At 40.4% G+C, this 106,065-nt stretch overlaps 7 protein-coding genes and 1 long non-coding RNA gene across 14 annotated transcripts; 4 read left to right on the top strand and 4 right to left on the bottom strand.

Moving 5' to 3' along the window:
• The first annotated feature begins 847 nt into the window (after nt 1–847).
• On the top strand, nt 848–31,871 carry LOC105354628 (ankyrin repeat and fibronectin type-III domain-containing protein 1). Its single transcript, XM_011478512.3, has 19 exons — nt 848–1,183; nt 3,987–4,164; nt 16,363–16,618; nt 16,721–16,921; nt 20,379–20,492; nt 21,336–21,433; nt 21,633–21,723; nt 23,051–23,158; nt 23,339–23,438; nt 23,899–24,028; nt 24,156–24,275; nt 25,860–25,966; nt 27,763–27,877; nt 27,996–28,162; nt 28,476–28,653; nt 28,785–28,947; nt 29,346–29,512; nt 29,640–29,838; nt 30,851–31,871. Exons 2-19 carry the CDS (start codon nt 4,009–4,011, stop codon nt 31,477–31,479), a joined length of 3,099 nt encoding a protein of 1,032 aa, XP_011476814.1. The 5' UTR covers nt 848–1,183; nt 3,987–4,008; the 3' UTR covers nt 31,480–31,871.
• A 4,869-nt stretch (nt 31,872–36,740) lies between these two features.
• Nucleotides 36,741–38,385, top strand: LOC101172583 (GTPase IMAP family member 7-like). Its single transcript, XM_011478699.3, has 2 exons — nt 36,741–37,006; nt 37,200–38,385. The coding sequence occupies exons 1-2, from the start codon at nt 36,976–36,978 to the stop codon at nt 38,189–38,191; spliced, it is 1,023 nt and encodes a 340-aa protein (XP_011477001.2). The 5' UTR covers nt 36,741–36,975; the 3' UTR covers nt 38,192–38,385.
• A 210-nt stretch (nt 38,386–38,595) lies between these two features.
• kdelr3 (KDEL endoplasmic reticulum protein retention receptor 3) lies at nt 38,596–41,759 on the bottom strand. The gene is made up of 5 exons (XM_004071797.4): nt 41,330–41,759; nt 40,851–40,951; nt 39,645–39,803; nt 39,304–39,556; nt 38,596–39,198 (listed from the first exon to the last, which is right to left on the bottom strand). Exons 1-5 carry the CDS (start codon nt 41,418–41,420, stop codon nt 39,155–39,157), a joined length of 648 nt encoding a protein of 215 aa, XP_004071845.1. The 5' UTR covers nt 41,421–41,759; the 3' UTR covers nt 38,596–39,154.
• A 3,666-nt stretch (nt 41,760–45,425) lies between these two features.
• Nucleotides 45,426–68,691, top strand: LOC101172336 (ATP-sensitive inward rectifier potassium channel 12). 2 transcript variants are annotated; one of them, XM_020705453.2, is made up of 3 exons: nt 45,426–45,713; nt 62,892–62,987; nt 64,454–68,691. In XM_020705453.2, exons 2-3 carry the CDS (start codon nt 62,965–62,967, stop codon nt 66,063–66,065), a joined length of 1,635 nt encoding a protein of 544 aa, XP_020561112.1. In that variant the 5' UTR covers nt 45,426–45,713; nt 62,892–62,964; the 3' UTR covers nt 66,066–68,691. The 2 variants fall into 2 exon arrangements, with proteins under 2 accessions (XP_020561112.1, XP_011477000.1); XM_011478698.2 differs by lacking the exon at nt 45,426–45,713 and having other exon boundaries at nt 61,150–62,987.
• On the bottom strand, nt 65,918–82,950 carry LOC110015514. Its single transcript, XR_002290730.2, has 3 exons — nt 82,418–82,950; nt 81,423–81,552; nt 65,918–66,061 (listed from the first exon to the last, which is right to left on the bottom strand). It is a non-coding gene; the product is annotated as an uncharacterized LOC110015514 (long non-coding RNA).
• An 842-nt stretch (nt 82,951–83,792) lies between these two features.
• On the top strand, nt 83,793–90,059 carry sox10 (SRY-box 10). Of its 3 annotated transcripts, none has more exons than XM_020704953.1 (4): nt 83,793–83,922; nt 85,526–86,264; nt 87,280–87,440; nt 87,647–90,059. In XM_020704953.1, the coding sequence occupies exons 2-4, from the start codon at nt 85,840–85,842 to the stop codon at nt 88,417–88,419; spliced, it is 1,359 nt and encodes a 452-aa protein (XP_020560612.1). In that variant the 5' UTR covers nt 83,793–83,922; nt 85,526–85,839; the 3' UTR covers nt 88,420–90,059. The 3 variants fall into 3 exon arrangements, with proteins under 3 accessions (XP_020560612.1, XP_011476722.1, NP_001158343.1); XM_011478420.2 differs by having other exon boundaries at nt 87,280–87,536; NM_001164871.1 differs by lacking the exon at nt 83,793–83,922 and having other exon boundaries at nt 85,840–86,264; nt 87,280–87,536; nt 87,647–88,419.
• A 2,641-nt stretch (nt 90,060–92,700) lies between these two features.
• On the bottom strand, nt 92,701–95,153 carry polr2f (RNA polymerase II subunit F). The gene is made up of 5 exons (XM_004071796.3): nt 94,999–95,153; nt 94,788–94,857; nt 94,547–94,677; nt 93,109–93,180; nt 92,701–93,022 (listed from the first exon to the last, which is right to left on the bottom strand). The coding sequence occupies exons 1-5, from the start codon at nt 95,016–95,018 to the stop codon at nt 92,932–92,934; spliced, it is 384 nt and encodes a 127-aa protein (XP_004071844.1). The 5' UTR covers nt 95,019–95,153; the 3' UTR covers nt 92,701–92,931.
• A 202-nt stretch (nt 95,154–95,355) lies between these two features.
• On the bottom strand, nt 95,356–104,917 carry LOC101172084 (MICAL-like protein 1). Of its 4 annotated transcripts, none has more exons than XM_020705451.2 (16): nt 104,186–104,785; nt 103,831–103,879; nt 103,593–103,743; nt 101,709–101,794; nt 101,474–101,616; nt 100,908–101,392; nt 99,799–99,841; nt 99,312–99,547; nt 99,001–99,209; nt 97,978–98,091; nt 97,630–97,756; nt 97,424–97,514; nt 97,269–97,342; nt 97,049–97,163; nt 96,917–96,963; nt 95,356–96,830 (listed from the first exon to the last, which is right to left on the bottom strand). In XM_020705451.2, the coding sequence occupies exons 1-16, from the start codon at nt 104,326–104,328 to the stop codon at nt 96,706–96,708; spliced, it is 2,238 nt and encodes a 745-aa protein (XP_020561110.1). In that variant the 5' UTR covers nt 104,329–104,785; the 3' UTR covers nt 95,356–96,705. The 4 variants fall into 4 exon arrangements, with proteins under 4 accessions (XP_020561110.1, XP_020561109.1, XP_004071993.2 ...); XM_020705450.2 differs by having other exon boundaries at nt 99,001–99,212; nt 104,186–104,783; XM_004071945.4 differs by having other exon boundaries at nt 99,001–99,212; nt 99,799–99,838; nt 104,186–104,781.
• Nucleotides 104,918–106,065: the final 1,148 nt, after the last annotated feature.

Genomic DNA, 106,065 nt, shown 5'->3' with positions numbered 1-106,065 from the left:
TTACCAATTGAATGACAGTGCTTTACACGCTCTGTCTAGTAATGGGATGTATGGGTCTTCTTTGAAGTGTCAGTAAGTTGTGAAGGCCACTATCAGGTGATCACCATGACGACAACACCTGTGGGGTTGAAGCAGGACTGCGATGGTGATGTGGGGGCGACTATCATCTTTGACAAACATCAATTTATTCTCTCTGTATGTCTGTATCTCCATAGACTGCATCAGAACACCGGCAGAGCTCTCCCTCCCAGGTGTGTGTTTCTGCATAACAAGGTAAGTGAGACGGTGTGAGCTCCTGCAGTGAACTCATCACTCATTGTTTGTTGGTGACTAATATATGTTAAATTTATTGTAGGCTTGCAAGCAAATTCCAGGTTGAATGTGGCTTATTGGGACTTTGTGGAGATATAAGGAAAATATAGAGAAGGCGGATTCAAGAAAGTGAGAAATTGGCTGTTTTTTTCCATGCATGTCTGGACAGTAGGTGAGATGCAGTGATAAGTTTCAGCGTCAAACTTAAAATGGAAACTTGGTGCATACTGTGGTGGGCTTTTAGTTTCACTTTTTTTAGTCACTTCCTCTGTCCCCCACTGACCCCCCACGTATAACACCCACGTTTTCTTCCGCGTTTGTTCCGTCTAATTGTTGAGCAAATCACCTTCCTGCAGTAATCATCTAAATCCATAGTTTCCACACTGTTTGTGCAAAATCACATGTTATTCATGTGTGTGAGGTCATCTAAACTAGTACGTACAGCAGTCACGTGACCTTAAACATCCTATTTTTACGAGTCATTAAAGACTTCGACAGCCCAATTCCTGATACATTTCTATTGTTTACCAACTCAAGTCTCCTCACACTTAGCTTTTTCGATCTATATCACAGTTCTACTTTAGGTTTGCGGGTTTTTTTCCCCGGCTTTGTCTTTGTTCGAGGAAATGGGCAGAACTGAAAGGCTCGTGCGTGTTTGTAAACGTGCGTGTGTCTGTGCGCGCGCGTTTGAGTGTGTTTTTTTTCTCTGCGTCTCGCTGCTGTGGTGATGCGTTCAGGTGCTCTTCGTCGCCAAAGCTGAGAAGTTTCTAATGCCAGCGCGACGGATTTTACCGAGTCAATAAAAGTCGGTTATGCCTAACAGTGGACGATAGGCCAAGTGAAGTAAAAAAAAATCGACAATCGACACTTGGTAAGAGATGATTACTCAGAATTTAAATTTAAAAAATGTTTATTACAACTCATTTTTAGCGAATGCACTCTTCCTTATGTCAAAAGCTTTTTCTCTACTACTTATTTCATCACTGTCAGTTGTTTTTCTTTAAGTTTAGTTGTTTCCATTTCCCACAAATGCATCTTTTGTAGGCTGAGGTGTTGTAAAATGTAACATATCTTTGTAGTTGATATGTTGATTTATGTCTTTAACTCGAGAAATAAATGCAGTAAACGTTTTTTTGAACAAATAAGAATTTTTAAATAACTTCGGATGCTAAAAGCATTGAAAAAACTGTTTTTATGAGCCTCATGTACGGTTTTTTTTTAAGCAAGTAGAGCCAACTGACTTGTGTACCAGAATCAGAAGTGTCAGACTTAAAAAAAAAAAAGCTCCCTCCAAAAATAAGTTAGACAATCATCTGCAATGTCAAAAAAGGAACCTAGGACCACATTGATTATTCATTCTGATAAATAATGTGTCATATGGTTGCTTATACATGTCTGCATAAAATAGCAATGGGGAAAGCAGAAAGGATGGAACCAGTTGATGCTGGTTTTCAAATTGCTGAAACCAAAAAGCCATTAGACAAAGATTTTGATCCTGATGATTGCTCAATTTGGTCTTAAAAATGTTAGAAACAATTCTAGGTTAGGTTTTATTTTAGGAACCTTTAAAGTCATCTTTTGGGGTTTGTTTTGTTCCATTTGAGTGATGAAGATTTTGTGAGATTGATGATGCAAAATGAAATCTGCCTAGAATATTTTCAACAAAGCGGTGCCTTGAATTGAAGAATAAATAAATGTAAATTTTCGTGATTAAAAAAAAAATCCCAAATTGCAAAGCTATTCCAAACTGTACCCTTTGGCCTTCCTTTTCAGTTCAATGTTCACTTTAGCTTACATACCATATTTTTATATATTTTTTTAAATGAATATTAAATATTATTATATAATTCTTTGTGTTGATGTTTTTTTTCCCCGACAATTGTCATGTTTTTGATTTGGGAAAAAGTGGTGTGTCATGTGTGTCTTTCCCAGCAAGGTTTTGAGCCAGGTTTAAACCAGTTGGGTCTTACCTCGAATAGACTTGCTGAGAGTCAGCTGCATAGTCTGTCTTTTAACAAACTCTGTCTGTACGTGCAGAGAATATCACAAAAATATAAAGAATATTACCCAGAAAATGAGTTAAAAATCAAAGTTTAACTTTTGATTTACAACATTTATTGGTTTTTATTTTTAATTAAAAAAAATACATGAATAAATTCATTGCTGTAATGTGGGCCAAATAATACGACACTCACCACAACTAAAATAAAGAATTCAGGTAACAAGCAGACATTGTGACCTAGGAAGGTGATAGGCATCTGTCTGTGGTCTTTCTATCAAGCAACAGTGCTGCATAACTTCCTGGGGGACCGGCGGTATTAGTCATCAGCTGTTTCCACGTAATGCTGACTGAGGGCCACGGCATTTAGAAGACAGACGAAGCGGAAAGGCTGTTTGCAAAATATATGCAGCTCTGAACGCGTCAAACTGTACCGAGGTTTAGAAAAAAACACACCCACAACCTCAGATGCAGATGAAAACCACAGCAAATAGGTGGTGTGTCTCTTTATACATATGTTTCGTATACTCTCTTGATTGGAGGCTTAGCGAAGTTTCCAAACACCTGTTTACCTTCTCTTATGTCAGACAGCAAACATTGGCTTATCTCCTGTTGGATTGTTTCACCAGCACTTTCTAGAGGTTTTTCTGGCTGTGCTAAACAATTAGGGGAAATGTGAACCAAAAACAATGGCTTTACCCTCATGCATCAGGATGCATGCGAAGACAGTGTGCAGGTACTCTGCAGTCTTGTGGGTCAAACTGAGCGTTAATGTGGTCACACTGAGGCCTCTATTTCTGCCTTCAACCCCTCATGCACCTGGGGAGTATTTGCTTTCTCACCAGGACAGGTCGCTTTTTAGCAGTTCAAGACTTAGTTTAATGGGAAATAGAAAGAGACTCAGACATAGGAAGCTTTCAGTTATGTGAAAAGGCTGAGTGTAATTGTCCTGCTCTTACATAAAAAATGCTCTTCTTATCTGAACTCTTGCAGTAATATTGATTTAGTAAGACAAAACAAAGAAAGACAAAAAAGAAGTTAGGGAGACAGACTGACAAAGGGAAGAAATTTGCTGACTGATGAGGCAGAGCAGCTTTCCCAAGTTCATTTTGGAAATGCTCTAATGTGGATTTTCAGGCACAAAGTGGCTGACTGTGTTGCTAAAAAGGCAAAAGAGGCTGCAGATGAAGTCATTCGTTATCATTACTGTATTGTTGAATCATTTTTGTCCACAAGCAGAAGATATACAAAGAAGGAATCCTGCCTCGTCATTAATTTTGCCGATCTTTAATTAAATGGATGGATCGATAGCTTTTTGAACTCCACGAAGTTCAACAAAAAGAAAAAAAAATCCATGTCTTTTAGAAGAACAATAGAGAAAAGAGAAGGGACTGAAAGTAAGTACTTCAAGGAACAGCATTAATAGTTTTCCTTCCTTCTATCCAAGCACATAATGACCCTCAATCTTGTTCATCCTTCAAGTTGAAAGAAAATTGTCTTCAGAGCAGAAAAAATATTCTCTCTTTATGTATCTCAGCCAGGCATCCAATCACACTCTAATTTCCGTTTTTCTTTCTTCGCTATTTAAGATTCTAATTTTCTATCACGTTGGATCAATTTGAAGATGCTTTTCTCTTCTTCTTCTAGTTAACATATACTCCCGGTGTCTCCTCAGACCTCTCCCCTCATCTCTTGTCATGTCCATGAGGAACCCACCTCAGCGCCGGCGCTCTCTGGGACCCGTCTCGCCCAAACGTATCTACAGAAACCTTTCAGTCAGACTGAGAGGAGGAGAATCGGCAGTTTCCGAGGAGGTGGATGTACCCAAACGCCCCAGCAAGCCTGCAGAAACAGTAGGATGTTTTGATGTTATTTTTAGGTGAAGCTCTGGCCTGGCATTTACATCTTACTTCAAACCTTCTTGTACTTCACTACTTCTCAGGAACTACTTTTACTTTTGACTTCACCTTTTTCATGCTGATGCACCACCTACCGATAGCTGATGCCATTTGACAACTGTTTTGAATATTTTGGGTGAAAAGTAACCACGAAGGACATTAATGGTAACATTTCAGTCTCATGAATCATTGGGTGGGTTCACCAACAGCAACAACAATACAATGAAAGTAGTCTTTTTGGACAAATTCACTAGCACCAAAAAGCTTTAAAAAGATTTTTTTTAAAAAATCATTACACTTACAGTACAGACCAAAGGTTTGGACACACCTTCTCGTTCAAAGAGTTTTCTTTATTTTCATGACTATGAAAATTGTAGATTCACACTGAAGGCACCAAAAGTATGAATTAACACGTGGAATTATACACATAACAAAAAAGTTAACAACAAAATACATGTGTCTGAACGAGAGGGATCAAGGTGGAAGCGTTAGGTTACAGGGGGCTGAGGTGAAGAAGGTGCAGGAGTTTAAGTACTTGGGGTCAACAGTTCAGTGTGATGGGGAGTGTGGAAAAGAGGTGAAGAGGCGAGTGCAGGCAGGTTGGAGCGGGTGGAGGAAAGTGTCAGGAGTGTTGTGTGACAGAAGAGTGCCAGCAAGACTCAAAGGAAAGGTGTACAAGACAGTGGTGAGACCAGCTCTGCTCTATGGGTTAGAGACGGTAGCAGTGAGACAGAGACAAGAGGCTGAGATGGAGGTAGCGGAGATGAAGATGTTGAGGTTCTCCTTAGGAGTGACCAGGTTAGACAGGATAAGGAACGAGTACATCAGAGGGACGGCTCATGTTGCCTGTGTTAGCGACAAAGTCAGAGAAGCCAGACTGAGATGGTTTGGACATGTTCAGAGGAGGGATAGTGGATATATTGGTAGAAGGATGTTGGAGATGGAGCTGCCTGGCCGGAGGGCAAGAGGACGGCCAAAGAGGAGATATATGGATGTCTTAACAGACGACATGAAGTTGGCTAATGTTAGGGTAGAAGATGCCCATGACAGAGTGAGGTGGAAAAGGATGATTCGCTGTGGCGACCCCTGATGGGAAAAGCCGAAAGAGAAAGAACAAAAAAGTGTGAAACAACTGAAAATATGTCATATTCTAGGTTTTTCAAAGTAGCCACCTTTTGCTTTGATTACTGCTTTGCACACTCTTGGCATTTTCTTGATGAGCTTCAATAGGTAGTCACCTGAAATGGTCTTCCAACAGTCTTGAAGGAGTTCCCAGAGATGCTTAGCACTTGTTGGCCCTTTTGTCTTCACTCTGCGGTCCAGCTCACCCCAAACCATCTCGATTGGGTTCAGGTCCGGTGACTGTGGAGGCCAGGTCATCTGGCACAGCACCCCATCACTCTCCTTCTTGGTCAAATAGCCCTTACACAGCCTGGAGGTGTGTTTGAGGTCAGTGTCCTGTTGAAAAATAAATGATGGTCTAACTAAACGCAAACCGGATGGAATAGCATGCCGCTGCAAGATGCTGTGGTAGCCATCCTGGTTCAGTATGCCTTCAATTTAGAATAAATCCCCATCAGTGTCACCAGCAAAGCACCCCCACACCATCACACCTCCTCCTCCATGCTTCACGGTGGGGACCAGGCATGTAGAGTCCATCCGTTCACCTTTTCTGCTTCGCACAAAGACAGAGTGGTTGGAACCAAAAATCTCCAATTTGGACTCATCAGACCAAGGCACAGATTTCCACTGGTCTAATGTCCATTCTTTGTGTTCTTTAGCCCAAACAAGTCTCTTCTGCTTGTTGTCTTTCTTTAGCAATGGTTTCTTAGCAGATATTCTACCATGAAGGCCTGATTCACACGGTCTCCTTTTAACAGTTGTTGTAGAGATGTGTTTGCTGCTAGAACTCTGTGTGCCATTGACCTGCTCTCTAATCTGAGCTGTGAGCCAGTTTCTTTGTTGCGCTTGATTGATGGTTTTTGTGATTGCACTTAAGAACACTCAAAGTTTTCCCAATTTTTGGACCACTCGTTTTTCTGTCCTTAGCTGCTTTTTTCTTGCCATAATCCAAATTCTAACAGTTTATTCAGTAGGACTATCAGCTGTGTATCCACCTGACTTCTGCACAACACAACTGATGGTCCCAACTCCATCACACTTATTAAACCTGACAGGGAACACCTGTGAAGTGAAAAACATTTCAGGTGACTACCTCTTGAAGCTCAAGCCTTCAGTTTGAATCTACAATTTTCATGGTGGTGAAAATAAAGAAAACTCTTTGAATGAGAAGGTGTAACGAAACGTTTGGTCTGTACTGTATGGAGCACTGGAATGTTTTTGCAAAAATAAAATCTAAAGGAGTTCTCCTCTGTGTGGTTCTGCTGTGGACTGGTGAACTGTCCAGGATGTACCTGCCTTGATCTCACAGTAGCTGGTAAGCTCCAGGAACTCTGTGAGCCTGAACAGGAATAAGGGGGTGCAGAAAATGAATGGATGGATGGAAAAAATCTATGAGCAGTTCAACAACTTTAATAGACTTAAAGAAGTGAGGCTGAGGTCACATAAGCCGGCAGTAGCTGCGTTTACATGGGCAAAAGTAATCGGAAAGAACGCCTGATTGGAAGAACAATGCGTAATGTAAACATGCCGTTCGGAATACTCTGCCCCGATCAGACTCGTTCGGATCAAAATTTCTGTCCGATCGAGAGAGGTGGGTTATGCTGATTGTTGATCCGATCGTTGTTCATGTAAACAGTTCATTCCGATCGTGTGTCACTACTGCTCTGGTTTTACGTCACGCATAGACGGTCTTTTGCTCCAGAGAAAGCTTTGGAGCTCAAACAGTACCAACCCACTCCTCTGCGGAGGCCCGGTGCGAAGCACCGCTCCGCTCTCGCCCCGCTGGCTCCTCGCCTCTCCCTACTCTTACACCCCTCACGAGGGGGTTGCGGGGGAGGAGCGCTTCATGCCCCGTGACGTCTGGACCCTTGCGCGGTCCTGGCTCAGGTGCCGGTGGACCGAGCAAACTGTGTCTCTGAGCAGAGCAGCCGGATTAATAGCTTTGTGTTTGAGGGGAAGTTAGGAGGATGCTTTGTTACGTGTGCGTTTTGTTGTTTTGTCACGTGTGGAAGAATTGGGACTGCGATCCGTCCTACTGCTCTGGGTTAACGGCTGCCGCACTCAGGAGAACCATGTGTCTGAGCAGAGCTCGGACTTCCAGCTCACACAGCGGCTTTGGTGCGGTGTGTGAGCTTTTCAAAGCAGAATCTCGCTCAGTCCTTAGAAACTGTTCAAACAATCACATGGATTTGTGTTTCCAGTCGTGTCTCAACAAAATAAAGACTGATGTTATTCCACGAATTTCACGCAGGGATTTTGTGTTCATCAAACAAGGCTAATGTTGTTAACGCATGTTAGCCTCTCCTGGGTGCTCCGTTCTTTTTCCACAAAAAAAGCACTGACCACACAGATTAAAAATAAAATGATGAGCGAACAGGCGCTACATAATATTCATAACATTAATAAAAGCACGTTTGGAAGATCGTCTCGTATATTACCGAGCTGCTGCATAGATGTATATAAGAGCAAGGTTTGTTTACTGTGGGACTCATTTCCCTTCCGGTATTTTAAACACTACTGCGCGTGCCTAAATGATTTATTCCGACCAAAAGTGTGACCATGTGAACGTTTGTTCTAATCGGAAAAAGGTTTTCTAATCCCATGTGCACGGTTGAATTTTAATCAGACCATTGATCCAATCAAGATATTTTGCCCATGTAACCGTGGCTATTGAGACACTGCTCTAAAATTCCTGGTACAAAGTCATACCAAATGCAACAAAAATAATTACTAATAAGAAATTAGATAAAGGATATACTGAGAAGTGAATAGCACTTTAAAATACTTTGTCATTTGTACCAGTGTTGCTGTTTTTTATCATTACAAAGTATAATCAGAAAAATTCTGCATAAATAAATAAAATGGTCAGAAGATTTCCAAACTTTAGAAAAAGGAATAGTCATCCAAAGAGAATTTAAGCTTGTCTACAAAATTATTCCTGAACTTGCGTTTTTGGACTTGGTGTAACCCTTGGTGCTATCCAAGGCACTTCAACATTGGGAGTGGGGTCATCTGGACCCCATAAGAAAGTGCGCTGAACCTTTTTTCTTCAATGATTTGTGATCTTCACTGGTGTCCATGGATTACATGAAATCCTCTTTACCTTTATCTACTTTTGTCATGGTAGGGAGAACACGTCAATGTAGGATCGGGTCATCTGGACCCCATAGGATAGCACAAGGGTTAAGGAGAGCAAACATGGGCTGTATTAGCCTGAAGTTGTGCTTGTTTTTTCTAAATGAAGGACTGAAACATTAACCTAAAGGAACCGATTCTTCAGAAAAACATGGTGGTGGAAGCATATGCTGTGGGACAGTTTTGCTTTTTCATGTTCAGAAAACCATGGACAAATTTGGATTGTGTTGATATTTTTAAAGTAATGTTAAATAGCTCACTGTCATTTTCGTTTTTCACTTTTTACATTTCAGGTTTTTATTGTCTGTGTTGGCCAAGAAAGGCTAAAGCAGCACAGCCATCATATACTGTAGCTTATCTCAAGATGTGCAAAGTGATCAAATGTAAAATAGAGACGTTAGATTTGTAAAATTTTAATGATAAAATAAACTTAGAATCTTGCTAGTTTAAAACACCACTTTTAAATAAAAGACAGCTGAACTAAAAGGTTTTCAGGCATGTTTTGAAAGCCTCAACTGATTTAACAAAACTTAGAGGCAGTTTTATAATAAGATGTGTTTTAAAAGTCATTTCTTAGCCAAAAAGTATTAACTTTAACTTATTAGCTTACAAAAATGATTAAAATATACATACACGTGGAATGCTAATAAATGTTTTTAGTCTATATAATTGTAGGACTTAGTTTAAAGCAGAAAACTGACCCTGAATTAGGAGTTTGCAGGATGCTATCAATTGAAAGACTTAACCAATCACAAATAAGACCTTTCCCTCTCTAGGCTGGACTCTGCAAAAATGACCAACAAGAAATATCTCAAATGCTATGAAGGACACAAAAGCAAGACTATTTTGTGTCTACTTTCAGTTCTTAACCCTTTTGAAAATCGTTTCAGACTTCTTCAAGGTCCATGTTGACTCACTGTAAAGTAGCATTGAATTGAAATGAGTTGACAGAAAAAAAATCCCTACAGAAAAATACAGCAGCTTTTTTTTAAATGTGGATTTTAATGTGTCGTTCTGTTTTTCAAAGAAAATAAAATGACATCAAAGATGCGTGGAGCCAACTTCCTCCCCCATTATGACACCCAAATTAATGTTTCCCGACCTCAAGGTCCCTAAAAACGCTTTGATGCAAATTTGAAAAGAGGCAGAGATTGTAGAAAACAACAGTCTCAAATGCAGATAGAGAGGTGTAAACATACTGTTTAAAAGGGCACTTCTGCAATGTGTCCTTATATTGTTTTGACCAAACCACTTAATACCACTGGAATAATGTGATCTTTTCTTAAAGTGTGAAGTGTAAGCACTTTGACTGACTTCCATAAATTAGATTAAATTAGGTTTGCCTTCTGCAAATCTAAAGTCAGTTGTTGAAATCGACTTTTTTATCAATCTCAATCATGACACCAATTTTTGCACAGCTATATAAAAATTATTTTGTGAACATTCTTTTAAAATGCCCATTAGTTAGGTTTTCTATGATTTGAGATGATTTCTTTGGTTCCAGTCATGTTCTAGTTTTGTTCTCCTCAAGTCACAGTCTTACCCTCTTCCTTTCCGTTTGGCTTTTCCCTTCAGGGATCGCCAATTCAAATCATCTAATGAACTTACTCCATCTAACCCACATGTGTCAAACTAAAGGCCCGGGGGCCAAATGTGGCCCGCCATGTCATTTAATGCGGCCCGCGAGAGCATAACAGTTTTTAATTTCTTCAAATAAAATATAAAAGTTGGTGTGTATTTATTCATATCTAGGGGGAATCGGACTTGAAACATCGGATTGGGCAACTATACATTAGGACTTAAACACTGTCCATATAACCTAACCTGACAGAATCAAATGTAAAAGGATTTATGCTAAAGTAACAAGCAAACATATGTTTCTATGCAACTGTAATTGTCACATTAAAAAGTTATAAATAAATAAATGAGTTATTTAACATTAAGGAGTAGTTACGTTTATCTTTCGTTGCATTTAGTTACACGTATAAGTTATATCTGGCCCTTTGAGGACAGCCGCTATGCTGATGTGGCCCTCAGTGAAAATGAGTTTGACACCCCTGATCTAACCCTTTCTTCTGCATCCTTTACTCCAGGGGTGCCCACACTTTTTTGGCATGTGAGCTACTTTTGAGACAACATGTCTTAAAAATCTTTCCCCAGAAGAACGGTGATGGATTCTTTATTAAACCGCTCTGGAGTAGAGCTGTGACGGTGTGGGATTTGGATCACTGTGGTGATGAAGCAAAAGAGTCGCAGTGTCAGGAGTCTTGGGACTCTTGGGACCCCCACCCCCAACACAAAATCCTCCAGCGGGCAGCCGCGTCGTGCACTCAAGAACGCACGCAGCTTGTAATGGAAATAAATACAATGGAAATTCCCCCAGAAGCCCTTGAAGTTTGAACACAGGACTCGCAGAAAAAGTAAATTATTAGCAAAGATGAATGTGTTTATTATAGTTCAAATCACGCACCATATGCAGAACTTTCAAAAAAAGAAAATAAAGGGGGATGTGGGGGGACATGCGGGGACGTGCGGTGATGAGTCATCACCGCGGTGATGCGGTTATCATCACACTCCTAATTCCAGCCACTTGATTGTGGCCCTCCATGCATGCTTCCTCTGCCAGCATCTTACACCCTGCAGCTATGTGCTGGATTGTTTTAGGCTCCTCTTTACACAGCCTACACCTTGGGTCTTGTCTGGTGTGGTACATCTGAGCCTCTATGGCTCTGGTACTCAGGGCTTGTTTCTGATCTGCCAGGATGAGTGCTTCAGTGCTGTCCTGTAGGCCAGCCCTGTCTAGGCATTGGTAGGACTTCTTGACATCAGCCACTTCAGTTATGGTCCAGTGGTACATCCCATGCAGGGGTTTGTCCTCCCATGAGGATCTGTTCTCCACCACTGCTTCCTCTGCTCTCCATTGCCTGAGACATTTACTGAGCACCCTGTCAGTTGGGGCCTTGAGCTTTATGTTTTCACGCATCTTGGATGTTTCATCCAGGATAGTGGCTTCCACACTCACTAGTCCTCAGCCTCCTTCCTTGCGGTTAGCATACAGTCTCAGGGTGCTGGATTTGGAATGGAACCCTCCATGCATAATGAGGAGCTTTCATGTCTTAACATCCGTGGTCTGTATCTCTTCCTTTGGCCATCTTATTATTCCTTCACGGCATCTGATAACTGGCAGTGCGTAGCTGTTTATTGCCCGGTTCTTGTTCTTGTCATTGAGCTTGCTTCTCAGGACTTGCCTTACTCGTTGGAGGTATTTAGCTGTTGCAGCTTTCCTTGTTGCCTGTTTGAGGTTGCCATTTGCCTGCGGAATTCCAAGGTACTTGTAACTGTCCTCAATGTCTGCTATTGTTCCTTCTGGGAGTGAGATCCCTCCTTTGTGGACTACCTTGCCTCTCTTTGTCACCATCCGGCTACATGTCTTGAGCCCGAATGACATCTCAATGTCAGTACTGTAGATCCTGGTGGTGTGGATCAGGGAGTCAATATCACGCTCGCTCGTAGCATATAGCTTGATGTCATCCATGAAGAGGAGTTGACTGATGTTGGCCCCATTTCTGAGTCGGTATCCATAGCCAGTCTTGTTGATTATTTGGCAGAGGGGGTTCAAACCTATCCAGAACAACAGTGGGGACAGAGCATTACCTTGGTATATCCCACATTTGATGGACACTTGTGCAAGTGGCTTCCCATTGGCTTCAAGGGTGGTTTTCCACAGCTTCATCGAGTTTCCTATGAAGGCTCTTAGAGTCCTGTTGATGTTGTACAGCTCCAAGCATTCAGTGATCCACGTTTGTGGCATTGAGTCATAGGCTTTCTTGTAATCAATCCAGGCTGTGTGTGTCAGGTTGGTGTGTTGTGACCTGCAGTCTTGAGCAACTGTTCTGTCAACCAGGAGTTGGTGTTTGGCTCCTCTGGAGACTCTACCAATGCCCCTCTGTGTGTTGCTCATGAACTGATCCATGTGCCTATTTATCTTTGTTGCAATGATGCCTGACATGAGCTCCCATGTTGTGGAGAGACAGGTTATTAGCCGGTAGTTAGATGGGAATGCACCCTTTGAGGGATCCTTCTGGATCAGGATCGTTCACCCTTACGTTAAGCCATTCAGGGTGAGTCCCATCTTTTAGCAGCTGGTTTATTTGTGCTGCCAGGCGCTCGTGGAGTGCGGTGAGTTTCTTTAGCCAGTAGACATGTATCATGTCAGGACCCGGTGCTGTCCAGTTCTTCATAACTGAGACTCTTTCTTGGATGTCTGCCACTGTAATGGTTACTGGATTCTGTTCAGAGAGGTTAGGTTCCTATGTTCTTTTCTCGGAGCGATCAGCCACTGGGCATTGCTGTTATGTACTGTGTTCCACAATTACAACGCATTATTCTTTATTAAGAAATAACAGTAACAACTAACTACTGAACTAACTATATAGGTGTTGGAGAATGACCCCGTGTATGTGTGTCAGGCGCTGCGTGTGTAGGAGCAAGGAGAGCACACAAGTGTGTTGGGGGTGTTGTGTTGATTCTTCTGCAGCGGACCGCTCTCGAGGTGCACGCGAGGCTTCACCTGTGCTCTCCAGTACAGAAATCTTCTCAGAATATTATATACTGCCCAGTAATAAACGAGACTGCAGACAACATAGTAGTATGTTTAGGGGCAGTCATCTGGAGTTCGTTTTTAAAGTCAGAAGATGTTTCACCTCTTATCCTAGAGGCTTTGTCAATTCTGAATTAGCTGGTAAAAGAGCTGGTATATATGCACTCATAGGGAGGAGTCAGACCTGAAACTGGATGGTATTGTCAAACTTAGCCTACATGGTTTCGCGTCGTTAAGAGTCCTTTGTCCTCAGTTGGGGGTTGGGGAGCCAGTGACTCCCTCCCCAAACTTGTTTTCTCTTTCACCTGTTAACGACCCAGGTGGAACTGGTTTGGTTCGTTTGGGTTTCAGAACACTGCCGTAGATGGATGGAAGAATAAACCTGAGACCACCATTCTTATTAAGAGAAGGTTTATCCTTCTTGACCAAGATGGCTTCTTTCACTCCTCGGTCCAACCATCCTTTCTCTCTGGCTAAAATTTGGACTTCACTGTCCTCAAACGAGTGGTTTGTGGCCTTCAGGTAGAAGTGCACTGCAGACTCAGGTCCACTTGGGTTGGCTCTGCGATGTTGGTAAAGCCGCTTGTCTATAAACTGTTCATTGCAGTTCTCTTTGCAGTGGATAAAGCACACAACATTACTCTGTAGCTAGGAATTTTGTCCTTTGGATGAACCAGTTTTTGTCTGAGAGTATTAACTGGTTTGAGATGAACTGGGATGTTATGTTGTCTGAAAATCCTTTTTAGTTTTACAGACAGGCCTGAGATATAAGGAATTGCAACACTGTTCCCTTTCTGCTCTTGTTCCTTCTTGTCTGGTTTTCTTGTATGATGGGATCTGGTGAATGCCCAGTTTGGATATACATTTAGAAAACACATTGATCGTGTATATTTTTCCCACCAAGGCAAGAAGTAGCAGGTATTATCTGGGAGTACCTCCTGACCACCCAGAGTCTGTTTCAACTGCTTATTAAAAGTCATGAAACTTTCTTCCTTTTTCAGCTTCCACCAGTTTGTCCTCTTTGTTGCCTTTGGACTTTCTTAATTTTCTTCATTACCAGTCATCCTTCATACCACCATCCTATGCTGTCTGGAAACACTCAGTTAAAGAAAGAAAGTCCACAATGCTCTCTGAAATGACTTGAAACATTCAAAAGTAACAATAAATTAAAATGTATTGAAAATTAAGTAATCAAAATCCGCCATTACTTTTGAGTTTTTGATTAAAATAATTATTTAAAAAAACAAACTAATGAAACAGGCTGGACAAAAATGATTGGACCCATAACTTAATATTTTGTTGCACAACCTTTTGAGGCAATAACTGCAATTAAATGGTTTCTGTATTTGTCAATGAGCATTCTGCACCTGTCCACAGGTATTTTGGCCCACTCCTCATGAGCAAACTGCTGCAGTTGTCTCAGGTTTGACAGGTGTCTTCTCCAAATGGCATGTTTCTGCTCCTTCCAAAGATGTTCAATGGGATTCAGATCTGGGCTCAGAGAAGGCCACTTCAGAATAGTCCAACGCTTTTCTCTTAGCCGTTCTTGGGGTTTTTTGGCTGTGTGTTTTGGATTGTTGTCCTGTTGGAAGACCCATGACCTGCGACTTAGACCAAGCTTTCTGACACTAGGCAGCACATTTCTATCCAGAATGCCTTGATAATCTTGAGATTTCATTTTACCTTGCACAACTTCAAGACACCCTGAGCTAGATGCAGCAAAGCAGCCCCAAAACAGAACTGAGCCTCCTCCATGTTTCACAGTAGGGACAGTGTTCTTTTGGTTGGATGCTTCATTTTTGAGTCTACCAACATAGAACTGATGTGCCTCACCAAAAAGCTCCAATTTTGTCTCATCTGTCCAAAGGACATTTTCCCAGAAGCTTTGTGGCTTGTCAACATGCATTTTTGCAAATTTCAGTCTGGCTTTTTCATGATTTCCTTTCAACAGTGGTGTCCTCTTTGGTCGTCTCCCATGAAGTCCACTCTGGCTCAAACAACAACGAATGGTGCGATCTGAAACTGATGTACCTTGATCTAGGAGTTCACCTTTAATGTCTTTGGAGGTTGTTCTGGGCTCTTTGGATACAGTTCCAACTATCCGTCTCCTCAATTTGTCATCAATTTTCCTCTTCCAGCCACGTCCAGGGAGGTTGGCTACTGTCCCGTGGGTCTCAAACTTCTGAATAATATGTGCCACTGTTGTCACAGGAACTTCAAGCTGCTTAGAGGTGGTTTTATAGTCTTTACCTTTCTGATGTTTGTCTATAATTTTGTTTCTACTATCCTGGGACAATTCTCTCCTTCGTTTTCTGTTGTCCATGTTCAGTGTGGTACACACCTTTTCACCAAACAGCAACGTGACTTTGTCTCCCTTAAAACAGGCAGACTGACTGATTATGGGTTTGAAAATAGCTGTGATGTCAATTAAAGGACATACCTGAGTTCATCATGACCCCCTGGGAAATTAGTTCTCAGTATTTTATGTCCAGCCCTATTTCATTAGTTTGTTTTTTAAAATAATTCTTTTAATCAAAAACTCAAAAGTAATGGCTGATTTTGATTACTTAATTTTCAATAAATTTTAATTTATTGTTACTTTTGAACGTTTCAAGTCATTTCAGTGAGCATTGTGGACTTTCTTTCTTTAACTGAGGGGTATCAACAATTTTGTCCACAACTGTACATCATATGCCCTTACTGACATAACCTCTGTTTTTATCCGAGCTTGGGACAATGAGACCCTGGCTGACCCCCTCTTGGCTACTTTAGTCTTACCTGGTTTTATTTCCTATTTACCCTCAGCTGTTTCTCTTGTAGGTAGTTAGTGGAGTGCAGGGTTGTCAGTTTTTCAATGTCAGTTGTCACCTTTTTTGTTTCCTTGTTCCACTGTTTTGTCATGTTTGAGTTTATTTTTCTCCAAAGTTTCTCTAAAGTTTACGTGTATTTATTAAAGTATAAGTTCCTGTGACAAGCCGGGATCCTGTGTTTTAGAGTTAGCTCTGCCTTTCAAGGGTTACATGGAGTTGTATTTAGTTTCAACACACTGTGGAAAAAATATTTTAAAAAATATCTGTATTTGTTAAAAGAAAAGTTCATTACTTTCTTAATCGTTGGTTCCCTCAAGTTTTGGTATGAATGCATTTTGTTTGGAGTGCTTTTTTCTGCGTTTGTTATTTCTGTCCTGTTCTACGCTGGTTTATTTCCTTCTCTCCTGTAATGAAAAAAGTTTCAACATGTAAACCCTCATTGGGATGTTAACACTCTTGTTCGCCTTTTTTCCTTATTCCCATCAGTACAAGACCCTGTGGGAGGCGGTGGAAAATGAGGACACTTTGTCTGTGCAGAGCCTTTTGTCTAGAGACCACACCTGTGGAGGAGGAGGCAGCTTGTGGGAGAAAGGGGAGAGGAGAGAAAAGGAATGGGAGAAAGAGAAAGAGGTGAACAGAGTGAGCGAACAAGGTCTGGTACCTCTGGACGTGGCTGCTCTTACCCACAACTCTCCTTTGCTCCATGTGCTGACTAGAGCAGGAGCCAGACATAATCCTGTTTGTGAGTCCTGTGCGACATCAAAAATAATCAAATTCATTTGCTTTTCAAAGCAGCATCTATAAAATAGATAGAAATGTCTGTTTTTTGCATGTTTCCTGTCAGTGAGCCGGCCAGTGGAGTGGGGGCTCAAGCTAGACACACTGGTGGTACTGGCCAGTAACCGAGTTGAAGAGTGGAAGGCAGAGCTGGTGAAGAAAGCAGGGGCAGGACCGCAGGCTCAAGCTGATGCTCAGAGACAGATCTGCCTGTGGAAACTCAGGCTGCAGCTGTACTGCCGGATGAGAGAGAACTTCCGCAACACAGGTAGGTCGTTGTGGGTCACAGATTCAGAATTTTGATGGGATGCACAGTGGAGTAGTGGTTGGCAGTCTCGCTTCATGGCGAGAAGGCCCTGGTTTAAACCCCAGCTGGGACCTTTCTGTGTGGAGTTTGCATGTTAGACCCCGTGCATGTGTGGGTTTTCTCCAGGCGCTGGGTGTGCCATCCACCATAAAACTGCATAAGAATTGTTGTCTCTGAATTCGCCGTAGACGGTGGACTGGCGACACGTTCTGGTTGTGCCTAACCTTCACCCAACAATAACTGGGATATGCTGTAGCAGCCCCATGACTCCAAAAGGGATTGTGTGGGTGGATGACTTTTCTGCTGTTTTTTTAACAGCAACTCTAATTTGGATTTGATTGATTTGTTTATTTTAAGCATTAAAATAATTGAATACCACAGTAAAAAAATGTATAAAACACAGATATATCAAACCTGTTTCAAATATTAAGTAATACATTGATTAGAAAATGAAGAAAAATTAACAAAGACGAGAGAAAATGATGCCATTTTCTTGAAACTGTAAATACTTTTAATCCTAATTAGAATTTTTTGTAGTAATGTAAATAGTTCACTCAGATTTATTAAATATAATGATTATCAATAAAGTCAAGAAGACTTTGATTTGTTGGTGTAAAGAGAATTGGAAGAAGAAAACCTAATTAACCGCACCACTATTGATTGAGTTATTTAGTCAAAGTAAGAAACTCAAAGCAGGATAAAATACAGTTAAATGCAAACTGTATTTTGACTTTAGGAGAGCCTGGCAGCAGCTTGATGCCAGGCTCTCCTAATGTCTCCCCTCAGCTTTAAATCCTTTTTGATTCTTTGCTTGTTCACTTTTTCCATTTTAGGCTTTTTATTTGTGATGAAAAGGTCAGTTTCCTACTTTTCCAAGTTTTATTTGTTGAATAGAAAAAAGGCCTCCTTACATGCTTTAATAAACAGAGAAAGTCCTGTTTGATTGCCCGGTTTGTAAGGTGGCTAAAAAAGAATCCCAAATCATAAACCTCCTACTGCAGTTCATTACACAGATATGCGAAAATGCAAAAAGTGGATTGCATCTTAATTTTCACATCCACCCTGCAAGCCCTCTCCTCTGCCGCTAACACAAGGCTACAAGCCTGGCCGCACTGCTCCTAGCATGTGTCTCTTAGCAGCCGGACACACGGAGATAGCACTGACGTCATCGCCCCGCCTCCCCTCTGGAAATGCTAAATCAAATTGGATTATGCGACCGTTTTTGCAGGGTGGATGTGAAAATTAAAATTCAGTCCCCTCTTTGCACTTTCATTTTAATTATGACACAGAATAAGCAGTTTTTAAGTAAAAAATGAAAAAGCATTTTGAAGTATTGATTTTTCATTTTGATTTTGAGTCATTATGCAGCTTCATTTTGAAAATTAAAAAGCATTTCTGTTGATCTGTTTTAATTGTCAAATTAGACATTTCTAAATGAATTTTGCTACACATTTACCAGAGACTTTTTGAAAATGACATGTCAAATACCATTTCAATTATCATTTTAATTAAGTGACGGAATAAGCAAGTAGAAAAGGAAAAAGCATTTTGGTGGATTGCTTTTTCATTTTAATTTTGAGTGAAAAAAATGCAGCTTCATACTGAAAATGAAAAAGCATTTCTGGTTTTGACTTTTATTTTTAATTATGCTGCAGAAATGCTTCCATATTGTTTGATCGTGGTTTTCTTTAAGAGAATTCAGAGATGTGAGATGCAAAATGGCAAAGTTAAGTCATGCGTTTTTGCCATTTTTAGGTGGAATTGTTATTTTCTGTTCAGTCTTTTACATCACTTCCTGCTTTAGTGACATTTTCAACTGAACTCCTATTAAAACAAGATTTTTTCTGGTGAATAATATTTCTTTAAAATGCGGCCAGTCCACAACTAAACCATCCTGGATGTTTTTATGAAATATATAAGATGTCTTATCTTATGTTAATGGGTGGCACAGGCTGATTCTTTATGTTCTAGCCTACAGAATTTCAGAGCCACACTTTGATATCAGAAGTTTTTCTTAAAAAATTCAATTCAGGCAGTCCAGGACAGAAAGAGGCAATAAATGCATGAAAAGTTTTCAAAAATACTTTTAAGTTGGCCTGCAAAATTAAATACACCACATTACACTTAAGAGTTGTAACAGTTTTGAAGCCCTTTTGATGCTTTTACTGCAGTGGGGGGAATTATCTTTAATGTTCACCAGCTTTTCTGTCTGAACATGCACCTGACTTCACTCAATCTTCTTCCCTAAAAGCACACCGCAGTCTATATTAAAAGGTGAAAAAGAATCCCAATGAAGACTCCTGCTCAGCCGTAAGGACTGAGCATATTAGACAAACTGTATTGGAGCCTCACGATTCGAGAGGACTATTTTTTTTATTGCTGTGTCAGTAACCAGGGGTAACATGATTAGTCGATAAATATAGCACGCTTTAAAAAGAAAACTTCCAACTGAGATTGAAGTAGTTGAACATTTTCTCCAGTTCTCTTCCACAAAGCCATCCATTTTTTGCTGACAAGTCTGCCGTGATCAAGTACTGAGGCTTACATTTTAGTTTTACTCCTTTTTTGTCTGAACTTTTTTTTAAGGTAAATCTCCTTGCAGGCTCCTTCGACTCATCTAAATTCAACAGACTGCCTTGTCGTCAGCCTGCCTGATTCCTCCCATGCCCTGTTCCCTCTTTAGCTGCTAACACCTTGATACCGGTAGATTTAAGAGAAGGAAATGTTTGGGAAGCTTTGATGCTTTCCGTCCTCTGTTCTCCTTAAATGTCTCTCCCTTGGCCTTAATTAATTTCTCTTTAAGATACTGCCAGCTCTTCTTCACAGTGATAGGGCAACAAGGCCTAAAGTGTTCCTGTGGTGGTTTTGAAGTTTAGTATACTTTTATTTCACATCGCTTGAGAAAAAGAAAGCTGCTTGAAATGTAAAATAGTGAAGTATTTGACTTTAAGGGAAGGGTTTAATTCCAGGTCACAGTTAATCTTGAGCTTACACCGCTCCTTTTGTCTAGACTCGGGAGGCAGAACACAGTTCCATTTGATCCCTAAACTGGATCTTTGGGTTTGTGTTAAAGCTCTGATGATGAACAGTTCCCAGGAACAGTGCCAGGAAACTTATTAGCATCTGTTGTTGGGCTGGAAGCCAAAATAACTATGTTCTCAAAAGAATATTGGTCAGATTGATTGATTTCTTTAAGTAATCGCAAATTTTACTTTACGTTTGTTCCATTTAGTTAAAAATTAGGCTATTGGGAGTAGATCTTGTGTTTTTATTTGAATAGAATGCTGCACAAATCTGTCACATTGCATCTCCTGTATATATAATTTAGTACAGAATTAATATTATCCTGCACAGTTAAGAGTTTGAATTATTTACCCTGTCCGTATTTGGTTTTCATTTTATTCCGGAATCATTCCAGAGCTTCCCAGTCCCCCCAGTCAAGTGTCTATACTGGTAACCAGCACATCCTCTCTATATGTGATGATCAAGGAGCCAGAAGAAAACACCCCAGGACTGATTACTCAATACAGAGGTAAGAGGGGAAAAAATCAGAAAGATTACTTTTTTACTTTGTGTATTAATTAATTATTGAAAAGATCTTTAAGGACATCGTATTCAAATTTTTTAATACTAATACTCAAAAATGAAAAAGGAATCTTCATTGACAAATCTCAAACAGCTGTGCACATATTTTAAAATTAATTCTTTAACAACAAAAAACATAGAACATCAATGACAAATCTTTTATTTTTCTAGCTCAATTGCAACTTTAGTCCCGTTTATTGAAAATCTACATCTTTACCCAAAACAGATCAATTCTTGTTCTCCCAGGCCAGTTTCACCTTAGTTTGGTCAACAAGTAACTTCACATAATGAGTTGAAAAATGCTTAGTTGGAGTCACTGTCCATCATAGGTCTGTGATGAACCAATATTAAGCCAAGATGTAAGCAGGATGAATGCCATTTTTGTTGCAGCATAAAGTTAGGACGGGGATGTAAGGGACTGTAAGCTAGCATGAGAGAGTGTACACAGAGAGATGATGGGAATGGAAGACAGGCTTACTCTGTGACATCAGTGCCGCACACAATTTAGATGCAAATTTTTAATGAACTCCTGCCACTCTGCAGAAACTATGTCCTAAAACACGACACAGGTATTTTAAATTTTGAACGGCGTGATTGTAAGATCAAAAGATGATCGGAGTGGAACTTTAAGTGATGCCAAAATGACAAAGAAGTCCAATAAGGGGCTGTAAGACAAAATAGAAAATATTTTTATTTATACACATGATAAATTAATATTGATAGGTCAGTGTTATTGGTGCTTTGAGTGAGCAAGGTAGACATTTCTCACTGGAGTTGTTTTTGTTCACAGTGGAATGGAGCACGTCGTCTTGTTTCAAACGCATCCTCGGCTCAGCCCAAATCACAGAGACTAAATATCCTTCTTACATTATCAAGGGATTGACAGCAGTAAGTCGTGCAGCACTCATATGCAGTTGCCAGATTTACACACAAATTTGTGTTAGATTAATTTAAATTAGAGAAAACATTTGAACAGTTTTGCTTAAGTAAATGAATTATTAATGAAAACAATGTTTGAGTCCTTTGTCCTGGAAATGGCTTTAATACATGCTGCTAATTTGCTAGTCTTGTGCTTTTTACAATTCAGGGAGTGCATTACTTTGTAAGAGTGAGTGCCTACAATGTAAAAGGATGGGGTCCACCTCAGTGCTCTACTCCAGTCAGCGCTGCCCCTTCTAGTGAGTATTTTCACATGCAAAACATTTTATCCAAACTACTAAACTTGAGCTGGATGTGAATCCAAGAAGTGGATCCATACAGACTTCAAATTCAAACAGATGTGAAAAGTTCATGATGATGCATTGGTGAATATGTGGGTTTGATTCAATTATAATGTCATTATCCTACGATTTAAGAGCAAACGGCTGGCATATTAATAGGTATACAGTAAACCCTTGTTTTTCGCGGGGGTTACGTTCCAGAAAGAGCCTGTGATAGTCAAAAACCGTGAAGTAGAAACCTCTATTTTTTTTACAATTATGATACAATTAAATACTCTATTATACATTGAAAAGAAAGAACAAACCATTTTATAGGCTCAAGCATTTGTTTCACAAATCAAAGTACTTTAGAAACGTTTTTTAACAAATAACTTCTGTTCTGTACTGTCAAATAATAATTTTAATCATCAATGTGAACAGAAGGCGTCAAATCACGGAGATTAGCCCCGCCCACCGCGACCCGCGTAATTGGATTAAACGGGAGAAAATATAAAATGATGATTATGAAAAAATACAAAGTACAGTCGGACAAATAGTGACTCAGGTGTATTTAACTGCTCTAAATTCATACTGAGCCGCTGCATCCTGACGCCGCTCTGCAGATTTTCCTTCTTTTAAAGCCCACGGTGCAGCTGCAGGTGTGTTTGTTCGGGAGAAGAACATAGTGATCGGCAGTTGGTGTCGCTCTTTTTTCTTCTTCGCAAAAACATCCTTATACACCGACATTGCTTTAAGGCCCAAAGCGCTTTACACACAGATTTACACACTGATGGCGGCTCTGCAATCCTTTAGTTGAGGTGGACCGCTCTACCTCTGTACCACAGCATCCCTGTTTTTTTTGTTTTTCCTGAAAAAAAAATCAAACAACAAGCATTTAGTTTGAAGAACATTTTTTTTCTTAGAGTAGTAAAAAGCTACATCAACTTGTTTTTCACTGTAGTTTTTATTTCTTTAGGAGATTACTATTTTTAATTCAGTGTATTTAGCTTTGTTTATCAATTTTATTTTTTACATAATGTTTCTCCAGAAGCATATAGAGTTTATTGGCATTTTATTTCATTATTTGGAAATACCATCATTTGCACCAAAACATTTATTGTCATGTTAGTTCTAAAGAATAAATTATAGTACTTTCAAACCAACATTTTTCTTTATTTTCTACAACATTACGTTTGTGGATAATCTTTTTTATCAACTCACACAGCAAAAAACAGTGCAATTTTTTTTAAATTGATTTATTTATATGCATTAAAGTGAGGATTTGTGACTCTTTTTGCCTGTGCAGGCTGGAGAGAGTGTGTTGGTGTGAAGTCACAGTTCAGGAACCACGAGGGCCTCGTGAGAAAGTTGTTGGAAGATGCCAGAGAATCACAGTACAGAGGATATTGCATGGGTAACAAAAGATCGTACATGTGTTGCTACAGTTCTGCAAATATACATCCAGGGTTTGTTTCTAAAGCAGCTAAAACCACTTCAACAATTTCATAGAGTTTGAATAGTGAGTGCATTTAGCCAGATAAAGAGATTTTTTTTTGTTCAATCTAGGCTGATCCTCCTCTCTTCTATTCCACAGAGACCTCAAAGCCCCAGAGTCCCGGCAAGCGGCTGTCAGTTTCACGAGGCATCAAACAGCTGTTCCATTCTGCCACCAAGTTTGTTCGTCTTCTACAAAGGTAGCTCTCATCTGTCTTTCCTGTTCTCCTTGAGGTTATCGAGAAAAAGAACATTAAATGTGACGCAAATGTAGCAGCGAACACAACAAAGTACACGCCAGAACCCTGGCTTTTTGGTATCAGTTTTGAATAGAACATTAGTCACATAAGAGTTGCTGCTTCTTCGAGATGAATGTGGAGACATTTTCGAGGAAGATGATTGCTGAAATCAGTGTACCATTGCAAACGGCAAGTGGCTAGGAAATGCTTCTTCCTGCAGCTATTTATCAGATGCTCTGACAATGACAAACACCTTTTGAAGAAACAGTGGAAACGTCAACTTAAGCACAGCATTTTGGTACCTTGTTACCGAGTTAAAATGCTCTTTGGGAGGGATCATATAGACTATTCTGAGAGAAAATCTGTCAAATTCGTACAAATTTTCATCTCAGTTACGTGTGACTGACATTGATCTCTTCAGGGGTGTATACCTGGCGACTGTATTCTACCACAAAGACAGCGTCTTGGTGACAGCTGAAGATCAGATCCCGCTGGTGGAGATCCAGTGCTGCTCCACCTCCATCACTCAAGACTTCCTTTGGTTTGCTAAGGTGAATTGTCAGTTGAGACATGCTGATTCTCCAAATACCCTGCTGGTGACCTATTTTGAAGTGTTGCATGTGTCAGTCACCGCAAGTGAGAATGGATGCTGAACTCCAACTTGATGAACTCTTGCAGTTGTCCTGTGCGTGGCAGCAGGTGCCCTGGCTCCAGCAGGCTCTCTCCACCGCTCACTCATCTCCATCCTCCCTTCTTCAAAACAGGCACAACATTTTAAAAGCTGTTTCTCAGTTGCAGGTAGGAAGCTAACTTGCTTATGTCCATGATAAATAGCTTCAGAATGTTGTAATTGTTATTTAAATGACCTCTTTACATCCTTTCCACTCCACCAACATATTTTCCATTTGTCTGACTTAATCAGCCTGTTTACTCTGAGTTTATGCATTGATGTGGCTTATTATTGGGATTCTAAAGCTATATTTGTCTGACCTGTTAACCTTTTATTTCTATTTTCATTTTCTATATTCACATGCAAACATGTTGAATTATCTTTTGTTTTACAGAAATTCTCAGTTGACACTTCTCTTGTGGGTCTTTGTTGTGACAATAAGCCTGTTTTTTAAATAGGGCGTCCAGCTTTTTTCTGCCTTATTAATACTTTATTGGAAAAAAAATCAAAGAATTGGTTATTGATTTTAGAAAGAAGAAATTAAAAATTGAGCAAATACAGATGTTTTGACTGATATAAATCCTATCAAGATGTATCTTCTTGGAAAATAAAGGTGGTACTGCTTTAGAACAGTGTTTTAAATTTCCTTTTTTACTCAATTTTAGTTATTAAGACCCACTTGAGGAAAATTGTGTTTTGGGGTGTTTTTAACCTTTTCTTGTAGTTTTTTTTTCTCATTATGAAGCACATACTTAAAATAATTTGAGATTAAAACTGTGTGACTGATTATTTCTTTATTAAAATCGTTTTGGATCAGGAGCAGATGAAAAAATGCCATTTGAAAAAGGTTTCATTTGTGATTTAGAAAGTGAAACGGGCGGGCCAAAGTCTCCCTGCTCCGCTCATTTCTGATGCATCCACTTGCAGACGGAAGGATCCATGAACATTTTTGTTTTCCTCATCTGAGCTGGCATCCATCTCAAAACTGTCCGATATTGCTCGCCATTTTTGTTGCACAGCTAATGTTAGGTTGGGGGTGTGAGGAGCTGTAAGCTAGTGGGAGAGAGTATAAACAAAGGGATGATGGGAAATGAAGGCAGGTTTATTCTGCACCACAACTTGGAGAAAAATTTCTGATGAACTCCTGCTGCTCTGCAGAAACTATGTCCTAGAAAAAACACAGATTTTTTTTATTTGGCCTAAATATGTCAGAATCATAATTAAAAGACCCCTGGGAACACTTTTAAAATAGATCAAAAGATGATTGGAGTGGGACTTTAAGATATTCATAATTAGAAAAGTGTAAGCTCTGTTTAGCTGGGAGTGCTGTTAGGGTGTCAAAGATGAAAACACTGAGTCTTCAGGTTTATTTATTTGTTGTTCTACCTATGAGATTAGTTGCTCTTTGAGGGCCGTCCATTGCACAATTTTTGTAAAGAACATAATTTTTTTCATTGAGCTCTTCTGAATATCTTGTGTTTCTTTCCCCCTATGGTTGGTAAGATTTAAGTCACAGTATTTATTCTTTTTTGACCTGTTGCTAAGCAGTTATGTTGTAGTTTATTTTTATCCTTTTCTTTTTGTCATTTCTCCTACAGCTACTGTTTTATTTTTATCTTAATCAGGTTTAAATCTGATTTTAGCACATCAGTTTCTCATTGTGGGGATTAAATAAGTATTAATTCTTTTATCTATTCTTGTTCTGCTGTCAGAGTTCGCTTGGAACGATGGACCTGGGTCAGTTGTACTACGAACCACTAAAAGACAGACAGGGCAACATACTACTAGTGACTCTAAAGGGATTTCCAAATCCTCCCAGGTGAGAAACACTGATGTGTCACAGTAGTGTTTTGTAGACATTTTGAATACCCAGAGAGAAAACCCCATCCTTTAAAAAAGAAATGGAGTAGCAAATAATTCATTCCATTAACTCAAATTGCTCATATTTGTTGTAAACATGTTGTCTCCTCCTGCAACTCTTCCACCAATCTCTTTGGTGCCCTGCTGATGTAAAGTATTTTTTTATTTTTTGATGCTCTTTATTTGTTATACTGTTTATAGGTGTGACACATTGTTATCTCTATGCACAGAACAACAGACAAACAAGGTCTGTGTACACATTGATTGCTGTAAACAACAATGCAACACTCGCAAAGGCAGGCTGGTTTCAGAGGAGAGCGATTTCCCACTAACTTCTATGCAAATTATATTTTTTATATGTATTGAATCATCAACTTAAAGTTTTATAAACACAATTTGCTGGATACGTAATTCTACATTATATATATAATATTTTCTTAGCATTTCATTTTTAATAAGACTTTGAAAGGCGGCAATTGTTTTTGTATTTACAGTTTCTTTGTACAGACTATTCCATGTGTTAGTCCATATAACTTAAAATGTTTTTTTTTCCGTCTGTCACCTTCTGTGTGGTACAAATAACCTTTTGATGTCAACTAAAAACACACTTCTGGATTATCTTCATAAAAACAAGAAGTTGTGGTCTTTCTAAATAGCACAGTGGAGGTGCTCACAAACTAAACCCAGTATCGGTGTAGCGGTCCCCGGTGGCCTAACTGGACAATCACAGATTTCCTGACATCAGAAGTTCAGATGGCCTCTGGAAGAAAGATGAAGGTTTTACTATCAGACAAAGCAACCAAGATTTTTACATTTAGATTCAAATTGCAAATATACAAAGAAGGATGTTTAGCTCAAACTCTCTGGGGTTTTATACAGGCTGAAAAGTTAAAGTAGAAACTTAAATAAATGCCTTAGTAATAGATTCTTTTGTTAAATGCTTATCTCACTTCTAATGCAAATTTTGTATTTTAAATGACAAAAACATTCATTTTTTATGAGAAAACGAATCTTATTTAACAAATCTGCATTGCTGTGCTGAAACGGTAAAATGTGAACTTAAAAGTCTTTTGAAAGTCTTAGACTTGAATAAAGGTTAAAAACCCTGCACATAAGGCTTTCTGCCTTTCAACAAATCAATGTTTCATGAAAGTTTTCCTCATGTTTTCACTGTTTTTTTGGCATCTATGAAGGAACCATGGCATCATGGACACACATGTATTGTTCATGCTGCAGGGAAGCTTGAAAACTTCAGTTTCGAATGGGTTTTGACTGAGCAGCTGATTCCTCTCTGTGACGTTGTGCGGTCTGCTTTGTGGCGGAGTGGTTGTATATTCTCAACACTTCCACTTTCCTGTAAAATGGAACAGCCAAACTTCCGACTGGAATGACGTTTCCTGGAACGTCTGAGTGCCAGTTCTGTCACTTTATCCCTCTTGAAACTTGTCAGAAAGACCTGTGTGGTTTTGCAAATGTTGGTACATGGATTCACTTTGTCTTGGCGTTAAATTTTATATGAAAACATTTTAAATTTTCACTCACTCACTTGTCTAGAGTTTCACAAGCTGATTAGTCAGTTGTTTTTTTGTCATGCCCCATAAATTATGAATAAAATCCCCCAGATTTAATATTCCCCCCTCCTGCCACACTTCCCTGCTTGTTAATTAATCAGTCGATGTGTCTGTTCTTTGAAATCACACATGGATGACATTGTGGGGTTGCTAAATGACTGAGTGACAGTATTTTTTGCTTTAGTGCCCCTAACCCCCCCCTTCATTGGACGCCTCTGTCTCAACTGGAAAAGAACCGCAGCAGAACTCCTCTGCTGCCCGAGCCCACAGCCATTGACATGCTGTGTGAGCAGCTCAAGGTGACAAACATTCACAAACCCATCTTGTTGCTTGTCTTGAACCCATAGATACGAAAATATGCAAGAACTTTAACACTTTTAAGACCTAGATATTGCAATTTTTCTGTGTGCTCCACAGGAGAAACTGTCCTTCCACAGACACAGCATCCAGTGGGCTCCTCCTGGTCTGTATGTGGGCATCTTGAAGCTGTGCAGCTCAGTAGAGCAGATCAGAGTGCTGGTGCCTCAGAGGATACCTAATCTACTCTGCCACACACGGGTCAGACACAACGCCCACGTGACCAGGTAACAAAGTAAAGCACTTTAGTGATTCCTAAAGTAGGATCAAATTATAATCAAAATGTGATACTTGTTAGATAAATGGTGTAAAATTATATACCTTAATTACTGTCCAAAGCACTTTTTGCACACACACATTCACACACAGTTGGGGTGTCCTGTTCAAGGACATTTTGACAAATGGGTAAAGTGGGAAGTGAACCTCCAACCTTCTGATCAGAAGCCGTCTGCTCTACCTCTGCTCAAAAACCCCCCACTCCTGGATGAATGTGGGATACGCTAGGCTGATGCTTGTGCTTTTCCATTCCCTGTGTGACAGAGAGGAGTGGGAGTGGCTCCAGAGTCATGTTTACACAGCACAGAGCGGTGGCGTTCAGAACCTGTTGAGCGATGAAGAGGAGAGCTTTGCGGAGAACGGCGCTCTGATGGACTTTGTCAGGTGTCTGAGATCAGCCGTCACACTTCTCCTGACAAAGCTCAACATCCCCCTCTACAGGGTAAAGAGAGCCGAGACGTGACGCCTCTGGGCACATCGCTGTGCAATAAAACCTGAGCACCTTCACTAGAAAGAAATATTCCTCCATGTTTGTAAAGCTCTGCACATTTCTCCATGCTGTCTTGCCGGCAGGCGTATCAGTATGGCGTCTACACCCGGGAGCTGCTGCAGTTTGATGAAAAGTTGTCCATGCTACTGCTCCTGCCTCCCAGTGAGGACTTCAGTTCAAGTTATTGGCCTCTAGTGGGGACCAAGGAGCCCGGTCTCACCATGCCTCTTCAGATCTTTGAGCTGGGTAAGGGGGGAATGTAATTACACCCTGTTTGGCTCCTCTGTGGGGCTCCTCTGAACCTCAAAGACAGCTAAAATATCTCTTTTTGTGTATGAAAGTCATTATTACAGGGGAAAAAGGAAAAGCCATCTCCTCACATCACAAATAAAAATAATTAGTTTTAAAAACATCAAATGAAATCAAAGTATCACATCTTAACCATTTTGATGAATAAGTTCTACAAAGCAAACGGGGAAACAGCAGAGAAGCTCCTTTGATGTGTTTATTGCAACACTGATCCATTTTTTAATCCAAGGAGTTTTATTTTTATTTTTTAAATTGGACACTGACTGTGCAATTAAAGAGTATTCATGAGTTCTGGGGATTTGATGTACCGATTCCTTGTCTGACTCAATAACCAGTTCACTTCTGGACCTACGAGCGGGATTTCCTCAGCCAGTACTGCCAGGCCTGGGTGAGGCTGGAGCTGGACTCTCACCTGGCTCAGCAGGCCCTGCGGGAGGCGCTGGACACCAAGGAAGTGCAGGAAGCTCGAGAGCGGCTGAACAATGTCACAGATCTTTCCCAAGTAAATACACTTTCAAAACTATTAGGGAAAAAGAATACTTATTTCAAAAGAACTTGTAGAAAACTAGTAATCAAAGAGGATGTTTGATCTGAGTTGACACGCTTTTCTATTATTCTCGGTTCTTTAGCGTCTAGAAGTGGTGTGGAGGGATGCCCGCTGGATAATGGACTGTCTGCAGTGTGTCCGGTCCAAGCAGTGGGTGGGGGCCGTGCCCCTTGGTCTGGTGATGGGAGGTGACCCCCCACCCTGTCCTGAAGGTGAGGAAGAGAGTTTGACATCCCGGCTGACGTGGCCTCGTCGGATCCAAGCTCAAAGATCCATCACAGGTAGAGTAACCGTACATGTGTAGGTACACATTTTTACAGCATAAATCATCCACCGATATGTTCTGCTCACTGTTTGCCTTTACAGTCACCAAGGTTTGCTCTTATTAGCAAAACTCAGAGTGGGACTTCAAAATAATTCAAATGAATTGTAAACAACTTTTTAAAAAACAACTTTTTAAAATTAAGATTTTAGATTTAAAATTAAAAACAAAGATGCATGAAGTTGGTAGTAGAGGGAATTATGATTATGCCAAATTGGCATCATAAAGACAAAAGTTTGACTCCCATGTTTTAGGGAACCAAATTCAACTTATAATCTGTCTTTTTCGACATTGGTCTTTCAGTATCCACTTGCCAAACTTGTATGTAATGACGGTATAGATGGTGGTTTCTGTCATAAAAGTTCAAACATGAAGCTGCAGTTAACCCTTGTTTTCTGGGTTCAAATATTGCAATAGAATTCCCTGCTTAGCTAAGTTGATGATCAGTTATTAATAACACAATTTGCTAAGGAAGGAAGGAAGGAAGGAAGGAAGGAAGAGGAAGGAAGGAAGGAAGGAAGGAAGGAAGGAAGGAAGGAAGGAAGGAAGGAAGGAAGGAAGGAAGGAAGGAAGGAAGGAAGGAAGGAAGGAAGGAAGGAAGGAAGGAAGGAAGGAAGCAAGCCATCAGGGTGCCAAAGTGCTTTACAATAAAAAAGAGCAATTGAAATAAATATTTTAAATTGAGCATATGAAGAACAGAAATAAAAAACAAAAGCACAAAATTACATTGATTTAAAAGTTTGGTCATTTTAATCTCTAAATTTTGGTCCTTAAACTTATTTCTCAGAAATCATTAGCTTTGAGCTCCATCGCTTTTCTGATGCATTTTACAAGTGAAAACTGCTGTTGCAAGGAAGCAGAAGAAAGTTTTAGGGCCATGCAAATTGTTCTGAGAAATGATCACAAAGGTTTTCTGACAGAAAATGCTCAAAGTCCTTTTTCCACCTTTAACCTTCTGTTTCTTGTTGTAGATACATCCTACGGTGGGCCTCCACGCCACAATGGCACAGCCTCTGAGGCAGGAATCCCAGCTGTTCCTGGGGATGCTGCTCTGGTGCTGATGGAAGGGGTTGTAAAGGGAGGTTACCCAGTAGACACAGAGTCGGGTTTGGAGCTTGCTGCTGTCCCGCAGCTGGAAACTGGATACTCCCTTCTGGACATGCAGGGGTCTTACAGCAGCAGCTTTCCCTCCAGCATCACTGACGTCCTTCAGCCCATGGAGATGGCAGAGTTGGTGGACATTTTACCTGCTCTGAGCCTCATCAAGGATGAAGACAATGCCTCATCTACCCCATCTGTGATGGATGTGTTGGAGAGTTTTGGTCTGGGGATTGGGGAAAACAGCACCTCCTTTAACTTTGGGGGTTCAGACTTGAATGATCAGGAGGGAGGCCTGAGCAGCGACTCCAGTTTGAGTGAGACCTGCTCCGAGAGTACAGTGTTGCAGGAGAAAGAAGTGATAACCGCCTCTAAAAATGAAACATCATATCGGAGCGCGGACTTTCCTCCAGAGGCTGCAGAGACACAAGCTCCAAGTAAAGGAACATTTCTAACGAGGAACCAGGTGGAGTGGGACAAACCTTCAAACAGTTCATCATGATGTTAACTTAAATGCCTGCATGACTCAACTTTTTCTGGTTTAAATCATCTGCAGGGCATGGTTAATTAAACCCTACTTAACTCATGTGTTTCTTTTCTTCATGGAGTGAAAAGTTGAAAATCGAATGACAACTAGGTGCAGCCCTAAGACATCCTTACAGACAAATATATTATGAAATGAGGGGAAACGACTAGTTTTGCACATATCTGTGTTTATTTGTTGTTGGTTTTTATATAATGCAGCTAACTAGGTCTTTTAAGATGAAGATAAGCTAAAGTAGATACGGTTGCTTAAAAATCTGCTCACTACTGCAAAGAGTCCCTTTGCTGCTTCCTTGTGCTGTAACAAACTCATCAAAATCCCATTTCTATCTAATAAAAGTTCATTTTTCAGTCTGGTCTATATGTGAGTTACTAAAGGATGATGACTGGTGCACCTGTGTCGGTTTGATTAGCTGTCAGCAACAGTCAGGCTTCATGGATAAAATGTGGATGCTGCAAGAAAACTTCACTCTGTTTAGACGTTTGCTTCATCCCCCTGCTCTGAATCGTCATGCTCCCTGGGGGACTCGTACATCTCAAAGGGTCCGCAGAGAAAATTCTGAAGGAGGGAGCTTCAGAGATGCAGGAATATTTTACAGCAATGCCCAAAATATCTGAAAATATGAAAGCTTAGTCTTTTTTTCTGAGGGCATTAGTACAAAAAGAGGCATGTTGACAGACAAAAATGAAAATAAGAAGAGCAAAATGGTTCAAAATCCATTCATCTTCTGAATCCCTTTCAGATTTATGGGAGCCTGACCTTATGACTGTTAGGCAAAGGTGGGGTACACCCTGGAGAGGTTCCCAGTCTGAGACAGGTTTACACAACCACTACAAAAGGCCAAAGCTCAACATTCTATAATTTAAAAAACAAAACTCAAAATGTAAACTACACTGAATGTTCAGTTTTGTTGCCAAAACACAATTGATATAGTTTACAGTAGCTTCACATTGTGTGAAATAATTACTTTATTTTTTTTTAGCTTGTAAAACATAATGTTAAACATTTTCGCTAACGCTGCAGATTTCTTAGATTTTTGTGTTTTGTTTTGTTTTATTTTGGTGACAGATTTTTAGAGTTTGATTGTTTGGAGGCCAAATGCAGCTCTTTTTACTTTTTTTGGAATTTGGATGTAATAGGGGTAAAATGACTAATCGAATAATTGATGAATCAACCAGATTCCTCAACCAGATTGACTTGTCAGAGGTGAGTTGTTTATCAAATTGACCTATACCATTTTAAAATCATTTCAACATGAAAAAAGTCTATTATAATTGATTTTGGATTAAAAAAACATTTGGATTGAGACACAGTACATGTATTTTACTGTAATGTAAAAATGCACAAGTCCATCGAAGCGGACAACACACATGTGATGCTGCAAAACATTATCAAGCCATTATTCCAGTCCAAGGTGTGGAAACACTTTTTTTTCCTCTTTTTTTCTTCTTCCGTCTCTTCTAACTTGTTCTGTCCAACAACTGAGCAAACAGATTAGAGCTGAAAGCCTTTTGCGTTGGAGAGGTTTTACTATCACAAAAAGAGGTTATAGAACTTTAGAAGCCAGAGTTGCATTAACCCCTTTTTGTTGTATTTTTTTTATTTATTCGTTATATTTAGTGTGTGTGGGGAGGGAGAGGGAAAGAATGTGTGTGTGTGGGGGGGAGTAAAAGGAAGAAAGGTGAAAAGGTGGGGGACACAAGCACTGATTTGGATAAGTTATTATTTTAAGCTGTAACAATTATACCAGATCTGCTGGAAAGACAAATATTACATCAAAGGTGAAAATCTGGCACGAAGATGAGCGGAAAATATCTGTCCATCAATACACTGTGGGCTAGGAGGAGGGATGAAGCAGACAGGGGGCAGTGTGCACGTGCACGTGGGGGTGGAGATACATGCATGCTGCCGACGTGAACCGTGTGTTCATAAAGGGAGCCAGATCCTACCCAGCCAGACCAGCCAGACCAGGAGAGGGGAGGAGAGCCCCCCAGGCCAGGAGCCCCCCCAGCATCCGGACCCAGGCAGACCGGGGGGGGGGGGGGGGGACCGCCCACCCAACCAGCTAGGGGCAGAGAACGCCCCCCTACAGGGGCCCCCCAACGCCCAGAGGCATACGCGAACCCGGCGTCCGGCCCCCAGGGCACAGGACAGGAGCGCTTAGCCGTACCAGGCGGCAGCCATGGGGGCCACCGGGCGCCGGACACCGAGACAAGGGCCAAGGACGAAGCCAGGGCCCTCAGAACCCATGAGCCGCCCACCACCCGACCGGCGCCCCGTCTCCGCAAGCCAGCCCCGGCACGCGACCTGAGCAACCCAGAGATCGCCACGCACCCACAGCCACCCCCCATAACCCTACACACTACAACCCCCCCTCCCCCCCCTCCCCCGCCATAATATCTGAGCCCCCCTCCCCAACCCTCTAGTGCACTCCTCTCTGTGATGGGGAGGGAAAGCCCCAGAGGGTCCCAGCGAGCCAGCCCCGAGGTCCGTCCCACCCATGCACTCACGCACACATACTCAAAATCATCTGGTTACCCCCCCACCCCCCGCCGCCACGCAGTAACCTCCCCCCCCCCAGCCGATCGACCCCCAGCGCCGTATGCCCGACCATCACCGCAGCCGACAGGATACCCATAAACAAAGTGTGGAAACACTTTGAATAAAGACATGTAACCATACAGTGGGGTAGAATGTTCTAATAATGTTCTGTTTACATTATTTTGATGTGGAAAAACAACAGTGGGCTAAACTATATTAAACTAAAGTGTAAATGCATTTGTCATTAATTCTTGTTTATTTCTTTGTTTGTAGACATATTCAATTTACACTTGATTATCTTGAAAGAAATACAAGGAATCTGTAAATTTTTACCAAGCCGAAAGAGAAACAACAACACTGTTCAGTATCCAGGTATTTATCTCTGAGTCACACTGGTTGAATTTTTGGCTAAAGATGTTCTGGATCCATTTTAGGTCAGCGAATCGGATCGTTCAAAATGAACTGACTGTAAATCCTTCTGTCATCCACAAATTATGAAATGAAACAAATCATAATTTAAATGAATCGTTACATGCCTGATATATGAACATATTTTTACTGTTGTTTGTTACAAAAATATATTTTGTGTGTGAATTTTAAGCGTCTTAGCCCTTGTGCTATCTTAGATGACCCCACCCTACATTGACGTGTTCTCCCTACCTTGACAAAGGTGGATAAAGGTGGAAAGATATTATGTAATCCATGGACACCAGTGAAGATCACAAATCATTGAAGATGACCCAACTCCCAATGTTAAAGTGCCTAGGATAGCACAAGGGTTACTTCAGCAGAATAACTGTTGAATTGTGGAGGAAGAAAGAAAATTACAATTATATAAAACAATTTACATTTTGCTTCAATTGAAGAGAAAAAGATCATAAATAAGAAGATCAGCTCTGTGGTCACCATCCGTGTCTTTGGAGAAAACAGTTTCTCTTCAGAGCCTCATCACACTGACTTACAGGAGTCCCAGCAGGCGGTCCAAACAGCCAAAGTCAAAGAACTGAGGGAGAGATCATTTCTCAGCTGGAACAGCTGCTCTTTCAGAAAGAAAGGTTTTCACAGGGCCAAAGAAGAAAGTCAAACACAGGAGGGTCAAACTGAACAATCTGACCTCCAAAGCATTCTGGGAAAGTGTTCAGGAGAAACTTTGTGAAATGCAACAAGAAATAAATCTGGCTTCCAGATGGAGTGAGATGAGAAAGCGAAAAAGACTGCACAGTTACAAAGGAGATTTCCATTCCAAGAAAGCTTTAAGAAGAAATCACAGCAGTGACAGAGGAGAAAAGACACAGAGAAGAGATCCTGGAGCCCAAGGACAAGCTTGGTCCCCAGAAGGACACGGTAATAAAAAGAGACATCCAGAGCAAGAGCAGAGCATTCAGCTTCAAGGAATGCAGACACATCTTTTATCCTACAATAATGTTTCTTGTGACTTTAGAGCTTAGAATAAAAAACAAAAAGAAACAATTTTCTTGTTTCAGAAGCTCAACAAGAGAAATAAAAAAATCAAGAAGCAACTGAAAACCGCCACAGCTGATAATGAACTCTTCTGTCTTCTTGAAGGAACTGAAAAAAAGTCTAACGTTTAAAGCAACATTACATTTCAGATTCTCCAGTATGCTCAACAACTATGTACAAAAAATCCACTACAAAACTAGTTTTACTGTGTACAAAAACATCTGATTTAGTTAATGTTGGCTTGATTGTTGACTTGCAGCCCAACAACAGAACTGTTTCATGCAGAGAAGATAGAACAAACAAAAAAACTTCAAAGATTTATTTTTAAGAAGCAATTTAATGTTTTACAGTTAAATTTCACCTCTTACAAAAAAATCAATGTTATATTGATCCATGCAGCTAAAGAACTTTCATCAACCAGAAATTAGGAATCATTGACATTTGTGGTTGCTGCTTCAGAGACAGTTGATCACAATCAGGTGAAGAAAATGCCAGACTGCTGGAGTTCCAAGTTTTCAGAGCATTTGGTTTAAACAATTAAATGCATTGGTCAATGATTACTTAAAAAGATAACACATATTCCTGATCTTATTTGATTTAAAAAATATATTTAGAGTGTAAATGAAATTTTAGTGATGGGGGAACTTTTTTGAAAAACTGCCCTTTATAGAAAAACAATTGTATTTCATAGTTATTAGATTAGATTAGATTAGATTAGATTAGATTAGATTTGTTTATTAATCCTACGAATGGGAAATTTCCTTGTCACAGTAGCATGGAGTTTGGCACAAGTATGTACAGACAGTAATTAACAAATTAACATTTTTGAAAGAATATATACAAAAATAACAGTGTTCTGAAAAAATTAAACGGGGAAAGAGATTTGCGAGAACATAGAGTCATGTTTCCATTTTTGGAAAGCCCAGCAGCCTTTTTTTAATACCTTTTAATTATCAATTACGTAATTTCAATGAAATTAAATAAAACATTTTCCAAATGTTAAACATACATATGTAACTCACAACCGTTCATTATAAAAGCCAACGAACTAAGACAGAAAAATTACAAGTACCGGTACTGATTTGCGTCTCGCAGACTTTACTGACCTCTAGTGGTCAATGTTATAAACTACAAGACCACAACAACGATGTTAAATAATCTAAAAAATATGTAACAATTTATCCATCATAAAACATTTCTCTTAGGGTTTTTTTATGTTATTTTTTGTCGCATTTCTTTTTAATTAATTTTTTTAACGGCTTTATAAGGTGCGTCATCCATGCAGTGTGGCTCCTTGGACAGCAGCTGCGCATTCATGCGCTCTGAGCTTTGCTAGATTTGCAATCATTTTAACGCACAGAGGCATATCTGAACATATAGAATTCATAGACGGAGTTTCCTCCACCTGAAAATCAAAAATCAACATAAGTCAGAGTTTTTTTTTCTAACAGGATGTCCTCTGTAACTGCTGAGTCACCTGAAGGTATGTTACGCAGCAGCTTTTCAGCTATGAAATAATCATCCATTCTTAAATGCACTGAAAGAATTGTGCTAAAATATAAAAACACAAACACACTTAATTCGGAATTTGAGCGTTTCTTTTGAAAATCTGTTTAGTTGGTGAAATAGTTGTAAAGCTTTGACATAAATGCACCCTTTCTGAATGTTTCGTACAGTCAGTGAAGCATCAGCATTCACAGAAGATGCTGAACCACTGAGGATCATTCTACTGGGCAGGACAGGCACGGGCAGAAGCTCTTCAGGGAACACCATCCTGGGCAGATCTGCATTCTGGGTGGAGGCTTCTCCTCGCTCCATCACCTTGAGGTGCAGAAGACAGACTGGGGAAGCAGGTGGGCGAACTGTGTCCGTCATCGACACCCCTGGGTTCCTCCACACTCACCTGTCTCCTGAAGAAGTGATGTCAGAGGTGGGCCTGTGCGTCTCCCTGTACCCTCCAGGACCTCACGTCTTCTTGGTGACTCTGCAGGTTGGAAGGTTTACTCAGCAGGAAATAGAGACCTTTGAATGGATAAAGTCCAGGTTTGGGCCGGAAGTCTTCAGGTTCACCGTTGTGCTGTTCACTTGGGGGGACCATCTGCAGGGAAAAAGTATTGAGGACTTCCTGGAGGAGAGTCAGGAGCTCCAGGAGTTTGTGAACAGCTGCTATGGAGGGTACCACATCTTTGATAATAGTGAGACAATGGATGCCTCTCAAGTCACTAAGCTTTTGAAGAAGATAGACAAAGTTGTGGCGGAGACTGAAGGTTTCTACAACATTGAGATGTTTAATGAAGCTGAGAGGACCTTAAAGGATGCACAGGTGAAAATCCTGGGAGGACGACACAGAGTGGCGTCATCTCCAAAAACAGATGAGCACGACGCAGACTATGAGAAGAGGAAAAAAGAGGAAGAGGAGGCTAGGAAGAGAGAGGAGCGGCTCTTCTGGTGTGAGCTGGTGTCCGCGCTAGGAAGAGGTGCTGCGGAGGGGGCGGGGTTAACAGGGAAGGACAAAGGAAAGGCGGGAAAGAAGGTGAAGGTGATGGAGAAGGCAGCAGCTCTGGCTGCATCCCCGCTTTCCATCAAGTCTGCAGCCAAGGTGGTGGGAGGAGCAGTGAGAGAAGGAAGTAAAGTGATAGTAAAGCACAAAAAAACCTTTTTGCACTGATACCTTCCAGAGAACAAACTTCACAACACATGTGGAAGAAAAAAATAACTTGACAGTTTTTTTTATTTAGTTTTAACACAGAGTCTACAAATCTGTACATCAGCACTTTAAAGAGAATGCTGTGAAAATACAACAGACTTGTGTGCGAGATTTGCACGAAGATGAATCTGCTTCAGATCCCAGAAAAAAAAAAACAGAACGAAAAAAAGTTAAATTTCAGGCATTTTATGTTATAATAAAGGAGTGCAATTTGAGTTACTGCAATGAACACATTTGTGTCTTGAAGAGCTTCCCGTAATGCTAGTTTCTAATCCCTATTGACCCGAAAAAAAACAATTAAGTGAAGATACCATGACCAATAGAATAAACTAAAACACACAAACTTTGGCTCTATAAATTGGAAAGATATTTAGCCCTTTTCTTTAATCCCACAAACAACACAAAAGAAGATGAAAAAATACAAACACTTGGCAAAAAGGACAGAAGTTATTGCATCCAATACACTTGTTTTTTGGGGGATGATAGAAAATGATGAGAAGACATGTTCCCAAAGTGTAATATTTGTTAGGATTGTGAGGCAGTAACCTCTGAGAGATGCACCCTGATCCCTTTTTTTAAGGGAAAACAGTGGATTTGAGCGATGGACCGGAGTGCAGAACTCAGAAGCTGACTTCAGGTGGGTTTGTACAGTTCAAAGCTGTCAATAAAAACCAATTTAAAGTCCTCCCATGGAGCCACAGAAACACATTTTCCACGCAGTTACTTTTTGTGCATGTGTGACATGTTTGCAATTACGTCTGATGAACAAATTAAAAATGCACACGGAACTTAGAGTAAACGCTGTTAACGCCTCACATTCAGTACCGATCCGAATGAGTGATCTTCAGTCCGTTTGTGAGTTCTAAAGAGCTCAGGTCCTGAACGGAGGCAGGCACAGGTGGGGCTACGATACAGACGAGGGGCTTAAACTGGCATCGGCAGCGTCATCTTTCCTCTTCCTCGGAGCACTGTGGACAGACAGATGCTTTACGTGAAAAAAACATCGTGCATCGTGGAGAAGTCTTAAAAAATTCACAAATACAAACGTGGCATCTTTTATCAACGACACTCACCCTTTGTGACATAAAGATAGAAGAAGTCGATGTAGAAAATGGTCTGCACCACGCCGGACACCACAGCGATCTGGTCAAAGAAGCCCTCGGTGTGGTAACGCCACACCCAGTTAGCTATGTAGAGCGCTCTATAGAGGCCCAGGAAGAACAGATAGTGTGTGGTGATAGACTCCGCCTCTCCGGTCTTAGTGATCATAAAGAGCTGTGGCATTATGGCGACTGACTCCAGGAAGATGGAGAAGGTCCACAAGATCTGGGGAAAATCAAAAGAAGACGCACGTAAATGAAATGGAAACTTCAATCGGAATAGATGAAAGGTCTTGGCTTTTCTGCCTTGTTACCTCAAGCGGGGTGAAAGCGTAATTCTCCAGGAAGGACAGCCCGATGACTGGCACCAACAGGAACTCCAGCCGGAAAGAGTCGTTCTCTGAATTGAAGGTGTTCTTGAAGCGCACATAAATCAGGTAGACTGTGGCATAGGACAAAGCCAGAAACACCACCTAGAGAAAACAAAGATCAAGATGAGACTTCCAAGGCAGTATTTGCATTGATACTCAATCCTGTTGAGAACTGGAATAACTGGAGTGAACATAAGGATTTTGGGTTGGATTTCAAACCAAATAGTCGTTAAAGATTCACTCTGATGAAAATTGTGTTTTTAACATGTTCTTTTTTCATTATGGAAAACATATGTAACGGTAATTAAGCTTAAAATTGGATTTCTGAGTATTTCTTTATTTAAATTGTTGTGAATTAGGAGCAGACGAAAAAATACTGTTTGAAAAAGATTGTATTTGTGACGCATCACAGTAGTAGGTTTAGGGGCTGTCATCTGGACTTGATGACAAATTCTGAATTTGTCAATTCTGAATTGACAAAGCCTCTTTGTTTTCCTCGTCTGACCTCACATCTGGATCTCAACCATACGCCTGGATAGCTGCAATATTACTCGCCATTTTTGCTGCACCTGTAATGTTAGGTCGGGTGTCTGAGGAACTGTAAGCTTGTAAACACAGCATGTAAACAGATAGGTGATGGGAAGAGTGAATTTTTAATGAAAACTACTGCCGCTCTGCAGAAACGATGTCCTAGAAAGCCACAGGTTTTTTGATTTTGGCTAAAAAAAAAAAGGCAAAAATTACTGTTAAAAGACCACTGGGAACGGCTTTACAGTCAATCAAAAGATGATCAGAGTGGGACTTAAGCACAAAACAAATGTAAGGATCTACCAAATATGGGAATTTGTGTGAGAATTATTTTCAGATCTTTTGAGACATAGAAATTAAAGCTCATTTCACTGCAATAAATGCAAAAGTAGAAGCAAATCCCCTTATCTTTAGCTAGGTCACATTAAAATTGCATTTCCCATACAGCTGGTGAGCTTGTTGTCTAGGTTAGTGGGTTAGAGATCCGTCAGCACAAATTCAACCAACTGGTTCCTATTTTCAAGACAGCTTGTGTGTTTTGGTCGATTAGCGAGCATTTAAAAGGCGTTTTCAATCAACATGCTGTAGATTTGTGAAACCATGAGTGGCAGATCTTCGTACCTTCATGATTGTATTGTAGGGGGAAATGAAGATCGTAAACAGATCAAGATATCGGGTGGTAAATACAATGGCAAACAGCACCTGTGACTTCCCAGAGATACCTGCAGGGGAAAAAAAAACAAAAAAAACACACGGGGATGGATCAATGCTTGTGCAGATGCAGCCTGATGGCAAAACAAATGTTCATGATCATTTCAAAGCAAATATAGAAAGTGATTAAAGTTGAACAGGAATGGTGAGGTGGCTATTGCACCCTTCTGCACTGCCACGTAGCTCTCACTTATGAAAACGGATCACAATGTAAATAAACCACAAGTCAACAACAAACACTCCTCTGTCTGTGCTTCCCCTATTGCTGAGCTTTGCAGGGTTTAGATATTGCATGCATATTACTGTGTATATGTATATTTAGTGAGTCTCCTGCAAAGACAGAGCTGCTAAAGTTTGGACCCTGTGTGTGTGTGTGTGTGTTAGCTTACCAGCGCAGGACCTGGACCTCCATATCTTCAGTAACAGGATGATAATAGCCACCAAATGGGACACGTCACCCGCAAGACGAAAAACATTCATGCTGCTGTTTTATGTATTTCGTCTCAAAAATAAATTAACTTAAAAAAAACAACCTCCACGGGCCTTCTTCACAGACTTCCCAATTCTTGACCAGCCAAGGAAATAAAAAAGCCAAACAACGAACGAACGAGCTGGAGCTTAGTTTGTTTGAGGTTTCTACAATGCACCAAAACTCAACGGCATCGCGAAACGGATGTAGCTGCTGGGAGTAGCTAGGGGTGCGCCTTCAAACGAATGAAACTTCTGCAGAAATTCACGCATAAACTCATCTATTCCTGCATAGCGGTCCCAAACGGAGGCTCACGGAGGAGGTGACGTGGCTGTCAAGTTAGCAAGAGTTAGCGAGATCGTGACACAACAACTCTACTTCCGGTTGTAGTTTCAGATTTACCCGTTGATTAAAGTCGATTTGCAGACTTCTTTTGAGAGTCTAATGCAATGAAAGTAGTTCATACCTCAAATATTGTCATGGGTTTTGACAATAATCTGATAAACACATACTTTAAGGGGAAAATTCGACTTTGAAAGAAGCTATGCTTTTATTTTGAAGGTTAGGAGAAAGATTGATTACTGAGTTTAGGAGTGACCCTTGACACCCCGGAAGACGTAGCTGCAGGGCATTTGGGACATGTAAAGTCTTTGGTTTAGCAGTAGGAGGAGACAGACAACAGGAAATGTGTGGATTTAGCATCACAACCTTTTCCTTGTATTCACCCATTCTGTCACCCATTGACTTTCTGTGTCTTTTTTCTTCTGTACAATTTGTGGACGTCCATAACTCTCAAAGACCCACTCCAATTATCGTTTGAGCGATTGTAAAAGGATTCCTTTAATCGTCTTTTGTTTATGATTATGCTGAGTTTAACCAGAAAGGGTTCCTAGGTGTGAATGTGTGAGTGTGTGTGGGAGTGATTGTGTGCCCTGGGGCAGCCTGGTAACCTGTCCAAGGAGTACCCTGTCGCTGCCCAAGAGATGCTGGGTCAGACTCCAGCAACCCGGAGGTTAATAAAAGGTTAATAAATGGATGGATGGATGGATGATTCAAAAAACTGTGTCCTTTTTTGAGCAGCAGGGAAAACTAGTATGCTTCTCCCTTTCCGTTGCAGAGTGGAGCAGGGAGCTTGTGACCTTGTGACCCACCCAGCTGTACATCACAACTAGAATCTTTTTTTAATGCATTTTTTTTCATCTGGTCCTAATTCACAATATAATTTATAAAATACTCAGAAATGTGATTTTGAGCTAAAGGATCTATGTAAATGTTCTCTTTCATCCAAAAAACGCAATAAGGAACACATTAAAAACTGGAATTGGAATAGGTCTTTATAACCTCTTCACAATTATGGCATGATTCCTTTGAATCAAATGATTTAAACCTATGAGCAATTTTTAATTACTGGATTTCATTTTAGTTTAACTAATTTTTACAGAGTTTTTTTTTGGTATATTCATTATCAGTGTCATCTAAAATCTAAAAGTTCTTCCTAAGAAAACAGGTAAATAAATAACAAAGTAACACACAAGAAGAAGAGACTACATTTTTTTTTTTGTTAGTTAAACTTTTGCTCCAACATTGGACCAAAGGTTGAGTAGCAGACTGAGAGCAGAACACCTGTGCTGTTGAGGATAGAGGACATCCTTTGGATGCTGTGAGTGTGAGCTGAGGAAAAGGTTATGAAGCTTAATCTGACATTCAGGCCTGATTAGAGGGTATTAATACACAGTCTGGAGAGTTTGTCTATGTGCTCAGCTTCTCCTCAGATGCTGGAAAAGTTTGATGCAGAAGCATCTATGTGTGAATGTTCTATAGGAATGCTTTTCTTTTTTAAATAATTCACTTCATCCTGGAAAGGCTCACATAAATCCTATGAATCACAAGTACTATTTTCTTTGTCTGTGTCTGATGATTTTTCAATTACTCTTCTTTATTGTCAAAGTTTATGTTGGATTAACTGCTGAGTTTGAATCGAAGTTCATTTGCTCTATTTGGAGAAAGAGCGAAATCATTTGGGAATCACTGCTGATGTGCCTAATTATGCAAAAGAAGCAGGTGGTGAAAGTCAGAACATAAAATCAAGAACAGCTGTATTTAAAGATAAATTAATCTGCAACAGTAAATTTGTGATGTATACTTTTCATGCCATAAATTGTGTATTAGTTTTAAGTCAGCAATCCCAGGCTATGTGTGCAGTACAGATGTTTTTATTTTCACATTTCAGGTATCCCAAAATCTTTCAGCCAGTCTACATTTTTAAGGGGTGACAATAGTGACAGTTCTGTCTGATGACATGCTGTGAACCAAACTGACAACAGAAAGAGAAGGACAGTTTTCTCAGGAGATTAGAAAGAAATTCCTAAAAGCAACTGAGAGACCTTGAAATTTGACACAATGTAGAATAAAAACTTTGCTGTTCATTTTCGTTTAAAAACTGCAGCTTTTGGACACATCAAATCTACATTTCTTGCTGCCCTTCAGGGCTCGCCACAATTAATCATCTGACTCTACCTACCCTTCTCCTTTGTCTCCTCCTCACTCATGCCAACCTTATTTCCTTCTTCATTACATCCATAAACCTGCTCTTTGATGTTTGGTCTCCCAAACATCTACCATGATCTGTTCCTCTGATGGATTCATTCCTGATCCTATCCATCCTGGTCACTCCCAAAGTGAAGCTTAACATCTGCCTCCAGCTTCTGAACCAACAACATGGCTGCTCTCACCACAGTGTTCTACACCTTTCCTTCCTTCTTCTTGTCTTTGGTCACACATCACACCTGAAACACCTTCCTTCTTCTGTTCCAACCTGCTTACAGACATCTCCTCATCTCTTTCCCACCCTCTGTCTCTCCGGACTGCTGACCCTATTCCTAAAGTTCTCCACCTTTTCATTCATCTCTGCTCCTAGCAACCTCACTGTTTTCTGCACCTACATCACTCACCTTTCCATAGCAAGCCTCCACTTCTAAATGTTCCTCCACCTGCACCCTGTTCTTACTACAGATCACAATGTCATCTGCAGACATCACGATCCAGAGATTCCTGTCTAACTTTATTTGCCAGTCTGCCCATCACCATAGCAAACAAGAAGAAGCTCAAAGTCCCACCTCCACCTTAAACCACTCTGTCACAACTACAGTATGCCTCACCACTATCTTCCTCCACCATGTCCTGCAGCAACTACTTCTCTGTCACTCATGACTTCCTTATCCAAACCACATCTCCTCTCTGTATCCATTCTGTCATTGACTTTCTCTAGATCTACAAAGACACAATGCACGTCCTTCTGACCGTCTGTGAATTTTTCCAGAACCATCCTCAACGCATCTGTTGTGTTCTTTCTTAGCATAAAACTGCATATATGTTACACAAAAATGAGAAAAACTGTGAAAAGAAGACTGTTCAGCTGATAAAAACGGAGGAGGTTTGGTTATGGTCTGGGCTGCTTTTCCTCCCCACAACTGACACAGGGTGTCTCATATAGCTTGGGTTTCCAGCAAATGACCAGAAACTTGAACAGAAATCTGAAAGGATCAGTCAAAGCCCCTTAGAGTGTATAACTGTAATGATGACCTAGCAAGGTTTCTTTACGTGAGATATTTTTTTGAAAAAAAAAACAAAAACTATTTTCTCACATAATGAAAGAGAAAATTGCTTGAGCCTCATTATCTTGAATTCAATTTTGTCCTTTTGTAAGAAGAACAAATCACATTAAAGTCTAATTTTCAGTGACAGCCATCTCCATACTGCTCAAACCTGAAGCAGCTCCTTACGCCTGTAAAGGCGTAAGGAGCTGCTCCCACTTGTTACCATTTCTGTTGTTTCTTGATGAGAGTTTCTGAGAACTCATGACTCAACGGATGCATGGGCACATCAGGCATTATTCAACACCTACACACATGCTGAGAGCTCAAAGTGGTATCTGCTCTGAAGTTTCTCTCCTCTCCATCCATCCCTCCCTCCCTCCCAAACCTGTGCTCTGTATAGGGAGGATTGACACAGCATTTTCTGCCTGGGGTGTATGCACGCCTGTCTGCGCGCACAGGAAAGTACACACATACAGGATTATAATCAGTGAAGGAGGAAGAGGAGGACAATGAGGGATTACAAGAGGGACACAACCAGGATGAAATGAATCACTGCAACAAAGAAGAAACTGAGGAAAGATTGGAAAAATTCAATAAAAGGAAAGTAGAGAGTCTGTTGTCCTAAAACTTGTGAATGTGGGAAATTTGACTTGAAGAGTGAAAGTGGATTTCCTTATTATAACCAAGCAACAAAGTATAACTTTCAATGTAAGTATTATTTTGTGTCAATCTAGTAAAAAACAACTTCTGGATAGTAAAGGTGAGTTCTTGAAATTTCTGTAGTTTTAGTGTACTTTGACTAAAAATGTGCAACAAAAAAACAAACAAGTACTGAACCTCTATATTCAACATGCCTTAGTGTTGCTGGTTAAACCCTGAGTCGAAGGTTAATTTTGTGTTTTAATGCAAGTTTGAAACTTTTTTGTTCACCCAGCTATGGATGAATCAGCACCTTGGAGAAGAAGGGATGCTCTGATTATTTCAGAAAGGATCAAACAAAGCTGGTATATTAGAATTTGAGAAATGTCTTAAAGAATCTTGCAAAGAAAGTTTATGGTGAAAAAATATTAAATCAGTATTACCACATTCTTTATTTTATGCCCAAAGAAAGCAAAAGTTATCAAATGTGAGCAGAAAACTAGATCTGTGAAGCTGCACTGTAAGCAGAACATACTGACATTTTTAGTTTATTTCAGCTGTTTGTGAAGCTTATATTTAAGTTAACTGTTTGGTTTACTACAATTATTCAAGTTGTGTTGAAAATTTAAAAACTTGTTTTTTAGACTGAGTAAGGCACACTGTGTCTAAACTGAGTTTAGACAAAGTTATATGAGAAACTGAACTTGTGATCTTCTTCTTATGAAGCTAATGTGAACCACTGCACCATCGTGCTTTCTTTAAATAGGAGCAAATTGCACAAATTTCTTCCAAAATTGCGAATTAGGCATTCAATTAAGACCCTTAGCAATTTGTCCCTCCTGGGTAACTTCACCTTTAAGGGTGTATTTCTGAAAGCCTGGAAAGCCACAACTGTTTTACACAAAAATAGGGGATAACATCATTGTTTGGACTCCAAAACAGGTAACCTAGAGTGTTCTTGTAACCACTATAAGTTTGTTTTCCAACTAAAACTTCACCAGAGAAAGTTTAGTTCGAGGTTAGTTAGTTTCAAAGAAGAAAACAAATTTGCACAAAAAAACGTGTCAATTTACGTTGTAACTGTGCGTTAAGATTGTTTGTTTCAATTTGCGATATTTCAAATAGAAAATCTCCCCATCCATGTTTTTGTCGGCTGAACGTCTGATGTAACGTGAGAAAAACCTCCAAAGTTACAGTCGTGACCATGAGAATTTTCAAATTCATTGCTGTTAAAATTAAAAAAACAGCCCAGTTCCAGTATAGTTACCTTAAAGGTGCCTACACTAATATTACCATCTCTCGTTTTGCAGCTATTAATGATGATACATTTTACAGAAATAATTTTTTTCTTAAAGTGATTCTGTTTTCTGAAGTTTATTGTTTGACTTTACAGTGTTTCTCCATTGGTTTGGCTGGTATCCTGCAACAGATATGACAGATATTGTCATTTTCTTAGCACGTTCCAAATAGTTATATTCAAATACAGTTAAGATCTCATGACTTTAAAAGAAATTGATGTTGTTGATCTAAAGCAAGTAGTGGATTCTCAGTCTAATGGTTGTTCTCTTTAAAACATGCCAAACTTTATTTCAAAAACAAATTCTATTGTTACTGACCAAACGTCTTTAGAGCATTTCAACCAATATACAGGTGAGGCTGATATTCAGTAGACGGTGTGTATGTTGTAATTTTGGTAAAATTATCCAATGGGTAGTTTCATTAAAAAAAATGAAAGAAATACCTTTCCACCAAGAATTATATCGGATCTAAAATACTATGATATGAAACAACCTAAAGTACACTATTTTCACAACCATGGGGCACACTGGATTATAGGGTGCAATTTCAGTTATGGGTGCTTTTTCTGTATTGAACATGTACAATAGGCGCATGGGGTTTTAAGGCGTGGGCACGTTAAACCATACCAGTAAAACATGCATGCTAGTGGGTCTTTTAAAAAAGGCTGCGGGGGCAAAACTGAGTTAGTTGTGATTTACTTTTTATTTTTCAGTTATCATTCAGCATCCAAAAATCCATCAAAGTCCTCATCTTCTGTATCTAAAATGAACAGCTTGGCTAAATTTCTATCAAACACATCAGGTTCCCTTTCGTCATTGTCAAAGTCCGTCTCGTTGTCGTGCGGCTCCTCATGAATGACGCCGACTTTTGCGAAAGCTCGACGAAAAGTGCAAGCAGACACGTTAGCCCAAGCATCTGCAATCCATTCACAAACTGTGGTGTAACTCGCCAAAACTGTGTTCGGCATCCATCATCCACCACTCCCAGGCCGTTCGCAAACCTACTTTGAACGCCCTGTTCGCACCAATGTCCAGCCACAGTTGTATGGAAAAAAAAACATCTCGTCTCTTTACGTACACCTCACTCAGCCACTCTTTCTTTCATATCTTCTTGACAGTGCGACTCACCGGGATGTCAAAAGTGAGCAGCACTTCGTCCATGTTGGTAATGGGGCTGGGCTGGATGTGTTTGTTGGCAATCTTTTCATTGCAGCAGGAGCGGAAGATGGACAGCTTTTTGTTGTAATCTTGTGGAAGTTGCTGTGCCACCGTAGTCCTTGCCCGGATGGATAGATGGCGGCGTTTCATAAAACGAAAGCACCATGACCGTCCTCCTTGAAAATATTAAATGTCCATTTCCTCTGCAAGCCTTACTGCCTTCAGATAAATGGTGACTGTAGAGACGTTTCTCCCAGCTGTTCTCCAATCGTTAATCCATCGCTTGAGTCTGTCTTCCAACTCGGGCCACCTCGCCTTATTTCCAAGAAAACTCAGCTGCATCTTCTTGACTTGTCAGAGTTTGTTTTCCAGCTTCCTCCACTTGTGAACCATGGATTGATTAATTTTGAATTATCTGGTAGCTGCTCGATTCCCATGTTCCTCCGCGTAGCTGATAGCTTGCAGTTTAAACTGTGCTTCATGAGCATGTCTCTTTGCAGCATTTTCAGAGTTTCCAAAACGATGCTGTTCTGCATAGTGCACATACCTGCACTTTTGCACTATTCGGGGGGGGGTGTCTTCTTCCACGTCCACACTTCCCTCCTTACCGTTCTCATGCTGTCCGTTTCTACACCCTCTTTACCAAAGTCACGCAACAACACAGAGTCACCATAGGGCGCTCCATACATTTTGGAGAAAATTTAGGACTTTTAAGTGCGCCTCATGGTCATAAAAAAAAACAAGGACAAGTGGCATCAGGGGATACTTTTGTGTTGTCAGCTTGATTTTTTACAGTAAGTGATGACGCATGTAAACAATGTTTGGAACTTGCTTACAATAAACAGTCTTTGTACTTAGGAATGGCAGGTTAAACTTAGTCCAAGTAGATGAAAAAAAAGACACATCTGTTTGTGATTGGCCATATTTTCGTGGGTGTTTTTCTCAATGTGTTCTGATTCACAGCAACTGGGAAATTATAGTAGTGACAAGGATAATTCCCACAATCCACTGCTTTTCAAAGTAAATTCCCACAATTCATTGGTGTTTACAGTAAAATATTGTAAAGCCTTTTCATAGTATTTGACTGTTGATATTGCTGTAAAATACTTCACAGTTTACAGAAATCCATTGCAGTGCATTTAGGGGTTTGGTAACTGAAGTGGTTTTGTTAAACACTGACCTCCCCATTATTTGTTTGCTCCTGCAGAATCAAAAACATCTTTCCAAGAGTGACCACTTCAGAGTCATTTCAATATAATTAAAAGCAAATGGAGCTGTTGTGTCAGCGACCTTTGCGCCATCTCTCTCTTCAAAAACTCTTTCTTCCCCATTGATTCATCTAATAGCACCACTTAAAACTGTTTTCCACCTCACCTCCATCCCAAACACACATCGCTGTCTTTGGAGACCTCTTGTTTGTTGTTTCCACGGTGATTAGCCATGTTGAGAACACCTAGACCTGGAGACGAATGTCAACCAGATTGTGATGTCTTTGTCTTTGACTTGTTTCCTGTTTGTTAGACTTTTATCATCTTTTCCAAAAATGAAAAACTGTTGTCAGTAGTTGCTTCATTTAATACAAAGTATTTCAGGAATACGAGAAATTATTCCACAACTTTGTCGTTAAGAAACCAGTGGAACTTTCAAGTGGGAAGTAGGAGAACACAATAAAAAAATACACGTCACAAATCAACATTTAAACTGTGTATCCTTAATCAGAATCAGAAAGCCTTTATTATCATTGTTACACAAGAAACTTGTGACAACGAAATTGCGGTGCTCTCCAGCTGTTCAAACAATATAAATAAGTAATGTACTTTTATAAAAGAACAATAAAGAATTTGTGTAACTGTGGAAATTGACACATGTACATACCTACATAATTCTCTGGCTCTAAAACTTTATTGCACATGGGAACTGTTAATATTGCTTCTAATATTGCACGAGTTACCTATTCTTGTAAGGTTCACATTTGTTTAGGAGGTTGACTGCTCTGGGGAAAAAACTATCCTTGAGTCTGTTTGTGCGAGCCTTGTGTGATCTGTACCACGGGCTTGACAGTAGCAGTTGGAACAGGTGGTGGTTGGGATGGTGGGAGTCCTTGATGAGTTGTTTGGGTCTGCTTGTGTAGCGAGACCTGGCGATGTCCTCTAGGCTGGGCAGGGGGGAGCTGGTGATTTTCTGGGCCGTGTTGATCACCCTGTGCAGCGCCTGTCATGGTTAGGCCTGCCTTTTGTTCTTTTCCTGCTGTGATCTCTCCTGTGAGAATCACAGGTGTTTTTCATTAGTTGATTATGATTCTGTTCTATTTAAGGCTCAAGTTTCTGTGTTTCTGTGTCGGATCGTTCTACCTATGTTTCTGTTTCGAGCTGGTTTGCTCTTGGCATTAAAGCCTACTACTTGGATTTTGGATCTGTGTCATTTCTTCCTGCTCCTGGGTTCTCTCCCCTGACCCGCCGTGACATTACGATCCGACCATGATTAACCCAGCAGGAAGAACGTGCATGAGGGACATACCTGGTCATTCCACCGAAGGAGACCCAGCCGTTGGCGAGGAGCTGTCGGATCTGGCGCAGGAGTTGCGTGGATCTAGGCTCGTCATGCAAAAACTCAAGGAGCGTCTCTTTAGGCTGGAGCAAGTTCCCTCGTTTCCAACCCGTCAAACCCGACTGGGTCATCCAGAGCCGTTTGATGGCACGCCTAAGGACTGCCGGGCGTTTCTCGCCTCCTGTCGTCTACATTTCGATTTTAATCCGAGTGAGTTCCCCTCTGAAAAGAGCAAGGTGGCATTTGCTCTTAGCTACTTGACTGGACGAGCCAAGCGTTGGGGTCTGGCAGAGTGGGAGCGCGAAGCGGAGCTGTGTCGCTCCTTTCGAGTTTTTTCCGTCCAACTCCTCACGGTGTTCGATCCCGCGACGTCTCACAGAGCAGCCGCTTCAGAACTCCTCCGCCTTCAACAAGGGGCTCGTAGCGTCTCGGACTTCGCCGTGGATTTCCGGATTCTGGCTGCCAGCACCCACTGGTCCGACGGAGCCTTGGTGGACGTTTTTCTCCTGGGACTCTCGGACGCTCTCAAAGATGAACTGGCAGCGAGGGAGATTCCGGAGCATCTGGAGGGGCTGATCAGTCTCGCGGTGCGTATCGACCGTAGGATGAGGGAACGGGGGCGTGAACAACGCTGCGACTCGGGCTCTCGCCCTTCGCGTCATGAAGGGGTTTCCCCGACTCTTTCCGGAACTCCACGACGGGGTTTCCCCTGTCCCCGGGAACCCCTGCTGCTGGGAACCGGCCGTCTCACACCTGCTGAACGACAGCGCCGCATGGAGGAGGGGCTTTGTTTATACTGTGGACAGTCAGGACACTTCGTGGGCAGCCTCCCAGGTAAACGTCAGGTTGCTCCAATTAGGGAGCTGGTGTGCTTCAAGACTTCCTTTTCTTCTCCTTCACGGCCTTCTACCAAGGTCTTAGTGACTCATGCAGGAGCACAAGAGGAGATTGAGACTCTGATTGACTCTGGTTCGGACGGAGATCTGATCTCCCAGGAGGTGGTTGACAGACTTAAAATCCCTGTGGAGCCCCTGTCTCCCATTTTAGTAATCCATGCTATAAATGGGTCCATCATTCACAAAGTGTCTTCACGTACTGCTAATATCTCTGTTTCTGTTTCCGGAAACCATACTGAATGCATGCGTTTTTATGTTGTGGAGTCTTTGAGTCCACAAGTAATTTTGGGTTTCCCTTGGCTGAGCAGACATGCCCCTCACATTGACTGGTCTACGGGACGGATATTATCATGGAGTTCTTATTGTTTGCTGAACTGTCTCTCTTCTGCTTCCGTTCGAAACACAGTTGGAGTACAGCAGTCTCCAGAGCCGCCTAACCTCAGTAATGTGCCGTCTGTGTATCATGATTTCAGTAATGTGTTTTGTAAGGTCCGAGCTAAGTCACTTCCTCCCCATCGTCCCTATGATTGTGCTATTGACCTCTTGCCAGGAACCCAACCTCCCAAGGGTCACATTTACCCCCTGTCACCACCGGAACGAGAGGCTATGGACAATTACCTGCAGGAGTGTCTACAGGCTGGGATCATCCGTCCATCCTCCTCGCCTGCTGGAGCAGGTTTCTTTTTTGTGGGGAAGCGAGATGGAGGACTGCGGCCTTGTATAGACTACAGGGGTTTGAACAGCATTACGGTTCGTAATACTTATCCCCTTCCGCTGCTGCAGTCCGCTTTTGACCTGTTGAGCGGGGCCCAAGTCTTTTCCAAACTGGACCTGAGGAGCACATACCATCTGGTTCGGGTAAGGGAGGGGGATGAGTGGAAGACGGCGTTCAATACGCCAAGTGGACATTTTGAATATCTGGTGATGCCTTTTGGACTCACTAATGCCCCGGCTGTCTTCCAGTGTCTCATCAATGATGTCCTGAAAGATATGATAAACAGATTTGTTTTTGTCTATCTAGATGACATTTTGATCTTTTCTCCAGATCTCGACACTCATGTGCAGCACGTCAGAGCCGTGCTCCAGCGCCTGCTCGAGAACCAGCTCTACTGTAAAGCAGAGAAATGCGAGTTCCACACTAAGCAAACCCTGTTCTTAGGTCATGTGGTTACCCCTGGGGGTGTCCAGATGGACAACTCTAAAGTCAAGGCCGTTCTAGAATGGCCTGTTCCATCTGGACGCAAACATCTCCAACGTTTTCTCGGGTTCGCCAATTTTTACCGGCGCTTCATCAGAGGCTTCAGTGGCGTTGCTGTACCCCTCCATAGACTCACATCAGCAAAGGTACGTTTTGTCTGGAATAAGGAGGCTGATAAGGCGTTTTCTGAGCTGAGGAGACGTTTCTCTACGGCCCCTATTTTGACTCAGCCTGACCCCTCCAAACAATTTATTGTGGAGGTCGATGCGTCTGAGTCTGGGGTAGGGGCTGTTTTGTCACAGAGAGCGTCCGACAATAAAGTTCATCCCTGCGCGTATTTCTCCTGCAAGCTCACTCCTGCAGAGAGGAACTACGACATAGGGAACAGAGAACTGCTAGCAGTTAAACTGGCCTTGGAGGAGTGGCGTCACTGGTTGGAGGGGGCTGAGCAGCCGTTCTTGGTGTGGACTGACCATAAGAACTTGGAGTACATCCGGACTGCTAAGCGTCTAAACCCTCGCCAAGCCAGATGGGCTCTGTTCTTCGACAGATTCAACTTTTCTCTGTCCTACCGTCCAGGGAGTAAGAACGTCAAGCCCGACGCTCTCTCACGGCAGTTCCAGCCAGAGGAGTCTGAGATGCCAGCTGCAGCAACCACCATTATCCCTCCTCACCTGGTGGTAGGAACCACTCGCTGGTCACTGGAGCGCAAGGTTAAGGCATCTGTTCCCGATCCTGCCACCATACCTGCCGGCTGCCCAGATGGGTGTTTGTTTGTGCCTCCATTTTTACGGACCCTGGTACTGAAGTGGGGGCATTCTTCTCGACTGGCTTGTCATCCCGGGGTGACCAGGACCAGTTTTTTGGTGGTCCAGCGGTTCTGGTGGCCCTCCATGTCCTCTGACATTAGGGCCTTTGTGGCTGCTTGTCCCGTGTGTGCCAGTGCCAAGACCCCCAGGACCCCGCCTGCTGGTTTGCTCCACCCTCTACCTGTGCCGTCTAGACCTTGGTCCCACGTTGCCATGGACTTCATTACTGGTCTACCTAACTCGAGAGGTAAGACGGTCATTCTCACAATCATTGACCGTTTTTCTAAATTGGTTCATGCCATACCACTGCGAAAACTTCCATCAGCCAAAGAACTAGCCGTACTTGTCTCTCAGCATCTGTTTCGCTTACATGGACTACCTCAGAACATCACATCAGATCGTGGTCCTCAATTCATCGCTGCCTTTTGGAGAGAGTTTTGCAACCTCCTTGGGATCAAGGTTAGTCTGAGTTCTGGGTTTCATCCTCAGACTAACGGCCAGGTAGAGAGGTACAACCAGGACCTGGAGACGACTCTACGTGCCATGTGCAGCAAAAATCCCAGGACATGGTCGTCTCAGCTCCCATGGGCTGAATACTCGCACAACTCCCTGGTCAACTCTTCGGGATACTCACCTTTCCAAGCAGCCTATGGTTTTCAACCCCCTCTGTTTCCTCACCAGGAACAATTGGCTTCTTCATCTGGACCTGCGGCTTTTGTGAGGCGCTGTCGTCGTGCTTGGAGCAAATACAAACTTGAACTTCTGAAGAACCAGGAGCGCCTCACTGCTGTGGCCAATCGTCGAAGGTCTGCCGCTCCTGCGTACAAGGTGGGAGACAGGGTGTGGTTGTCCTCCGCAGATATTCCGTTAAAGGGGGGATCCAGGAAGCTGCTTCCCCGCTACATTGGTCCGTATCCCATTTCTCAAATAATCAACCCTGTGGCCGTGAAACTGGAACTGCCTCGTTCTCTTAAAGTCCATCCTGTGTTTCACGTGTGCAAGATAAAACCCGCCAGAGACTCCTCCCTTCAACCTGCCCCAGCACCTCCTCCAGCCCCCCGTATCGTGGGTGGTGGTCCGGTGTACTCTGTCAAAACTCTCCTTGCTTCCAGAAGAGTGGGGCCGGGTTTACAATACCTGGTCGACTGGGAGGGTTACGGTCCAGCGGATCGCCAGTGGGTCCCGGATCGTTTCATCGTCGACCGAGCTTTTGTTTCTCGTTTCCATCGAGTCCACCCTGATCAGCCTAGTCGTCGTCCGTCTGGCAGCCGGACGTAGAGGGGGGGGTTATGTCATGGTTAGGCCTGCCTTTTGTTCTTTTCCTGCTGTGATCTCTCCTGTGAGAATCACAGGTGTTTTTCATTAGTTGATTATGATTCTGTTCTATTTAAGGCTCAAGTTTCTGTGTTTCTGTGTCGGATCGTTCTACCTATGTTTCTGTTTCGAGCTGGTTTGCTCTTGGCATTAAAGCCTACTACTTGGATTTTGGATCTGTGTCATTTCTTCCTGCTCCTGGGTTGTCTCCCCTGACCCGCCGTGACAGCGCCTTCCTGTCTGCGGCCGAGCATCCTACATACCAGGCTGTGATGCAGTATGTCAGGATGCTTTCTATGGTGGCTCTGTAGAAGGTCACCAGCAGCTTCTTCTCCAGGTTGTTTCTCCTTAGTATTCTCAGAAAGTGAAGGCGCAGCTGGGCCTTCCCTACTGCTGCTGTGGTGTTTGCAGTCCAGGAGAGGTCCTCAGTGATCAGCATACCCAGGTAGCGATGCAGTGGACCCTGTCCACGCTGTCCCCATCTATATAAAATAGGGGCGGGTCCATTCTCCCCTTTCTGAAGTCCAGGATTATTTCTTTGGGGTTTTTTTTGGTGTTCAGGTGGAGGTTGTTTCCTGAAAACCACTTTTCCAGTCTGCTGACTTCATCCCTGTAGTAAGTCTCATCTTCCCCTGAGATGAGCCCGACCACAGCAGTGTCGTCAGCAAATTTGATGATGGTGTTACAGGGGTGGGTCGACGTGCAGTCTGGTGTGTAGAGCGGGAAGAAAAGTGGGCTCAGTACACATCCTTGTGGTGATCCGGTGCTGATGGTGATGGTGGAGGAAAGGTGGGGTCCGAGATTGACAGACTGTAGCCGTTCTGACAGAAAGTCTTTAATCCATGTGCAGATGGGGGAAGAAAGACCCAGGTGAAGCATTTTCTCTGTCAGGATGTCAGGGATGTTGTTGTTGAAGGCTGAGCTGAAGTCCAGAAAGAGCAGCCTTACGTAGTTCCCTGGGTGGTCCAGGTGGCTCAGGGCAGAGTGTAGAGCGGTGGACATAGCATCATGAGTTGAGCGATTTGGTTTGTAGGCAAACTGGTAGGCATAATGATGAGACGGCCTACCTGAAGGAGATTGGACATCTGGAAAACTGGTGTGAGTGGAACAATCTCCTCCTAAACGTCAGCAAGACAAAGGAGTTGATAGTGGACTTCGCCACAAAGCAGAAGAGGAACTACCAGACCCCCGTCATCGACAAGAGCCCAGTGGAGAGAGTGAACAGCTTCCGATACCTCGGTGTCCACATCACGCAGGACCTGTCATGGTCCTGTCACATCAACACCGTGGTGAAAAAGGCCCGGCAGCGTCTTTACCACCTTAGACGCCTGAGAGACTTTAGACTGCCCTCTGTGGTGCTTAGGAACTTTTACTCTTGCACCATAGAGAGCATCCTGACGGGAAACATCACAACCTGGTTCGGGAACAGCACCATGCAGGACAGACGAGCTCTCCAAAGGGTGGTGCGTTCAGCTGAGCGCATCATCCACACCGAGCTCCCTGACCTGCACTCAATCTACGGCAGGCGGTGCTGGACCAGGGCCAGGAAGATAACAAAGGACCTCAGCCACCCCGACAACGGACTGTTCTCGCTGTTGCGGTCAGGAAAGCGATTCCGCTCTCTGAAGGCTAACACAGAGAGACTGAGGAGGAGCTTCTTCCCGCAGGCGATACGGACTCTTAACCAGTAATCATGGACATTATACACACAAGCCACTTTCACATGTCACTTTTAGAGCATATTTGCACACATTCGGACATTCTGTTTTTATGTTTTTATATTTGTATATTCCTATATTTTATATCTATCTTCCTATTCCTATTGATATTCTTTCTTGTTTGAGGTCGCGGGCGGTCGCCTAAGCATTTCACTGCACATTGTACGCTGTATGATTGTGTGTGTGTGACAAATAAAATTTGAATTTGAATTTGAATTTGAACTGGAGCGGGTCGAAGGTGGGTGGAAGATTAGCTTTGATGTGTTTTGATATTAGTCTTTCAAAACACTTCATGACCACAGGTGTGAGAGCAACTGGCCTGTAGTCATTAAGACTGTCTGCTACTGTCTTTTTGAGAAAAGGAATTATGGTGGAGGTTTTGAGGCAGGCTGGGATGCTGCACTGTTGTAATGACTGCTTGAAGATTTTGGTGAAGACCTCCGCTAGTTGGTTTTTGGCGCATGCGCTGAGTACTTTGCCTGGTACTCCGTCGGGTCCCGTTGCCTTTGTGGGGTTGGTTGACTTAAGCACCCGTCGTACTTCATGTTCCTGAAGTACTAGTGTGCTGCTGGTGTGGGGTGGTGATGTTTGTGGCGTATCTGCTGGGGGCCTCTGCGTGTCAAACCTGGCAAAGAAATGGTTTAGCTCCCCCCCCAGAGAGGCATTTACTCCAGTGGGCACTGTGTTGCTGCTCCTTTGATTTGTGATGTGGTTTATCCCCTGCCACATCTTCCTGGGGTTGTTGTCAGCGAAGGGGTCCTCAATCTCCTTTTTGTAGTGCATTTTGGCCATCTTTATGCCTCTTTTTAGGGCCAGTCTGGCTGAGCTGTATTGGGGCCAGTCTCTGTACCTTGATCTGAAGGCGGTGTTCTGTTTTTTTAAGAGAGATTTCATTTCGCTGGTCATCCATGGTTTATGATTTGGAAATATTCTGATCCTTTTGTTCACAGTCACATTGCTTAAAAAGGGACTTTACAACTTACAGTCCTTTCGGCGCACAGTATGATTTAAATTAGTCTTTGCTGACCCAGATCTGATAGTTAAATTCCTGTTTAACAGAAGCCAAGAATCAGGGTTAGAAAATTCTGGATTCAAAAATTGACTGGATAAGAGAGAACTGGATGGATCGCGTATGATGTCATCCATAGAAAATACCTTACTTCTGGCTCCAGCAAAATGAAGCCAATTCAGTCGCTATTATTCTACGATATGGACGTCGCCATGTTAGAGCTAGACAACAGTTGTCAGAGTCAATGCACTCTGAGCACCAGCCCCTCCCAATTCACGTAAACGAGTGGGTTCTCACACTGTGAGATAACAAAGTGGGGAACAGCCCCTTCCAGGAAGAGTCTGCGCTACCCCAGGCTAACACACACACGCACACACACACCCACACACATGCACACACACACACTTTCTCCGTGGAGCCAGTGGTGATCTGCAATATGCAAATGCAACTTTGCAAAGGTTCAGATATTGTTTTTTTTCATGGGTGAGATGAAGACACGCTGCCGAGGCCGGCTCTAGGTTGACGTCATTAAATGGGCGGCAACCACATAGAGTGAAAGGTTGTTCCTCAGAGATCGAGTCGTCATACTTCCAGGTAGGAAATGAACTGTAAATATGACTCATATTTAATTAAAAAATGTTATTTAGTGTGCCAAAGGTAATAAAATATATTATCATGTATATATACATATTTAACTTTGAAAGGCTTAGGAATAGCATGATATAGGCCCTAGAGACAATTAGATCTATATGCGTCTTCATTTTCCTCATCTGAGCTGACATCTTGCTCAAAACTGTACGGCTAGATAGCTCCAATAATGCTTGCCATTTTTGTTGCAATGTTAAGTTGGAGTTGTGAGGGGCTGTAAGCTAGCAGGAGAGCGTGTAAACAGATGGATGACATTAAATGGGGGAAAACTGACTCAGCGCCAACTGTCCCACTCATAATTCAGAGGTGAATTTCTAATGAACTGCTGTCACTCGGCAGAAGCTATGATCTGGTTTTGGTTAAAACGGCATAATAATAACTAAAAGACCACTGGGAATGCTTTTAGAATAGATCAAAAGCTGATCAGAGTGGGACTTTAAAATAACCTGTCACAAGAACGGGCAGACGGCTGGTTCCAATTGCAGCAGGTTCATTAGCCAGCTAAAAGTCCACAAAGCTAAATCAGGGTCAGGCAGGGGTCAATCACAAGCATGACAGCATAAGAGAAGTAAAAGGGATATTCAGGATCCAGGCAAGATTCGGGGCAGGTGGCAGGTGGCAGGCAAACTGAGTCAGAGGCAAAACAAGGTCAGGAAACAGAAGATCAGATCCAGATATAACACTCTGTAATGCAGACAGAGTGACAGGAACAATACTTTGCACGGAGTGAGGCTCAGTGCAGTGCTCAGTGTGGTGAGAACTCTGGAGATGGTTCCTGCTGGTGGCCAGAGTGGGAAACAGAGCTCTGACTTCTGACAACCTATGAGTGATTGGGTTAACCTGAGTTTACCTAGGAGGATGTAGGTAAGATAAAAGAGTTCCAGTTAACCTGAGTGTTTAAGCCAATCTGAAGGTTTTCTGAAGGTACCACAGAAATTCTAAGCTTAAATTGGGAATGTTAAATTAAGCGGAATGTTTTTAAGTTTTCTTAGAAAAAGGTTAAATTAATCTGGGAGTGTTTAAATTAATCTGAGTTGCTTTTAGTTAACCTGAGTCTTTAAATTACTCTGGGGCTTTTTAGGTTAAACTGCATTTTTGGTTAACCTAAGAGCAGTGTGGATACATTTGAGTTGTTGTCAGATTTGTTAATCTGTCGCAAATTATTTCAGTGTATCTCCAAATCCAAAAAATATGTATCAACATTTCCTCAAAGTGAAAACAGAAAGAACAGTTTTTTAGAAATATCCTTTTTTTGCCCTTGGATATATACTAATTTGTTGGATAAAACCTACTGTCTGATCTTGAATGAAACCTCTTTCCCTTTGCTTGTTTGGCCTTTTACCAACAAATTTGTCCATGAAGTAAATTCCAGAAAGTTATGGCTGGGATTCCGTTCTGAGCTCCTGCTTAAACAGTCTTTGGACGGCTTTGTTTGGATTTCTCAAAGTAGAGAAGCAGAGGTTTCCAACAGCAGTGTCTGTCACATGACGCTGTAGTTGGGGAGCAGATGGAGTAGAGGTTCCTTTAAAAAGATAGGTGAGGTTGAGGGAAACAGCATCAGAAAGAACTGAAAAGTCCTTCAAAGAAACAGGGATCTTCTAAAACTAGATTGACTTCAGTGTAAGTGTAGAGTTGACCCTGTTTATTAAATAATTGACACGCTAATAAATAATAATAATAATGATAAACTTTATTTGTGAAGCACCTTTCAAGATAAATTTCACAAAGTGCTTCACAGTAAAACACAGTAAAACACATAATATAAAAAAGAATTATGAAAAAGCCATTTTAAAAAGATAGGTTTTTAGCTGCTTTTAAAAGAAAACACTGAGTTTGCAGATCTGAGGCTGAGAGGAAGGGAGTTCCAAGGGATGGAGCCACTGCTGCAAAGGCTCTGTCACCTTAAGTCTTTGACCAGGTTCTCTTAACAACCAGCAGACCATGGTCACATGATCTGCTGGGAGTGTACGGCTGCAAAAGGTCTTTTATACAGATCAAGAAGATAGCAAGATTGGAAATTGTTGTTTGCACTTCTGTAATTTTGAGTAACTAGTTATTCAATATCCAATATTAAGATTTGCTGGCATTTTGTGAGGGAAATAAAACAATATCCATACGAACAGCTTGATGGTCACTTAGTGAACAAGGTAAGATGTTCACTGAAAAATCCTTATCCTGTAAATCACTAGAAATTAGTCAAATTGAGGAAGGGCTGTTTTAGACTTATTACTCCATGTAAAAGATAATAAATTTGAATTTTAAATTGAATTTTAAATGTTGACTAAATTAACTGTTCCGTACAAAATTGGAAAAATATGTTTTTGCGGTAATCGTATGAGGGTGGCCACTGATCAATCTGAGGGTTTAAAGTCATGTTTACACAGATTTATCAAACTCATTACAGAGATGATGAAATGCATAGATAAGAAACACAAAAAAACACACAGTTAAGTCACATTTGCTTAATTAAATATAGTGATCATTAACTAAAGTCATGTAGAGCTTGACTTATTGCTTAAAAAGGAGTGGAAAGAAGCGAGTTTATGTAATAACACCCCCCCCCCCCCCCACAGAGTTAATTCATTTTATAGATTTGCATAGTTTTCATTATTCCAGTTCTAATTAGATAGATTCTTTTCAATGTACAAAATCAAGTGCTTATTAATGATTGATTTTCTGCAGAATACATTCATTCATGATTTCAGTAAACAGTGACCGTAACCAATATGTAATAATAATTGACTATTAGAACACATTATCACATTAAACCAGTACCGGTAATTATTGCTACACATTGCAGATCAAGTAAAGAAAATCAATAGCTTATTGGTTGTAATTTAAAACATTTTAGTAATCATTATTGCACATTACACAGCATTATATTGATTGGTTGTAATTAAAAGAGCTTTGACAATTTCACGACAATCAAGTTCACACATGTATTTGGAATTATTCAAACACCTGTTGGTCCTTAACTTCTCTTATCTTTGTATTGTGAAATCAGAGTATCTTTATAAATTTTCTTAAATATTTGGATATTTGAACATGAAAATGCAAATTCAACTTTCAACAGATTTGTGGTAACAAGATCATTTCCCTGTTATAGGATCAATAACATTCTTAAAAGTTCTATTTTATTTTAATTTAATAAACAAACTTGAATACACATGCGCAAATTTGAACAGTCTATACTTCGGGACTCGATGTATTTTCCTGTGACCCCGTGACGTATTTTTGACAGTGAGTTAACAAGGGAAATTTTGCATTGCAAAGTATTCATTTGTGCACAACTTTGTCTTCATGAATAGGTTTCTTTTTGACAGATTCCTTACCCCGTACCCCTTTTTATACATTTTAAAGTGTTTGTTTAAGTTCCATCTGAAACAACATAAGATTCCTGAAAGACGGTCTTTTACATCCTTTAGAACCACAGCAGAGTTAGATAATACACTTTTCTCAAACAAAGCACAAAAATCAAATCAGTTGTTAAATTCTAGTCCAGACCATGTCTTTTCGAATGCTGAGTCATGATTCAAGATGAGGCAGAGACAAAGTCATCATCAGCTTTACATCCATTCATGTCTGAGAGTTGTGCGCAATCAAATGTTTATGACCTGCAGATACTCATGGAAATGAATTCTTACCCTTTTAGGATTTTCAACAATCAGCATCTTAAATCTGTGGTTTTTATGTCTTCCTTGTCTGTTAGGAGTTCATCAGGGCTTTTGAAATCACGCAATTTGGAACATCCAATAGCAAAGCAAAAAAATCAAAACAAACGACAAAACAAAAATGTCAGTGACAGAAGGCTTCACGATTCTATAACCTTTTGTTTCAAGGTTAATAAGAGCTTGTTGGGTAACATCATGCACTTAAAACAGTTAACAGCACAGCAACGTCAGCAAATGCGAAGGTTTGAGGTGTTTTACAACAAGACAATGCTTTCATTATCTTCTGCAGAGCAGGTCAGACAGGAGGAGAGCCCTTCAGATAATTTACTGACTCAACACAACATAAATGTTAAACTCAATGTAACTAGAAAAAAAGAGCCAGCAGAGATGCTGCCAAATGTATGAAATAAAAAAAGGTAATTTTGATCAATTTACTTGAATAAAATTTAAAAAGAAAATCCTCAAAAGGAGAAGCACTAACAAAATGAATAAACTTTTTCTCTGTTCAAGTACAGAACTTGAGATGGGAAAAACTGCAGTTTGCGAGTGTTTTATACCCTGCCAACTGTCAGCAATGCAAATTTGTCCTCTATAGTAGACATTTCTACACCTGAAAATCATACTGCCTCTTCATAGTACTTAGTTAACCCCTTTTGATATCTACAGAGGACATTTGGGACTTTTTAATGATATCAAATGTGAGTGAGGGGTTCTGGGAATTGTAGTTTTTGTTGGATTTAAAGTAACATTTTCTATAATAAATTCTCTGATAGTCAGGCGAATATCACTTTTCTATAGGATAGATAGATCTATAGCTGCTCAGATTTGAATTAAAACAGAGACATATACATAAATAGCAGAAACTGCTCCATGTCATTACTTTCACTTATTTAACTTGAAGCATATATATCAAATGCTTTCTTTCCCATTTATAATCAAATTGTGACTCCTGATTGAACCTGGACATCTTTTAAATTGCAGAAGAACTGCCTTGGCTGAGACGGTCTGATGATTGCACCCCTGCAGTGGACCTTTCCTGGTGATCCTTGCAGTCATGGGAACAAGGAGATCCAACAGGTTAGAAGCACTTCTGGACAAAACCTTGTAAAAATCTATTAATTGAGCTTTAAAAAATAAACAAAGTGTATTAATTTAGATCAATGAAACCATGTTCTGAGAGATCTCTGTGTTGTGCTGCCGTCTGAATAAGTCTTGAAATGTTCCGGTGGAAGGGACTTGTTATTTGGGTTACATGAGTCAAGCACAGCTCAGAGATATTTACAACAAGCAGATCTTCTGAAAGGCCATCATGTGCTGTCCTGAACTCACACACAGAGAATTCCTGCCTTCAGGGAACGGCAGACCCTTAATAACTTGAATATTTACTTTATGTACCTCCTCTGGCATTCAGGAAACATCATTTTTTGAATTTAGAATGCTGTTTTCTCTCCTTAGAGTTTCCTTTTGTTTCAGTTAAACATTTTTAAGAGTTAAAGATACATAAAACTATTGAAAGGTAAAGCATTGAAGGGATGGACTCTCATTGAGATGGTACTAGGCTAATAAAGGATTATTATGTGATTAAACTTAACATTATCTACATATGATGAAGTGATTGAAACATCTGTCTGTTTCTAAACAGGTTGTCTGACTGACACTGACTCAGACATAATCCTGTAATCTGTGATGACAGCAATCCTTAGATAAACTGAACTCACCTTGTTAACGCATAATCCTCAAAGTAAATGAGAGAAAGGAAGAACAGAGTTGAAAGTTAAGTATTCCTTAAAGGATCATTTTCATGAACCTTTTATTAATACTGTTCATTTTTTTCAGAGTGTATTTTGCTTCTTCACAACTTCAGGTACCATAGAACCAAAACCTGGTGTGATCGTGAGGAAAGCCAAAAACTTGAAAACAGAATATAACTTGAATAGAAAACAAAGCATGAGCACTAAGCAAAAAACAAATACAAACTAACAGCCTATTTTCATACAATCTGAAAGATCATTTAGGATTGGAAGTTGGTTTGCTCTAAGATGTTGGTAGATCTTGGTTCCAGTGCTTAGCCCTGCCCCTTTTGAATAACTGTTTTGCATTGAGAATTATTGAAGACATCTCTATAAAAGAAGGAAGTCAAAAACCTTTCAAATTCTATTTTTGTGTTTTTAGCATGTTTGTCTGTTCACATCATGGTTTGGGATTTTCAAGGATTAGGATTATGAATTTGACTAATTTCATAACTCCAGACTTCATAGCGTTAGATGGCTATAGTTTCACAAAGTAGTTTGGCAAATGTGTTCCATCTTATCATTAAACTGTGTGAGCCAAACCTTTGTAAAAGCCGAAATAAAAAAACAGAGCATTTTCAGTTTAACGTTGTTTTTATTTGTCCACCTTTCACCTGTTGTGTGCATACCAGGGATAGTTAATTGACCTTTGAATCTAAGACTAAAGTTGATTTTTGCAGCTGTTTTATCTTTTGAGCATATTTCCTACAGCACTAAAAAAGAAATATTAACGATGACCATCCTTTTCAACAGGTACAGCATTGTGTCAGACATCATACCTGAGGAGGAACTACAGAAGATCTCCAGCCTAAGCCTACACAACGGCCAAGGGTCCCTCAAAGTCCAACAGTACTTTGACTCAGAAGGAGGCGACAGCAGGAGGAGGTCTGGAGCCCTTGCTGTTGTCCCGAGCACCAGAGAGCAACGAGGGATGAACAACTACAATGGGAAGGTTCTAACAAGGGGGTCCAATCAGATACGGAGCCGTTTTGTAAAGAAGAATGGGCAATGCAACGTGGTGTTCACTAACATGGAGGAAAGGAGGCAGCGCTACCTTGCAGACATCTTCACCACCTGTGTGGACATCCGCTGGAGATACCTGTTCTCTATATTTTGCATAAGTTTTCTTCTCTCCTGGCTACTTTTTGGCATAATCTTTTATAGTGTCTCCTTGGCACATGGGGACTTTGAAAACCTCCCAACTCAGAAAGGTGACGGACTGCTTGCAGGCAGCCTGCATGGACCTTCTTCTGGGTACATAGCAGGAGGTCATACTCAAAGGATACCCTGCATCCTTCATGTCCAGGGCTTTGTGGGGGCACTCCTGTTCTCCATGGAAACCCAGACAACTATTGGCTATGGCTGGCGCTGTGTTACAGAGGAGTGTCCTGTGGCGGTTATAACGGTGGTGGTACAGTCCATCATTGGCTGCATCATTGACTCTTTTATGATTGGCACCATCATGGCCAAGATGGCTCGACCAAAGAAGAGGAATCAAACCCTCATGTTTTCCAAAAATGCTGTAATTGCCCTTCGTGATAGCAAGCTCTGCCTCATGTGGAGGGTGGGTAACCTGCGGAAGAGCCACATTGTGGAAGCGCACGTCCGTGCCCAGCTCATCCGCTCCTATGTCACAGAGGAAGGGGAGTTCATCCCCCTGGAACAGATGGACCTCAACGTTGGCTACGATGAAGGCACAGATAGGTTGTTTCTCGTATCTCCACTGGTTGTAATTCATGAAATAGACAAAGACAGCCCTCTGTACACTTTAAGCAAAGCTGATCTGGAAGCAGATGATTTTGAGATTGTTGTCATTTTGGAGGGAATGGTGGAAGCCACCGCCATGACTACCCAATTCCGTAGTTCTTACCTCGCCAGGGAGATTTTCTGGGGTCACAGGTTTGAGCCTGTAATTTTCGAGGACAGGGAACGCTACAAAGTAGACTATGCTCGCTTCCATAAGACCTACGAGGTGCCCTCAACGCCCCACCTCAGCGCCAAAGAGCTAGACGAAGCTGCCAGCCGAGCATCCTCTGCTGGGTCTCCCGCATCACCTTTCAGATCCAAACAAGACCTGATCCCGCGAACGCTGAGCGCCTTCTGCTACGAGAATGAGGTTGCACTGAGCTGCGGAGAGGAAGATGAAGACATATTTGACTCCTCACAGATTGTCGGCTTGGAGAGGGGAGAGGAGAGGAGGACTTCAGTGGACTTCCACAACATGTTCCACGACAGCTCCACTGTGACTTCAGGAAGCCATAATGTCATGTGTGTCCTGGACATGGACAACCAGATGGAGTTTGACATCCTTCAGACTGCCTTTCCTCTTGATCCGATGACTTACAAAAATGAGCAGGAGACCTAGAAGTAAAACAAAAGTATTCATGAGTCAAAGTGTGAAATGACAGTTTCATTGGTTTGTTTTTGTCTGTGGTGAGAGTATTGAAGCGCCTTTGGCCTTTCCCGTGTTTTATACTTAAATTAATTTGTTTTCCCCTAAATAGTGATCTTAATTCAGAAATTCAAATTCCAGTTCCCTGTAAAACGTTTGACACATGAAACTGAATTCCCGAAAGAGCCATGCAAAATTACAGAGTAAAGGTAAAACACTTTTTAACCCCTGGAATAACCCTAATATCCATAAGGCCACTTATTTTTCAAACCTACCTTCATTTAGCATCTACTCAGAAGCAAGTGACATTTTCTTTTCATAGTTAGAAACTAATTCAGGCATTAAGGGGTTAACCTCTGGTCTCAAAACAAAAAATCACAAAAGCATAAAGTCACAGTAACTTGATTTGATTTCTGTTTTGCCAAAACCCTATTCTGTAAACATATAAAGAGGTATTTTGGTAAAATTCTTGCAACAGTTTGAGTTACACACCTCCTCTGGAAACTTGTTAGAGTCTCTGACAATTGAACATTTTTGTTTGGTGCAAAACGGCAAAAATTATTCAAGTCATTTGACACATTTATGCTATGTTTTTTTTCGGTGCAGTAAAAACAAACATTCAAAGTGCAATCAAAGCTAGCAAATTTAGTGTGCTTCTCAGAGCAGAACTAAAGGTCTGAACGGTTTCAGCATTGAGTCCACTCCATCCTTACAGCATGTTTGAGTGGTCTGATTTTTGAGTGAACTTTATTTAAAAAGTCCACAAAACCCAGAATATTTGTTAACTTTAAGAATCTTGCTCTCTAACTTGTTGGTTTGTTTCTTAAGGCAGTCGATGACAAGAGAAATAATCCTGAAATGTGGCTTTTAACCTTGTTTGTGATGTTGCTGTTTGCCAAAGGACTGGAGTTCAGGAGGAAAACACTAAACGCCTCTGAGTTGAACGGGTCATGGAGCAAACATGCAGCCTAAGTGTACTCATAGTTGTTGATGGTAGAAAGGTGGAAAACCACAGAAAAGCACAAGCTGTTGGATTGATCTCTAAGAATGTCCAACATGATTCAGGATTTGCACATGCGGAGAGGATGTATTCAAGCTGAACTAACAGTAATGGAAGCTGCTTGGGATTCATTCTTGCACATTGATGAAATTAAATAGAAACTGCTTCTTCAGAGAAGCAGAAAGTAGTTTGATAGAAAAATGTTTTTTAACATGATTTTAAACTTGAGTTCATTGACTTAAATAGAGTTTCCTTGTTTTTAGGTTCACAGTTTGAGTTTGACTGATTAAAAGGGGGAAGAGGCAAATGGGTTAGGTTTTTACTCATGAAACTTTTATTGTACATTTTTGTTACTAGGGAATGTCAAAGCATGCTTTGTTAATTTGAGTCTATGAATCAGCAATCAATGGGGGGGGGGGGCAGCAAATGAAGCCCAGAGCTGATGTACAAATCCTTAAACCACAAAAAATGTATTTCCCTTTAAGATTCCAAAGCCCTGCTGGGGAGGCATCTCCCTGTGCAACCCACCCAGTCTCATCCCAAAACATCTGGGTTGGTGCAACATTTAAGATGTTTTACTGGAGTCAGACTCCAACGAACTTTAACTTTTTGTTACTTTTGTCTTAAAACTGATTTGTGCATCAAATAGGCAACTATCTATGTTTGAGACATAAATAGACAAATAGCCCTTATTGTGTTATTGATTCTAATATTAACTCACAATTACTCTATGATTGTAAACCCACACACACATTCATATCTTAGATTTTTGTTTTGTATAAACAATGGTCAGTTCAGATATAAAAATGTGGACATTATCTTTTAGTCGTCTTTCTAGTCACTGTCTATATTTGTTTTTTGATGCGGTTTTTTAAAAACGTTTTATTCTTGACCTTGTTGGAAATCCTGAATTTAAGAGAAGAGGGGAGGGGAAATCTGAAGATACTGAACATGGACCTTTGTTTCTCTGCAGTAAAAACAGTTTGCAAAGTATTTCACAGGCACACACATATTTATTTCAATTGCTTTCTTTATTTTCTCTTTTATGTATCGAATCCACCAATTAGTGGCAACTTTCTTATTCAATAAAGAATCCAGATTATCATAATGTATTACAACTTTTAGTTAAACGAATGAATATTTAAAGAATAGACCACTTCTGAACTTGACAATGATTCTACATCCATGTTTTAATTTTAATATTAACTTTTCTCCACCTACTGGCTAAATTATCTGATCTCAGGTCTCAAATTTAAATGTTTACTTTAAGAATTTGTAGGAAATCTGATATCCAGATGTGGTGTGAATGTAATTGTCTGCTCCAAATAGACCCACCCTGTTCAAAGAAGGGTTAAACAAAAGTAAAATGTCTTTCAAGGGTAAAACCGGCTGGCAGTTCATAAAATTTCAGTCTTCTTGTGCAATTTTTTAAGTGAGTTATTTTTAAAATAAACAGAAGTGGAAAGTTGTTTCTTTTTGCTACTGTAATTGTCCAGTGTTTAAATAATCTTCCAGCTTGTCGACAAACAAAAGGATATATAAAGAGCACTTTATTCTTTCTTGTACATTTTAATGTTGTAAATAAACATTTATACAGTAGCTTTTGTCTGTCTTTTTTAAATGGATGGTTTTCCAGTTCGCAAAGCTGCTTAGTTTGTCATGTGGACTTTTAGATTTCTCTCTAGTGTTGCTCGCTTCAAGTGATATAAAGGATGCTAAGCATGCTGTTGTCACGCTGTTGTCCACAGCGTTATTTGAATGGACAGGATCCTAAAATAAGCACCTCAAAGAAAGTTCAAAGCTAGATAACTACTTTGCGAGTTTATTAATAACTCAAATAGTTGGAGAAAAATGTGGGTTTCAGAGGACATAATTCGTAAATAAAGCAGAGGACACAAATCGTGTTCGCTTAACATTTTTGCTACTGTCACATCAAATTATTTAAATAAAAAAGGAAAAATGTAGTAAGTGCAAATGAACCACAAAATAGTGTTTTCAGGCCATCAGTCACATGACCACAATTTTTTTACGAGGCAGTGATCAACCAGAGGACTATATATTTTCAAAGTTTACATGGGGGTTTCCACTACAGAACCTACAGAAGTCTTTTTGTCTGAGATACAAAACAGAGATCTATCTGGATCTTTTCATTAGTTTAATTATATTATCTAGGAAAACCCCAAATTCTTCCAGCTTTATTTTTTGGATTGTTTTGTTCTTTGCACTCTTTATTTCTCTCATAACTTGTTTTCTCAAAACATTTTTAACAGTCAAGCAGGTCACAGATGCGGATGATGCATGTTTGAGGTAATTCTTCCAAAAACTTGTGATGAATGCTGCTTTAATACTGTTTCATTTATATTTAATGATTTATAAGAATAGTATTGTCGAAATCAGTGTGACTTTTACAAAGTTCAACCTTCTAGACATCAAACTTTTTCAGATTCAGCACAAAGTCATCCAATCTAATTGGGTGCCAAAGTCTGAAAAGCTTTCCTTGTGTGTTCATATAGTGCCCTCTGCTGGAAAAACAACACCAGACTTTATTTAACGTTGGGAGTTGGGTCATCTAGACCCACTAGACAGTGCTCTGAACCTTTTTTCTTCAATGATTTGTGATCTTCATTGGTGTCCATGGATTACATGAAATCTTTCCACCTTTATCCACCTTTGTCATGGTAGAGAGAACACGTCAATGTAAGGGTGGGGTCATCTAAGATAGCACAAGGGTTACAGCTGAAATACCAGCTGAGAGAAGAGTTTAAATACATTTCTTTCAGAAAACAGAATTCACAAAATTCACAAAAGGCAAATAACACAATCCCCAAATGCACAACAGGCTGTGAAGTGTTTGCAAACAGAATAATGTAGGACAAAATGCATACATGCTCACAGCTTTACATTGTTACTTAAAGTATATATTTAAATGACAGACCTTAGCTCTGATCGGTCCAAACAGCAGGGACACATTAACATCAGACTCTGGCCTGATTCAGATTTTAACTTTTCGCAAAAGCCTGCAAACAAGCTGCTTTGTGTTTGATGGATTTTGTCTTTGCTGTGTCGTTGCTTCTTGGCTGTAAACTCCATGCTGGTGGAAAGCCATTTTATTTCCCTCTTAAGATGCCACATTGAAAAAAAACTAAATTTGTTGGATGAGCAGCAGAGCTGAGTTTGTTGATTTTACAGATAAAAATAAATCTGTTACTGTTTTTGTTGCTTCTGTTTCTCCTATTCTGATCTTCTGGCGGTGGAGGCCCTCTGAGTAACAGCACTCCCTGCTTCATCGGGTATCCCGAGATAAAACCCCGGAAAAAGTTTTTGTGATCCTGTCAGCACTTAGATAGCAACATTTATATTATATAAATTTGTAGTCAAGGTTTTCAGGATGATATGGCTGACGACTCTCCCCCAGTACGGATGTCACACAGCTGATCTCCAGACTCAAAACGCTACCAGAAGGTCCGCCATGACTGACCTTCACCATCAGCCCAGTTTGTGCCCCTGTCAGCAACCTGGGCACTGAAACCTGAACCTGTGGAGGGACGTTTTGTTCAGGACTGAGTCCAGGTTCTGGCTACACCACTTGCACCGTAGAGTCAATGTGCGCAGAACACATGGAGATTGATTGGTGTATTGATGCATTTGAAGTCAAACACAGTTTAACAATAGAGAAGATCACACATCCTCTGATTTGCTGCTTCTCGCTTATAGATGTAGCAGCATTTAAAAGAAAGAGCTCTAACTGATTCATAAGAGTTGTTATGGCAAATAAGTGATGTATTTATTTCACAGTTTTTTTACTTTTTTGCCACATCTACAACATTTTTCAGGTCTGTTCTTAGCAGGTCCAGCTTTCTATTCATTCATCTTATAAGAAGGTGAATTAAAATGCTTATGCTCATCTGGTAGTCTGGCAGGTGGAGAAGCCAACCTCAACTCTAGAGTACCAGTAAACTCTGCACTCAACTGAAGCGTTTTGTTTGCAACAGAATCTGGGTGCAATTGAGCAAAGGTTTGAAAGCAGACAGAGTTTTTTCGCTGGTAGAACAGAGGAAGTGAACCAGAGAAGTGACAAAAAGGACATTTTAAGTAAGAAAGATAAAGGAAACCCAAAGTGCAAATTCAAAAAGGTACAAAAAGATAAATGTGATGTAAAGTGGAGTTGGAGGCACTAATCTACAGAAAACTAGCAGGACAAAGTACATCCTTTATTCACTTCATGGTAAAAGGCTGCATGCACTCTTAAAACACTTATTTCTTCAATTCAATGTGTGGGTTATTGATGTTATGTTGGGGTATATTTTTGGGTTTCTTATTGGAGCAATACTATTTTTTTGGGTTGAAGTGGTTTCATTTTAACCCAATTTATTCTTTTTCTTGAGTTTTTTTTTTTTCTGGAGTTCAAATAAACCAGAAAAAGTTAGTCCCTTTTTAACCTCAGAGTTGGGTTGAAAACAACCTAACTTGGGTTAATTTTAACTATACATAACAGGCTCAACATGAAAATATCCCAAGTAAGTTACGTCAGGGGACCCTATTGAACCCTAAAATCTTGGTTAACCGTGCAAGATTTTAGTTTTAGAAACTATATCAATATTACAAATACAGAAAGTTGGCTTTGTGAGGAGTTTTTCTGTCCAGATTTTTGGACCTGATTAGTTTGTCAGATGGTGACCACCATCAGTTCTGTAACGTCAAGAAGAATTGAAATTTTCTCAGACCTCAAACAACTCAGAGCGCTTTTATATTTATGGAAAATCAATTACGTTCCCTTCTGGGTTCCCCTGACAAACAGTGTAATTTAAACATTACTTTTTTGACTGAAAGCTCTCAGTCAGCTGTTTCAGCTTATTATATCCAAATTTTGAATATCAATAGTTCATTTGTGTCCGAATAATAAGCAGCTGCTGCTCTGAGCCTCATGGATCTCTGGTTTTGATCTTTCTTCAATTACATACACCTGTCTGTCAGTCAGGAGGTTCCCATGCATGAAGGGGAATCCTCTAAGCAAAATCAGCCTCCATGTTGGACCTCTGAACCTCAGGAGGACTGAGAGGCTGAATCGGTTTGAGACTAAGAAGATGAAACGAGGGAAATGAGGACGAAGGGCACACAGCTCAGTAACCCTCCCCTCCAGGCTATCGGACTTTCATTAGCAAGTCAGTGAGTGAGTGAATGGTCATGCTGGGCCATATCGGATATTAGGGTGATTTGGGGGCTCCCACTCCCACTCCCATATTGTGCATTGTCTCGGAAGTGAGCAACAGAGACTCAACAGTAAGCCTTTGTGTGGGCCATTTTACAGCCTGTTAGCATGCTTATTATGGGATGTGTGTGTGTTTCTGTTTGTGTCAGAGAGTATCCATCACAATCTGGCTTTTCCCATCTCGCTCCTGGGATTTACACTCCTCCAGATCACCACTTTCTTTATTTTCCCCCCGAGGCAACAATGCACCTCTGCTCTGTCACCGACTCCTTCCTGTTCCTCTTTGTCTTTAATTTCAAATCTGTCATGTCACATGAGAATGTTTATGAATTTACCAGGAGTTTCTGTCATTTTGTGCCCTGAAGTACATGCCCTTACATTTAGCACTTTCTCAATCTTCCTCTGGACCTGTGCTCACCTCCATCTCTTCATCTGGATTATAATTATATTGTTAAAGATTCTTTTTAACACTTTTTCTTACATCCTAATGGGACAGGGATATTTTCTAATTTACCGTAAGCAAACTGACAGCAAACAATTCAAAATCGACCTGAAGAAAGTATTCGTGAATTTTTGTCAACTTACTTGATCATTTTTCCTCAAGAAAACACTAAATGCTTGGCTGTTTTACTTTCATTTTCAGAATGTCTATTCAACAGGGCTGGGATAATCAATAGAGAATTCTATCAAAATTTACCAATATGTTTTCACTTAGACAAACCTGTACTGCATGTGATTGTCAGGAAACATGCGTAAAATACGGAAGAAAACAAGATTTCACTCAAATTAAAACGACCAGTTTAAAGTATTGGATACACCATTGTCTTTTCTTTTTTCCCCTGAAGGAGCCTTTTCTGCTAAGACACATCTTTCTTCCAAAATATGGTGTGACGCTTTAAATATCTTTAGCCTCAAACATTTGCACAACATGACAATCAGACTCAAAAACGTGTTTTAGTCCTTAAATCTCTACACGATAAAACTTTAGGACATCAGTGTGGTTGTGATCATTTGTGATCATCAGAAGACATGTGCATTTCTGCTGTTTTCCTTGCTCTTGCTTCTTTTCTTTTCTTTTCTAAATGACATCTTAATCAAACTTCTTTTAAAAGATCTTTTAGACTGTAGCAACAAAGATAGCAAATCTCCTTTTTTGTGGCTGGAAAAGCTACAGAACAATCTGCTGTTTCATTCTTTGATCTGGGCTGCAGTTCAGATGCTGTCTAGTTTGACTCACATGGACTTAAACTTCTGCTAGTTTACTAAAATTTCTTAGTTTTAGTGAAACTTACATTAACTGCACTGGTTATTGAACTCAAAATTCACAGAAATCTTTTTTTTTTTTGCAACCTTACTTTGCAACACAAAGAAAAAAAAACGATGGGAAAGGGATTTGGATCAAAAACCATCAAAAGAAGCCAAAACTCAGCCTTTTAACCTTTTGTCAGTTCAACTTAAATACCAATAGCATGTAAACAAGACTTGTCTGGACATTTTTCTGTCTTGGTGTTTACCAAAATGCTATGTTTTAGGATTTAAAATATTCAGCAGAATCTGAGACCATCCATCCATCTTCCAAACCCACTATATCCCTTTTGGGGTCACTGGGTTGCCGGAGTCTGTCCTGGCTGTTAGGTAAGGGCAGGGTACACCCTGAACAGGCCGCCAGTCTGTCACAGGGCTCACAACCACCAACACATGCAGACCCAGGGACACCTTTAATACTTTATATTGAGCTGTGAAAGAAAAATCCTGGAGAAAGATTCACCAGATTTGCACCACTTTGAAACTTCACGGCTTCCAACTGTAGATGGCAGACATGCGCTAGTACACAGTAGAAAAAAAGAAGAAGAAGCCCCTTCCTGATTGTCCAGTATGAACACCACAGGCTAAACTCGCGCTCAAGAACGCTCATGGTTGTCACATGCCCTGTGTGTCCGTAGCTTGAAAGTTACACATTCATTGATTAACACAACTTTTTACATGTAGAGAGTTTTGTAGGAAAAAATTGAATAGATGTAAATTATTGATTCCAGAGTGGGACAAAATCGAGAACTTTTCACCTGTGATGCAGAGGGATGAACATCCATCTAAGTCTTGTGTGGGACACGGTCATTAAATACTTTCTAAAGAAGCTGCCTTCTACTGATCTCCAGCCTCAAAACTCATCTTTTCAGACTTTTCCGGCAATGCATCCTTCCATTTAAACTTTTATTTTAACATCTTTTAAATTTGTGCTTTTATCCCTGTTCGACAACCTTGAGTTCTGAGAAAGGCGCCTAATAAAATAAATGTATCATACTTCTTCTTCTTCTTCTTCTTATTATTATTATTATAAATCTACTGTCTGTTATATTGACTTTTAAGACGGGGTCTTTCTTGATCTGCTCCAATGAACAATGCAGTTGTTTGGAGCTAATCTGAATTTTTGTCAACCACAATTTGAATTACTTGCATTAAAATAGTATTTTTTTCTAGTTTCTATTTTAAATATGTGTTTGCACATGATACAAGACAAAACACAAAACTGTCAGACTAGTAACTTCTCAGTAAAATGTAATAAGTTGTTATAGACAAGAAATCTTGAATACATATATTTTATTGAGTTATTTGATCTTAAAAGCATCTTATTTTAAGTAATATCTCTGATGAAACTAGTTTTTTTAAACTTGTAATTTTCACATAATTTTGCTAACTTTATCTTAAAATTTTTGATCCTAGTCTTACTTTAATTGCTCTAAGAATAAGGATATATGTATAAATGTACTTATTTTAAAACATATTTTAATTACCAACACAAATTTATTTTATTACCTAATATTTTCAATTATCTGAGCAATAAACCTACATAGGAATGTCTATATCTAATGTCACGGTTGATTTCGTCTTAAAAGTGCGGGACATCACAACTTACTTTGAGGAATCCTAACCAGACAAATTCTATTAGTTCCATTGGCAGATTTTTTTCACTTCTAACAAGAAAAACATCTTGTGTTCTATATTTTTTAACTTGTTTTGAGAAGGCCTTTTTTCCTGTGTAATACTCGCACAGATCCAGCAGGTAGCTCTTATCTGTACCTGTTTTGCGTGTTTGTGTGTCAGGCTGTCAGCGCTGCGCTGCAAAGCAGCTGTAGGTCCTGTGTTTGAACCCCGGCTCACATGGGCAGATTTAGGGAGGGCCGCGGGGCGAAAAGGCGATTGCAGAGGGGACCGATGCTCCGCAAACTCTCTTTCTTCCCTTTCATCCGCCTCTCCCAGTGTCAAACAAGGAACTCTTTGATTTGAGGAACTTTGCAACCAACCTCCCCTGGTCCCTGGGGGCCCCAGACCCTTTCACGCTGTTTAATTCAATGTTCTGAGAAAAACTCATGATTTGAAAGTGACATCTTTTTCATGTCCCCTCTTAAAAAAAGAAAAGCCTTACTCCTCGTACTGCTCTGCCTGATTTTCTCAAGCAAACAGACTTTTATCAAAGTGGAGACGCTCAAAACTGACTTCAGCGATGCTGAGGCTGAAGGTCAGGTGGTGAGGATGTGACTCAGTCAGATATGTTGTGAGATGTCAATCTGGCAGTGAAAGAGGACGTTTGATCAGATCACAGCTTTGAACTGATCTAAACACATGAAAACTTACAGACCCACTGCAATGGAAATGGTATTTTTGGCGTTTTTAACATGTTCTTATGGCGTTATTCTGATGATGGAGGACATTTATGACAAAAATTAAAATTAAAATCACATTTCTGAGTATTTCTCTTTTCAAGTTATTGTGAATCAGGAGCAGATGAAAAAATGCTGTCTAAAAAGCTTGTTGCAGTGACCTGGGTGCTACAATCAGCAGGCCACAAGCTCCTTGCTCCTCTCCTTTCTGATGCATCCACTTGTAGACAAATAAATTCATGAACGTCTTCATTTTCCTTGTCCAAGCTAGCATCTTGCTTAAAACTGTACAGCTGGATAGCTCCATTATAGCGAACCATTTCTGTTGTACCATAATGTCAGATTGAGGGAATGAGGGACTGTAAGCTAGCGGGACAGAGTGTAACAGATGGATGATGGGAAATGGGGGTAGGGTTACCTGCACCAACAGTCCTGCCCACAACACTGAGGTGAATTTTTAATTTTCTACTGCCACTCTGCAGAAAGACAAAGTAACTTAGTTATTCACTTAATGAAGGATTTTTTTAACCAAATACTGCAACAAACTGCTGTTCCTCATCAGCCACAAAAAAATTAGATACCAAGAGAATTATAATGCTGCTATGTTTTGGTCAGGATTAAAATATGTGGGAAAAGTAGTGACTTTGTTGTCTTTGGTTGTCTTTTCTGATCATTATGAAGGTAATAACAAATACTTTTTAAATCTTTGTTTTGTGTGTTTTCAACATTTTAAATAAAAAATTAGTTTTACAAAGTTTTTACAAACCTTTTTATGTCTTCAAATGATAAATGAGAGAGCAAAAGTTTGAGTCCTCTTCCACATCCCTCACTTCTGGTGTGCCACAAGGCTTAGTTTTGGGACCTTTATTGTTCATTTTATAACTGCTGCCTTTGCAGCAAATTTTAAGTTCTTTTAATGATATTTCTTATCATTTTTATGCTGATGATATTCAGTTTTATGTGTCTTTTAAACCCTGGGATGTTTTTAAAATACAGATTTTACGCAGGTGTCAGTCAAGAGATGGATGAATAATAACTTTCCCCAACTAAATGAAGCCGAAGCTAAGGTCCTGATCTGTGCTCCTGACAGTTGCCTCCCTCAGATAGTCCAGTGGCTTGGTCCACTTGCATCCTCTATCAAGCCCTCTGTCAGGAACCTTGGAGTGACTCTCGACCCGGTTTTATCCCTCTATTCTCATGTCGGGTCACTTGTTCGCTCTTGTTTTTATCATCTTAAAAACATTGCAAAACTGAGTCCAATTGTGTCGCGTTCTGAGATGAAGATGATCATCAACACTTCTATGTCTTCTCTTCTTGATTACTGCAACTCCATCTTCACATGTTTAAGCGAAAGAAATCTTTGTAACGGCTCCAGGTTGTCTAGAATGCTGCTGCAAGGCTTTTAACTAATTCATCCAAGTTTTCACATGTCACCCCGTTATTAATTTAGCTGCACAGGCTCCCCATCCGTTTTCAAGTGCATTTTAAAATCCTGTTTTTGACATACACAGCTCTTAATAGACGAGCACCGGTCTATATAAAAGACCTTTTGCAGCCGTAGGGTTCCAGCAGGTCCCTGAGATCATGTGACCTGGGTCTGCTGGTTGGTAAAAGAGAACCTGGTTAAAGACCAAAGGTGACAGAGCCTTTGCAGCAGTGGCTCCATACCTCTGGAACTCCCTTCCTCTCAGCCTCAGATCTGCAGACTCAGTGTTTTCTTTTAAAAAGCAGCTAAAAACCGGTCTTTTTAAAATTGCTTTTTCATAATTATTTTTTACATTCTGTGTTTTACCGTGTTTTACTGTGAAGCACTTTGTGAAATTTATCTTGAAAGGTCATATACAAATAAAGTTTATTATTATTATTAATATTACTATTATTGAAAAAACTCTGTTTAACATTGTTGCTTTATATTTATTTATAAACTCCATTGTATTGGTTTCAAATATAAGTGTGATGTCTTACTTGCAAATGTTTGTACAATAAATGAATACATTACATTTTAAAACAGTAAGTACATAAACCTTGAATTTATAAATGTAGAAAAACGAAATACTTTTTCCAGCGCTTGTTATTCTGACCTGTAAACCAAGATGCCAGTAAACCTGATTATTGCATGGGAATCCTTGTTGTGTGAGAGACTCACTAAAACTGAACATTTTTGGGGGGATGATCCTCCAAACAGCAGGCAGTCAGACATGCGGCAGAAACCGTCCCACAAAGGACGTCCTTGTTCCCACCGGAATTCTTCAACATCGTTTTCGGCATTTTTATCCAAATGACTCAATCTCCGCATCCCTCGCCTCTCATTCCGCCCAATTATCATTTCTCAAGCATGTTCCCTCATCCCACAGAGATGAGCTGTTTGGGAGTTTCCAAACCTTTCCATGAAATCTGAACAATCTGGCCGATTAGTACACTATATCAAATTTTTACGAAAGAGGCTGGTGGACAAAAAATATCTGCATTTGATCTCTAAAAGGGACACTTTGAGGTCTTTCTGGAGGTCTTAAGTTTCAACTTTTCATGTCCGTTGTATTTGAAACTTCAGGATTTTTTTGTTTCACCCAGTTTAACACTTCGAACGGGACAGTATTGGATTTATACTTTGTGCAATAAGATATGATAAAACATCCATTTAGCTTTATTTGGAAATAACCACTTAAATACATTATAGATAGTTCTAATGAAGATGATAGAGTTTATGGAGTAATCATTTGCTCACACATGCAGTTATCACCCTAATATGATTGAGTCTCAGTTCTGTCTTTTTTAGTGAGAAAACACTGACGTGCAAAGTGCTGATTATACAAGATATGATGTTATGATATGATGTTCTGCCTGATTGAATGACCCACTTTCATGTAATCAACCCCTGCCTACAATAAAAACAGACTGCATGCACTTGGAATCCAGAGCACCTCTGTTGCAGCTTTTCGCTGTGACAGACTGTCTCTCCAGCAGAAGTCTAACAAAAATTCTCGTTTCCAGTGTGGTTCTTGTCTTTGTTTAGAAATAGTCAAAACCCTGACAGAAGGCACCATTGTTAAGATTATTTGTTTAAAGTCCTACTCCAATCATTTTTCGATCTATTGTAAAAGTGTTCCCAGTGGTCTTTTAATTATGATTATGCCATTTTTATCCAAAATCAAAATAAACATGTTGTTTTCTAGGAATAGAAATTCCCCTCTAAATTGAGGGCGAGACCTTTGGTGTGGAAGAAAGCCTCCGCTGATATCCCATCATCCCTTTGTGTTTACAGTCTCTCCCGCCAGCTTACAGCCCCTCACAGCCCCAACCTAACATTACTAGTGGAATAAAAATGGTGAGCAACATTGGAGCTATCCAGCTGTGTAGTTTTGAGCCAGGTGCCAGTTCAGACGAGGAAAGTAAAGACATAACATTACAGGAGCAATTTTTTACAAGTGGAAGTATCAGTCAGAATGGAGCGGAGCAGGGAGACTTTCGCCCACCCATTTCAGTTTCTACATCACAACCAAAAGCCCTTTTCAAATGGCGTTTCTTTTTATTTTTTATCCTGCTCCTGATGTATCATGATTTAAATTTTAAAAATACTCAACAATGTTATTTCAACCTCAAATGATTTTATATTTATGTCCCCCATCATGAGAAAACTGCTACAAGAACATGTTAAAAAACCCAATAAACATGATTTTCATTGGAAAGGGTCAAAATACAAGTCTTCTTTTATAAATGATCAGCTATGTTCCTCAGGTTCTTTACAGCTGCAACATTTAAAGGAGCTCTGTGGTTTTTACTTTGTCAGGTCAAATATGATTCACTGAAATGAATAGGACAGGAAAGGAGCAGCCTGTGGCAACATCTTTCAATGAAGTCACTTATGCATGAAAAAAAATCATTTTTCATTATACTGTATTTATCCAACAATGGGAAATTTGTTCTTCGCAGCCGAACCGCGCTCGGGAGGCAATAGCGTTAAGGGTCTTGCCCAAGGGCCCTCACTGGGTGATGTTAATTGCTCGCCATTGATATGGTAATTGCCCCCAGTACCATTGTTCAGTCCCCTCCGGGAATCGAACCCTGGTTTCCTGCGTGGTAGGAAACCAACCGTGCTATCCAGCTGCTATAATGTTAATGAATGAATGAATGAATCAATCAATCAATCAATGAAAATGTTATTATCACCGCTTTTCATCTAAACACGAAAACCAGCTACAGAAACGTTCACTATGTTAAATTAAAGCTTAAACTCAGTTTCTGTTCAATTGAAAGACAAATAAAGTAAAATGTTGAAATATTTATTTTTAAAGGAAAAGAACAGTCCATTAAAAAATATTCAATGGTGAAATTTCACCCAAAATCATGAAAACATGTAGTTGAACATCAGCAGTAAATCTGAAGAAAATCTCCAAAGTTAATTTCCAACTTGAAACTTTAGCTTTAATTTACTTACAGCTGGTTTGAAAACAAACAGTTGAGTATATTTATATGTGCATGCTGTAAAGCATGGAGGAGGAGATATGATGATATGGAAGGGCTTCGCTGAGTGTTTTTGTCATTTAAAAGTGAATTATTTGTAGACTTGAACCACCATCACTGACACAGTTTTTGCAGTTTTGAGAATCTGCTTTTTAACTGGATGCTGTCTTTGTTGCCTTTAACAACGATAAGAAGTATTTGCGTGTCTGCTCTGAAAAACATCCTGGGGATGTTTGGTTCTGCAAAAATTAGCCGGATTCGTAAAACCCAGCACTTTTCCAGGAGATCCAAAAAAATGTTAAAATCAGGTTTATTCAGAAAACATACATATGATTGCTTTGAAGTTTTGCAAATTTATTGACTAATGCATTATCTGAAGACACTCCTATCCGTTCTTTATCATTAAAATCCTCCAAATTACCAGAATTGACTAAAATGCCAACATGACCATAACAAGTGCCTTTTAGCACAAATTCCTCCAATTGGAAGCTTCAAAGTAACGTCCGTGCAGCTTCTTCATGTTGTTTTACTGTGAAAAACTCATCGATTCAACAAGGATGATTAAAGAATACCTGAAGAGATCAGCCAGCCCCCAAGAGTAACAAAACTCTCCCTCTTTCCTTCTCACCTGGGACCCCAGACCCCCCACCCCTTGTATCAGTTTTCTTTAGATGTTCCCCCTCACACAACTCAAGTAACCAGATTCTTTCCTTTGGCTGCTCATTGGAGAAACTCAGCACACAATAGGGCATTCATTAAAGCAGCCACTGTTTGATTTCACCTCATGTAGCCAAGAAACCTCTAAACAAAGCTTAAAGATATTTTTCATAGTTTTCTCTGAAAGCCTCAGCAGAAAATTCTGCCGATCTTTTTCTCTGTAGAGGAAGCCAGAGTTACATAGAAGTCAGGCTTGATTACATGAATGACCTAATAACTGCACAGTTAACAGAGCGCCGGATCCTTGTGCAGGCTTGACTGACCGACTTTAGCGGGACACACACCTGCTTTGTCCTGCACAGGTGCATGAGGGGAGAAGAGACGATGCTTCTCTAGGACGTATAGGGTGTTCTGTGTGGAGCAGCTTTTAAACAACACCGGGGCTCCAGTCATGATCAAACGCCCACAAACAATCTGCAAAATAAGATCCAAGTTTGATTTAAATAATGTAAATAGTTCAAATGGAAAGAAAAGATCCTCTGGGGGGACACCAAAAGGAATAACTAATTATGTTTTCCCCTTTATTTTCTTATTTAACTTATCTTTTAGTTAATTGTTTGTATTTCAAATAAATTGATTTACTACTATAATACTATACGGAGACAGGACAAAGCGTGTCTAATTAGATGTAATTGTTTTTTAAGACAGCTCACTGATGTAATTAGCTTTGAATTGCATTTGTGCAAGAAGATGTTTACTTTGGGCAAAAGCGTTTCAAATTGAAGAGCTTGTTAAATTCAATAAAAACATGAATTCATTTGGCTACAAAGCAAAACATTTAAGAAAGTAAAGTTGAATGAAAAAACAGGTACAGTGTTTAACAAATGTTTAGCTAAATTAAAAAAGATAACATCCCAACATCGAATAATATCAATATGTTTTAATATTTTGAAATAACAAAATTTTTCAATTTTAATTTTTTCTGGAAGAAATAAACTAAACAGGAGATTTTGGACACCTGGGGGGGGTTATTTATAAAAGTTTTGTTCTCTTTAATATAATAAGATGGTTTTAATTATTTCCAATATTGTTTGGTTATTTTAATCCAAAAAAATCCCCAAAGAAGTTAATTAGAAGTGAGATATTTTAACAAAAAAATTGAGTCCAGATGCTTTGTCGTTATTAAGATATTGGACAAATGTTTTGAGCCACAATCTACAATATTCGGAAATAAATATGTATCTATCGAGCGGTTTATAAGCCTAACAACGCGTCACTACATGGTACCAGCCTCCTGTTCAACATAATCTTTATATATTTATAAAGACTAAAGACTCACATCAAACTGGAGTTGGCCCGCGCGTCCTCAGCTCCGCGGGAGCCTCGAAATCCCCAGGGTTGCGCTCAGATGTCCCAGCTCCAGAGCTGCAGGAGCCGGCCAGTTCCACCCGCAGCTCCCGGAGCGTCTCCTTCTGAGTGTCAGGCTTTAAGTCGGACAAAGAGTGTCTTTAGGAGAGCAGAAACAAGCCTTTTCCCCTATTTTCTTTTTCCTTTAAACAAAACAGTGTTTTGTTCACCAGTCTTTTTACTTAAGGGGGGAGAAGGGGGCGCTCGTTTTTGATCACATGATTACGATTCACCTGAGATTAAAAAAAAGCAAAGAGGGGGAAGTGGAAGGATAAAAAAGGGAAAGAATTGGACAGAGAGATGCACTCATGAGCGGCCTTATCAGAGTCCAGCCGTGGCAGAAGGAAAAAAGGGTGATTTTTGGATTGGGGGGCCCGTGTGTCGCATGGCAGCGATGTAAGGGGTCATTGTAGAGAGGAACAGCGTTGCGGTTGTGTCCACAGACCATAATGCGCTCCTTATCTGTCGTTTCTCCGCAGTAAATGTCTTTTTTCCAAGAGGTGCTGATGCGCGCACGAATCTCACACATGCGCCCAGAAGACCACTTACACCTCTAAACCTGTGGTTCATTCACGGCCGAATGATGAATAGTTCATTTTAATAATAATAACACTCTGAATCGTGTCTTTTTGGATAAACTGAGACTGCCTTCAGGCGTTTGAAAAAGAGCAGTTCCTCAAAAATGGCAAAGAATCACAGTCTTTCACCTCATGACTAGTCAGTCAATCGTATGATTGTTTCTTTTTAACCTTAAATATGTTTGATGTTAAAGTGTTTTTCCTTCAATTTAATTGTTGACTAGTTTTTGAGTACAAAACTAAACTGTAGAAGAAAACGTTTTTTGTCCTTATGACATTATAACTCCAAGTTGAACTTCTGATTCTCAAAATATTTTTTACAATTAAAAATATATATATGTATTTTCTTCTTCGTGGACCCTGGACTAAATCAACAGGCTTTTGCGCATGCCTGATGGTTATGAAATGCATTTGTTGATTAAACAGACTCCAGCAACATGCGTGTTGAAACTTGATAGATAGATAGATAGATAGATAGATAGATAGATAGATAGATAGATAGATAGATAGATAGATAGATAGATAGATAGATAGATAGATAGATAGATAGATAGATAGATAGATAGATAGATAGATAGATAGATAGATAGATAGATAGATAGATAGATAGATAGATAGATAGATTTTTTTCCACCAATCAGAGCTCTTGAAGTGCGCACACGCGCTGCTCCTTTAAGGCTCGTCCCTTACTCTTTTCTTTTTTTCTTTCTGCTGCATACAAGGGGCTCTTTAAGCCGTGCTGTAGGCACACAGAGCAGGCATTCATTCTCGGGCGGCGCAAGCGAGGGGGCTGGGGAGTGAGCGTCACTCTGGAAACTCGGGGACCCGCGGATTCTCGACCTCTTTCCTCACTGCTGAAGTAAGGCGCTCTGCGCTCTCTGCCGTCGGTGGCCGGCTGCTGTCTCTCCCTATTTCCTAAGACTTGATCGTCACTGTTTTGATTTTTATTTGATTTGTGCGAAATTACACGTGATCTTGATTTTGTATTAAGAAAAAAACTTTCCTGATGATCCCAAACCTCTTTTCTGATATTCTTGTTCGATTTCTTAACAAGTGTCACGCTTGTTCCGCTGTAAACTCAGGATCTGTTAGGGGGACTTTATTCAAACAAGAATACAATCTGTTATATTGGGATTTAAAATTATTTTATTTATCCAAAAGTTTGTTTTAAAATCCCAGTTTGTTGCTGCTGGTGGATCTGCGTGAGCTGGAACAGATTAGCCGAGGGAGGACATTTTTAAACAAGACAATTAAAGGCCAACTTATTGGCCAATCAGGCGGAGAATGAACTCACAGACACGTTTGGTTCCGAGCGGTGAAATTTCTCATTAGTGATAAAACAAATCAATATATACGATTTTCCAAGAAGTCTACAAACATTTACTTAGACCGATCTGATATTAAATCTGTAATTTGGTGGAGTTAAATTGCCGTAACAAGGGATTTTTCTCACTTGTACTTTTTCTGTTTAATTTTATACACAGAAAATGAGGATATAAAGTACAGTCCACTCAGAAAAAGGATTTTCTAAAAGTGTTTTGCGTTTTGGCAAAATAATTTGAAGCTGCTTTGAGAAAGAACGGTGTTCGGTCCCTTTTTACGCACGGCGTTTACGCACGGCGTTTACCCACAAAGTTCCTTTGGGGACGCCGTGACAGCCTGTGAGTTGGCCTTTTGGAGCAGGTGGAAAGCGAATATTAAAGACTGACAGATGAGTTGGTGAAGCCTTACCTGTCATTGCTCTGGAAATGAATATGCCAATTGACATTTTGAAAGTAAAACTGACTTAACAATAAAGTGATTAAAATACATTATTTCAAAGTAAAATGTCCGATCAAGTCTAAAAACGTAGAAACTAAATGCGTTAAGAAAGCATAAACGTTTGAATGGTGTCTGTTTCTTTTTAAGCCGCAAACAAAGTATTGTGGGGTTGTTATTATTCTATTCACAAACCCTTTTATAAGGTCCATATGTTTTATTCTTCTTAATGTGAAGTAGACATTTATTTATAGGGAGGAGTCACCTTAATAGCCAAAACTAAGACATGTTTCCCTCCCGCTGCTGCTCCTGACACAGTTTTACTGGCAGACGGGGTCCACAGGCGCGCCAGGTCATGTTTATCCAAGGGCCCGTATAATTTAAGGTTTGTGCTGCCGAACCCATCGAAGCGCTCCAGAGTGTTCCCTTCAGGGAGCTTGGACTAACTGTGAAACATTAAACAGCAACGCTTCATGGGTATGGAGCTGCGTTATGGAAGCTCTGCAAACATGCGCCTGCAGAAAACACATGAAAGGACTATTTTATCCGCGGAAAATACTTTTACGCACACATTTCCTCTCACAATACAAACACAAATCTGATGGCTGAACATGCTCAAAGGAAAAACTGAAAGTAAAATGAACGAGACCTATGCGTGGTGAGGATTTGTTGAAATGATGCTCCTCTAATATCTGCTCTTCCAGGTTTTTGTGGATTTCCAATTCGAAGAGGGGGAGAGAAGGTGGGACAGACGTGAGGCTGGGTGAGCTTTGCGCAGACGCCCGTGTGTCAGAAGGTAAACTGGGGCGCACTGAGCTGCCTATGAGACCATCGACACGGATGGAAAGAACTTTAATGTGGAATCCTCACAGAGTTTTGCAGCGGAGGCTGAGAGTAGAGACAGACTGGCAGTTTATATTATAATTTAGAGGAGTTCACAGAGACAGAGCAGTCAGCAGAGTCCATCAAGCAGAGCTGAGAATTCACAAAAAGGCTTTAGGTTTTCCTCTTGAAGAAGATGTCCAGGGAGGAGCAGAGCCTCTCAGAGGTCGAGCTCAGCCCCGGCATGTCGGATGACAGCTGCTCCCAGTCACCTGGTCATTCCCTGGGGGCGGCAGGCGCGGGAGAGTCCCCCCTCCACGGGCAGCAGCATCCGCAGATGGACGGCGAGTCCGCGGGCTGTTCTTCCGCCAAATCCGACGACGAGGACGAGCGCTTCCCGGACGGGATCCGAGAAGCGGTGAGCCAGGTGCTGAAATGCTATGACTGGACGCTCGTGCCCATGCCCGTGCGCGTCAACGCGGGAAGCAAGAACAAGCCCCACGTGAAGAGGCCGATGAACGCCTTCATGGTGTGGGCGCAGGCGGCGCGCAGGAAACTGGCGGACCAGCACCCGCACCTGCACAACGCCGAGCTCAGCAAGACGCTGGGGAAGCTGTGGAGGTAAGGCCCCTGCAGGTGACAGACCCGACAGGTGTGGCCCTGCAGGTGGAGCACAAAGCCATCAAACAAAAGAAGTTGGAAAAAAAAAATCTTTGCCTAGTGGATTATACATATTATTCTTTAATGAAAACTTGTCTCTTTTTAGAGTATTATCTTAAAAATGTTCCCCCTTTTTATGGAATAATTTTAAAGAAAAGGTTTGGAGAACAGATGAGGGAATTTCACTGCATTGTGTTAAAAACAGAATCAAACTGAATCATGTAAGAACGTTCTTCATCTTCATGCCTGGACTGGCTTTAAGTGCTCAAGTTTCCACACACAGAGGCTGATTTAAGATATTTTTATACATATCCAACTTTTTGGTTTTGTTTTCACATTTGCGATTTTCATCTTAAATTGTTGTAAAAAAGTTACAACCTAAAGCTGTAAAAGTTAAGATAATACAAGAATTTTTGTCCTGACCTAATGTTTGTTTAAAAGTCCACATATGTTGCTTTAACTTGACTATGAAATTGTGGCAGAGCTGAACAAAGTTTGATCAACTCTTCTCTGGTCTTCAGCCTTGTGTTCTCTATGAGAACACTCACTAACTAATGTCAGATAGCTCAGAGAAGCTAAATGAATTAACCTTGTAAGGATCAAATATTAATCAGATAAAGCTCTGACCTTGAGCCCAGCTGAGGTTTGGTAAATTGGCCCTGAAGCGTGACGGAGGAGGAGGCTCAGGAAGGTCAGGGGTTTCTCATGGCATCCCTGTCAACAGCTGTAAGCAGGAGTTGGAGCTGCTAGCTCAGCTTTTAGTGTTTCATTACTGTCCAGCTGTCAAAGTCTGATGGTAGGCATGACCTGAAGTGCAGCTGATGCAGCAGATAAAACTACCTGAAACCTCACCTTTTCTGAATTCTTCTCGCATCATTTTAAGCATAGATCTGCATTAAGACATGGTTCCCAGTAATGAATTATTACTGATTTGTGAATTTAATCCAACTACAAAGATGTTTTCTTTTTTTCCAAGGCTTCTTAACGAGAGTGACAAGCGACCCTTCATTGAGGAGGCAGAGAGGCTGCGGAAGCAACACAAGAAAGATTATCCGGACTACAAATACCAGCCGCGGCGCAGGAAGAACGGAAAGCTTGGCACGGGATCTGGAAGTGAGGCTGACGGACAACTGGAGGGTGAGGTCACCCACTACAAGGGCCTCCAGCTGGAAGTGGCTCATGGTGGGGGGGCCGAGTCCCTTCTGGCAGATGGGCACCACCCTCATGCTGCAGGTGGGCTGCAGGCTCCCTCCCACACAAACCCAAGAAACAGTTTGGCAAAAAAAAAAAAAAAAAAAAAAAATGAAAGGCTGTTGTCTGACAACAATGTTGTTCCTCCACAGGACAGAGCCACAGCCCTCCCACGCCCCCTACCACACCCAAGACCGAAGCTCTGGCCGGAAAAGCAGGGGATGGGAAGAGGGATGGAGGGGGGAACGGGAGCTCACGCGCCTCCATGGGGGCTGAAGGAGGCTCTGGTGCTTCTGGGTCCGGGAAACCTCACATCGACTTTGATAACGTGGACATTGGAGAGATGAGCCATGAAGTGATGACAAACATGGAGCCTTTTGATGTCAACGAGTTTGACCAGTACCTGCCCCCTAACGGCCATCCTGCAGTTGGGCAGAGCAGTGGGGCCGGAGGAGCTGCCGCTGCTGCTCCGAGCTCGCCATACGGCTATGGCATCTCGTCAGCTTTGGCGGCGGCCAGCGGACACTCGGCGGCCTGGCTCTCCAAGCAGCAGCAGCATCACAGCTCCCCCCTGGGGGACGCCTCTAAGGTCAAGAGCGAGGCTGTGACCTCTGGGAGTCACTTTGCAGAGGCGGCCTCTGCAGGCACGCATGTTACCTACACGCCACTCAGTCTTCCTCACTACAGCTCCGCCTTCCCCTCATTGGCCTCAAGAGCTCAGTTCGCAGATTATGCCGATCACCAGGTCTCAGGGTCCTACTACGCCCACTCCAGTCAGGCTCCGGGGTTGTACTCTGCATTCTCGTACATGGGGCCTTCCCAGAGACCCCTGTACACCGCCATCACTGACCCCGCCAGTGTGACCCAACCACACAGCCCCACCCATTGGGAGCAGCCGGTCTACACAACTCTGTCGCGGCCATGACAGATGACAGAACCAGGAGGCGCCTGTGCCCGCCCAGCCCCAACATCAGACCACAGAAGCAGAGGCGACAGCAACAGTGGAGCTGTTGGAAGTTGTGATGAAAGTGCTCTGGTCTGGGGGGCTTGCGCAGGCCGGGAGGGCATAAGGGGTGAAACCTTGTTCCAATCCTGCCCGCGTGTAGGAGAAAACGATGTAAGAAAGCGGAGGGTGGTGTGGCAGCACTCAGTGTGGTTGTGAGGGAAACTGGAGACCCTTCAGAAATTGCAGCAGCTGTGCCAGTGAGCGCTCAGGTAGGCTCTCACCTGTTCCAAACTTCACGGGTATCAGGAGGCACACTGGAGTCTGCAAACATCGCCCCCAAACAAAAAACAAAAAAAGAGAAAAGCACAACTTTCCTTCCTGAAATGAAACCAGGAAAGAATCATTACACAATAACACATTGCCAATCTTTTGTTGTTCATGACATAAAATTAAAGATTATAACTCAAATGGATGAATAAATCCTGAAATGGTTGTTTTGGCAAGAATTTGTCCACTTTGTTCTCAGAAAACCACAGTTACCTAAACTCAAACAGATCTGTTAAAAAGGAAAAAAAATCAAAATGTATCAATATTTTAAGTAACAAATGTGCCTTCTGTAGAAATCCAGACAAACTAATGAAACTATGACAAAATAACCAAAGCATTGAGACCAAAACATGTTTTACTGTTATAGGATAGAAACAGATTTTTAAAGATGTTTCTCCCAACATGACACTCAAAGCTACCTGGTAGTTCGTAGAGATGTTTTTTGGATTAGCCAAAACATTTTCAGTAAAAGTTATTCTTCTTTTATCAGAAAGTTTTTACTTTATCTTATCTGAAGTTTCTTTTCCTTCTTTTAGTGTTTTCTAATAAAATCTTCAGACTTTTATGTACTTATGACTTGAGAAAACTTTATTTTGTACTCACAAAAAACAGTGAAGTTTGACTAATAATATTTGTATTTTAAGATTTGTTAAAGAAAAACTGGGATCTCACAGATTACTATTAAAACATTTTGCCATTAACTTCACTTATTGCTTCACCACTGTCTAATTTTTTACTTTTTTTGGGTAAAATGTTAGCATTTTGCTAATTTTAAGATTGATTCATTAAAAAAAACGGATTTCATACTTGTATGCTGAAGGAGATGCCAATATTTTTGAATGACTTGCCACACGTGAAGATAATTTCAGATTGCATTAACGAAGTGCCTTGTTCTTGACAATTTACTTACATGTAATTATATTTCATTCTATTGTGATGAAAATCCTTCAAAATCTACATTAAATATTATTCTATGCCATATTTAAACTGCTCGCTATGTAAAAGTATAACAATGCTTTGTTTTCTGTCATGCTAAGACTGGACTGTAACTTTAAATTGAAATGTTTCTTTTTGTTGCTCTGAGCTTTTTCATTTCCTATTTATAATTTTTTTTGCATCTATTTGTGTAAAAAGCATTTTTTTTCTTTCTCTTTGATCTAAGCTGCCATTTATTTTAATAGGAACAGTGGATTTCAGTCACAGAGTCTGTAAATAAGAGCAGGAGCAAAAGCCTGAACATGTGACGATGACTCTCACTTGAAATAAAGTTCTTCTGTTTTTTTGCCTGTTCAGATTTTCCTGCAGTAAATTGAATTGGAACATCTAGAGCTGCAAAGCTAAATTATGTTTTATTATAGCTTTCTTTACAGGCAATATATTATTATTTATGACCCCAGAGATCTAGGTAAACATGCAAAATACAGTTTAGAGATTATAATTATAATTTCTAGTAAACTGGGAGAGAGGAGCAATGATGGGGACAAACTGGTGCAGATTCAGTTTCCCTTGACCTCACTTGAGCCTCCAGCCTTCTCGGGGTGGGGGTTCAGGACTTGCTATGGAAGCCTGGATGCATATTCCAGATTTCTGCCGTTATGCATACATGTATGTGTCTCTGTGTTTGGTGCAGATTAGGCCTGACTCCTAATTCCCTCTCTCTTTAATCGGCTGTGTGATACTTTGGAAAAAACAAAGAGGACCATTGATGGGGGAGGTGAGGGAGAAGGGAATGAGGGCAGGGAGGGAGTCTAACCCCATAACTGCCCGCTCTGTAGCTTCACTGTCACACAAAGCGACCCTTACTGTGTGCAACTCTCACTACTCTTCCTGTTGCACCCTCTCACCGTGCCACTGTGGTAAATAAACACAGTTCAGACCAAATTCTGGTCCACTAAGCTTCTTTTGAGAGTAAGAAATGCACGAAAGATAAACTAAAATGATCTTCAGCAGCAAAAACAAACAAAGTCATCCTTTTATGACTATACAGGAAAACAAAGTCAAGACAAAATGTTAACTTAGGATGTCAGAAACCATGTATTGCTCCATACTAGAATTTAGGCACGACAGAGGAGGGGCGATGGTTTGGGCTTGTTTGACAGGACTTCAAGTCCCAGATTAAATACTTTGAATTCACAATTCATTGAAAGATGATTTTTTTTGTCACAAAATACTTTTAAAAAATAAACGACAGAATTGTGTTTTTTTTTGTGTGTCACTGCACATTTGAATTGTGTTAACTTGATCATAAGACCCAAAGATAAGGACATTTTTTAAATATAGTCTAGGGCTCACACATATCGACTATTCAGAAAAAGAATGTATAACGCTGACGTTCATGCAAGGTTTGAAAAAATGAAAATCTTTGGAAGATTTCAGGTGCTGAAAAACTGTATTCAAGGAAATTGAGGCCTGAGGTATGCAGATATTTAACAGAGAAAATGACCCGATAAATTCATAGGCAAAGCGATTCACTTTCCCCACAATTCGGTTCAAACCTCACTTTTTGGGTGACAGTTTTGTTTTCAGTTCAATATGCTAATAGTGCATGGCAAAACAACAACAAAAAACTAAAAAAATCGACTTTATAATTAAATAAGCAAATAGTAAAAAGAAAACCTTTCAGCTGGTTCATAGTAACCTTGGTGTGATGTAATAAACACTGTTAAATATATTGAACTTAGCACAACACACTTTCAACGCAAACATGTGTAAATGTTTGCAGCAGTGATGCAACAATACATTTTTCCACAACGTAGTTCAATGGTTTAACATAGGGTTTGGTTTTTAACTGAGAATCGTAGCATCACTACGTTCCTTACAATACCAAAGCAATAATCATAACAGCAGTTGGACATGAAAGGCTTTTTAAAAGTAACGTGTCTCAATTCTTTTTTGGATGAAAGAATAAGAATGCTACTTAACCCCTTAACGTATATTTGATACAAACTTGGATCTAACCACTTTTACTCCATATTTACCTTAATTTCTTCTACTTGAAAGCAAAAAATGTTTTTTTCTTCCTTTTTTGGAAATAAACTCAAGGAGTTAAGCTATTTATCCCTTGTGCTATCCTAGGCACTTTAACATTGGGAGTTGGGTCATCTAGACCCACTACTAAACAGTGCTCTGAACCCTTTTTCTTCAATGATTTGTGATCTTCACTGGTGTCCATGGATTACATGAAATCTTTCCACCTTTATCCACCTTTGTCATGGTAGGAATAACACGTCAAAGTAAGGGTGGGGTCATCTAAGATAGCACAAGGGTTACATAAGCCAATTTCAATTTAGTTTATGCTTTTGTACTGAAAAACATTATTAGACAAAAATTATAACTAGCATAATCCTGACTGCTATGTTTTACAGTTGTCAATATTTTTTTTCCTGCTGAACCTTAAATAAAAGTTTAAATAATTTAAAGACTAGTACATTAGTACTAGTGTGAAAATTGAGACACCAAAAATGTCACTTTCTTGAGGCTCATATGAAAACTAAGTCGCAATTTTTGGCATCAAACGGGGCCTCAGAGCTGGGCTGAAAATAGATTCTCTTCGGGCAGAAAACTCAAGAACAAGCCCTTCTCCCCTGAGCACTGGTTTTTCCTCCAGCGCCGCGCGTCTCTCTGCCAGGGCAAACACTCCCTTTGAACAATGCCGACCTGTTGAGCTGCTTCATTCACATGGTTCCGTGGATAAACTCAGAGAGAGCCTCCGTCTGTTTTCTGACGGCTTCACCAAATCCACAAGGGCTGTAGCCTCAAGGAAAATAAAGACCCGCTGACATCAAAGCTGCATCAATCAAACACCACATGATTCTTGAAGTTTAATCAACTGATTTGGTTCTTTTTTTAAATGACCAAAACTGACCATTTTTTCCCTGACTATGACTCATGCTGACATTAAAACTTTAATAATAACAGTCAGAAACCGTGAAATTATCATAAAAAAAGACTTTATTTATAACAATAAAACAGATGATCTCTGATCAAAATCAACACTTGGAATACTTACAACAAAAGTTCAGTTTGTTAAAAAAATGTGTTTAAACAAAGTTATGTCTCCCCCTACTGGCTCATGCTTGCAAAGCAGGTTTTAAAATGACTGCATTTGCTGCTTCTGTTTGGTATCATCGAAGCTCTGAAGTTCAGCTGAAAGTCCAGGTTTGTTTAGTCGGTAATGATGAGCTCATCACAGCCCCAGTCCTCGTAGCTGCCGTCGGGGAGGTACCTGCGGATGATGATGGGGATCTTTCTGCTCCTGTTCAGAACAAACGGCAAACATTGAGTTACCAGGAACAAAACAAGATGAAAGAATTTAGACAGAAATGGAATAATCTGATGTACTTTAGTTCCTTCATGGCGATCTGCAAGGGGTCTGTTTCTCCCTCCAACTCGACCATCACAGGAGCGCACATGCTGTCGGCAGAACAACGACAAAATCCTCAAAATAAATCCCAAATTGAAGTAAAATGTCATTATTTTAAAGCCAGAAAACAGGCGGGGCAGAGGATTCATGGACTGTTCATTCACACACACACTTTTCAAACCAGTGTGTCCTTAAACGGCCCAAACACAAAAACACAGAGATGTCAACAACCAGGTTCAAACCCAGAACCTGCCTTCAAAGCTGCAAAACTGAGAAATGTAATTCAGTGTCATTTTGACAAAATGAGATGCAAAGATTTTTTTGTTTGTCCCTGAAACACGTGATCTGCAGCAACCAGTTGGGACCTCGTGATGGGCCCATAGCACAGCTGGGGGGCTTTTCTCTAGCTGGGCCAGGGCGTGCATTCTCCATGCTCCTGTGACTCCTTGCTCTTTGGTGCTGGGGACTATTTCGGCAGTCCCTCCTCTGGTATGGATGGCTGGTATCGGGTCACTGGGGTGGTGGATTCCCTCCTGGCTGTGGTGGTCCTGGCTGCCGCTACTGCCTCACCTCATTCTGGGGGGCTTGGTGTGGGACGACCAGGTGCTCCCCCCCTTTTTTTTATTCATTACGCTTCATACCATCATTGTCCACAGTAGAACACAGACAAAAAAACTAAGCACCAATGCCCACTCACCTTGGCTCAGAAAAGGACTTTTGTATGAGATTGTATCTGCTTTTATGCAAATGAAGGTGCATATTTATCTGATCTCTATCTGTGTTGTGTACATGACAATATGCAAGAGTGAAGGTTTTTGAGGGCAACAGGAATGTTTATAATATTCAGTGTGTGCGATAAACATAAACATCTAATTGTGAAAGTTATAAATAACCTCTAGCAACGTTTTGTCTCTTTTTGTTTGCAATGGTGTGTTTCTTTGGTGACTCTCCAACTTCTATATGTCCTTTTCTATCTTGTCCCCCCCATCCCTAATATCCCACTATCCTTCTCCGTTTTCTCCGGTCCAAAAAGGAATGGACACAAGTCCATCATTTTTCTAAAACCGGCCTATTGTAGATCAGGGTCTGAAGGAGCCTATCCTAGCTGTTTTGGGGCAAAGATGGGGTACATGCAGCATAGTTCAATAAGCACAAATATTAATAAAATAAAGTTAAGCCTCAATACAAAAAGGTTTGTAGTGACATAAACCTCCTCTGCCCAAAGCTTCAAAACTCCTATGGTAACATTACAATCTGTCCAACACCAGGGGCCTTCAGCTCTCATCTGTTTGATCAGCTGCTCCACACGACAAATTAGCAAAATAAAATAAGAAGAACAACAAAGCCACAAATGTTTGGAAGCCTAACTTATTGGTTTAGAAGAGTAAAGCGCTTATTTTACAGTAAACAACTCACGCTATTTGGAGGGCTCGTGTTCCCAGCACTCTCGCTCTCTCATATTTGGTCATGTGCGGTGTTGTAATCCTTTTCTGGTTAGCCTGCTGCCCCTCTCCTGCGGGGAGGATCTGTACGTTCTCCTGGTCCTCCTGATGATCATCCAAGGAAAACAAGCATCTGATTAGACTGCCAGATAGAAATCATGAATAATGAACCCCAAATATGATCCACTAAATGAAAAAAGTGCAGACGAACATACATCTTCCACGTTTTCCAGATCGTCTAATCCTTCGTCCTCATCGGCGTCCTCAAAGTCTCCATCATCAAAGCTGCAAATGTTGACAAAAACTGTATCAAAGACCGAAAACGGTGAAGTCGTAACCTAGCTTAGCTAACAGGCTACACGCTAAAATAGATTTAAAATTAACATATACCATGACATTATTTGATGAACATAGATCACAACTTACTTGTCTTCGTTATCAGACATGTTTTAACTTATATTTTTTCCAATATAGATACTAATAGAGTTTATTAGCAGCAAATTTAATTTAGAGGCTAAACCACATTGAGCGTTGTGGTCTCTAAACTTCCGGTGCGCGTGTACGCTGAAAAATTATGTCCGGCTTCTCAACTAGAATTTCTTTTTTTGTCCTACCTTTTTCTAATTCAATTTAAAAACAAGCAAACAAATAGTATATAAAAAGCTTACTTTCTATTATAGTCAAGTATCCTAAACAAAATAAACTTCAACTAGAAATAAATATAAATCCATCAAACTATGGAAAACCAAGGCTGTACCTTTAGAGAAAAAGAAGACACCAAAATGATAGTTTTCAACATTTATTTTAATGTACCCTTGAGAGAAAATGAATACTAATAATTCTTAATTTTTTGCCCTGCATTTATAGAAAACGAGTAACAATGGCATGTCACTTAGTGCAAAGTTAAAGAACAGAATTGGGTCAACCGAATGCGAAAAAACATTCAGAGCTAAGGCTGGATTCTGTTTTTTTTACTCTTCATCTAATATATTTTCCTACGTGATCAAATGAAAAGATATTCACAATAAACAACATAAAAATGTTTTTGCAAGTGCTTTCCTGTCTTATGTAAGAATACTCATTGCAAGAAGTAGTCTATTTAAGTGTACTACAAGTATACTTATAAATGTGAGGCAGTATACTTGACGTTTATTTTTTTAAAATATAATGTCAAGATAAAATCTAGATATTGTAAACTTAAAATTTCCAATTTCCAGTCTCAAGAAATATTCTGTTAGTATACTTCATCTCTACACTACATGAACATGGTCTTTAGTACAGCGTACTTGCTTTATACTTATATTCAAGCAAACTTAAAAAAATAAAAGCGTCAACTTTTTGCTAGGGTTAAGCTCAAACAGCTGGCACTTTGTCAAAGAACAGATCCATTTAGATTCTTCACTTATTTAATAAAATGTGTCTATACAAAAGAGATTTCTTTTAAAACAATTCTTCATTACCTATTTTATAAATATAGCAGTGGATGGGTAAGAATTTCTAAACACAAAAAGGAAGAAATGTTCACGTTTTTAACAACAAAATTAATCCTGTTTGTTGGTTACACATAAACTTTTTTTTTTCAAATATAGCCCAACTATGAAATATGCAATTGATTCTTTGTTAATTTAGTAAACAACAAGTTGCAATAATTTACAATAAAAGTGAACATTTGACAGGAGATTCTTGTCACAACCTTTTAAAAAAATGTCACTTGTAAAATTGCTCTCTTTCACAGTTTTCTATACATTTTCTGATGAACCCCTTTAACCAAATTACTAAAAAAAACTAAAAAGTAAATATAGCAAAAGATAGTGCAGGAATCTGCATGGCTGATTTTGTCTCAGAAGAAATCTGTAGGACAACAACTTTAAGCATTTTCTAGTGATGCAGGTTTGGAAAAATATTTTTCTTAAAACAGGGTTTTAAAAAAGTGGTAAAAAAATAACATCAGTAGGAATTGGTTTCTATTTCAAAGTACTCCGTTTTTCTCTTGCTGGACTTTGTAAACAATTTGAACAGAATGTGCCAAACAGACGAGAGCTCATACCAGTCCCTACATTTTTGGATAATCTAGATTCTCTTCTACAGATGAGAAACTAAATCTAAAATTGACCAGAATGTTCCTGCAGCTCTTCAGTCCTTTTTCCTCCCAGAGTCCTTTCTGCTCTCGGGTTTGTTGTTCAGGATTTTAAACACCTGTGCAGGTTTGAACTTTCCTTTTGGCTTCTTGAGCCCTTTCTCTCCTTCCTTCGGAAAATCTGAAGAGAGATTTTGTCATTAACAGCAGTGAAACAAAATTATCCTCAGCAAGACACTTTCAAGAGGGGATTGGTGTCACTCTCACCTCGGTTCTTCATTTTTTCTTCCAAAAGCATATCTTTGTCTTTATCCCTAATGAGAAAAAAGGAAAAAGGTGTATTTTCTGTAACTTCTACATTTTAGTGTCTGAGTATAAGGAAGCAGTATTTGCGTCAACCTCTGTTGGTCCTGATCCAAGCCGCTTATGATCTGATTTCTCTGCTCTATGATGGAGACCAGCTCATCCATCAGCTGCTGCTCACGACCCCGATCCTCCTGACTCCATTCACTCTCTGTTAAAACACATCAAGTCAAAGCCTTTCTCATTTTTCTGAGCCCAGTAGAGACGCTTATGGATTCTCACCTCTATTTCTGTCTGGGTAAAAGCAGACGCTAACCTGGTTTGTTGAGGAGACATCTGAGCTCATACTCCACATCTGCCTGCCTGTCCTCCAAATTCTGCTGCTTCATCCTCAAAGAACAAAGACAAAAGAAATGATTACACAAAAATAATTAGTAAACACAATTTCAAAGAATTTGCTGGTTCACTTACAAATAGACCAGTTCTGAGCTTTTGTGTGATATAAGTAGTCGTTCAAGAGTGAGGGAGAACCACTCTGTAAGCATTTTTTCCTCCTCTTTACCTGAAATGTAAAAAGCGAAGCAACTGAAATAGAATTTCTTGCAATTATGAATAAGCGGATAATAGCCAAAAACAAAAAAAATATCTGGAACGATAGCAGTGAAACTGAAGTTCACCTTTCCGGCGTGCTCTGAGAATCCTCTCCTGTTCAACTCCTTGTTGTTCCAGATATTCCAGTTTTTTCTCCAGCTCCTTCATCTGATTCTGCAGGTCATTCATGCACAGATCCTGGTCTGTTCTTACCTGAAAAAGTAAAAAAGAAACTCCACATTATTTCTGCAACAGCTGTAGCAAACGCACCTTATAAAAGAAATAATACACATCATTTTTTTAGGTCACATGGCCCAATATTATGTTGAAGAAGTTTTAAAGTAAGATTTCTGCCTTTTTTTAAACAGTGTGTCATCTTCCACATGGCTGGAAAATGCAGCATTGAGAGACTGAATTGGGATGCAGAAATGTACCTTCCTCTTAATGAGGGGGAAGCCGTGGCCTGGAGCTGGACCCCGACTGGATGAAAAAGTCTGGGACTTGGACATGTGAGCTTTTCTGTCAAAAGGATTTTCTTTACAGGATTGCTAAAAACAGAAGAAAAAAAAGTCAGATTAAAAAGACACCAAAATGTCAGTCTTATGATGAATGCAATTTTCACAGATTCTTCGCAGGATTCAAAAACCTTCTCTTTGGCATCTATAACTTACAATTCAATGGACCCAAGTCATGGAATACACATCTAGATCTGGTACATAACTCCATTTCTTTATCAACTTACAAAAAAACAAACAAAAAAAACAGACTTTTTTCCAAATATTTACTGTGATATTGTTATCAATGCATATAACATATGGATTTATAAAACGGGCAGAATAAAATTTTGTTTTGATTTGCGGCTCTATTGGCTTGTTTTGATAGTAATGCATATCTTGTTTTATATTCCTTGTTTATCTAGGGGTTGTTCTTTTTAAAAGCTTTATGCTTCTTCCTTCCACCTCCCTGCACATCAGCTTGTTTTTTTACGCTTTCACATAATTTTAGTTTTTATTTTCTTTATATACTGTGTCACGATTGGCATGTATGTGTCTTTTATATGTGCTAAAAAAAAAACATTAAACAGAATCTTGACTTAAAGACATCCCTTGTTATAATACTCCCACCACTGTGCTATAATGTGAGAGCTGTTCTAGGTAAGACATGCTATTTTTCACCGTAAAAAAAGCATTTTCTGCTCGAAATAGCTCTGAACAGAAAGGTCGTCGTCCTGGTATCAAATGTTCCCTTCAGTGCAGTTCTGATTGGTCGGTGCTGAGAAGAAATCCTCTTTGCAGTTATCATGCGATTTAAGTGCTGCAAACTATTGAACTAATTTGTATCAAACGTAACAAGATAGAGGCATTAAAAGAGAAATGTTCATTGTTATGAAAAATGTAATCCTTTCTCTTTTTTTTTTGGAACTATTTCTTTTGACAGGACAGATCTTATTCACTCACCTCTGATGTTCCAGTTTCAGCATGCTCAGATGTGACGTCAGGCACAGTGAGACTTCTGGGTAAAATACATTTTGGTGGTGAAGAGGAGTCTGGGCCTGGTCCTGCTTTTGTCCCATCTGACACTTCTGCATGCTTTATAACTCCAGCCTGTCCATGTGACTCCCTGTGGGTGTCATCGGCCGTCACAGGCCCCGTGGAATGAGCTCTATCTGCTGGAATGGAATCATCGTTCTGCTCGGTGACAAAAGCAGGTTCTTCGTCTCCAGCTGTAAGAACAACTGTTTTGGTCTGACTGGGAGATTCAGTCCTACCAGTTTCTGAAGTGTCCTCCACCTCTTCGTCTTCTTCTTCAAAAGGGTTGAGCGTCTTTTTCTTTGGTTCATTCCATGACCTGGGCGGATCTGAGACGGGTTTGGATCGAGGCAGAGGGACAGGAGCTGGAGCTGGGGGCAGCTGCGTCCAGGGTCCGGGGTGAACAAAGTTCATCCATGGATGGTTGGCTTTCACTTTGGGGCTTTTCTTTAGGGAGATGTTGTCAAAGACCTGCCTACAAACATGACCAGACCGAGGACGTCAAGTTCTCCCCTCTGATCAGTTCATCTGATGTTATTTTCTGCTTTAGCATCAACTATTAATGATCAAACACAAGTTAGCTGTTTAATGTTCATTTATAAATAAATCATGTGATACTAAGGAATATGGATCAATGTTTATCTTATACTTAAACATTTATTCTAGTGATTCAAAATCTTTGATGCCATAAAAATGAAATAAAAACCGAGAAATTAATTCACTTACATTTGAGCAGAGCCTGCTGCAGAATGGTTACCAGAAACACCTGCTCAAAAAAGAGGAAGAACACAAATACACCACATTTAAAGAGTTTGTAAGCACAAAATAAAGATTAACTTTTGATCTTTCAGTTACTTTTTTAATTAAGCAAGTGGTCACACTTGGCTGCCACTTATTTCATTTAAAAAAAAGAAGAATGAATTCAAACTAAGGTCAAGAGGAAGTGAATTAGATGATTGTATGAGTAGACGAGATATATGATAAAGGAAGACATTTTTGACTCAAAAACAGGAAGTGGTTCAACATAAGAAGATCTTTCACATAACATGAACCAAAAAATAAAAAAAACACACTCTTAAATGTTTCTTTCTAGAATGCAGAAGGTTGATGCCTAAATAAATATTTTATGAGGGATTTTTAGCAAACATTAATTAGCTTTAAGAACATTCAGGCATTTCTAAACCTTTGAATGTTTTGGTCGTATTCTGATTATATGATCATCAGTGATGTATCATGGAAGCTTTCATTCTAATGTAAAATATGTGTTTGATAATGTAAATAATAATTTAATTTAGATGACCGAAGACAGACTTTAATGCAGTATTATCATTTTTCTAAATATATTGATGGTTAAAATCTTTTGAAAGCTACAGCAAATGTGTGATTATGTTTAAAAGTGTACTTCATAAACGAAACAAATGCTGGTTTAGAAGTCGGATGTTACAAAAAAAACATTTTCATTTCAGGTTTTTCAGCATTGTTACATTTAGTTGAAAAATGAATACGTATAGTCTAAACATTTTTTATTTTTAGCAATGATTGTTTAGAAATTCTGTGTCGTAAAGAGAAATTCTCTGTAGTTCTGTCCCGCTGAAACAGAGCATGTTCATTTGTGAAACAGATTGTGTTCATTTCCCAATTATGGGGCTGGTCTGGCTTCATAGCAAAGGGAGCGGGGATAATCTGAGGACTCCTAGAAAGAGAGGACAGGTGTGGACGGTGTAGATGGACCTTCGCTGCAGTGAAAGTGATTGATCTGCTGTGTTTTGGCTAATATTTGGCTCAGTGGTTCACTTAAGCAGCAGGACTCCAAAAGGATGAATGAAACATCTCACCTGCAGCAGGGTCGGCCTTGGCTTTCTGGGCAGCTTTCCCTCTGGGTGCAGGAACAGGAAACGCAGGGGAGTCTGAGCTCCGGGTGGAAACTAAACCTGTTCTCCCATTTGTCTCCTGTGCACAAGATGAACCTGAAGCTGCACTCTTCTGCCCTCCTCTGTTCTCATCAGCTCCCTGTGTAGTTTCTTCAACACTGGACTGAGGAGGAGGAGGTCCAACACGTGAGCTTCCTCTGTCTTGTCCCTCTCTGCTCTCCTCCCCCCTGTCCTCCACTTTTGTCTGTGGACTTTCACAAACCACTTTCTGGGTGTACTGAGGCACGCTGGTGACCGGCAGCCCACTCAAAGAGTAGAAGTCCGCCTGAGACTTGCCTGTGGGGGGAACAACTTTAATGTTTGTGACATGGTAAGCGCAGGTCATGGAGCCAGCATCACTTCCTGGTCTGTAGGATCCTGGTAAAAGCGTGCAGTGGCAAACCTTACACCTGGTAGAAATGATAAATCGAGAAAAATCAAATATTATCATCATGTATGCGATGAGAAACTCTCTGAACATGAGCAGCTACCTAAGGCATCTACGATGATAAATTTTCCCGTTAACCAGATGCCTCTGAATGAGGTGCACAGGCGTGAAGCACAGACTACAGCCTGCTTGAGTCACTGTGTTCACACAGCGACCTTCTCTGCTGGTTTCCAGGTCAGCCGAGCTCTGAAAGGAGAAGAGAAACCAGAACCAGCACTGATCAATGCTGCTGCTCGGAAAGCTGGGTGAACAGAGCGCAAAAGACTGCAGACTGTTACCTTCAAAGGCTTGTGAGCATCAGGAGTTTCACCAGGAGTCTTTATGACATTACTTGAGAGATGCAATGGCTGTGATGACGAGGGATCTGCATCCACATGAAGAGAAGACAAGAAAGGAGCATTGTAATCCTGTGAGCTCAAGTGTTTTGCATTTTGGTCTACCGGTACACAAATACAGGCAAAAGTCCTGATATTTCTTTAGTAAAACATAAAAATCTTTAGACTTTCTGCAAACTCCTGTTGGAGCTTACATACTTTTGGTTTCCAAAATACTTAAGTGCAAAGGTTGGTGGTTACCTTACAGAAAAAAATAGTCAACAAAGCAGCAACCCAGTGGCTTCCAGATTGAAACTCTAAAAAAAAAAAAAAAACGAACTGGAAGCAGGTCTTGTTCAATAAGTTGGAGGAGATGTTTTATTGTTCAGCATTAAAACAAAGATTAAATGTACTTTTAAGGACCGTTTGGTCTAAATAGTTGATTTTTTTAACAACAGTATTATTGTTGTTTTAAGATCCTCACTGATATATATATATATCAATATCAGTCTATATATATATATATATATATATATATATATATATATATATATATATATATATATATATGTGTGTGTATGAATACATGCAAACATATTCATAGCATCTCAAAATTGGTACAATGGGGCCTTATCTTTTGTATGAATGTCATCAGTCAAATCTAGAACACTTTGCATGTGTGTGTGTGTGTGTGGGGGGGGGGTCATATGGTAAATATTTTTACATGAAAGTAGTCTTCACAAAGTGCTGTTTACTCGAAATAGCCAAGTTTTAGAGTTTTATGTTGAAAGAAACCTGGAAAGGGGAAACAAATAAAATTCTGATGAAGAAATAGTTGAAGATTAGCTTTTTCCACACTAATTACGAATATATGACATATAGAACTTGAACAATATATTTTCAGCAGATCATGCATGCCATACATGTGAGAGGCCCCACTGCAGTTCAGAGGAGCAGACACATGGGAGGACAGGTTGTGGAGGTGGGTGCCAGGCACTCAGGGTGTAGGGGGAGGCTGTTTGCAGGATGTGTTCTGTATTCTCTCTGTGCACATGGTTACGTGACAGCTAATAGCTTTGGGAGATGTGGAGACAACTGACCAGATGGATTTCTGCACACTCCTCTCTGCATTTAAATATTCATCAATACATTGTATAAATCCCAGGCAGGGAGAGAAACAGCGCTCTTTCTTTGTGTTCCTGCTGTGAGCCCTGTTTTAATAAAAGGCATTCAGGGAAATTGATTGAGCTGTACTAGAAATATTGTTAGGGTAATAAATCTTTGGCTTGAATTGGAAACCCCCGTCTGTGCGCTTTCATTCCAACAGAATCTCCACGCTTCACTAAGTAGGATTTGAATCCACTAAACTGCCATAAAAATGCCAGGTCACTGTTAGATGCTCAGTGACGAAGCTCTTCATTGTTTTGGTTTTTTTCAGATAAAGCCATAATTACAATAAATTTGTCATAAATGTTATGTTTGGAAGAAAAAGTGGGAAACCATCAAAACAGTATTTTAACTGTGAAGTACTGCGGTGGCAGTATCATGATGTGGGGTTATAAACGAAAAGCTAAAAGAATATTTAAAAACAAAAAAACTGCAGTTTTTTCTACAGGTAGAACAATTTGAAAAAGAATACATTGAAAATGATAACATGTTTTGTTTTCAACTTTAGCTGCATCGATCAATTAAATCCTGGTTTCTCAGTCAAGTAAACAACATTGTTCACATTATAACCAGTTTTCCATGTGCTGGTGAAATGTCTTTTTGTGACACCACATAGCTCTTATTTTTTCTCGCAAGTGTCTAAGAATAAAAGCAATCAACAAATTAAAGACAGAACTATACCAAAGACACGAGAAGACGTCCAGTTGAAGATGCTGTAGAGCTGAATGAGGTAGGTGATGACACTCAGACCATCAGGCTCCTGGGTGGACAGCATGTCCTTTGGATCCAGCAGTGCAGGGATTCCCAGTTTTGCTTCTGCGACCTCAAACGCCTGCAGATGAACACAGAAAGAACTGATCATTTACAGATCATGAATTGGGTGAGATCAAGTTTGCCGTTCTGAAATGAAATGACTCACCAGTTTGTTGTTGTGATAAACATTGTCTTTAGAGAGGGAACTGAAATCGCTGAAGAAATACCACACAAAAGGTTGTTGTAAATACTAATGTATGAAGGTAGAATCTCACAAATGAGATGAGATGATTGAAGGTCAGAGTTAAAATAAACTGATCCAATCAAATGGGACATGAAAGGTTTGTGGGAGATTAAGCAGCAAGGACAGCAGATTAGTCCTGGACTCAGAGGGCAGGGCACAATCCTAGTCTGCACAGATTAGACTATCAATCTGAGAAAGTCAAGAACAACAGATAAGACTTGCACTATTTAAAAAAAGAATTTTAACTCAATAAGTAAGATGCCTGGAAAAAACTTACATGAAGTGAGGCCGGTGTTTGTGGATGATGGCACAGAATGCGAGTCCATCCCTGAACGAGCTCGACAGGTTCTGGATTTCCACGTTGGGGTAACCGGCGCATGTGATGCGGCACCACTCCTGAAGATCCTTCCGTGATAGCATCGCCTCGACGCGTGGACTGACAGATCATGGCGCTTTTTTACGCGTTGTATTCCAAACGGCGCTGCGCACCTTTGCGGACAGCGCAGGAACGCAGCATCTTCTTCATGAGTCTTTCCGCTACAACTGAAGTGAACAGCAACTTACTGAAGCGGCAGGAAGGAAGGAAGTCCCCCCCCCCCCCCCCCTGATTTTTCTTTGTCAAACACAAACAAACGTCTCGAGTCGCTGATGCGCAAACACAGCAAGTTTTGCCGCTTTCCACCACAGAAACCACCGACTGCAATGATGCTCGTTTTTACGTCAGAAACCTCCTCAGTAAAGTAAACTTGTGTCTAAATATCTGCAGAACTACACTGAATCCGCGCAGACTTGATGAAGGGTGTGAATTTGAACAAAAGCCCGCTGCCTTCTCTGCTTTTGCTTCGCAATCGATCTAATGCTCAATAGCTGCCGCTAGAGGGAGACAAAGAGTCGCTTCTGCTCTATAATTAGGGAGGGAAGGTTTCTAATTTCACTTTTTTGAAAGTTGTTTTCATGTTCCTACATTTCAAATGTCATGTATTTACACGAACATCAGCCTCACGTTCTAAATAAATACACATTCATGGATAATATTTCCTCACAAAATAAGTTTGCATTGTCCTGTTAAATAAGAAGTCTAGTGTTATGCATCTAAGTTTCTGAATGGTTATTCTTTAGTTGGTCTTTGTTTATCACTTACGTAACTCGCCCTCACTTATACCCAGACTATAAGAAGTCATCTGCAGTGTTTAAAATGTTGCTTAAAAAAGCAAAAGGAAAATAGGAAAAAATCAATTTGAAGCACAATCACTTGCACACAAGAGTAAATATTTTTGTTTCAAAATATTGGCAAAAAATATCTATTAATTTGAGTATATTATTAAAAGTTAGTATTACAAGTTTTTAATAACACTTAAAAAAGGTTAAAGAAAGAGAACTGACAGTGAAAGGAAAAAAAAAAGAAAAATTTAAGCACATTGGCGATGCTAAGTATTGCACACTGAAGGATAGGTAATGTAGTTTTGGCTGCATCCAAATACCATCATTTGTACCTGTATTTATTTAATTTTCCGTACTGTTTTTTAAAGCATGAAATGGAAATTTATCATTGCAATCAGATGATACTCCTATGACTAATGTAAGCATAGAAATATCTATCATACACGGGTTCAGAAATTGAATGAATGAATGAACTTTTTTACAATTTCACTTTACGAGCAAAAGCATCGGAGGACTTGACTTTATCAAGATTTTTCAAAACTTTTGGTGAAATAATTTTTCCCTCCGGTTTGTTCACATGTTCAGTGAATATATTTTGGTCATTATGCTGCAGTGTAACCTCAGTAGCTTAACCTCAGTAGTTTAACCTCAGTAGCTTAACCTCCCTTTTGGTTCCTCAAACATTTTTCTCATGGAGGTCACTATGGCAATGAAACAGGTCTGATTCTTTACCCATCTGTTGCAATGTGGTCTCGTTTCAAACATTGGCATTTGAAACCACAAAGTTTGGATCAACTTTAGTAACAAATACAGATGATAAACATGCCTATAACTTTATATGCTTTAAATAATTAATTATCAACTGTTGCAAATGACTTTAGGGTCAAACAACAGTAAATGCAACCTCATTAAGATGAATGTACAGCTGCTTGGTGCAGCAATTCCAAATTCATTGAGTGACTAAAGCTGTTTCACATGTCTAACACCCAGCTGACA

The sequence above is a fragment of the Oryzias latipes genome, chromosome 8 (assembly GCF_002234675.1).
Source record: "Oryzias latipes chromosome 8, ASM223467v1".
NCBI classification, from domain to species: Eukaryota; Metazoa; Chordata; class Actinopteri; order Beloniformes; family Adrianichthyidae; genus Oryzias; species Oryzias latipes.
Note: the sequence above shows the minus strand (reverse complement) of the source record. Positions and strands in the feature narration are given on the sequence as shown.

Bases quoted from the DNA above. Each gene is read 5' to 3' on its own strand.
- kdelr3 (XM_004071797.4), bottom strand. From the start codon at position 41,420: ATGAATGTTTTTCGTCTTGCGGGTGACGTGTCCCATTTGGTGGCTATT. The intron at 39,557-39,644 runs GTAACAAGGCAG...GATTTTCCCCAG, and splicing joins ACGCTTTCACCCCGCTTGAG to ATCTTGTGGACCTTCTCCAT. The intron at 39,199-39,303 runs GTGAGTGTCGTT...GTCTGTCCACAG, and splicing joins CTATCTTTATGTCACAAAGG to TGCTCCGAGGAAGAGGAAAG.
- sox10 (XM_011478420.2), top strand. From the start codon at position 85,840: ATGTCCAGGGAGGAGCAGAGCCTCTCAGAGGTCGAGCTCAGCCCCGGC. The intron at 86,265-87,279 runs GTAAGGCCCCTG...TTTTTTTCCAAG, and splicing joins ACGCTGGGGAAGCTGTGGAG to GCTTCTTAACGAGAGTGACA. The intron at 87,537-87,646 runs GTGGGCTGCAGG...GTTCCTCCACAG, and splicing joins GCACCACCCTCATGCTGCAG to GACAGAGCCACAGCCCTCCC.
- LOC101172336 (XM_020705453.2), top strand. From the start codon at position 62,965: ATGGGAACAAGGAGATCCAACAG. The intron at 62,988-64,453 runs GTTAGAAGCACT...CCTTTTCAACAG, and splicing joins GGAACAAGGAGATCCAACAG to GTACAGCATTGTGTCAGACA.
- polr2f (XM_004071796.3), bottom strand. From the start codon at position 95,018: ATGTCTGATAACGAAGACAA. The intron at 93,181-94,546 runs GTGAGTTGTTTA...TTCTGCCGACAG, and splicing joins ACACGAGCCCTCCAAATAGC to CATGTGCGCTCCTGTGATGG. The intron at 93,023-93,108 runs GTACATCAGATT...TGTTCTGAACAG, and splicing joins ATCGCCATGAAGGAACTAAA to GAGCAGAAAGATCCCCATCA.
- LOC105354628 (XM_011478512.3), top strand. From the start codon at position 4,009: ATGTCCATGAGGAACCCACCTCAGCGCCGGCGCTCTCTGGGACCCGTC. The intron at 4,165-16,362 runs GTAGGATGTTTT...TATTCCCATCAG, and splicing joins CCAGCAAGCCTGCAGAAACA to TACAAGACCCTGTGGGAGGC. The intron at 27,878-27,995 runs GTGACAAACATT...TGTGCTCCACAG, and splicing joins TGCTGTGTGAGCAGCTCAAG to GAGAAACTGTCCTTCCACAG.
- LOC101172583 (XM_011478699.3), top strand. From the start codon at position 36,976: ATGTCCTCTGTAACTGCTGAGTCACCTGAAG. The intron at 37,007-37,199 runs GTATGTTACGCA...TGTTTCGTACAG, and splicing joins AACTGCTGAGTCACCTGAAG to TCAGTGAAGCATCAGCATTC.
- LOC101172084 (XM_020705450.2), bottom strand. From the start codon at position 104,328: ATGCTATCACGGAAGGATCTTCAGGAGTGGTGCCGCATCACATGCGCC. The intron at 101,795-103,592 runs GTATAGTTCTGT...ATGTGGATGCAG, and splicing joins GACGTCTTCTCGTGTCTTTG to ATCCCTCGTCATCACAGCCA. The intron at 98,092-99,000 runs GTGAGTGAATAA...TTCTGTTTTTAG, and splicing joins CTGAAACTGGAACATCAGAG to CAATCCTGTAAAGAAAATCC.